Source organism: Coturnix japonica, chromosome 10, assembly GCF_054131305.1.
Source record: "Coturnix japonica strain WE chromosome 10, WE-NBRP24, whole genome shotgun sequence".
NCBI lineage: Eukaryota > Metazoa > Chordata > Aves > Galliformes > Phasianidae > Coturnix > Coturnix japonica.
The window spans coordinates 14,364,824-14,508,669 of NC_140672.1; the positions used below are offsets into that span (position 1 = coordinate 14,364,824).

General features: G+C 45.8%; 3 protein-coding genes and 1 long non-coding RNA gene across 4 annotated transcripts; all 4 read left to right on the forward strand.

Moving 5' to 3' along the window:
* Positions 1 to 46,580: 46,580 nt before the first annotated feature.
* Positions 46,581 to 67,156, forward strand: LOC146759413 (obscurin-like). The gene is made up of 11 exons (XM_085510382.1): positions 46,581 to 46,673; positions 51,906 to 51,966; positions 52,315 to 52,436; positions 52,847 to 52,866; positions 53,923 to 54,026; positions 59,308 to 59,610; positions 60,010 to 60,266; positions 60,976 to 61,249; positions 62,883 to 63,155; positions 65,704 to 65,979; positions 67,125 to 67,156. The coding sequence occupies exons 1-11, from the start codon at positions 46,581 to 46,583 to the stop codon at positions 67,154 to 67,156; spliced, it is 1,815 nt and encodes a 604-aa protein (XP_085366508.1).
* Positions 67,157 to 76,368: 9,212 nt separating this feature from the next.
* LOC146759414 (obscurin-like) lies at positions 76,369 to 80,625 on the forward strand. The gene is made up of 6 exons (XM_085510383.1): positions 76,369 to 76,476; positions 77,461 to 77,727; positions 78,373 to 78,642; positions 79,280 to 79,546; positions 80,174 to 80,440; positions 80,579 to 80,625. Exons 2-6 carry the CDS (start codon positions 77,478 to 77,480, stop codon positions 80,623 to 80,625), a joined length of 1,101 nt encoding a protein of 366 aa, XP_085366509.1. The 5' UTR covers positions 76,369 to 76,476; positions 77,461 to 77,477.
* Positions 80,626 to 82,211: 1,586 nt separating this feature from the next.
* On the forward strand, positions 82,212 to 90,889 carry LOC146759415 (kinesin-like protein KIF20B). Its single transcript, XM_085510660.1, has 8 exons — positions 82,212 to 82,446; positions 82,942 to 83,003; positions 83,207 to 83,326; positions 84,545 to 84,740; positions 87,192 to 88,395; positions 88,836 to 88,974; positions 89,704 to 89,826; positions 90,222 to 90,889. Exons 1-8 carry the CDS (start codon positions 82,254 to 82,256, stop codon positions 90,411 to 90,413), a joined length of 2,229 nt encoding a protein of 742 aa, XP_085366786.1. The 5' UTR covers positions 82,212 to 82,253; the 3' UTR covers positions 90,414 to 90,889.
* A 5,041-nt stretch (positions 90,890 to 95,930) lies between these two features.
* Positions 95,931 to 97,291, forward strand: LOC146759416 (uncharacterized). Its single transcript, XR_014932296.1, has 2 exons — positions 95,931 to 96,018; positions 97,032 to 97,291. It is a non-coding gene; the product is annotated as an uncharacterized LOC146759416 (long non-coding RNA).
* Positions 97,292 to 143,846: the final 46,555 nt, after the last annotated feature.

A 143,846-nucleotide genomic window follows, 5' to 3' on the forward strand; every position in this document is an offset into this window, starting at 1 on the left:
CCGTGCTTAGGGCACCCATTGTGTCTTTTGCACCTGACTCCATGGAGTACGTAGTGATATTCAGCTTATCAAAAGGATGAGCTCAGAACAGAAGAGGCAGATTTTCCTCTCTGCTCCATCTGTGGCATAGTCTGGATTTCAAGGCATTGCAAAGCTATGGCACATCTACGTTCTTGCACTGATGACACTTTAGCATGCTCTGGGCTCGCATTTCAATGGCATCTAATAAATCTAAGGTCATACCTGTTGACAGGAAGCTGGCAAATGTTGTCTCATTGTAAGGAAGAGCAAGAAAGATGACAGGGGCAATTATGGACCTGTCAGTCTCACTCCAGCACCTGGTAAAATTATGGAGAATGTGATGGTGGGAGTTATGGAAAAACAGCTGAAGGACAATTCTGTCATTGGTCACAGACAACACAAGATCCTGAGAGGAAGGTCCTATTTAATTTCAGGTCTTTTTATGATACCTTTATCCATTGAGCTGAACAAGGGAAGGCAGTTGATGCAATCCTTGAGGATTTCAGTAGAGCTTTTGATACTATTTCTCCAGCACCCTTCTGGACAGAAATTCCTGCATACAGCTAGACAGAAAGAGAACATGGTGTTTTGTAATACAAGAAGAATTTTACAGAGCAGCAGCCATGGATTGAGATAAGGAGTTCACAGAGCAGCAGCTATGGAGCAGGATAAACAGCATGAGAAAAAAGGAAATCTCTAGGAAAAGAATGAATGGCTCGTGGCTTTGAAGGGGGGTTATATGGTTGTTATTGCAGTAGCTTTCCTCCAATTAGCGTCTGTGATTTTTGGACACCCTTGTCTGTCTCCTTTAAAATCATGGCTTTTCGGGCAATAAATTGACGCAGCTATATGTAACTATATTGGTGTTTGTCTGTTTGTCCAAGCACGCTGACATTTTGCCTTTCAGGTTCACCAGCAGTGGTGGGTGAGCAGTTGGCCAGTAGTTCTGTCCCAAAGGATTATAATCAGTGGGTTCCATCGGGCTGGTAGATGGTCACTTCCAGAGTTCCCCTGGGTTCCATTTTAGGGCCACTTTCCTTTCATGTTTATGCAGATGACTTCAATGCAGGACTAGAAGATGTTCTGAGCAAGTTTGCTGATGAGACCAGATGAGGAGGTGCTGTTGCCTCCACTGAGAGTGGAGAGGACTTGCAGAGAGATGTGGACAAGTCAGAGAAGTGGGTACCAGTTGGTACTAAGCACCAAGTGCATAACGCATAACAAGAACAAGTGCCTGATTGTGCACCTGGGTATGGGCAACCCTGGACATAAACACTGTCTGTATATTGGACACATGAGAGACGTCTGACTGAAAAGGATTGGGGGTCCTGCTCAACATAAAATTTTAAGTGAGTCAGCAGTGTGCCCAGCCAGCCAAGAAGGCCAACAGTCCCCTAAAGTGCATCAAGCAACTTATTGCCAGCTGGGTGGGAGAAAGGTTTGTCCCTCTCTGCTCTGCATTGCTACTGCCTCACCTGGAGCACTGGGTGCACTTCTGGGCAATGCAGAACATAAAGAACATCAAACTATGGGAGAGTGTGCACAGGAGGGCACTGGAACTGAGAGATCTGAAGTTCAGAGTTTCACTGGGATTGACTGCTTGTTCAGACGGGGCCCTTCTCACACCCCACATCCTGTGATGAGACACAGAGCACATGTGGGATATGAACTTTAACAGCATCCTTGCACCACATGCAAATGCTTTTCCCAGTGCTTCAGTGTTCCACCACCCATTGCTTTCAACATAGTTTTCAACACCCCAAACACCCCATTGTATCTTTTAATTTTACCAGAAGCTTGTGCATGGTAGGGGATATGATAAATCCACTCAATGCCATGAACTTTGGCCCAAGTATTTATTAAGGGAATTTTTGAAATGTGTCCCATTATGAGACTCAGTTCTTTCTGAGGTGTCATGTCTCTATAGGACTTGTTTCTAACAACCCAATATTGTGTTTCTGGCAGTAGCATGGGGTACTGTGTATGTTTCAAGCCACCCAGTGGTTGCTTCCACCATGGTAAGCACAAAACGCTTATCATTATGAGATCCTGGCAAGGTGACATCATTCACCTGTCACTCCTCCCCATATTTATACTTTTGCCTTGGCCTTCCCCCCAGAGAGGCTTCATATTCTTGGCTTGTTTAATTATGGCACATGATTCACAGTCATGAATAACCAGTGCAATAGCATCCATAGTTAAGTCCACCCCTCAGTCTCTAGCCCAATTATATGTTATGTCCATTCCTTGATGGCCTGAGGTCTCATGGAACCATCAAGCTTGAAATAATTCACTCTTGTTCTGCCAGTCCAAGTCTATTTGAGCCACCTCAATTCTGGCAGCTCGATCTACCTGATGGTTGTTTTGTTGCTCTGCAATAGCCCGACTCTTGGGCAAGTGTGCATCCACGTGACACACCTTTACAATCATATCTTTTTTTTGAGCAGTTATGTTTTTCTACAGTTCAGCAGCCCAAATAGGTTTACACCTCTGTTGCCAGTTATTTTGTTCCCACTGCTGTAACAACCCCCATAAGGCATTTGCCACCATCCATGAGTCAGTATAAAGATAAAGCATTGGCCACCTCTCCCGTTCAGCCACATCTAAGGTCAGCTGGACAGCTTTTACCTCTGCAAACTGACTTGATTCTCCTTTACCTTCAGTGGCCTCTGCGATCTGTCGTGTGGGGCTCCAAACAGCAGCTTTCCATCTCCGATGCTTCCCTACAATATGAAATAATCCATCAGTGAAAAGAGCATATTTCTTTTCATTTTCTGGTAGTTCGATGTATGGTGGGGCCGCTTTAGCACATGACACTTCTTCTCCTGGTGATGTTCCAAACTTTTTATCTTCAGGCCAGTTCATGATCACTTCTAAAATTCCTGGACGATTGAGGTTCCCCATCCGCGCTTGTTGTCTAATCAGTGCAATCCACTTGCTCCAGGTGGCATCGGTAGCATGATGGGTGGAGGGAACCTCCCCTTTCAACATCCGGTTCATCATTGACAGTCGAGGTGCCAGAAAGAGCTGCATTTCAGTACCAGCTACTTCGGAAGCAGCCCGAGCCCCCTTATACGTGGCTAAGATCTCCTTCTCAGTTGGAGTGTAGCACTCTTCAGACCCCTTGTACGCTCAGCTCCAAAATCCCAGGGGTCAGCCTTGGGTCCCTCCTGAGGCTCTTTGCCACAAACTCCAAGTGGGACCTTTCTCTCCAGCAGCAGTATAGAGGATGTTCTTTACATCCTGTCCAGTCCGTACTGGTCCCAGGTCCATGGCACAGGCTATCTCCTGTTTAATCTGTTCAAAAGCCTGCTGCTGCTCTGGGCCCTATGCAAAATCATTCTTCTTCTGCATCACCTGATAAAGGGGGCTTACAATGAGGCTGTAGTTTGGAATGTGCATCCTCCAAAAGCCCACTACACCCAGGAAAGATTGTGTCTCTTTCTTGCTAGTTGGTGGAGACATGGCAGTGATTTTGTCAATCACTGTTGGGATGTGATGACATCCATCCTGCCACTTTATACCTAAGAACTGAATTTCCTGGGCAGGCCCTTTTACTTTGCTTCACTTAATAGCAAAACTGGCTCATAGAAGAATTTGAATTATTTGCTCTCCAGCACAGCAGCACTCAGTGGGGGTGTGACCTCATTCAGGCCACGGTAGTCTACTGTCACCCTCCATTCTCCACTGGCTTTACGCACTGGCCATATGGGACTGTTAAAAAGTGAGTGAGTTTTACTGATCACTCCCTGATTCTCCAACTGGCGAATCAAATCATGAATGGGGAGCAAGGAATCCCTGTTGGTGCGATACTGCCGTCTGTGCACTGTCTTTGTAGCAATCGGTACCTGCTGCTCTTTTATTTTTACTCGTAGCAGCCTCACAACAGACGGGTCCTCTGACAGGCCAGGTAAAACTGACAGCTGCTTAATGTTGTCCATATCTACAGCAGCGATTCCAAAGGCCCAGTGATACCCCTTAGTATCCTTGAAATGCCCTCTTCTGAGGTAATCAATACCAAGTATGAACGGAAACCCTGGGCCACTCACATAGGATGTTTTTTCCAGTCTTTACCAGTGAGGCTTATTTCAGCCTCCAACACAGTCAATTCTTGAGAGATATCCAGAAATATGGATTGATTTTGTCCCTTCATGACTGGAGGGCATTAGGGTGCACTGTGCACCGGTATCCACCAGTGCCTTATATTTCTGTGGTTCTGATGTGCCAGGCCATCAAATCCACACAGTCCAATAAACTCTATTATCCCTTCCACTCCCTTGACTGAGGGCAGGGCCCCTCTATTGGTTACCTGTGATAACTGGAGCAGCCGTACTGGTGGTTGGACTGTTTTGTAGTTCTCTCACCCGTGCTCATAGTACAGGAGTAGGCTGGTCATGCCACTTCCTCATGTCTTCTCTGTGGTCACGTAGGTAACGCCACAAGGAAACACGCAGTGCAATTTACTGTTGTTCCTTGCTCGATCTGGAAAGCGCTTGTGTCTAATAGCTGAGATTTTTAATGATACACATGAAGGCTTTATGATCGTTAATTTCTTTACGATCTCTCGCCTTCAACTGAAGCAGCAGCTAGGCCAATTACCAAGTGACACCAAGGAGATGAAGTGGCAAAATGGCGATTTATTGAAACAGACACATTCTTATATAACCTACGCCTTTTTGTCTACACCCACTGTATTACACGTCACTAAGATTCTTCCAGAATATGGGGAAGGGCCTGTCACATCACAACAAGCTACCGTCCCAGCTGTCCCAACAGCGAAGCAACCAGGTAACAAGAGATTCATTCTGGTGCCGTGTGTACTCCTTTCTTATGCCTTGGATTTCAGTCACCTTCAGGGGTCGACAAACAGTAATAGAGATTTCCTCCTCATCACTCTCTTCTTCATGCCACTTTTCCTTTTGCCTTTCTCGATACTGATCCAGACCCGTCACCTGGATCTTCTGCTGCCTCCTCCTCCACTTCTTTATTCCGTTCTAGACGTGAGGACATCCATTTCCATTTCTTGCCTTCCACAGAGGCAACTGATATTGTTACTGGTGCCTCCTCTGACTGATCAAAATCGACTTGGGGATTTCCCTTTTTGGCTTGAACCTCAGCTCGGAAACTCTCTTTTCGGAACAGTGTTCTATAGAGCATGGTAAGCACAAGCCAAGCCCCAAATAAGTCGTACCCCCTTAGATCTATCTAGGCTGCACCATCCCTGACTCAAATACTGGCTTAGTTTCTCGGGATCCCACAGGTGTTCAAGAGTTAAATCCCATGACATTGCGGGCCCCCACGTCTTGGCGAACCTGAAGGCAAAAGGTCAGTGTTCTAGGACAAACAACCACACACCAATATAGTTAATTATAGCTGTGTCCATCTATTGCCTGAAAAGCCGTACTTTTATAGCAAACAAACAAGGGTGTTCAAAAATCACACGCACTAATTGGAAGAAAGCTTCTGCAATAAGAACCCTAAAACCCCGCTTCAAAGCCATGAGCCTTTCATTCTTTTCCTAAAGGTGTCCTTGGTTCTCATGCTGTTTATCCTGCTCTGCAGCTGCTGCTCTGTAAAGTGCTTATCTTGATCCATGGCTGCTGCTCTGTAAAATTCTTCTTGTATTACAACAGAATGGCAGTTCCCTGGGGTCTCCAGCACACCCCCAGCCAGCTGGCAAATGCCACTGAGGACTTTTAGGAAAGACATGCCCTGGGTAGTGACAATGTCCACTGGACAACTGTGAGCCCCACAATGGGTCTCGTACCTGTGTGCCATCTTCTGAACACCAGTAGCACGGTGTAGATGCAAGGCCCAGCCAGGCAAAATCAAAACATGCTTCTGGAAGGGGATGCATTCTGAAGAGTCGTTACACTAATGAGAGGACCACAAACATTCACTCAGCTAACTCCAAATCTCTGTGCCTTTGCAGGCCTAGGGTCTTGTTTGGTTCACAGAGACATGGTGGGTTGATTCTCAGCTCTGTACTGTAGCAAATGGGGTACAGATTCTGCATGACGGATGGGCAAGGAAGAAGAGGAAAGGCTGCTGCCATCCATGAGAGGGCACTGAGCTCTGCCTGGGGATGGCAGAGGAGCCAGCTGAGAACTGATGCGAAGGGCTCAGAGAGGAGAGCGGCAGATTCTGTTCCTTGCTTCCTGATCAGGAAGAACAAGAAGAGGGGACAGGCAGGAATCTGAGTTACAGCTGGGATGGAATTGTTTTCTTCAGACTGTCTGCTGTGGTGCAGTGTTTTGGTTCTAGGAGAAAACCATTGATAACACTCTGATGTTTACAGCTGCTGCTAAGCAGTGTTCTACAGAGCCAAGGCCATGGTCAGTGGAGGGCACATGGAGCTGGGAGGGAACAGAGTGAGGACAGCTGACTGATAGTGGCCAAAGGGACGTTCTCTATCAGCTGACAGCAAGCAGAAATTGTATTGAAATGGGTGGGAGTTCATCTCAGTCTCTTCACTGCCCAGGGCCCAGCTGAGCATCAGTCTGGTGGTGCTGAGCAAGTGCTTATGCATCAGTTGTTACATACGATTCCATATCAACGGATATATAGTGATAACTATTACTCCTCTTCTTTTATCTCTCTTAGTAAACTGCTTTGTTACAACCCAGAAGTTGTATTTTTTTTCCCAGTTCTCATCCCCATCCCACTGGGAATTGGGCATTGCACCAAGCACTGTGAGCTGCTGAGCCACATGTTGGGTTCAACAACCACTGTCATTTTGGTGCCTGATGTGAGACTCCAAGGGTTGAGATAACGGCACATCTGTCCTGAGCGAGATAACTCAGGGCTTTGTGGGAGCTGGAGAAGTGCAGGCCATGGTGCTGATATGTGTGGATGTGCTCCCTATGTGTGGAGCTTGTTGAGTCTTCTCATGAAGCTTCACTGCACAGCTCCTTACTTGGTGCTTGGATGCTGCATTAGGGTATTTATTTTGCTATGCTGTTTGACCTCAGTTTGTACCACGATAAAATTGGCAGCTGACAAAGTGAAGTTTTGTGCACATTCAGCTCTGCGGTCATCTTTGGGTTTTGGAAGTAATATTGTCCATATGATTAGGAATTACACAATTTACATTGTCGCCTCTGTGAGTCCGGGGGTGTACTGGATATTGTGTTGAGGGACATGGTTTAGTGGGAGCTATAGGTAATAGGTGAACGGTGTGAATGGATGATCTTTTAGGCCTTTTCCAACCTTGGTGATTCTATGAATCTATGATTGAGGTTAAACAATTATTCAGGAATATCACTGAGAGATCTACCCCAAGGTGAGAAGGCTCTGCATGACAGGGGGTGTGGGACAGTCTGGGCAGCTGCCTGGAGCGGTGGGCACCCCCAGGGCTTTGGAACTTCATCTCTGAGCAACTGCAGGATCCTGAGAAACTGGTAGAATATTGGGGGCAGGTCTGCTGTGGCTCTGGTAATCCTAAACAGGCACAAATGACTGCAGTGTGCCAGATCCAGAGAGCTGGATCTGCTGACAGTGCTGCAGCCTCTGCAACTCCTGGCACAGACCCTGCAGCAGCTCCAAGGTTTTGCTACATGTCCTGCAGTTGCTCCAAGCTCTGGGACAGATCCCACTGTCACTCCATCCCTCATAATGAGCTCTGCAGTTACTCGTGCTACGGGTCCTGTAGCTGTTCAAAGAATGGTAATAAGAAAATGGTACAAATTCCTCCCAAGGGAGGAAGTACAGCCCTGCGGTGGCTCCAACCCCTCCAATGAGCCCAGTGGCTGCTCCAACATAGTCACAGGTCCTGTGGTGGTTTCAGCTCTGGCAATGAACTCTGAGGTCACTTCAACTCCTGCAACAGCCCAACAGCCACTTCAGCTCCTACAGTGAACCCTGTGGCTGTTAAAACCCCTGCAACTAGTCCTGGACTTGCAAACAGATGCGCACAGGGATTAGTTCATATATGTTTGCAACTGCATATGTTGTATATGTGTGAAAATACACTAAATATATTATATATGTATAAATACATTTGTCATAATTATTATCCTTTTCTTTTTCTCTTTGTCTCAACCCATAAACCTTAAACCACAGCACTGCCCCGAGACGCTTACGGATCTCCTTGGGACTATTCAATCTGATCTGGTCACACACTGAAGAGCACCTGAAGATCTCAAGGTTTTCTCGGGGAGCAGCTCCTGAGGTATATTCCTTACACCAGCTTTGGAAGAGGCCTCCCTCCAGTTCTCTGGTCCTGCTCTGAAGCAGCCCTCTTGTTATGGCAGTGCCAGCAAGGAGACCAGCTCTGACAGACCTGTTCATATTGCTGGCTACTGACTGCAGCCCCAGAGTGCTGCTGTAGAGACAACAGGACGGTCATGAGACACACAAGACCTTCAGGACTGCACAAATGAGAGGAGTTGAGAGCACTGTGGTGGTGTAAAGAGATCAGAAATGAAAAGAGCACGTTGAGCTGCTGTCTGTTGCTGTATCTACCTAAATCCAGACAAAGTAGGAAAAAAGAAAATCTAAGTAAAAGTTTATTTTGAAACATTTTTAGGTATCTTTTAAAGTATTTGGGGAATCTGGATACATGTTTACATGAGCTATTGGAGTGAAAAAATGGAAATTAGTTTGGAAAGAGTTGTAATACAATTTTATTTTTAAGTTCAATAATATATATATAGTTTTTTTGCACGTTGCTATATCTCACATAATCAAACAATCAAAGATGCATAAAACATAAAGAACCATCATTGGGAATCCTATGATGAAGCTGTACATTTTATGGAAGCTGGAATAGTGCATATTGCAAGATCTTCCTGAGAGCGTGCTTGATCTCCCTGTTCCTCATGCTGTAGATAATAGGGTTCAGTGTTGGAGGAACCACTGTGTACAGAAGTGCCACTGTCAGATCCAGGAGTGGGGAGGAGATGGAGGGGGGCTTCAGGTTGGCAAAAATGCCAGTGCTGACAAATAGGGAGACCACGACCAGGTGAGGGAGGCACGTGGAGAAGGCTTTGTGCCGTCCCTGCTCAGTGGGCATCCTCAGAACAGCCACAAAGATCTGCACATAGGACACAACTATGAAAACAAAGCACCCAAAGCCTAAACTCACACCAAAAAAGATAAACACAACTTCCCTGAGGTAGGATGCTGAGCAGGAGAGCTTGAGGATCTGGGGGATTTCACAGAAAAACTGGTTGACAACATTGCCTTTGCAGAGAGGCAGTGAAAACGTACTGGCAGTGTGCAGCAGGGAATTGAGAACCCCAGCGCCACAGGCAGCTGCTGCCATGGTGGCACAAGCTCTGCTGTCCATCAAGGTCCCGTAGTGCAGGGGCTTGCAGATGGCAACGTAGCGGTCATAGGACATGATGGTGAGAAGGGAATACTCTGCTGAGATGGAGAAGACAAAGAAAAAGAGCTGTGCAGCACATCCTGTGTAGGAGATGGCCCTGGTGTCCCAGAGGGCGTTGGCCATGGCTTTGGGGAGAGTGGTGGAGATGCAGCCCAGGTCGAGAAGGGCCAGGTTGAGGAGGAAGAAGTACATGGGGGTGTGCAGGTGGCGGTCGCAGGCTACGGCTGTGCTGATGAGGCTGTTGCCCAGGAGGGCAGCCAGGTAGATGCCCAGGAAGAGCCAGAAGTGCAGGAGCTGCAGCTGCCGCGTGTCTGCCAACGGCAGCAGGAGGAACTCGCTGATGGAGCTGCTGTTGGGCATTTGCTGATCCTGGGCTTGGAGTCCTGTTCAGAGTGCAGAAGATAATGACAAGTCCAGACCATTCTCAGACACACTCCTCCTGCTATACTATGAAATTTTTTTATTCTCTTACAACAGTGTACATTTAGCACCATTACTTGCATTCAATTTCATGTATTTCAGCATTCCTTAAGCAGAAGCAGCGTATGGTGCTCTGACCTCCCTCTTATTTTCTTATCCCTTCTCCATGGATATTTTCATCTGTTTCAAGTCTCATATCTTTACCCCAAGTGCTCTTAGAGCCCCCTACCCGAGCTTCTGTGGCATTCAGTTTCAGTTAGAAAATGCTGCCTCTTTGTAGGATAAGTGAATTATTCATGCCTACAGAAAATGAAGATAATTCCGTCCTTTGAGAAAGGGGAGACTGAAAGCACATCATGTGTGACTGTTCACAAAACAAGCAATTGGTTGACGAAAAATTCTCAGAACTCTTATTGTCCCTTTTAGATTTCTAACTCCAATTCTCTTTGCCTCAGAACAGGAAATGGAAATCCCCTGCCTTGGCTCTCCTCTTGCGAAGTGCCCTCACAAACAATCCGTTGTGCAGTGGAGCTGTGATCCCCTGCCCCAGGCACCAGCTGTGGCAGCACAAGCCCTGCTGGGGGGCTCCTTCCCCCCACACGTCTCCCCGCAGCGCCCTGGGCAGCTCCCCGGGCAGGCTGAGTGCTGAGCCTGGCAGGCGGCAGAGTCCCATACCCGGCACACAGCCCCTGGGGCACAGCAGGGACCCTGCTCTGCAGGACAGCCCTGGGCACACACCTGCAGCCCCGGCTGCACAGCCTGCAGCCATGCTGGGACATGCAGCCCTCAGGGCTGTGCTCAGACGCTGCAGCACAGAATCCCTCAGCTGGAGCAGAAGGCTTTTAACACAGTAAAGAAACATGCAGTGCCTGCAGCCAGATCTGCTACGGGATGTCCCCGATTTGATGATCCCTCCAGGAAAATCAGCTGCATTGCCTACTGCAAGGCACTTACCATTCTGTTGAATGTTATCAGTGCTCCTGCAGTCCGTTCACAGCTGGTTCACACTGCACAAACACTGTAAGCTCTCTCTCCCTTTCTTCTATCCTCATGTGAATTGCTGCTCAAGCCCCAGCCCTGCTGTGCTGTGCACAAGAGATGCTCCTGGGCACAGCATTCTCTCTACAACACTTCCCACTTTTATGAGCTCCCTGTGTCCCAGAAGCCCAGCCCAGATCAGTAACAGATGATGTCATTTTTTATCCTTCCCACTCATCTCCCCTGAGGTGTCCCGGGGTCCTCACGGCCAACAGCACCTGAAAGACAACAGCATCATCACAGTACATTAAAATCTGTTGAATTAAACACCAGATTTCAAGTGGTCAGTAACTAATTCCAGACATGTTCTGAGTCATCCCAGAGAGTGTTTGCTCAAAGAGGGCACTCATACAAGGACGGGATATCATAGAATAATAGAATCACCGAAGTTAGAAAAGACCTAAATGATCATCCAGTATGGCTGGTCACCTATCAGCCCCCACTAAACCATGTCCCTCAACACAATATCCAATCATTCCTTGAACGCCTCCATGGTCACTGAATCCACCACCCCCCTGGGCAGTCCATTCCAGGTCCCAAATTTCAGGACGTGGCATTTGGTCTTGGTGAACCTCATCCCATTGGCTTCAGCCCAGCTCTCCAGCCTGTCCAGATCCCTCAGTAGGGCCTTGCTAACTTCAGGCACATCCACACTCCCAGCCAATTTGGTGTAGTTTGCAAACCTACATAGGATGCACTCAATGCCCTTATGCAGGTCAACAGTAAAGATACTGAAGAGGACAGGCCCCAGCACAGACCCCTTGGGAACACCAGGTAGACACACAGGTGGGCGTCCAGGCAGGTCTTGAATATCTCCAGAGAAGGAGACTCCCCAACCCCTTGGGCAGCCTATTCCAGGGCTCTGTCACCCTCACTCTAAAGATGTTCTTGCACACATTTGTGCAGAACTTCCTATGCTCCAGTTTCTGTTCCATTTCCCCTTGTCTTGTCTCCACACACTGCTGAAAAAAGCCTGGTCTCTCCACTTTGAACCCACACCTCACATATGAGCACTGACATGAGAGCAACCCCCTGCACCTTTCCCCTGCAAGCAGAGCACAGCAGAGCAGACACACAGTCCCCATGTATCACGCAGTGTTACTCTGCTTACCAACAGAAGAGGCCAGTCTTTCTCTATGCTCCATCTGTGGCATACTCCAGAGTTCAAGGCACTGCAAAGATATGTCACATATACGTTCTTGCAATGATGACACCTTAGTATGCTCTGGGCTCTCATTTCAATTGCATCTAAATAAGTCCAGGGTCTTACAAGTTGACGGGAAGCTGGCAAATGTTGTCTCACTGTAAGGAAGAGCAAGAAAAATGACACGGGAAATTATGGACCTGTGAGTCTCACTCCAGTGCCTGGTAAAAATATGGAGAAAATGAAGGTGGGAGTTATGGACAAACAGCTGAAGGACGATTCTGTCATTGGTAGCAGTCAACACAAGTTCCCGAGAGGAAGGTCATGTTTAACTTCAGGTCCTTTTATGACATGGTTATCCATTTAGATGACCAAGGGAAGTTGTTATCCTATTTCTCACAGCACCCTTCTGGACAGAATGTCCTGCATATGGCTAGACAGGAACACAAAATGGTGGGTGAGCAGTTGGCCAATAGGTCAAGCCCATTGTCATTGGGCTCCATCAGGCTGGTAGATGGTCACTATCAGGGGTCCCCAGGGCTCCAATTTAGGGCCGCTTCTCTTTCATGTTTTTGTGGATGACTTGCATGCAGGATGAGAAGATGTTCTAAGCAAGTCTGCTGATAAGACCAGATGAGGAGGTGCTGTTGCCTCCACTTAGGGTATCTTGCAGAGGCATCTTGCAGAGAGATGTGGACAAGTCAGAGAACTGGGCACCAAGTAGTACTAAGCACCACATACATAAAGTATAACATGAACAAGCGCCTGATTGTGCACCTGGGTAGGGGCAACCCTGGGCATAAACACTGACTGGATATGGGACAATGGAGAGAAATCTGACTGAAAAGGATTGGGGGTCCTGGTCAGCATCAAATTGAATGTGAGTCAGCAGTGTGCCCAGACAGGCAGGAAAGCCAGCTGTCCCCTGGAGCACATCAGGCAATTTATTGACATCTGGGTGAGGGAAAGGATTGTCCCTGTCTGCTCTGTGCTGCTGCAGCCTCACTTGGAGCACTGGGTGCACTTCTGGGTACCACAGAGCAGAAAGGACATCAAACTATTGGAGGGCGTGCAAAGGAGGGCACTGGAACTGAGAGATCTGAAGTTCAGAGTTTCATTGGGATTGACTGCTTGTTCAGACTGGCCCTTCTCACATCCCACATCATGAGATGAGACAATAGGCATACGTGGGATATGAACTTCACAGCATCCTTGCACCCCATGCAGAGCCTGGGATCTTCTGTCCCCGTGTCTTTCATTTAACATTATACACACTTCCAACTCACTGCCCCAGGAAGGGTCATGAGCCAACATGAGGAACAGGATCTCCCTGCCAAGGTTCTAGGGGTCAGGAATCGTAAGGCAAAGGAAGGTTTTCTTAGCATCAGAGCCACCATGCCAGTGCCTTGAGTGCCTGTAGTCATGGCTTCCAAATATCTGCTCTAACAAGTCCCTTGGAAGCTTGCTTGTTAATGGCCCTCAGTGGGCCCATTCATACTCCAAGAAACTTCACTGTTACTTCTGACTATGTCTTGCTGAGTACTCTGTGCAAACTTCTCTCTACACTGGAGGTTGACAGGCTCAGCAGCGAATGTGCCCTGGGGCCCATTATAACCTAAAGAGCCTCCTGTGCCTTCTGCCTTCCTGTTCTCTTCTTCAGGTTTTCAGAACTTGTTCAGCAAAATGGAGAGATATCTAGAGAGAGCTTAAAGAGGAAGAATCTAGCAGACATTTATTTTCTATTTATTTATAGTTGGGTTAAAACAAGACATTAAAACAGCACTGTGCAACTGATCGTGATCCAGGATGTCCCAATGACTTCTATTCTGTTACTTTGTTGACAAAACTCCTCAGCATCCCCACCCCATTTCTACTCACATTGGACCTATGGGACTTGCATCACTTTTTCTCACATCACTCTTCTCCTCTGCCGTCACCTTCTCAGCGTTAATCCTCCTTTGCACCAGCTCCCAGTGGCTTTCCTCAGAGAACCAGCTGCACATGGAAAAGGAAAAATTCCCCCCCCCCCTTTTTTTTTGACCAGCAAGCTGAAGGAAAGGTGATGCAATTTAATGAACAGTAAAACTCAGTGATCAACTGCATGGCATGTCCAAGCTGTGTCTATTGAGTTTTATATTTTACAGGGAATATTTGTTAAAGAAAATATTTAGACGCAGATAGGATTGGATAGATAGAATCACAGTGAAGGATTTGACAACAGAGTCCATCAGCATTTTGAGGAATGGAGCAAATTCCAATAATGTCCCTGTAAGTAAGAAATCAGACAGATAATTGGGAGGTATCTGACTGAACAAAGAGCAGTAGATGGGGAAATCTGGAGGGCATTGGCAGGAGCGTGTGTCCAAATGAACTGTTGAAAACATGCCCTTAACTAAGGCCATTTATTTAGGAGAGCTGAAGACACCTGGAAAGTGAGGGACATCAACAAGGCAGCAGGGAAGAGCAGCGGCGGACGCCAGGCTTTAGTCACAGGGCAATGGCACCGCTGTCTGTGTCTCTGTACCTGAAGGCATCTGAATTATAGGGAAAAAAAAAAAAAAAAAAAGACACAAAATCCCTACAAATTCTCATATTTACAACTAAAAATAGAACAAGATTCATGACGATTTCTCATGTTGAGAAGGGTTAACACATTTTCACTGATTTCTATCTTTGTCTTCCATTCTTTGTTTCAGTTTTATTGACATCTATGATCATCTTTTAAACTTACAGCCTCAAAATAAATAAATAAATAAACAAATGAATAACAAGAGATCCATTTGTCTTTTGCACGTGGTCTGATGCCACTTTGACCTTCATAATTCCCACCAGACCTTCCATGCTGGAGAGTATGAGATCCAGCAGAGCACCTCTACTCCTTGGTTCCCCCATAGCTTGGTCAAGAAGCTGCCATCTGTGCTCTCCACGGATCTGCTGGATGGCACATGCCCTGCTGTGCTGTCCCTGCAGCAGATACTGGAGTGAAAAAGGCCCCCAAAGGGAAAAAGGGCCTGACAACATGAGACTCCCATCTGTCTGCAGAGGGCACCTTCCACTTGCTCTCCCTGATCAGGAAGACAGGAACAGGCACTGTTGGTCTCCTCCATTGGCCATTTCCATTAGCTCTGGCCTGGCTGCTCAGCCACCCCCAGGCAGAGCTCAGTGCACTCTCTTTTCCTTGTCTCCTCACCAATCCATCATTAAGAATGTATACCCCAGTGCTACCCCTGTATGCCCCTTGTGCTACAGTGCAGTTGTAGAAGCCATTCAACTGTACCACTGTGGTCCAAACAAGAGCTCAGGCATGTAACTCTACAAAGATTTCTAGCTCCTCAAGTTTTGTTGTTCTCATTAGTGCAATAATACAGAAGTAAACATACTCATTGGAAAGCATCACTGGACAGAGCCTGACTGGATAGCTCATCTATGGTATTACTGTGAAGAAGGTGGCACACAGACATTAGATCCATTGTGGGTCTTGGAGTTGACACAGCAGCACAGATACACCATGGGCATGGCTTTCCTGAAGGCCCTGTGCTGCATTTACAGCTGCATGTGAGTGTGTGGGAGAGCCCAGAGACACTAGGCTGCTTCTGAAGCCATTCACTTGAGAGCCCACCGAAAACTGAGGTTATGTCTGTTGAAGAATAAAGACGTATGTTATCTTTGTGTTGCCTTGAGCTCCAGAATATGCCGCAGATGGAGAACAGAGAAAGATCTGGTTCTTCTTTTGTGAGCTCATCCATTTAGTCAGCTGTGTAACTGCATTCTCAGTGGAGTTGGAGACAAAGGCACCATGAAGTGCTATAAACACTGGGGTCTGTTGTCATTTAGGATGGTCGATAATACCTCTGTTCCCTCTCTGCCCCGCAGCTGATGTTCAGGAAAGAGGTATCTGTCCCAGGATTTTCCCACACAGTTTATAAGCACTGGAACACATCCAGGAGCAGCCCAGGCACCTTGGGCATCACCCAGTGTCTGTGTGTGAGCAACTGCCTCCCTGCTGAAGGACCAAGGACTCAGAGCAGGAGCTCACATGCAGGCAACTCCTTGTGCACTTCTGAACTGAACCAGAGGAATCCCAGCTCCTGTGGGTGTGTAGGGAGCTGAATCCCATTTCAGCCCCAGGGTTTCCCATTAGGGATGAGACTCCTGCACTGCCTCAGTTAAATCACTGCCCTGCACAGGGGAAGTCCACCTCTCTCTGTCCTTGCCTGTATGCCCATTTTGTTTCATCCCAGGATCTCAGGTATCAGGTCCGGAATCAGTCACTGACCACTGTACATTTGGTGTTTAATTCATCAGATTTCAATGTACAATCATGATGCTTGTTACCAGTGGTCCCTTTCACGCCAGGATTCAAGGGTTAAGCCTCCGCGAATCCGGCCTCCTCCAGCCGGGGCCCATTTAACTACACGTTCACACCAATATGGTGAATAGCTAAATGGCGTTTTATTGTGTGTGTTAGCGGTTTAAATAAGCCGCTATCTACTTCGTCTACACCCCTTCTACATATGCATAAATCCTTCTACATATGCATAACCGAGCAGGGGAGGGCCTATCGCGTTACATCCCGAGTGTTCGTGCACGCCTAATGCAACATCTCCCCCCCTCCATGCTTAACAAAACCATACCCCGTTACAACGCAAGCCCCGATCCTAATCCTAATATATGAAAGTGTTAGTCCTTATACAATTTAAACTTTGTTACATATTAACTATAAAGTGAGGTATACAAGTTACAAAACATGCAGAGATAAGTGGTGCAATGTCTAACAATGTTAGTGGTGTTCTAAACAGTATGTCCAAGGCATCTTTGGTTATATTATACAGTTCATCCTTCTGGGCAAAGCTTCTTGTATATCCGCTGGAACTCCATTCTCTCATTAAGCACTCTTTCCATCGTAAGTTGTAAGCAACCCTTCAAAGTCCTTGCACTTGTGCCCTTGAGTCAGCAGCAGGAGATCTATTGCAGCTCTATTCTGTAAAACAGTATGCCTGAAAAAAAGTTCTCAGCTTTCGATTAGTTTTCCGTTTCTCCCAGACCGCCCTTTTGGGTGATGACTGCATCAGGTTTTATTCTTCTTGACAGGACCCATAAAAGTTTTCCTGATTCTCTATCCTTTACTGTGGCATAACCTCTTCGTTCAAAATGATTGACTGCATAATGTGCTATGCCTGCTGGGCTACCGAGATCCTACCTCTGTGATCTTCCCCCTCCCCAAGGACACCTGTCTTGTCCTTCAGGAGATGGTTGGCCCTTTCCACAATTGCTTGCCCCTGGGAATTCCCAGGGATTCCTGTCGAGTGAGATATTCCCCAATGCTCAAGCCATTCTTGAGTAGATTGCGAGATGAAGTACAAGCCATTGTCTGTCTTGATGTCGCGGCACACCAAGGACCACGATGGCAGTGACCCAGTGTTGCTGAGCTGCATGGGACTTAAATGTTAACATAATCATCACTCAATCAAAACCTTGACTGACAATGCACTAAACATAAGGTTACATGTAAGGTCATAATTTTTTGAGTTGACATATACACACTGATTCCAGCATTCATTTTAGACAATTCTATAAATGGAAATTTCTAAGCTAATGTATTATTACTTATCGACAACTATGAGGTGCTAAACCACCAAAAGGAGAGAGAAGGAACACAATAGTGGTGAATGTGATAGGCAGTGCCTGCAGGGCATCCCCTGCTTCAAAGTGCACTTTGCCTTTCTCACCCATCTCAGATTCTCTCCTGTTTTAATTCTTGCTAACAAACCACTATATTAGATCTCTCTACAATACAGACTACTCAGAAAAAGTTATTTACAGCTATAGTCACTTATTTCTATTGTTACTTGTTTTACCCTTAACTTTCTTCTTTTTGTTTTATTTAATTGGTAAGCTTTTCTTGTTGACCTTCTCCTACTATAGTTACAAAAATCATCTATGGGTAGTAATTCTTGATGCAGTATAGAGTGAGATGCACCTGTATCTGCCAGAAAACAAATATCTTCGCACTGCTGTGTGCACACTGCATTCAGCCCACTGGGGGCAAAACTCATCCTAGGATCTTCAGGACCTGCTCTAGTAAAGCTGCTACCGTTCCTCCCAACTCCACCACCACAATTCCCCCTCCATTCAATTTCCAAGCTCCATCAACAAATTTGTCCAAGTCCTCTACCCTAGTTCCCTAAACGAGTATATTATTGGGAGAAAGTGAAGACATTCTTGCTTGGACTAGCAAGAGACCTTCAGAGGTGCAAACAGTTCTGCAGACAAAGAGGGAGAAAACCGAAAGATTGTAACAATTTCTGCCAGACAGACCATCCTGGCATGATCACGGGACGTCTAGCTTGTGCACCTGGCATGGGTGTGAGCAGATACTATAAAGACCATTGGCAAGACCCACCAAAACTGAGGCGGTTTGGAGTGAGTGGCAAGAGACCATGGGTTCACTTATGACCAAAGCTCAATCAGCTGAGCTGTCTGTGTTACTCGGAATGCAATTGGTGCTGCATTCTTATCCGTACCTCGGGTCTCTACTATCCACACCAAATTATCGCTTACTTTGTAATTCAGGTCCCAGCAGGGGTAGTGATTAACACTAAACTAGGGGCACGTGCACTCCCAATGTTTTGCTTTTGTCCCCATTCGGAAGTAACGATTTGTTTACTTTCACAAGCGGCGGAGGGTGGGGGGGGTAGGCAGTGACGAGGGGCAGCGCGGGGCTTTGCGTTCTCTTACTGGCACTTAAACTTTTCTGGCTAGAGCAGATCACTTTCAATATTTTAACTCACTGTTCTTCTGTAACCTTTTTCCTGTTTTTTGTTTTTCACAAGTAATATAGTTTTCACTGATACCACTGGGCTGGTGCTGACACTGGAAAACATCAGTGCAAAGGTCTTTATGATAGATTTCTTTTGTAACCACAACTAACAGATATTAGATAGGTCCCTTGGCTCATTTCATTTGGAAACACTATGGAGGAGTTACATGTGAATCATAATCAGTTTGACAAAAAGATGAAAGAAAGGAATGATTATCACTGTGAAAGAAGTACCAGAAATCCAGGATGACCTGAAAAAAGGTCTGCAAACATTTCTAGGTTTTTCAAAAGCAATAAACTTCTTGGAGAAGCACAAACGTCAAAAATTACTTTCTCACTTCCCCAAGAGGTGCACACACAAAACTTTCCAAATTCCAAGATTCGTTACAAGTTACTTAAACCACCAATCTTCAAGCCATAACCAAATTATGTAGTTTTAACACATCCAAGGACTGATATCAATCACAATCCACAACCACAACAAACAAAAGCATAGATGAAAAAAGACTTCTCAAAGTTGTTAACAGCAGTTTAACCGACTCCGACTGCCGTGGCTCTCTCATCAGCTGGTCTTGTTTCAGCTTCAGAGACTCCACTCGAGCCCAGGGCCCCCTGACCGGACCCCCAATTAACGACAAGAAGGAATGCCTCCCTTATCTTTGACCAATCCGTGACCAGGTCGCTCTTCTTCTCCCTTGCCCCTCCTCCCAGGTAGAGGCGGACAAGCAGCCCACCCTCTTGGGGAAGGGTTATGATGACTAGGAACGCCTCCGCCTCCGCCCCCGCTGATGTGGATTGGCTTCTATCTTGGTTACGCCTATCCACCCAGCCCCCCGGGGCGGAGCCACACCCACAACCCATCCCATCTCGAGGAAGGGACCCATCCTCTCGCCCCTGCTCACTCCCCTTCCCCACCCCCAAGGATGGGCGAAGGAACGCAGGTTGCTTTGGATACCGTGATGGGGCCTCCGAGGAAGGCTTCTGCGGGTCAAGAGATAAGGATGTGGAATGTGTGGAATGCTGCTGGACAGGGCCATCTGGTTGTTGTTCAGCCGGAGTGATGGCTGTGGTCGGGATGGCGCGCTCCACATTGTCTTTGTCTTTCAAATCCTCACATCTGCAAGAGAAAAGGCCTCCCGACCCAATTCCCAAAGCAGCCCCGAGCTGAGCATCAGTCTTCCCTTCTTTCCAAGCCGTTTTCAGCGCCCCAAGCACCAACCCCCACGTTTTGAGCTCAGCATCTTTCTGCTCATTGATTGTGCATTCACAGAGCAAAAAAGTTAAAGAGTCCCACTTATTGTGGTCCAAAATCTCCCGAGGAGAGGAAAGCTCTCTCTCCTTTTCTAGGCAACTAATGACGGCCGCGATGTCCTTCTTAGAAGGAACACGATTGCCACCATGGTCTTTACAAAATTGAAGCAATACCTTTACGACTTGCTCCATAGTCGATCCGAGACGAAGAAGTTCGCTCGGCCCCGAAACCACGGTCCTACCGCCGGTAGCCTGCCGCCGACCTCACAGACTCTCTTTATCCGACGGGCATGCAGAGGATGTCCAACGCCTTGAATCCTAACGTCCTCACACGGGGCACCACTTGTTACCAGTGGTCCCTTTCACGCCAGGATTCAAGGGTTAAGCCTCCGCGAATCCGGCCTCCTCCAGCCGGGGCCCATTTAACTACACGTTCACACCAATATGGTGAATAGCTAAATGGCGTTTTATTGTGTGTGTTAGCGGTTTAAATAAGCCGCTATCTACTTCGTCTACACCCCTTCTACATATGCATAAATCCTTCTACATATGCATAACCGAGCAGGGGAGGGCCTATCGCGTTACATCCCGAGTGTTCGTGCACGCCTAATGCAACAGATGCTGTTGTTTTCCAGGATCTGATGGCAAAGAGGACACAGGGACATCTCAGGAGAGACGAGTGGGAAGGATAAAACATGACATCCTCTGATGCTGAGCTGGGCCGGGCTCCTGGGACACATGGAGCTCATACAAGTGGGCAGTGCAGCAGAGAGACAGCTGTGCCCAGGAGCAGCTCTGGTGCACAGCACAGCCTGCAGCTGACAGAAGGAAAGGAGAGAAAGGGGAGAGAGCTTACAGGATGTGTACGGTGTGAGCAGGCTGTGGGCACACAGCAGGAACATTGCTCACAGACCATGAAAAGGTAAGTCTCACTGCTGACCATGCAGCTGCTTTTCATAGAGGGTTAACCAAACCAGGGACATCCCATAGAAGATCTGGCTGCAGGCACTTTCTTTACTGTGGAAAAAGCCTTCTGTTCCACCCGAGGGCTTCCATGCTGCAGTGTCAGAGCACAGCCCTGAGTGTCTGCACTCAGCCTGCCCAGGGAACTGCCCAGGGCGCTGCAGGGAGATGTGTGGGGGGAAGGAGCCCCCCGGTAGGACTTGTGCTGCCACAGCTGCTGCCTGGGGCAGGGGGATCACAGCTCCACTGCACAACTGAATGTTTGTGAAGGCCCTTTGCAAGAGGAGAGCCAGGGAAGGGATTTTCCATATCTTGATCTGAGCTAAGGCAGAAAGGACTGGAGGTGGAAATCTAATAGAGGCTGTAAAATTTAAAACACAGCTATGTTACTCCCAAATATTTCTTTAATCAATTGCTTGTTTTTCTGTGAAATCCCCCAGATCCTCAAGCTCTCCTGCTCAGCATCCTACCTCAGGGAAGTTGTGTTTCTCTTTTTTGGTGCCAGTTTAGTCTTTGTCTGCTTTGTTTTCATATTTGTGTCCTATGTGCAAATCTTCATGGCCGTGCTGCGGATGCCCTCTGAGCAGGGAAGGCACAAAGCCTTCTCCACGTGCCTCCCTCACCTGGCTGTGGTCGCCCTACTTACCATTACTGGGTTTTATGCCTACCTGAAGCCACCCTCTGTCTCCTCTCCATCCGTGGACCTGATGGTGGCAGTTCTGTACTCAGCTGTGCCACCAGCAGTAAACCCCCTCATCTACAGCATGAGGAACAGGGAGGTCAAGGATGCAGTGAGGAAAGTGATTACCAGATGTTTTTCAAATGCAGTGAATTGCCTGTCTTTTGGAATTTATGACTTGTAATGCAGCTTTTTACAGAATCACTCTCTCTCTCATTGTTTGTTTGTTTCATGCTACTTAGTATGTGTAATTTATTCTGCTTATTATGATGTTTTTAAATACTGTAATGTTTTTCACTAAAACTTCATTATTAAAACCAATTCTTATTCAGCGTTTACCTTTGTATTGTAGCCCAGATACACTGTGCATAATGAACCAGGCTCTCTGTGAACCTTAAAAGAATAAAGGACGTGCAGTTACTCTGTCTGTCCTCCTTCTTGTGAGACATTTCTGGAGCTGTTGGGGTCGGATGTTCTCAGAAACCCACAATCCAGCAGGAAGCACACAGCTGTTCATCAAATTGTGTGGTGACTTCAGCCTGCAACAGTTTCCAGCTGGTCCCTTGCCCAGTGTTCCCCATAACGCTGACAATGGAGTTTCAAAATATTCTTTTCTTATCTGATCTGACATCCTGCTTACCCAAGCCCCTCTGCAATAGTTAAGCCTTAGATTGTCCCCTTGTTCAAACTCTATCCTCCTTTTCTTAGACTTTGCAAATACTTTTGCTAGATTGCTACATTCTGGGAAAGGGAAGATTTCAAATAACTTCCGCTCTCCACTTTCTGTCTTAGCTTGTGCTTTTTCTATTCTTCACAGCTATTCCCACTGGTTTTACACTGCCGTAATGCACACCTCATTTCAACGTACATTAAAACAAGCAAGATGACTGCAGTAATACAAAGCAACAAAGAGCTCCTTCAGCCATGCAAACTGTGGTAGCCAAGCAGTAAGTTTTTCACACAGTTTGGTAAATCCAAATAAAGTATCATCTATCGATACATGATGAAGTAGTTTAGTATGTTCCCATATTGCCTGTAGACCAGATTCTCTCTTTTGTTGTTTTAAGAGATGTAGTTAATCCAGTCCACATTGTTGTTAATTGTCACCCACCAGAACAGTGATTCAAACCCTGCAGCAATTGGATTTCTTGCCTTAAATTTATCACAGAAACCTCTGAGCAAACCTCTGAGCATTCCCATCAAATCTATATCTATATACAGTATTATCAAATGAGAACCCTAAGCTCCTTTTGTTCCTTCTGGGGGTGTGTGACATCCCCTTCGTGAATGCCAGGGTGAATGGTAGAGCTCGTTGAGCAAGCACACAGGTACCTCCCCAGTAAGATGGGAGAGTGGACTGTAAGATCTTCCCACAGGCCGCAACAGCAGCAGAGATCTGCTCTACAGATTCCCAATCTCAAATAGTTTCCTGCTGAATCTTCCATGACATTCAAGGTCTCACTGCATAGGGAGAAATTCCCTGTATGCCTGGTAGCTCTTACACCCTGTCTTGAGAGGCAGACTGTATGGTTACCCGTGGCCATGGGGAATGCAGGAGGGGTTTTGGCATCCACCTCAGGCATTGGAGAGAGCAGTAAAGATAGCGATTTACAGGCTCTGTTTCCCTAAGTGGCTTTCTCCTGATACAGGAGACAAATGGTGGCAGATGAGCAGAAGGTGGATTGCCAAATGGTTTAAGACCCCATCACTTGTGCACGGAACCCACTCTATATTGTACTGGTCAGGACAACAGGGGGAGATGTCTGGGGGAGATGAGCTGTGCAAAAGGAGGTGAGCTTGAACATAGAGCTGCATCTCCCATGGGAATGGTTCCATGGCAGGCTGGGAGCAGGGTGCAGTGGGCGGCACATTGCTGAGTGGCTGCTGACAGAGTACTGCACTGAGATGGGGGCACCTGATGTCTCCTTTCTTGTCAGGAAGAACTAAAAACTCATTGGGGAATGCATTCTGTCCATCTGGCGTAATAGGAAAGTGCAGCATTGTCACATCCACAGGCAGCAGGACACCAGCATCCACAGTTTCTTTCTGACTGACAGCTGAGAATTTGACAGCCTCTACGACCTCATCACCCACCACCGGGAGACGCTGCTGTCATACAACAAACTTGAGATGAGGCTGACAGAGCTGGTGCCTCAGTCCAACCCTTGCAGAAACACAGTCTGGGTGCCATGGGATGGTACAAGAGGGACCATGCCAATTCCCCTGATGATTTTGTAAGCGGTGTATAGGGATATGCTACCAATGGATATAAATCCTCCACAATTCTGTTGATAACCCTTGAATCTTGTAGTATCTGGTAGTTCCTGTACATTTTTCTAATCATGAGGATGGGTGAGTTGTATTTTTGACTCACTCCACCAACATCCAGAGTTTCTGAAAATGATCAATTATTGGCTGGATTTCTTTCCTGTCTTTGAATATGAGGAAGAACTATTTAATCCAAACTGGCTGAGCTCCCTGCTTTATTCTGAATGCCATTGGTGCTGCAGCCTTAGCCCTTCCTTGAGTTTGCACAACAAACACCCCAGGGTGAACATGATCACTTACTTCATCTGAACTCCCAGTCCCTGCAGGGGTAGTGATCAGTGCAAAACTAAGCAGTTCTATTAACTGTTCTTCTTTTACTTCAGACTCCAGTTTTCCTTTAGACTTTATTTCAACTTCCATTTTTTCTAGTAATTCTTGCCCTAGCAAAGGCTTTGGTGAATGTGGCATCTACAAACCTTTGTGTATTCCTACCTGTTTACCTAGAATAAATTGTAAAGTCTTAAGAAAGCAAGACTTTTCACTTTGGGGCAATAGTTTCTGCTGCTGTTAAAAAGCCATTTATGCATAGTAAGAAGCACCCATATCCACCAGGAAATAAACCACCTTATCCTGCTTCCCTAGCTACAATTTCACCAGTGGATCTGCTAGGGGAAACTCTGAAATCAGAGAAGGTTCCCTCTCACTTAGCTTGGTAGGATTTCTCCACCAGTGTCCCACTGCAGTTTGCACACTGCTTTCGTTCCAGTTGGGCAGAGAAATCTTGGGGTGAGCTGAAAGTGTTCCCCCTCTCAGCTGGTCCAGCAGCCGAACAGAGCAGGTCCCATCTGGGTCACCAAACTGACTTGTGGAATCAAACTCTGAAACCCAGAGTTAGGTTATAAAGCAGGGATGTGTTTATTCAGAGCAGGGTACAAAGGGGAATCACTCCTCCTGTCTTGCACACAAGCATGCAGAATCATTACATATTTCAAAACCAAGCTCATACATATTCAACAAATCTACAGGAACTCATCTACATATTCATAGGCAGTAGATGCATGTTTTTGCTACATGTTCTGCAGTTGCTCCATGCTCTGGACAGCTCCCGCTGTCACTCCACCCCTCATAATGAGCTCTGCAGTCACTCCTGCTACAGGTCCTGTAGCTGTTCCAGGTATTGTGATAAGGAAATGAAACAAATTCCTCCAAAGGGAGGTGAACTGTGCCAGGAGGTTCAGCCCTGTGGTCACTCCAACCCCTCCAAAGAGCCCAATGGCTGCTCCAATTCAGTCACAGGTCCTGTGGTGATTGCAGCTTTGGCAATGAGCTCTGCACTTGTTCCAGTTCCTGCAATACCCCGACAGCCGCTTCAGCTCCTACAGTGAACCCTGTGGCTGTTAAAACCCCTGCAACAAGTCCTGGACTTGCAAACAGCTTTGCATACGTATTATTATCTGTGCATATATGTTTGCTAATTCATATGTTGTATATATGAGAAAATATTCTAAATATATTATGTATATATAAATACATTTGTCATAATTATTATCATTTTCTTTTTCTCTTTATCTCAACCCATAAACTTTAAACCACAGCACTGCCCTGAGTCCCTTACAGATCTCCTTGGGACTCTTCAATCTGACCTAGTCACGCAGTAAAGAGCACCAAAACATCTCAAAGCATTCTCAGGGAGCAGCTCCTGAAATATATTCCTTACACCAGCACTGGAAGAGGCCTCCAGTTCTCTGGTCCTTCTCTGAAGGGGCCCTGTTGTTATGGCAGTACCAGGAAAGAGACCAGCTCTGACACAGCCATTCGTATTGCTGGCTACTGACTGCTGTGCCAGAGTGCTGCTGTAGAGACAACTGGACTGTTTTGAGATACATAGGACCTTCAGGCCTGCACAAATGAGAGGACTTCAGAGCATTGTGGTAGTGTAAATAGAGCAGGATTTAAAAGAGCACTATGTTCTGCTGTCTGCGGCTGTACCTCCCTAAGACCCAAACAAGGTAGCAAGAGAGAAGGGCTAAGGAATAGTCAATTTTGAAAGCTTTTTAGGTATCTTTTAACCTATTCAGGAGATCTGTTTATATGAGCTCTTGGAGTGAGAAAAAAGAAAGTGGGTAGGAAAGAAGTGAAATAATTTGCAAATTTTTTTTCCTACAGATTGCTGTACCATTCACAATCAAACAATGATGTATCAATAAAACATAAAGAACCATCACTGGGAACTATGTGAGGAAGATGTGCACATTATTGAAGCTGGAATAGTGCTTATTGCAACACCTTCCAGAGAGCCTGCTTGATCTCTCTGTTCCTCATGCTGTAGATAATAGGGTTCAGTGTTGAAGGCACTACTGAGTACAAAAGTGCCACCACCAGGTCCATGGATGGGGAGGAGATGGAGGGGGGCTTCAGGTAGGAAAAAATGCCAGTGCTGACAAATAAGGAGACCACAGCCAGGTGAGGGAGGCATGTGGAGAACGCTTTGTGCCGTCCCTGCTCAGAGGGCATCCTCAGCACAGCCAGGAAGATCTGCACATAGGACACCACTATGAAAACAAAGCACCCAAAGGCTAAACTGGCACTAAAAAAGAGAAACACAACTTCCCTGAGACTTGATTCTAAGCAGGAGAGCTTGAGGATCTGGGGGATTTCACAGAAAAACTGGTTGACAACATTGCCTTGGCAGAGAGGCAGTGAAAACGTACTGGCAGTGTGCAGCAGGGAATTGAGAACCCCAGCGCCCCAGGCAGCTGCTGCCATGGTGGCACAAGCTCTGCTGTCCATCAAGGTCCCGTAGTGCAGGGGCTTGCAGATGGCAACGTAGCGGTAATAGGACATGATGGTGAGAAGGGAACACTCTGCTGAGGCAAAGAAGAGAAAGAAAAAGAGCTGTGCAGCACATCCTGCATAGGAGATGGTCTTGGTGTCCCAGAGGGTGTTGGCCATAGCTTTGGGGAGAGTGGTGGAGATGCTGCCCAGGTCGAGGAGGGCCAGGTTGAGGAGGAAGAAGTACATGGGGGTGTGCAGGCGGCGGTCGCAGGCTACGGCTGTGCTGATGAGGCCGTTGCCCAGGAGGGCAGCCAGGTAGATGCCCAGGAAGAGCCAGAAGTGCAGGAGCTGCAGCTGCCGCGTGTCTGCCAACGGCAGCAGGAGGAACTCGCTGTTGGAGCTGCTGTTGGACATCTGCTGTTCCTGAGCTTGGAGTCCTGCTCAGAGTACAGAAGATAATGGCAAGTCCAGACCATTCTCAGAGACATCTTACTGGTATAATATGAAATATTTTCATTCTCCAACAACCGTGTACATTTAGCACCATTACTTGCATTTAATTTCATGTATTTCAGCATTCCTAAAGCAGAAGCAGCATATGGAGCTCTGACCTTCCTCTTTTTTTCTTATCCCTCCTCCCTGGATATTTTCATCTCATTAATGTCTCATATCTTTACCCCAGATGCTCTAAGACCCCGAACCCCAGCCACTGGGCTATTCAGTTTCAGTTAGAAAATGCTGCCTGTTTGCAGGATAAGTGAATTATTCATGTCTACAAAAAATAATGAAAATTACAATTGGTTCCAACTTTTGAGAAATAGGAGACTGAAAGCACATCACGTGTGACTGTTCAGAAAACAAGCAATTGATTGACGAAAAATTCTCAAATTTCTGTTAGCTCCGTTTATATTTCTGTTTCAAATCCTATTTGCATCAGAACAGGAAGCGGAAACCTTCTGCCTTGGCTCTCCTCTTGCAAAGGACCTTCACAAACATTCAGTTTTGCAGTGGAGCTGTGATCCCCCCGCCCCAGGCAGCAGCTGTGGCAGCACAAGCCCTGCCGGGGGCTCCTTCCCCCCACACATCTCCCCGCAGCGCCCTGGGCAGCTCCCCGGGCAGGCTGAGTGCTGAGCCTGGCAGGCCGCAGAGTCCCATACCCAGCACACAGCCCCTGGGGCACAGCAGGGACCCTGCTCTGCAGGACAGCCCTGGGCACCCGCCTGCAGCCCCGGCTGCACAGCCTGCAGCCGTGCTGGGACACGCAGCCCTCAGGGCTGTGCTCTGACACTGCAGCACGGAATCCCTCATCTGGAGCAGAAGGCTTTTTCCACAGTAAATGAATATGGAGTGACTGCAGTCAATTCTGCTATTGGATGTCCCACATTCTGTTAACCCTGTATGAAAAGTAGCTGCATGGTCTGCAGTGAAACTTACCTTGTCATGGTCTGTAAGCAATGCTCCTGCAGTGAGCTCACAGCCTGCTCACACAGTGCACATCCTATAAGCTCTCTCCAATTTCTCTCTTCTTTTTCTGTCACCTGTAGACTGTGCTGTGCACAAGAGCTGCTCCTGGGCACAGCTGTCTCTCTACATCTCTGCCCACGTTTATGAGCTCCCTGTGTCCCTGGAGCCTGGCCCAGCTCAGCAGCAGAGAATGTCAGTTTTATCCTTCCCACTCATCTCCCCTGTGGTGTCCCTGGGTCCTCATGGCCATCAGCTCCTTAAAGACAACAGTATCATAACTGTTCTTTGAAATCTGCTGAGTTATCCACCAGTCATTTCCTGACATCTGCTGAGTCCTACTTGAGAGTGTTTGATAAAACAAAAAGGGCAACCAGACAAGGACAAGGAGGGTTGAGACAACTTCCCTGTGCAGGGCTGTGATCCAGAGGAGGCAGTGCAGGTGCCTCATCCCCAGATGGAAGCCCTGGAGCTGAAATGGGATTCAGCTCCCCACAGACCCACAGGTGCTGGGATTCCTCTGGTTCAGCTCAGATGTGCACAAGGAGTAGTACAGTGATCCTTTAATACCTTCTTTAAACCCAACTATAAATAAACAGATAATAAATGTCTGCTGGATTCTTCCTCCTTATGCTCTCTCCAAATACCTCTCCATTTTGCTGAACAAGTTCTGAAAACCTGAAGAATATCACAGGAAGGCATAAGGCACAAGAGGCTTTTAAGTTTATAATGGGCCCCAGGGCGCATTTGATGCTGAGTCCATCAATCTCCAGTGCAGAGAGAAGTTTGCACAAAGTGCTCAGCAAGACAAAGTCAGAAGTAACAGTGAAGTTTCTTGGAGTATTAATGGGCCCACTGAGGGCTATTACCAAGCAAGCTTCCCAAGTGACTTGTTAGAGCAGATAATTGGAAGCCATGGCTACAGGCAGTGAAAGGCACTGGCATGGTGGCTCTGATGCTAAGAAACCCCTCCTTTGCCTTATGAAGCAGACAGGCCAGCATGATTCCCAGACCCTTGGCATGGAGATCCTGTCACTCATGTTGGCTCAGGACCCTTCCTGGGGATGTGGGATGGAGATCTGTATGATGTTAAATGAAAGACATGAGGACAGTGGATTCCAGGCTCAGCATCTATGTCTGCAAGGATGCTGTCAAGTTCATGTCCCATGTGTGCCCTGTGTCTCATAGCAGGATGTGGGATGTAAGAAAGGCCCAGTCTGTACAAGCAATCAATCCCACTGAAACTCTGAACTTCAGATCTCTCAGTTCCAGTGCCCTCCTTTGCACACTCTCCCATAGTTTGATGTACTTTAGGTTCCCAGAAGTGCACCCAGTGCTCCAGGTGAGGCTGTAGCAATGCAGAGCAGACAGTGACAATCCTTTCCCTCACCCAGCTGGCAATAAATTGCTTGATGCACTCCAGGGGACCGTTGGCCTTCCTGGCTGCCTGGGCACACTGCTGACTCACTTTCAATTTGATGCTGACCAGGACCCCCAGTCCTTTTCAGTCAGATTTCTCTCCAGTGTCCCATATCCAGTCAGTGTTTATGTCCAGGGTTGCCCCTACCCAGGTGCACAATCAGGCACTTGTTATACTTAATGCACTCGGTGCTTAGTACCAACTGATACCCACTTCTCTGACTTGTTCACATCCCTCTGCAAGTCCTCTCCACCCTCAGTGGAGGCAACAGCACCTCCTCATCTGGTATCATCAGCAAACTTGCTCAGAACATCTTCTAGTTCTGCATGCAAGTCATCCACAAAAACATGAGAGAAGTGGCCCGAAAATGGAGCCATGGGGGACCCTGATAGTGACCATCTACCAGGATGATGGAACCCATTGACAATAATCCCTTTGGCCTGACCTATTGGCCAACTACTCCCCCACCATGTTCTGTTTCTGTCTGGCCGTATGCAGGACATTTTGTCCAGAAGGGTGCTGTGAGAAACAGTATCAAAAGCTCTACTGAAATCCTCAAGGATTACAACTAGCTTCCCTTGGTCAGCTAAATGGATAACCGTGTCATAAAAGGATCTGAAATGAAATAAGACCTTCCCCTCAGTATCTTGCATTGGCTGCAACCAATGACAGGATTGTCCTTCAGCTGTTTTTCCATAACTCCCACCATCATTTTCTCCACAATTTTAACAGGCACTGGAGTGATACTGGCTGGTCCATAATTGCTCATTTCATCTTTCTTTCTATTCCTTACAATGAGACAACATTTGCCAGCTTCCCGTTAACTGGTATGACCCTGGATTTTTTTAGATGCCATGGAAAAGAGAGCCCAGAGCATACTAAGGTGTCATCAGTGCAAGAACGTAGACGTGCCATAGCTTTGCAACTCCTTGAACTCCGCAGTATGCCGCAGATGGAGCAGAGAGGAAGATCTGCCTCTTCTGTTCTGATCTTATCCATTTGGTAAGCAGAATATCACTACACGCTCCACGGGGACAGGTGCAAAAGACACACTGGGTGCCCTAAGCACGAGGCTGTTGTGGTATTTAGGATGGCCAAGAATACCTCCCTTCTGGCCCTCAGCTAATGCTCCAGAAGGAGCTGTCTATCTCATAGATTTTCCAGCACAGTTTACAAGCACTAGCACAAAACTAGGATCACCCAAGGCACCTTGGGCATCACTGAGAGTCTGTGTATGAGCAGTGCAGTCACTGTGGAATAAAAACCAAGGATTCAGATGAGGGACTCACACACAGACACCTCACTGTGCACATCTGAACTCAGCTAGGTGAACTTGCAGCCCCCGTGGTTCTTTGAAAAGCTGATCCCAATTCAGCCCCAGGGTTTCCATCTGAGGATGAGATGCCTAACGCTAGAATAAGGATGGGATGGTCTGATGATAACAGGACAAATGGAAATGGATTTAAATTAAAAAGGGGAGACATAGGTTAGATGTGAGGAACCTATTTTTTTACACAGCAACACTGGAAAAAGTTGCCCTTAGAGGCTGTGCATGCCTGATGGATGGGATCCTGGGTTTACTCTGGGTTTACCCTCATGTCAATCCAGGTTTCTACTCATACTTTTCACTAGGTGAACTCTCACTTTACTCAAGGTTTTACTCACAGTTTACCATCAGGGAGTGTGATCGGGAGATGGGCTGGTGGAGTGACTTGCTGGCATCCCCGAGGGAAGGCTGCCAGGCAGATACCCCCAGAAAAGTGGTTGACTCCCTGCCCTGTCACAGTCGGACAGACATGACTGATGAGGAGGGTTGGAAGAGAGTCCCAACTCAACATCACAGGAGCCCCCCCATGCCTGCCTAGCCCTCAACCCCTGCTCCCTCTAAGCAACAGGTTTGACACTCTGAAATCTGAAGGAGATAAGAATGGGGAGGCAATGGAGGATCTGCCTAGGAGAGAGCCTAATGCAAGGCAGTCACTACCAAGCCTTGTGACTTCCTCTGCCATGAAAGAAAGAAGGGTGGCCGTGGTGGGTGACTCCCTTCTCAGAGGAATAGAGGGCCCCATTTGCAGACTGGACCCGAGTTGTCAGTAAGTCTGCTGCCTTCTTGGCTGCAGGTCAGGGACATAATGAGGAAACTCCCAATGCTGGTTAGGTCCACTGATTATTTTCCACTACTCATAGTTTAGGTGGGCAGTGATGAAATTTCTTAGATAAGACTACAAACTATAAAAAGAGATTTCAGGTATTTAGGCCATTTAGTTCACAGAGTGTGAGATCAAGTGATTTTTTGTTCTATACCTTCAGGGGCAGTGAGGGACACAGAGCAGGCTTGGAAAGCAAAGCAATGAACAATTGTCTCAGAGGTTGGTACTGAGCCAGAAACTTTGGGTTCTTTGATCACAGGGCAGTTTACTTGGCCCATGGTCTGTTATCCATGAATGGAACCCAACTTTCTCAAAGGGGGAAACAAATCCTAGCACAGAATGTAGTGGGGCTTATCGAAAGAGCTTTAAACTAGCTACGATGGGGGAGGGGACAAAACAGAGCTCACCAGAGATGAGCCTAGGGGAATGCTGCTTGAGCTGGGAGAGAGGCAGATGCCTCAGCTGAAGTGTGTCTACACCAACGCACGCAGCTTGGTCAACAAGCAGGAGGAGCTGGAAGCAACTGTGCATCTGGCAAACCATGACCTAGTTGCTATTACCGACCCATGGTGGGACCACTGCCATGACTGGAGTGCTGTGATGGATGGTAACAAGCTCTTCAGAAGGGATAGAGGAGGAAGGAAGGGTGGTGGTGTGGCCCTTTATATTAAAGAGAGTTTCGATGTTGAAGAGCTTGGGCTTCAGAACCATCAAGATGCGTGCATGTTTGTAAGGATCAGGGGAAAGACCTGTAGGTGTGACATCTTGCTAAAAGTCTCTTATAGACTGCCTAATCAAGGTGAATTGATGGGTGAGGCATTCTATGAGCAGCTTACTGAAGTCGCACGATCGCCAGCACGCATTCTCTTGGGAGACTTCAACTTCTCTGATATATGCTGGGAATATAATAAAGAGCAGAGGAATCAGTCCAAGAGGTTTCTAGATTGTATAGAAGACAGCTTCCTTACTCAGTTGGTATGAAGGCCAACCAGATGTGGTTCCTTGCTAGACCTGCTCTTCACTTACAGTGAAGGACTGGTAGGAGTTGAGAAGGTTGGGGACTGTCTTGGGCAGAGTGGCCATGAAATGGTAGAATTCTCTATTCTTGGAGATGTCAGAAGGGTGACTAGCAAAACTACTATCCTGAACTTCTAGAGGGCGGACTTTGACCTGTTCAGGACACTTGTAGCACAGGTCCCTTGGGAGTCGCTCCTTATGGGTAAAGGGGTCCAGGAAGCCTGGACACTCCTCAAGATGGAAATCTTAAAGGCACAAGATCAGGCTGTCCCTGAATGCCATAAGGTGAGCCATAGGGGAAGAAGACCAGTGCAGATGAACTGGGAAAAACTATTGAGACTAAGGAAGAAAAGGAGAATCTACGCCCTCTGGAAGAAGGGGCTGGGTACTTGGGGAGATTACAAGGAAGTTGCTATGGTATGAAGGGAGGAAGTTAGGAAGGCACATTACTTCCCTGTTCCTTAATCCATGCCCAGAGCTTCTCAGCCATGTCACTGCCAACTGTAAGCTCCATGCAGAGTTCAAGTGGGACACAGAGGGCACAGCCTTCTGCTGGGTGGATGCAAGTGTTGGTGGAACCGATGGGACAAAGCCCTCCCACCATGCCCTCCTGGGAAAATGGCCACCCCAAGAATGGCAGTCTGCCTCCTCCATGACCCCATCTGAAATGCTCCTGCACTGATTGATTAAAGGGCTTTAAACCAGGTCCAAAGGGGGAAGGGTGGGGAATTGGATGTAACAGAGAAGGGCTGAGGGATGTTGTTGCTGTTGGAGATTGAATGGAAAGCCTCTGTGTTGTTCTATAGGATTGTGTGAGGATTCCTCAGAGAAGGTCTTGTTGCAAATGCCCCATCCTAAATCTTATTGTGAACCCTCTGGGGGTAACACCAACCTGCTGCTGCCCTAAAGTGCCTGCAGACCAGTGCAGGTAGCAAGAGAAATAAATGGGACAAATCAAGAGAAAACCACAGAGCTTTTCCTTTCATGAAGGCTGCTGCTTCTGAGCAAGGCCCTGAACATCAGTACCACAGTGTAGATGCAAGGCCCAGACAGGCTAAATCAAAACATGCTTCTGGAAGGGGATGCTTTCTGAAGAATCCTTACACTAATGAGAGGACCACAAACATTCACTCAGCGAACTCCAAATCTCTGTGCCTTTGCAGGCCTAGGGACTTGTTTGTCTCACAGAGACATGGTGGGATGGTTCCCACCTCTGAACTGTAGCAAAGTAGGTACAGACTCTTCATTACGATTAGGCAATGAAGATAAAGAAAGGCTGCTGCCATCTGTGAGAGTGCACTGAGCTCTGCCTGGGGATGGCAGAGGAGCCACCTGAATACTGATGGAAAGGTTTCAAAAAGTAGAGCAGCAGATTCTGTTCCTTGCTTCCCGATCAGGAAGAACAAGATGAGGGGGACAGGCAGGAATCTGAGTTACAGCTCAGATGAATTTTTTTTCTTCAGACTGCCTGCTATGGTGCAGTGTTTTGGTTCTAGGAGAAAACCATTGATAACACTCTGATGTTTACAGCTGCTGCTAAGCAGTGTTGTACGGAGCCAAGGCCATGGTCAGTAAAGGGCACATGGAGCTGGGAGGGAACAGTGTGAGGACAGCTGACTGAAAGTGGCCAAAGGGACGTTCTCTATCAGCTGACAGCAAGCAGAAATTGTATTGAAAGGGGTGGGAGTTCATCTCAGTCTCTTCACTGCCCAGGGTCCAGCTGAGCATCAGTCTGGTGGTGCTGAGCAAGTGCTTGTGCATCAGTTGTTACATACGATTCCATATCAACGGATATATTGTGATAACTATTACTCCTCTCCTTTTATCTCTCTTAGTAAACTGTTTTGTTACAACCCAGAAGCTGTACTTTTTTTCCCAGTTCTCATCCCCATCCCACTGGGAATTGGGCAGTGCACAAAGCACTGTGAGCTGCTGAGCCACATGTTGGGTTCAACAACCACAGTCATTTTGGTGCCTGATGTGAGGCTCCAAGGGTTGTGGTAACAGCACATCTGTCCAGAGCGGACAGGGCTTTGTGGGAGCTGGAGAAGTGCAGGCCATGGTGCTGATAGTTTCCCTATTTGTGAAGCTTGCTGAGTCTTCTCATGAAGCTGCATTGCACAGCTCCTTGCTTGCTGCTTGTTTTCCCTGCTGCATTATTTGTCAACTCTGGATGCTGGATTAGGGTATTTATTTTGCTATGCTGTTTGACCTTGGTTTGTACCACGATAAAATTGGCAAAGTGAAGTTTTGTGCACATTCAGCTCTTTGGACATCTTTGGGTTTTGGAAGTAATATTGTTGGTATGATTAGGAATTACACAATTTACACTGTCGTCTCTGGGAGCCCAGGGGTATTCAAGGAGAGACTGGATAATGTGTTGAGGGACATGGCTAAGTGGGAGCTATTGGTAATAGGTGAACGGTTGGATTGGATGATCTTTCAGGCCTTTTCCAGCCTTGGTGATTCTATGATTCTAGGATTGAGATTAAACAATTATCTAGAGCTGTGTACAAAGTTGACAGCCCCTTTTAGATTTCTGCCTCCAATCCTTTTTGCCTTCCCTCAGAACAGGAAATGGAAAATCCCTGCCTTGGCTCTGCTCTTGCAAAACATACTGTTGTGCAGTGGAGCTGTGATCCCCCTGCCCCTGGCTGCAGCTGTGGCAGCAGAAGCCCTGACGGGGAACTCTTTCCCCCCACCCGTCTCCCCGCAGCGCCCTGGGCAGTTCCCCTGGCAGGCTGAGTGCTGAGCCTGGCAGGTGGCAGCGTCTCTGCCTCAGCACACAGCCGCTGGGGCACAGCAGGGACCCTGCTCTGCAGGATAGCCCTGAGCACCCCCCTGCAGAGCCCTGGCTGCACAGCCTGCAGCCATCTTGGTCCACGCAGCCCTCAGGGCTGTGCTTTCATACTGCAGCATGGAAGCCTACTGTCAAAGCAGAAGTCTTTTTCCAAAGAAAAGTAACATGCAGTGCCTGCAACCAGATCTGCTATGGGATGTCTCAGTTTTAGTTAACACTCTATGAATAGCAGCTGCATTGTCTTCAATGAGACTTACCGTGTCATGGTCTGTGAGCAATGTTCCTGTTGCCAGCTCACAGCCTGCTCACACCTTACACATCCTGGAAACTCTCTCCCCTTTCTCTCCTCTCCTTCTGTCAGCTGCAGGCTGTGCTGTGCACAAGAGCTGCTCCTGGACACAGCTGTCTCTCTGCAGCACCATCCACTTGTATGAGCTCCCTGTGTCCCAGGAGCGTGGCACAGCTCAGCACACCAGAGGATTTGAATTTCTCTTCCTCACTGCTTCCCCTGGAGATTTCCCTGGGGCTCCAGGGCTGAAAGCTCCTGACAGACAGAAGGGTCATCTCTACACAGGCATATGGGTGTCAGATCAAGTATTCACCAGTGGACTAACTCATTCCAGAAGCATGGTTTTGAGTTGTGGAATCAAACTCTATAATCCAGAGTTAGATTATAAAGTAGGAATACGTTTATTAGGCACTGGGTGCAAAGGGGATCACTCCTATCTTGCACAGCAGCAAACAGAAGTGATACATATTTGAAAGCCAAGCTGATACATATCCAACAAATTTCCTGGAACTCATCTACATATTCATTGTTTCCAGTAACTCATTTACATTCTGCCCCTCCTGGGCAGATCCTGGGCTTGAAGTCCTGCTCAGAGTGCGGAAAGTAATGACAAGCCCAGACCATTCTCAGAGACACTCCTGCTATACTATAGATGTTCTCCTTTCTGCTTTCTACTGTATTGTAAAAGATTTTCTTTCCCTTTGCAAAATGTTCATTTAACTCCAGAATTTGAAGTTATTTTCATGAGCTACACCATCCCTTAAGGAGCAGAAGATGAGGAAGCTCTTACTTGCTTCTCATTTCCTAATCATATCAAAGCCTCCTGGATATTTTCCTGTTTAGCACAACTGCTTTTCAAGACTCCAGCCCCTATCTCTGTGCACTACAACTTCTCATAGAGAAATCAGCCTTTTTGCAATATAAGCGAACTATTAATGTCTGCAGAAAAACACAAGAACTGAAAGTGACTGTATCCTTTCGGAAAGAAAGGCTGAAAGCACAACTTGTGTGACTGTTCACAAAACAAGTGATGGATTGAAGAAATACCGGGGAGTCTCAGAACTGTGTTTTAAATTTTACAGTCCTTATTAGATTCCTGCCTCCAATCTTTTTTCCTTTCCTAGGAGCAGGGCATGGAAAATCTCTGCCTTGACTCTGCTCTTGCAGAGAACCCTCAGAAACATTCAGTTGTGCAGTGGAGCTGTGATCCCCCTGCCCCAGGCAGCAGCTGTGGCAGCACAAGCCCTGCCGGGGGGCTCCTTTCTCCCACCCGTCTCCCCGCAGCGCCCTGGGCAGCTCCCCGGGCAGGCTGAGTGCTGAGCCTGGCAGGCGGCAGAGTCCCATACCCGGCACACAGCCCCTGGGGCACAGCAGGGACCCTGCTCTGCAGGACAGCCCTGGGCACCCGCCTGCAGCCCCGGCTGCACAGCCTGCAGCTGTACTGGGACATGCAGCCCTCAGGGCTGTGCTCTGACACTGCAGTATGGAAGCCCTCAGCTGGAGCAGAAGGCTTTTTCCACAGTAAAGAAACATGCAGTGCCTGCATCCAGATCTGCTATGGGATATCCCAAATTAAGTTAACCCTCTATGAAAAGCTGCTCATGGTCTGCAGTGAGACTTACCTTGTCATGGTCTGTGAGCAATGCTCCTGCAGAGAGCTCACAGCCTGCTCACACCACACACATCCTGCAAGCTCTCTTCACTTTCTCTCTTCTTTTTCTGTCACCTGCAGGCTGTGCTGTGCACGAGAGCTTCTCCTGGGCACAGCTGTCTCTCTGCAGCTCTGCCCTCACACTTTTATGAGCTCCCTGTGTCCCAGGAGCCTGGCCCAGCTCAGCAACAGATGATGTCATTTTTATCCTTTCCACTCATTTCCCCTGACATGTCCCTGGGTCCTCATGGCCAACAGCTCCTGAAAGACAACAGCGTCATGACTGTGCTTTGAAATCTGCTCAATTAACCACCACATGTCCAGTGGTCAGTGACTGATTGGAGACATATAGCGAGTACTAATATAGTTTGTTTGATGAAACACAAAGGGCAACCAGACGAGGACAAGGAGGTTTGGACATTCCCTGTGCAGGGCAGTGATCCAGCTGAGGCAGTGCAGGAGTCTCATCCCTTGACAGAAATCCTGGAGCTGAAATGGGATTCAGCTCCCCACAGAACCACAGGAGCTGGGATTCCTCTGATTCCATTCAGAAGTGCACAAGGAGTTGCCTGCATGTGAGCTCCTGCTCTGAGTCCTCGGCCGTTCAGCAGGGACATAGCTGCTTACACACAGACACCGGGTGATGCCCACCATGCCTGGGCTGCTCCTGATGTGTGCCAGTGCTTGTAAACCGTGTGGTAAGTCCCTGAGACAGACACCTCCTTCCTGGGCATCAGCTGAGGGCCAGAGAGGGGATAGCACCGGCTGTCTGGTGAATTCACATGCAGCTGCAAGAGCAGCACAGGGCCTTCAGGAAAGCCATGCCTATGGTGTGTCCGTGCTGCTACGTCACCTCCAAGACCCACGATCGGTCTAATGTTTGTGTGCCACCTTCTGCACACTGATACCATAGATGAGCTATCCAGTCCGGCTATGTATAGAGATGCTTTTCAATTAGGATGTTTACTTCTGTGCTTTTGCACTAATGCAAACACCAACACACAAGAAGCTAGAAATCTTGGTAGAGCTGCTGGCCTGAGCTCCTGTTTGGACCATGGGGACACAGTTTAATGGCTTCCACAACTGCACTGTAGCACAAGGGGGATACCGAGTCTTTAGGATGGATGGGCAAGGAGATAAAGAAGGGTGAATGCCCTCTGTGAGAGTGCACTGAGCTCTGCCTGGGGATGGAAGAGCAGACAGGTCAGAACTAATGGAAATGGCCAACAGAGGAGACCATCAGTGTCTGTACCTGTCTTCCTGATCAGGGACAGTCAATGGAAGGTGCCCTCTGCAGACAGATGGGAATCTGATGTTGTCTGTCCCTTGTCCCATTTGGTGGCCTTTGTCACTCCATTATCTGCGGCAAGGACAGCACAGCAGGGCATGTGGCATACAGCAGATCCCTGGAGAGCACAGATGGCAGATTTTTGACCAAGCCATAGAGGAACCAAAGAGGAGAGGTGCTCTGCTGGATCTCATACTCTCCGGCATGGAAGGACTTGTGGGAACTGTGAAGGTCAAAGGGGCATCAGGCCATGTGCAAGATGCAAATGTATCTCTTTTTATTTATTTATTTATTTTGAGGCTGTAAGCTTAATAGTTGATCATAAATGTCAATAAAACTGAAACCAATAATTGAAGACAAAGATGGAAATCAATGAAAATGTGTTAACCCTTCTCAACATGAGAAATTCTCATGAGTCTTGTTCCATTTTAAGTTGTATATATGAATCTTTGAGGTGATTTGATGTCTTTTTTTTTTTCTTTCTTTCTTTTTTTTTTTCTTTTACTGAAACTACAATGTTTTCCAGAACTGTGTTCGCTGGACACAAATGCCTTCAGGTTCAGAGACACAGACAGCAGTGCCAGTGCCAATGCCCTGTGACTATAGCCCGGTGCCCAGCACTACTCTTCCCTGCTGCCTATTTGATGTGTCTCATCCTTCAGGTGTTTTCAGCTCTCCTAAATAAATGGCCATGGTTAAGGGCATGTTTTCAGCAGGCCATTTGGGCACACACTACTCCCACTGCCCTCCAGATTTCTCCATCCCTTGCTCTTTGTTCAGTCAGATACCTCCCAATTATCTGTCTGATTTCTGACTTTCAGGGGGATTACTGGAATTTGTTCCATCTCCCCAAAGTCTGATGGAATGTGTTGTCAACTCCTTCACTGTGATTTGATCTATCCCTTCCTATCTATTCTTTTTCTTCTTATACTTTTTCTTTTTCTCAATCACTGTCTCTTTTTTATTAAGGCACGAAGTCTGAAAGATGTTCATTAATGTCAGTAAAAGTGAAAAACAGAGTTGGAGACAAAGATAGAAATCAATGAGAATGTGTTAACCCATCTCAATGTGTGAAATACTCACAAGTCCTGATCAATTTTAAGTTGATACCTCTCAACTACCTGGCTGATCTATCCCAGGAAGATTACTGGAATTTGCTCCATCTCCCAGAGTCTGATGGCCTCTGTTGTCAACTACTTCACTGTGATTCAATCTATCCTATCCTACCTCAGTATAAATCATTTCTTTTAAAAGTATTCCATATGAAAGACAAACTTCAATAGGTGCAGCTTGAACATGGCATGCAGTTGATCACTGTGTTTTACTGTTCATTCAATTGCATCACCTTTCCTTCCATTTGCTGGCCAGATAAAAAAGAGAAATCTTTCCTTTTCCATGTGTAGCTGGTTCTCTGAGGAAAGCCAGTGGGAGTTGGTGCAAAGCAGTTTTAACACTGAGCGGATGAATGCAGAGGAGAAGAGAGATGTGAAGAAAAGTGATGCAAGTCCCATAGGTCCAATGTGAGCAGAAATTGGGTGGGGAGGTTGAGAAGGACCTTTGTCAACACAGTAACAGTACAGAACTCATTGGGACATCCTGGATTGGTATCAGTTGCACAGTGCTGCTTTAAACCCAGATATAAATAAAGAGAAAATAAATTTATAATGGATTCTTTAATCTCTCTCCAGATATCCCTCCTTTTTGCTGAACAAGTTCTGATAACCTGAAGAAGATAACAAGATGGCATAAGGCACAGGAGATTCTTTAGGTTATAATGGGCCCCAGGGTGCATTTGATGCTGAGTTCATCAGCCTCCAGTGCAGAGAGAAGTTTGCACAAAGTGCTCAACAAGACAAAGTCAGAAGTAACAGTGAAGTTTCTTGGAGTATTAATGGGCCCAGTGAGGGCCATTACCAAGTAGGCTTCCCAAGGGACTTGTTAGAGGAGATAACTGGAAGCCATGACTACAGGCAGGCAAAGGCACTGGCATGCTAAGAAACCTCTCCTTTGCCTTACGAAGCAGACAGGTCAAGCCCTGATTACAAGACCAGTGGTAGAGAGATCCTGTCTCTCTTGTTGGCTCCGGGCATTTCCTGGGACAATGGGTTGGAATTTTGTATGATGTTAAATGATAGACATGGGGACAGAAGATCCCAGGCTCTACATGTGGTGCAAGGACGCTGTGAGGTTCATGTCCCCTATGAGAACTATGTTTCATTGCAGGATGTGAGAAGGGATGTGAGAAGGGCCCAGTCTGAACAAGCAGTCAATCCCTGTGAAACTCTGAACTTCAGATCTCTCAGTTCCAGTGCCCTCCTTTGCACATTCTCCCAGAGTTTGAAGTCCTTTATGTTCTGCGGTGCCCAGAAGTGCACCTAGTGCTGCTAGTGAGGCAGCAGCAATGCAGAGCAGAGGGATGATCCTTTCCCTCACCCAGCTGGCAATAAGTTGCTTCATGCACTCCAGGGGACTGTTGGCTTTCCTGGCTGCCTTGGCACACTGCTGACTCACATTCAGTGTGATGCTGACCAGCACCCCAATCCTTTCCAGTCAGACTTCTATCCAGTGTCCCATATCCAGTCAGTGTGTATGTCCAGCATTGCCCCTACCCAGGTGCACAATCAGGCACTTGTTCTTGTTATACTTTATGCACTTGGTGCTTAGTACCAACTGGTACCCACTTCTCTGACTTGTCCACATCTCTCTGCAAGTCCTCTCCACCCTCAGTGGAGGCAACAGCACCTCCTCATCTGGTCTCATCAGCAAACTTGCTCAGAACGTCCTGCATTCAAGTCATCTGCATAAACATGAAAGGAAAGTAGCTCCAAAATGGAACCCTGGGGACCCCGACAGTGACCATCTACCAGCCTGATGGAACCCACTGACTATAATCCTTTGGGCCTGACCTACTGGCCAACTGCTCACCCACCACATTGTGTTTCTGTCTAGCCATATGCAGAAGATTCTGTCCAGAAGGTTGTTGTGAGAAACAGTATCAAAATCTCCACTGAAATCCTCAAGGATTACATCAAGTGGCTTCCCTTGGTCAACTAAACGGATAACTGTGTCACAAAATGAGCTTAAATTAAACAGGACCTTCGCTTCACAAACTTGTGTTGGCTGCGACCAATGACAGAATTGTCCTTCAGCTGTTTTTCCATAACTCCCACCATCATTTTCTCCATAATTTTACCAGGCTCTGGACTGACAGGTCCATAATTGCCCATGTCATCTTTCTTGCTCTTCCTTACAATGAGACAACATTTGCCAGCTTCCTGTCAGCTGGCATGACCCTAGACTTCTATAGATGCAATTGAAATGAGAGCCCAGAGCACACTAAGGTGTCATCATTGACAGAAAGTAGATGTGCCATAGCTTTGCAATGCCTTGAACTCCAGAGTATGCCACAGATGGAGCAGAGGGGAAGATTTGCCTCTTCTGTAGTGAACTCATTCATTTGGTAAGCAGAATAACACTACCTGATACACGGGGACTGTGTCTCTGCTCTGCTCTGCTCAGCTCACATGGCAGCAGTGCAGGGTGTTGCTCTCATGTCAGTGCAGGTAAACTTGCTTTAACCCTTTTTCCTCTGTAAATGCTTCCTCTATTTGTATGCTCAGATACACTTCCACATTCCCTCAAGTACACTTTCATATATCATTAACAATTACACTTTCTTATACCATCAAAACAGTTCGTCAAACAGTACGGTTCTTCAGTTCACATAAACTCCCTTAATACAGTCTGTATTCTTCAGTTATAAACACTGTGCCACAGAACCAGCACTGACTGAACCACCTCCCTGACACACTTCCTCACAAGCAGTACATAGTATTACATAAATGGGTTGACACTCATTGGTGGTGGAATGTACACCTCTCCTCAGGACCATCTTACTAATCTACAGAGTACAAACTCCTGTCTTCTTACATACAAGCAGAAAGTACTTATGAGTGGACAGACAACACAGTCTTTCACTTTGTCCGTGTCCGGCCATTTCCCTCACAGGAGGAAGGAAACACGGGTCGGGACTCAGCACTCACCCTGCAGCTGTTCTGTGTCCCACTCACACCACACTCACTCTGACATTGAGATCAAAAACCATGGTTTATTCATACTACACAATGCTGACAACGTTTTCTAGCTGGAATCTTAATAACACTCATACTGTGGTCGACCAGTTGCAAACGTTAATGTTTTTCCCAGAGTCGGCTTGACACACGGTACCAAACACTTAAAGCAGATGATAATATTGAACATACAACCTATAAGCCCCATGATTACACCTTGGAGAACCCAGGCTACCATTTGACAGGCTATCCACTATATCCCATACCCGTAGGAGAGACCAACCTAGGTCCCTCCTATTGCCAACCACCTGGGAGAGAGTATTTGTTCTTGTTTCCATTCATATGACATACAGTTCCCTTTCATAGGAACTCACCCAAGGAGTCTTCCTACCCCAGCTGGCAACCAAAGCCATGAGCTCACCTCCCTGGGAGCAGCACGTATGGCTGTAAACTGTGTAGGATGTCTCCTCAAGACATATGGGCTCCACTTACCATACACATACCTGGTCCACCTATGGGTGGTCCTTGTCTGTCCCTGCAGTGATCAGGTGAGGAAGGGAGTCCTTCAGAGAAATCTCAGGGTGCGCCAAAAGTGTCTCCCTCGCAGCTTGTCCTGCAGCGAACAGAGCTGGTCCCACCTGGGCCGCCACATTGACTACAGGAATTGAACTCTATAACCTCTATAACTGATACAGTCTCCCATGACATACTTATACCAAAGTTGAGGAAGTATGGGATAGGTGAGTGGACAGTGAAGTGGGTCGAGAATTGGCTGACTGGCAGAGTGCAGAGGGTTGTCGTTGGCGGTGCAGTGTCTGGCTGCAGGGCTGTAACTAGCGGCGTCCCCCAGGGGTCTGTGCTGGGTCCGGTCTTGTTCAACATCTTCATCAATGACCACCCTCAGCAAGTTTGCTGAAGACACGAAGTTGGGAGGATTGGCTGACACACCTGAAGGCTGTGATGCCATTCAGCGAGACCTGGACAGGCTGGAGAGCTGGGCAGTAAGAAACCGGATGAGGTTTAACAAAAGCAAGTGTAGAGTCTTGCACCTGGGTAGAAATAATTGCATGCACCGGTACAGGCTGGGGGAAGAGCTGCTGGAGAGGAGTTCTGCTGAGAGGGACCTGGGCATCCTGGTGGACGACAGATTGACCATGAGCCAGCAGTGTGCCCTTGTAGCCAAAAAGGCCAATGGCATACTGGGGTGTATTAAAAACAGCATGTCCAGCAGGTCGAGGGAGGTGATCCTCCCCCTCTACTCTGCCCTGGTGAGGCCTCATCTGGAATACTGTGTCCAGTTCTGGGCTCCCCAGTACAAAAAAGACAGGGATCTCTTGGAAAGAGTCCAGCAGAGGGCCACAAAGATGGTGAAGGGCCTGGAGCATCTCCCCTATGAGGAGAGACTAAGTGAACTGGGTCTGTTTAGCCTTGAAAATAGAAGGCTGAGAGGGACTTGATCCAGGTTTATAAGTACCTGAATTGTGGGAGCCATAGTGGTGAGTCTGGTCTCTTTTCAGTAGTGCGTGGGGTCAGGACTAGGAGTAACGGGCTGAAACTTCAGCATAGGAAGTTCCGCATTAATGTGTGCAAGAACTTCTTTACGGTGAGGGTGACGGAGCACTGGAACAGGCTGCCAGGGAGGTGGTGGAGTCTCCTTCTCTGGAGCTATTCAAGACCCGCCTGGATGCCGAGCTGTGCAACATGGTGTAGGGAGCCTGCTTTGGCAGGGGGGTTGGACTCGATGATCTCTAGAGGTCCCTTCCAACCCCTACAATTCTGTGATTCTGTGATGAAGCTGCAGGTCCAGTTCTCTTCCTTTCAAGTTCTTTCTCCCATTTTTGTCCAATTCTTTGTCCTTTTAAGTTTCTTATTCCAATTTTTTTGTCCAATTCTTTTCCTTTTTACTTTCTTAATACAATTCTTTTCTCTATTTTTTGTCTAATCCTTTGTCCGATTTGTGTACATTTTGTGTCCATTTTTTGTCTTTTTGTCCCTGCCCTACATAATTACCTCACCTGGTGCCTATGCCAATTTTACTGTGGTCAGAATGCCCTAGTCTCAAGTTTACTCTGTTCGGAAGCTTTCTTTGTGAAAGGCAACTTTTCCTATGCTACATACAGAAATACTGACAATTTATGCTGCAAAAACACAACCTACCTCTCACACCTGGAATCTATTACTCAGGGACGCTGTAGGGGACGCTGCACAGGTTGGCAGTATTGTGTGGAGCTTGGGGGCAGATGCTTTCTTCTGTTCTGAGCAGATACGAGGGCCCAGCCCCCTTCCTTTCGTGGGCTGTCTAGGTCTCTGACCTGCAGCTGAGCAGCTGGATTGGCTCCTCCCACTCGCGGGGACTTAGGATGAGGCTGTTTTTCTGCGGTGGAAGTAGGCTCACACCTCCCCCTACCTGTCTCCTTCACAGATTCCCAAAAGCTCCTCAGGCTGCTGATTTCTTGCAGCAGCCTGGCCATCTGCTCCAGCAGCTCCTTGAGCAGGGTACACCGGCAACCAGGTTCTTTTAACTTAACTAGCTCGTAGGTATGGTGAGATGTTTCCTTTATTGCCATCTAAATGGAAATCACAATGAGACGGGTGGCTTGCTGCTGTTCTTCTCCAGTGCCAGAGAAATCCACGTAGCCCAGCACTGTGGGAGGCGGTTCCTCCCAACACCGCTTCAATCCACTTTGCCCAGCCTCCATTTTGTGCTGGGGCCAGAAGGCCGCACTGCCCCACAGCGCAGAAGGCCACTGCCCCACCCTCCATGACGTGCAGGGGGCACAGGGTCTCACTGCCCCATAGCGTTCAAGGCCACTGGTGTTCCATTATGAGCTGGGCCAGAAGGCCCCACTGTCCAATAGCACTGAAGGTCACTGCCCCGCCCTCCATTATGAGCTGGGCCAGCACACAGCACAGAAGGTGCTGGCGCAGCACCCCCAAGGCATTCACTGTCTGCACACCCTTGCGACAGGGACGAGAGGCAGTGGGCGCTACGGGGTCAGGGGCATCTGTCCTTGCAGATCCCACGAGTGAGAGTGATTGTTGGTGGCCTTTGGCTACAGCTTTTGGAAGCCGAAGATCTATTCAGATTCCCATGGCTGTGCTGCGAGGCATTGCGGGACGGGGACAAGCCAAGTGCAGCCGGCCCTCTCCCCGCCGGGGCCTGTCACAGCCCCCAGCCTGCGCTGCGCAGCAGGAGGAGAACAGCTGGGAGCTGGAGATGCTGCAGGCCCAGCTGGAGGGCGAGCGGCTCCACTGCCAGGAGCTGCAGCGCCGCTGGGCTGCCGAGAGATGTGAACTGCAGAAGGTGGCAGAGCGGGAGCGGCAGCTGCTGACCGACCAACTGCGCTGTGCCTGGGAGAAGCAGCAGGCCCAGGAAGAGCAGCAGCTGAAGGAGTGGGTGCAGCGGCAGCGGGTGACGGGGACCCGGCAGCTGCTGCTCTGGAAGGAGGCCGAGCTGCGCGCGACAAAGGAGCAGCTGCAGCGTGATTGCGATGCAGCCCTGCGCCAGGCTCGGGAGCTGCAGCAGCAGCTGGCCAAGGTGCTGAGGAACCCCCCCAGCAGCGAGGCGGCCCATGCCCAGCTGCAGGACGTCCTCAGCAAGCTGCGCTGGGAGACGGATGGTGAGCAGCCCGCCTGCATCCGCCACCTCCAGCGTCAGCTGGAGCTGGAGAGGAGGCTCTTCACCTTTTACATCGTGGGGAGCTGGGCAGACGTGCTCCGTAACGCAATGTCCTGCTCCCAGGACAGAATGGGAGCTCTGCGCCGCCACCGTGCAGAGCAGGGCTCCAGACAACCGGCCATGAAGGACGCTCAGGTCCAGGTAAGATGACACACTGAGAGAGTGGGGATTGTTCAGCCTGGGGAGGGGGGGCTCTGGGGACACCACAGAGCGGCCATCCAGTGCCTGAAGGAGAACTGGGGAAAGCTGGAGATGTACTGGTTGTAAGGGAGGGTAGTGATACAAAAAAGGACAACACCCTGAAAGTAGAAGAGGGGAGATCTGGATGAAATATAAGAAGACGGGACACCATGAGGGGGCAGAGGCGCTGGCACAGGCTGCCCAGAGAGGCTGTGGTTGCCACACGCCTGGCAGTGCCCCAGGCCAGGCTGGACGCACCTTTGGGCAACCTGACCTAGTGGAAGTTGTCCCTGCCCTTGGCATGGGCTTGGAACGGGAGAGTCTTGAAGACCCCTTCCTACACAAACCATTCTGTTATTCTATGATTTTCTGGTTCTAGGTGCCAGAGACAGCCAAGGAAGACCTGGGGCTCCCGGGCAGCCGGCCCTCTCCCCGCTGGGGCCCGGCACAGCCCCCCACCTGCCCTGCACAGCGGGAGGAGAAGAGGCAGGAGCTGAAGGCACTGCAGGCCCAGCTGGAGGGCGAGCGGCTCCGCTCCCAGGAGCTGCAGCGCCGCTGTGCTGCTGAGAGACGTGAGCGGCAGGAGGCGGCAGAGCGGGAGCGGCAGCTGCTGGCCGACAAACTGCGCTCCAAGTGGGAGCGGGTGCGGGTGTCAAAGCTGCAGCGCCTGCGGGAGCAGAGCCTGAGGCAGTGGCAAGCAGAGATCTGCCAACTGCTGCAGGAGAAGGAGGCCCAGCTGCACCAGATGCAGGAGCTGCTGCAGAAGCAGCGCAATGACACCATCCGCCAGGCATGGCAACTGCAGCGGCAACTGGTGGAGGTGCTGCTGAGGTGCGACAGCAGCAGAGCGGACCGCAGAATGCAGCAGGAAGTCCAGCGGCAGCTCTGCTGGAAGTCCCGTGCAGAGCAGGCCGTGGAGAGCAAGCGCCTCCAGTGTGAGCTGCAGGAGCAGAGAAGACGCTTCCTGCAGTACATCCTGGAGCACGTGGAGGGGCAGCCACGCGTCTTCTTCAACAGGGCCAGGGCCTGCCATCGGGCTGTAGCAGAGGTGGGTGTTCAGGCTACAGAGCAACAAGAGGCCTGCCCACCTGAGCGCAGGGAGCAGCAGGAGCAGTACACCCATCTGCTGAGTAAGCTGAAGGAGCTGCAGAGACGGTGCAGCCTCCTTGAAGAGAAGAGCAGAAGCTCTCAGCAGATGTGGGAGGAGGTGGAGTGGCTCAAGGACAAGATGCGTACGCTCTGCCTCCGTACCCAGCAGCTGCTGGAAATAGTCTGGCAGCTCAAGGAGGCCTCTTGCGCATCCAAAGACACCACAGAGAAGGCAGAGGAGGTCAACCAGCTGCAGGGAAAGCATTTGGAAAAGGAGGCTGCAGAGCAACAAGAGGCCTGCCCACCTGAGCACAGAGAGCAGCAGGAGAAGAACACCCGTCTGCTGAGTAAGCTGAAGGAGCTGCATAGACAGTGCAGCCTCCTTGGAGAGAAGTGCTGCCTGCTGAGGAGCAGAAGCTCTCAGCAGATGTGGGAGGAGGTAGAGCGGCTCAAGGACAAGACGCGTACGCTCTGCCTCCGTACCCAGCAGCTGCTGGAAATAGTCCAGCAGCTCAAGGAGGCCTCTTCTGCATCCAAAGAGGCCACAGAGAAGGCAGAGAAGGTCAACCAGCTGAAGGGACTGCATCTGGAAAAGGAGAATGAGACGGCCAAGGAAGACCCAGGGTTCCCAGGCAGCACCAGCAGCAAGCTGCTGGAGCAGTGCAGCTACCTCCAACAAGCTCTGAGCAACCTGGAGAGTCACTGCCAGGCCCTGAAGGCCCAGAACCACATGCTGAGAGACCTCCAGCAGGCTGACATCAAGCTTGGAGCACTCAGCAAGCGTCTGGAGGAAAAATGCACACAGCTCCAGGAGATGGGGAAAAAGCTGAGGCCACACAGAAATCCCAAACAGGAATGCCCCGATCCCCAGGAAAAGCCGGGGGAGTCAAAAGTGTGGCCAGTGGCAGTCTGCATCTACATTTTCGCAGACCATCACCACCAAAACGAAGATTCTTAGATCGTCACAGCTACAAAATCCTTATGAGGGCCCTAATGAGGGCCCAGAAAACGAGCTTCCACTGACAGCTGGACAATACGTTTACATCTGTGGAGACATGGATGAGGATGGCTGGTTTCTGGGAGAGCTGACGGACGGCACAAGAGGACTGGTCCCTTCCAATCTGGTGGAAGAAGTTTCAGATGATGACCTGGATACCACCGTGCCTCCAGGGCTTCGTGATCTCCTGCTGGATACCGATGACGAAGAGAGACCAGGCAGCAGGAGCAGGGGCAGAAAGTGATGGTCACCATCCAGAAATCTGTGTCCGTGTGTTGGCTCAGCCTGGGGGACGCCGAGATTCCTCTCCATAAGACAGCAACATCCCATCAAGATTCCACCTTTCTGGATGAAGGCTACCTCATGCTCCACTTGACGTTCAAGTGGAGTGTGGTCCATCAGCAGGAAGGCCTTAAAAATTCATCCCTTGTAAGACTGAGAATTTATTACACTGGACTGGACTAAAACAACAAAAAACAACAAAAACCACCAAAAACACCAAAACAACTTAAAAAAAAATTTATATTATATATTATTTATATATTATATATATTATAATATATGATTACATAATATATATTATAATATACATAATATACATTAAATACATAAGATATATAATATAATAAATACAATAATAGTATTATATTATATTATATATATTATAATATTTAAAAAATACTAAAAAAAATAACCAAACCCAAAAAGTGTGTCCAGTCTTGTTTTTAGACAGTCTGCTTTTGTAAAGGTACAAGGAAAGGTAGAGGCTGAGGAAAACCTCCAAAGTCTTTCTCAAGCAGTCTACCTACAAGTACTGGAATCAAGGGAGAAAGGAATCATCACTGCTTGCCTCGGTTCCTGAGCCCTATAGACAGTCTGTCCCAAAGCAGCTGTTTGATCATTTCCATTGGGTGACAATGCATAGTGCTTGCATCGTCTGCAGGCATGGACTCAGATGCAAATCCACATCCTTAACTGTAGGTCCGTACATCCTTTATATACATGCTCCAGCTCCCCCTTGAAATTTTCTGTCTGTCCCTACATATCAGCAGAGCACTTAGCAAGTCTCCTTCACGTCTAGACACCAACTGCCCATACAAGTGTGTGTGATAATGCACACGGCTGCGGCCAGCACTCTGTGTAAAGAGAAACTGTCAGAGAGCTGCACATCAGGGAGGGGTTCCTTGGTCTCAGCCTCTGCTTGCTTTTCTGGCTGGCTGTGAGGGACGCTCACGACCAGGTGAGATGGCACACATAGGGCGTGGATCTCTGGGAGATAGGAGAGTTACATTCCTTGGAGCCAGATGTGCGTTCTTCATTCTCGAGTGTTGAAATCTCTTCTGGTGACAAAGCTGGTGAGACTCAGACAGAGGGATGAGAAGGCCAAAAAGACAGCAAGAGCTGGAACAGTACCTGTGGGAGCTGCTGATGAGCATGGACTTGATCAACCTGGTTCTCCAGGGAAGGTTTTGGAGAAGGCAAGGGGCAAGAGATGGGAGCGCAGGGAGACAGCGAGATGCTCTCAGCCATCATTTGTGTGCCGGGGACAGAAAAGCCATTGGCACTGGAGTTTCTTGCTTGCTTGCAGGAGACTCGAGCTTTGTGGAGGTGGCCGTGTATTTCAGCAGGGAGGAGCAGGCGCAGTGAGTGCTCTGCCGAGATATGATGCTGTAGACATACGATTCCATGGCCCTGCTGGCAGAGGGCTTTGCTGCCTTTCCTCCTCATGAAGGCATCTTGGGCACTGCAGAGTGAGCCTGCACAAGCAGCAGAATAAGTGCAGTGCATTTCCTTCCTGATGAATGCAACAGCAACTACAAAAGAAACACGAATGAGTGTGAGTATCAGAAGAGATTAATGTGCTCTGGACTCTGAGGAAAGACCCACAGTCACCGCTGGCAAGCAGGTGTCAGTCAGCCTTTCAATGAGGTCAGGGAGGGATGAAACAAGGCTCCAAGTATTTGTTGCACAGTTGAGTTGCTTCCTGCTGTGCTTCACAGCACAACGTGTTTTTATAAAGATGAATGCCTGGGAAATGGAAAGACTACTTTCATACACCTTGTTTGTGTTAGTTGACTGCAGTTCCAACCAGCTGGACATACAGGGTCTGGCAAATGACACCTGGAAGGAGGTACAGGCAGGAGGCCCAGCACCCTGCAACCTCCAGGTGAGGGAGAGCAGGCAAGGATTCCTTTGGGACCTGCAGGTTCACTGTGTGCAGCATTACATGCAGGAGCATCTGAGTATAGAGATGATGGCAGAGGTACAGAGCTAAGCATCACAGAGAGGGAGAGTTGCTCATCTTGTCTCCCATGGTAAGACAGGAACTACGAGCCACGAGGAAAATGTGGCCGCATTCTGCTTTCCTCTTCTGTCCCACACCAGCCCGTCAGAAAGAAGGAACAGCCACGCTTCCACTGAGACGTTCCTCTTCATGCACAAATGAGCATGCACGGAGCTGTGGGCAGTGCTGGGGCTGCACACACGTGGGTGTGCACAGGTGTGTCCATGCACTGCAGAGATTTGTGCACGCATGTGGGAGGGTGTGCAAGGACGAGGTGGTACGCGCGTGTGTGTGTGTGTGTGTGTGTGTGTGTGTGCAGGGATTGGGTGGTACGTGTGTGTGTGTGTGTGTGTGTGTGCAGGCAGGGAGTGCAAGAATGGTGGTGCATGTATGCATGCAGCTGGGGAGTGCGAGGATGAGTTTTTGAGTTAGAATAGTTCTAACCTGGTCTGGGGCTGTGACTACCAATTGCCTTCCAAAGGTCAATTTTCTGCTCTCTTCTACCCAAAGGGCGGTTGCTGCTACGGCTTGGATGTACTCTGGCCACCCTCGTGATACTGGATCTATCAATTTAGATGCCACTGGTTGACGCTTATGTCCCCATTCCTGGGTTAGCACTCCCAGAGCTGCCCCTCGATCTACAGTAACAAAAAGCTGGAAGGGCTTCAAGGCAGGAAGAGCTAGGACTGGGGCTGTAATTTGTCCTTGTTTTAATTCTTTTCTTAGTTCCTTCTCTTCAGTAGTCCACTGAAGCATGTTGGGTTCTTCATCTAATAACTTAAGGTATCAGCCCTTGATATTCTGAGCGTATGCCTCTATCCAGAGTCTGCAATATCCTACTACCCCCAGGAATTTTCTCAGTTCCCTCTTTGTTCTGGGCATGGGTAGCTCGATAACTCCCTGAATCCTCCCTGGGGTTATTTTATACTTTCCCTCAGAGACCAGCTGTCCCAAAGACTTGACTTCTCTTTCCACGGACTGTGGCTTATTCTTTGACACTCTCAGTCCTTGTTTCCCCAGGAAGTTTAGCAGTTCATTTGTGGCTCTTTTTACTCCCACTTTCTCTGACCCTGACAACACGAGGTCACCTACATCTTGTAGGAGTTATGCTCCCTCTGGTGGCCGAAAATGTTCTAATATTTGTTCCAAGGTTTGCCCGAACCAATTGGGTGACTCTGTGAACCCCAGGGCTAGAACTGTCCACCAATACTGTTGTTTCCGCCCACGCTCAGGATCTTCCCACTCAAAGGCAAATATGTCTCTGCTTTCAGATCCAATGGACAAGACCAAAAGGGCATCCTTTCAATCTATAACACTGAACCGCCTGTTCCCATTTGGGATTTTGTTCATCAAGGTATATGGGTTTGGAGCCACTATATTTTGTACTATGTCATTAATTTTTCTCAAATCTTGCACTAATCAGTAGGAACCATCGGTTTTTTTTAACTAGCAAAATGGGGGTATTGAAAGGTGACAGACATGTTCCAGCAACCCATCCCTTAGTAATCACTGTATTACAGGTTTAAGGCCAATACGTCCCTCAAATGGATGTGGATATTGTCTCTGTCTTATGACTTCATATTTTTCTTGCATTTTTATTTTCAAAGGGGTTATTTTTAATCCCCCTCTATTTCTTTCTTTGACCCAAACCACAGGGTCTATCCCTCTCTCATCTGCCTCAGTTAATACATTTATTGATACAGTAATTCCATCTTGACACGTTGTTGTTTGTATTCCTGGTTTCATCATGAGATGTCTCCCCAGCAAGTTAGTCCCTGCATCAGGTACGTAGAATAATTGTCCTGTGATTGCTTTAAACCCCAGTTTCAACTCGATACTTTCATCCCAGTTCCCTCTACCCCATTTATCTTTAAGGTCTCATTTCTTAATTTGAGTCCTGACACCTTATGGGCCAGCGATGAACAAGCTGGCCCTGTAAAAACACAAATTCTTCCCCCTCAGGTTCCACTTTTATAATTACCAGGGGCTCCTAGTGGGACCACAGTTTTGAAAGCCCCGGACCCCCCTATTCTGAATTCAAAGCAGCTGGTAACTTTTCCTCTCTCTTCCGTTCTGGGCAGTTTTTCTTTATGTGTCCTGGCTGACCACACCAGAAGCATTTCCCTACACTTGGTTGCAACTGGGGCCTCACTGGATATCCTTGGGATCTTCCTTCTCCCTGCCTCCCTCCAGGGCACAACCTTCCTCCAATTTTCTTTTCCCTATTACCCATTCTTTGTTTCACCACCTGTTCTGCCATGGAAACCATTAACTTTGCCTTTTGTTTTTCCTTCTCATCTCCCCTTCTAACATACACGCTCTGAGCCTCTCGTAAGATCTCCTCCAGAGACCTCTTACTCCATCCTTCTGTCTTCTGAAGCCTCTTTTGCACATCTGGCTGCGCCTTGGTTACAGAGTTAACTTTTAGAAGCCCTTGGGCTATAGGATCCTCAGGATTCATTCCCGAGTATTTTCTCATTTTATCTCTAAGCCTTTCCAGAAAATCACTGGGGGGTTCTTCCCTATCCTGCTGAATCCCAAATGCCTAGGTAAGATTCGGGGACTTGGGTACTGCCTCCCTAATCCCAGCCATTATTATGTCTCACCGATATTTTGCCAATGTTGTGCATTATTACTATCCCAGCTGGGGTCTGCCACTGGCTATTTTTGCACTCCAGGACGCCCAGGAGGGTTATTCTTTTCCCACTCTTGTGTAGCTGCTCGCCTAATCATGCCTCTTTCTTCTCCAGTAAACAACATATCCATAATAGACATCATTTCCATCCACGAGTACAAATTTGGCCCCAGAAATTGATCTAATTGTTCTGCTTCTCTTATAGGATCTTCAGTCGAGGATTTCAATTCCTTTATAAAACGTCTGACTTCTCCACTAGTGAGTGGGGAGTTTACACAGCCTATTTGTCCTTGTCCCAGTGGTACCTCGGTACACTGAGGTGCTGGTACGGCTGGTGTCTGGTGAAGGAAAACTTTCGATATCCCTTTTACATACAGGGTCTTGCAAATGACGCCAGGAAGGAAGTACAGGCAGGAGGCCCAGCACCCTGCAACCTCCATGTGGGGGAGAGCAGCCAAGGATTCCTTTGGGATCTGCAGGCTCATTGTGTGGAGCATTGCATCAAGAAACATCTGTGTATAGAGATGATGGCAGAGGTACAGAGCTGAGCATCATAGAGAGGCAGAGAGGCTCAGCTCGTTTCCCACCATAAGACAGGAACTAGGAGCCACAAAGAAAGTGTGGGCACATTCTGCTTTCCTCTTCTATCCCACACCATCTGCCCCGTCAGAGGGGAGGAACAGCCACGCTTCCACTGAGACGTTCCTCTCACAGCCAGGCACCCCTCAGGTTGGAGCATTGCCGGCTGCTGGATGGGAAAAGCAGCTGCAGAAGTGCGTGTACACAGGAGTGTGCGGAGAAGTGGGGTAGCAAAAGTGTGTGAGTGCAAGTGTGAGTGTGTGCAGGATGGGTGGGAAATGTGTGTGCATGCACGTGCATGGAGTGCAAGGATGGGGTTGTGCACATTGGTATGAGCAGAGGGGTGTGCAAAGGGGTGGGGTTGTACATGTGTGAAGACGCAAAAGTGTTCCTGGATGGTATTTGCATGTGGATGTGCAGAGTGTCTGCAAGCATGTGGATGCACGTGCCTAAGCAGTGTGTGAAGGGATGTTCTTTCACGTGTATGTGTGCAAGGATGGGGCTGAATGTCAGGGTGTGCGCTGCACATTCATGTGTGCAAAAAGGTGCTTGCAGGTGTGCTGTGTTTCTTGCACACTTGTGTGTATGCACATGGCTGTGACCAACGCTGTGCACGTCTTCATGCACAAATGAGCGTGCACGGAGCTGTGGACAGTGCTGGGGTTGCACACGTGGGTGTGCACGGGTGTGTCCATGCACTGCAGAGATTTGTGCACGCATGTGGGAGGGTGTGCAAGGACGAGGTGGTCTGTGTGTGTGTGTGTGTGTGTGTGTGTGTGTGTGTGTGTGCAGGGATGGGGTGGTACGTGTGTGTGTGTGTGTGTGTGTGCAGGGATGGGGTGGTATGTGTGTGTGTGTGTGTGTGTGTGTGCAGGGATGGGGTGGTACATGTGTGTGTGTGTGTGTGTGTGTGTGTGTGCAGGGATGGGGTGGTACGTGTGTGTGTGTGTGTGTGTGTGCAGGGATGGGGTGGTGGCCATTTGCACGAGCACAGAGGTGTGCAAAGCGGTGGGCGATTGCTCCGTTGAAGCAAGAAGCAAGCGTGACAGTGCTCCAGTTGTAAGGAAGTGCATTGCTGGAACAGGGCAGAGCTGAGCCTGCAACTGCAGCCTCCTTTGCACAGCCCAGCTCTCAGAGGGTGAGACAGTTGTGCTTCCTGAGCAGCTCAGGGACGTTGTGGACAGAAGCAGCCGAGTCCAAAGTTCCTGGTGTGAAGTGCTCCGTACATCGGGCTCTCTGGGCGAGCTCCCGGCTGACAGCACTGCTCCCCTCTGCCCTCGCCCGGGCCTGCTGGGAGCTGCAGGGCCTGCTGGGAGCTGCAGGCCCCGCAGGAACTACCACTCCCAGGATGCTGTGCGGCAGCACCGGGCGCCGCCATGACAGTGCTGTGTGCAGTGCTGTGCAGGGCTGGGCCTGTGGGCTCAGGGCACCGGGTGCTCCTTCCCTGAGCCTGCCAGGAGGTAAGGCACCGTGAGGGTGGTTTGGGGGAGACCAAAAGACGTAGAGAGGACGTAGGTGGGACATGGAGGTGAGATAGATGGGGCATGAACTGGATCTAGAGAGAGGGGTGAGAAGGCAAGGTGGATATCCGACAGGTGGGGACAGGGGCCTGTACAGGTCAAGGGCCAAGTCCAGCTCTGCAAGCACAGCAACATGTTGGGGACGCCGGGCTGCGGCTGGGGATGGAGCAGAGCAAGATGGAGAAAGGGGGGAACATTCAGGGAGCGAAGAAATCTCCAAGTGGGGCTTTCTCCATAGCTCAGCCTGCAGCGCAGCCACACGACCTAGGCAGGCCTCAGACTGGGATCCTGCTGCTGGGTGCTGCAGGGTGCAGCCTGGCTCAGTCCTGTCTGCACCTGGGGACTGATGGCTGTGTCTGGGATGGCAGTGAGCCTCCTCCACTCCAGGCTGAGCCACTCAGCTCTCCCAGAATTCCCGTCCATCCCCCTTTCTCATCCCTCCATTCCCACGCAGAACTGACTGAGGAGGGGAGGGATGGGTCCAATGGTGGTGGCAGATCTGGGACACTGCCCTTTCTGCTGCCCAGATTGGGGAGGTGGGCTTTGTAACTGAACAAACAACCACAGGCAGAGGTGTAGCAAAGTGAATGCAAGGCATTTAATAATTGAACATACCAAACTGTCAAGAAATGACAGTATTCCCAACCATTTCCCACCCTAACAATCCTTTCTGATCCCACCCCCTCAAACTCCCACCCCCAATCAACTTCTCGCCCCCCCGCTCCCTCCCACCAATAGTTCCCTCCCTGTGCAAAAAAACCTCCCAGCCCCCTGTTGTAATCCAAGAAGAAAGGCAGCAGCCATGGATCAAGAGAAGGACTTGACAGAGCAGCAGCTGTGGAGCAGGATAAAGAGCAAACAGTGTTGGTGGTGGATGCGACAGGCAGTGCCAACAGGGCGTCCCCTGCTTCAAAGTGCACCTTTCCTCTCTCACCCACCACACATTCTCTCCTGCATGCAGGGTCTGAGGGATTTCTTCCAGTTGTACTCCATATCCGCATGGCCAGTGCGTGATACAGAACCCAAGTGGAACGCCTGCTTGGAAAATGAAATCAACTCTCCCATTCAGTTCTATGAGCGTGCACCTTCCTCTCAAGTGATGCGTGGTCATATTTGAAAAATCCAAATTAGTTGGATATAAGAGAGGTAATAGCATCATAACCGAGCATTACTAATACATTCAATGATTATTGCCGCAGATTCCAGCACCATTGGTAACATCAGACCCCATTGGATTCACATCCAATCTATTAACATAGTAGAAGCACAAGATAACCTGGATAATGCCTAATAACTCTGGTTCCTGAGACAGTAGTTGGCGAACCTGAAGGCAGAAGGTCAGCGCGCTAGGACAAACAGCCAGACAGCAGTATGGTTAAATATGGCTGCGTCCATCGACTGCCCGAAAAACCATGCTTTTATAGCAGACAGACGAGGGCATTTAAAAACCACAGACACCAATTGGAGGAAAGCTACTGCAATAACAACCCCTGGTCAAAGACCCCCCTTGATAGCCGCGTGCTACTCATTCTTTTCCTAGAGGTGTCCTTGGTTCTCATGCTGTTTCTCCCTCCACAGCTGCTGCTCTGTGAAGCCCTTCTCTTGATGCATGGCTGCTGCTCTGTAAAATACTTCTGGTATTACAACGGCCCCCCAGATTCCCACCCCAATAATTCCTTCCTCCAAATTGCAACACAGAATTTCAGAGTGTAACATTATCAGAGTAAAATTTCTCCCCCAGAATTGCCACCCCACCAAGTTCCCTCCTCATCTCCCTTTCTGCTCTTCTCGTCTGCGCGTCTTCCTTACTTTCACCCTGTCATTTTTCTTCTGGTGATGGATATCTTCAGGCTGGAGGAGCTCTTGTCTTGCTGCAGCCACCCCAGCATCCACTTGCCAGCTGTGCTGTGCCCGAACTCATCCTCGCTGATCCATGCCAGCCGATCATCGATGTCTGCCATGTCCTGCGGGCTGCCTGCGCTTGTTGTCACTGCTGGAACAGCAGTCTGGAAAAGGCAATCTGGAAAAGTAAGTTCTTTGTACTTGATAACTTCTCAGTTCCTTCTGATCTCGATATACAAAGTAGTTCCAAGTCCCTGTAGCTTTTGTGTTTTCTTTTGCAGAAGGATTCTGTGATTCTGTGTGATTCTGTGATCTTTGAGATCCTTTTCAACCCAGGCCATTCTTTGACTGTACAGTTCCATACTGGAACAAATATAAAATGCTAACTATGTAAAACATGGAGTCAAACCTGTGTGATTTGTCCACACCAGGAGGTGATTAGAAAACAATTTGTAAGCTACAAAGCTGCTTGCTGGAAAGGAAAAGAAAATAAAACTACAAGAATAAGGGAAAACATTTCTTCCTGAAAATAGGAAGAATAATGGACCTGCCATGAAATTTGGGTGAAGCTGCCTGATTTTATGAAGCTATTCACATGATTTTCTTGGTGCTGTGTTTCCCAAATGAGTGGTTTCTGGCTGTGCTGCAGCAGTCTGCATGTGAACATCAACTCTATTCACCGTCTGGGAAGATTAGGACTTCTCCCACCAGCACCACTGAATTACAGTTACTCAGTGGTTAAACAAAGGAATCCTTAAAGAACGGTTTACAGCTGTCGTGTTATCTGAAGTGCTTGGGACATTCTGATGCTATTAAGCTCTATGTATTAACAAGTTCAGAAAGAAAAGGTAGGCATCTGATTGTTGTGCCAGTTTCTAAGTTATTTGGAAAGCTGTACCACCCAACCACTCCTTCTATTTGATGGAGGTGACAAAGCTCAGTTTAATTTCTGACTGCTGTTTAAATTCTGAAGCTCGAGCTGGTTCCTGGAGCAGAAAAAGCTCGGAAGCTGTCCCTCCTACAAGCAGGCACCTCCGAGCAAAATATGACATCTCAATTTCTGATGGTAAGGTCAGGAGATCTGATTCCAGCGTCTAGCTTTCGGCTTCATGCTATGTTAGTGGGACCTTTGGCATTTAGCACTTAATGATCTTGAAGGTTTCTTCCAACCCAAGCCCTCCCGTGATCCTATGATTCTGTGATTTCATTCAGGTTTATTAAGATGAGATGAGTTCTTCTAAATGTGCTGTTCTCTATGTGCTTATAATTGGAGTCTAGATGGGTGACTTAAACCAGCCACCAAACTTTCTGATGGCCAAAATTAAATGAACTCAATCCTTTACTGTGTCAGTAGTCTGTAACTAGAGCCCATCAGGTAATTCCCAGCCTCCTGCCTGTATCAGTGGCTGCACACAGTGAAAAAGTCTGATGGGATTTTAACCTGTAAAATGTTCCAAAGCAACCAGAGGGTGAATATATTCACTATGCAAATACCTGCAGGAATAAGCTTGTCATGTATGTCCTCAGGTACCACAGTAGTTAATGGTGGGACTCAGTAGGTCATGCTGAAAGTTGAGTCTGCTGATCTCGAAGGTCTTTTCCAGCCTAAATGAGCTTATGCTAATATTTCTGTATTTATTTCTGCTCAGCTCCCAGAAAACCTCCCACCCAGCCCCCAGTTGACCCCGTGGTGAAAAATAAAACAGAAAGCTCAGTGACGCTGGCATGGTCCCCTCCGAAGATGCACCTCCCCATTCCAATCCATGGCTACATTGTGGAAGGCAATAAACCAACTGGCTTCACCTGGGTGAGGTGCCACGAGTCTCATGTCCCCGTCCCAGAGTTCACGGTGAGCAATCTGTCTGAAGAGGCTGATGATCAGTTCCGAGTGTCTGCAGTCAATGCGCATGGACAGAGCCCGTCTCTGGAATTCCCAGGGAGCGTGCACCTTGGTAAGCACAAAAACCCCAATGGAAATGGGTCAGTGTGTGCTGAGCAGCTGTGTTGGTTCCCTTAAGATGTTTCCTTTGACTGTAAAGATAGTAGTGCATTAACACACCAAAGGCTTTCCTTTATTCCTAGTTCTCCTATCTCCTATCAACATCCAGCTACCACTAAAGTGATACAAGATATATTTCTGTGACAGAGACATGAATATCCTTATCTTTTGATATCTCACATGTGCAAGAGGCAGAACTTTCTGTAACAGATCTTAAGCACAGAAGTGCTTCTTCCAGCACTCATGCAAAGGGAGAAGTAGAAATGTACCTATGATTTAATCTTCCATCTCTAAATGAGATACCAGACTTGCATCTAAAGAGCATTAAGACATCCATGTTGTTCTTCCTCAGACCCAGTCCTGGCTGTGAAATCCCCCCTAACAACTGGTGAAGCTGTACCTGGAGGGGATGCCATGTTTACTATTGACCTTACAACAACGTGTTGTGGCACTTGGTACCTCAATGGTAAAGTCTTACAGGAAAGCGAGACCTGCATCATCAAGAGAACCCAAACTACTCACAGCCTAATCATGAAGAACGTCCCCAAGAACGATGATGGAGCAGAAGTGAAATTTGTTGCCAAAAATGTTGATGTCAGCAGCAAGATGAGAGTGAGAGGTATTTGCTTTGATCCTTCTCCTTCCCTCTTACAGTCAAGGCATAGTTGCTGTGATCTGATGATTAGAACTGGGGCTGCAGGCATTCACTGACTGTACCAAATACCTGAAATTGCATCCCATGGACTGACGTGAGTCCTGGTAATGACCTAAACATGATAGCACTGAGTGTAGGGTAAGCCAGTCTATCCAGCTGCTTGGTATCTGAACCAGATTGCTTCATGCCAGCTGATGAATGTCTGCAGTTCAGAGCTATTGGCCAGTGCATTCAGTCACCATGTTTACCACTGCATCACCATAGAGCAGTACTTTCAGCTCCAGGTTCAGACAGCCTTTCTGATTGCGCTGGAATAGTTTAGAAGTAGGGGAGCAATCATTCCAATAATATCTCTATCAATCAGCTTAGCATGACAAAGTAGAACAAATAAACATTCATTATGGGAGGACCTGTTTGTCATTGGGTGGAAACCTCTGCAGAAGCATGTTTAGAGCATTATTAATCAGTAGAATGAGATGTTTGGTTGATTTTTACTTAGTAAATCCGACAAGAAGAGCAAATGAAATATCTTGAATTGCTCAGCAGTGACACAATGATGAGTGCAGGAACAGAAGGTGATACTTTTTCAGAGATCTTGCAGCAAACATTGACCACGTTAGCCTGATATCAATTGAAATAACGAGGCCTTTGCTCCTGACAGGTGCTGCAGTGAGATTTACCAATAAGAGCAAAGATGTAGAAAAGATCTCCGCTTGGCTGCGTGAGGAAGCCAAACTGCAGGCTGAGCTTTCAGACACAGGTGCTACTGTGGAGTGGATGAAGGATGGGAAGGAGCTCAAGGCCAGTGGAAAATATGAACTGCACATTGTGGGGAAGAGACACACCCTGAAAATTCACAGCGTCTCAATGGATGCTGCTGGAAGTTGTCAGTGCATCTGTGAGGGGGATAAAATGCTCTATCAGCTTTCAGTGAAAGGTATGTGACAGTCTGGGCTGTCCTCTTCCTGCCCAGGGCCAGCAGACTGCATTCACCTGACTCCCCAACAGTCCAGCTGTTGTCAGACAGCATCTGGGGTGTTTTCAGTGGCTGTTTTGACTTGAACTGGCCAATCTGCTTTGTAGAGCCATTTGATTTCTGTGTTCTGTCCTGTGATTCGTCCCTAAGATATAGAGGAAATGAAGGGAAAGATAGGAAAAAGAGCATCCCAGCCTTCCTGCTCTTCTCTCAGGGTGGCCACGAGAGATGATGTAAACAGCTCTTTTTGTAGCAGTGATCCCAAATGTAGAAGAGACCTGTGAAGTGTCACAGGGAGTAAATTGATGGAGAGCAGAACTTCCTGCCAAGGCTTGTCAGCTAGTCTTAATTTTGCTTTTCTTCTCTCTCTTTGTCATGTTAGCATAATATTTCATTCTGGCTGGTCTGCCCACAGAATTAACTGGCACAGGCTGCCCAGGGAGGTGGTGGGATCCCTGGAGGTGTTCAGAACTGTGGAGATGTGGCCCTGATGGATGTTATCAGGGGACATGGTGGGGTGGGGTGGGGTTGGAATCAAAGGAGGACCCCCATGTATTTCATCGGGAAGCACTACTGGTAATAAGACCTTTGGAGCAAATCCTGGTAGGGCCACGCTCAGCTGGTCCAGTCTGGAGGCTGTTCCTCCTTACTGCAGTATCTGCAGTGAAAACCAGCACCTGCTTTTGTGTGGCTGGGCTCACATCCAGCAGTGGTGACGGGACTACAATGATAAGAGACAGTTCCTGAAAAAATGAATGAAATTTGACAGTATGATAGGATGTATTGACAGGATCTCAGTCATCCCAGTGTCCATCAGCTGGCTCTCGAGCTCCTAAATACAGGCGTTCTGTAGAGCGTTGTTGAATTTGTATTATACATGTGTGTTCTTGGAACTGCAGAACAAATGCATGCATAATCCAGACTTTGATTTTAGCAGCTCTGACTGCGCTGTTTCAACAGACCCAACTCAGTTGTGTGCACTGTTTTGAAATGATATGTTAACAAGAAGTTGGAAAACAAGCTCAGTTACCCTCAGTAAAATAGGACCGTGGACTTAGGCTTAAACTTTTGGCTAAGACAGTGGTGAGATTTTGAATCTTTGAAGTCAATTATTCCACTGTGTGTTAATAGGGGCCAGTTTTATCATCTAACTTTTGCGCTCCAATTAATTTCCATAAAGGAATTCTGTTTTTCTTTTCAGTCCTAAGTGATATCTCTATCTTTTAGGCTCGATTTGTTTGCCAGGGGGTTACAGTGCAGTAATAGATACCCCCTCCATTGATTTCCTTCTAGTTTGCTTGTTCCAATTCTTTCCTCAGTTTTCCTATTTTAGACATTTTCTTGAAGCCTTGGGCTTCTTCCTTTGGCTCTGTCCCCTGTACAGTGTATGTCCTTCAACTTGTGGAGATAAGGTAATCTGGCACGTGGTTTATAAAAGCTGCCAATTTGCCAGCATCTGAATTAGAATCCAGCAATTAGAACTAGGACTAAACGTGCACGTTTGATCTTATGATAAATGAATGCCTCATGGTCACCAATGTCCCTGCAGTTCTTTACCATCATACATATTTTGTGTGTCCATATTTTGTTTCAGCACTGGCAAACTTTGTAATCAAAGAGACAACTGGAGGAGTTATCAGGGCCATTGCTGGAAAACAAGCTGAATTTGTTTCTGAGACCTCTGAAGCCAATGTCATGGTGAAGTGGTACAAAAATGGCAAAGAAATAACGACCAGTAAGAAATTCACAATGGAAGATAAAGGGAAACTGCATAAGCTTGTGGCTTCAGCTGTAACGAAAGAAGACGAGGGAACATACATCTGCAAAATTGGAGATGACACTCTGATTTTTGATTGGAAAGTCTCAGGTAAGTTTGTGAGGCAAACATGGGATCACAATCCATATAAAGCACTTCAGACTTAATTCATTTTATTTGTCCAACGCTGTGGGTTTCCAGTATTTAGGACAAAGATTGCATATCTCTATTGAAGTAATTCTGACCTTACTGTTGTCCTTGTGCAAATCCACAGTATGAGCAAATAATGTAACTGTGTTGTGATGAATTCAGGACAGCCTTAGCTCCAGCTGGGGCTGGAGTCACGACTTGAGCCCTGACATCTGGGCTTCATTCTTCTAGTTCATGAATTGCCTCAGCACTTACATCATCTTTAAACCTATGACTGAAATGGTCCTAAGTTCTTAGCATGGGAATCCTGTCTCCTCTTTTGACAAATTAAACTCCACATTTGGAGAGTTGAGTGTCTCCTGCTGTACCCGAAGGACGTTGTGATCTCTGAGGTGTCTCCCTGAGGTGCTGTAAGCACAGCCATTAGCTCATAGTACAAGTAAAGCACTGTCAGGTCAAGGCTGGAGGAGTAATGCTTGTCACTGACATGTTCCTGTTCAGGGTGGAGCTGGAAGGTAAAATAACACAAGAAATTGTCATTGAAATTCAATATCTGTGAAATTCAGCTGGCTGCATTCACAGAACCTGGTGTTAAGATTTGTTTTTTGGTGTATATCTTGAGCCTATTTTCCATAACCCAGTTTTCATTTATGAACTGAAGCTCTACTGAAAGCCTTTCGCTGTAATCTATCTATGTGATATTGATTGATGCTATTAGTTCTTAACAGCTTGACTCTAGAGGGACTGTTCTTCTTTGGTCACCTAGTTTTAAAAGAATAGATGGCTCCTGTCTATTACAATTTTTAACGCATTATTTGTTCACTGATGCCATAAATGTGCCTGGCATAGCAATTGGCCTTGGTATATTCAGTGACTGAAAGCAACAGTTGTTGCTCTAAGAAATGCAATACTAAGTTAGGTCTGCCTGTAGCTGACAGCCATCAGCTTGCTCCTCAGGCAGGTTCTGTCTGGATGGAATGAAGGGCATGAAATACTGATGTGCTCATCAAACGCTGCTTGTTAGCTTAGAGACAAGCTGTTGAATTGGTTTGTTCATGTATTGCAAACACGTTACTTAGCTGCCTTCGTTTTAGCTTCAGAAGAACATGTGCAGAATACAGAATTGATTAAAAGAAATAAGAACTGTCTGCATAGAACTTACTCTTTCCTTACACAGGAGAATCAAGCAGATGTTTGTATGTGAGTACCTCCAGAGGTGAAACTCGATCACCCAAATGTAATGAGCAGAGACATTACAATCAGTTCTAACTGTATCTTCATGCTGCGCTGAATAAGCCTGAGTCAGGATGTAAACCACTTTCTCTTTTTTTCTTCAGATGAAGCCATTAATTCTGTCAACAAGCCCAAAACGACTCCAGAAATATCAGTCAGTCCTTCTGAAGACCTGGAGCTGGTGTGTGAGGTGTCAGCTGCAAGCGGAGCTGTCGCATGGAAGAAAGATCAAACAGAGGTGAAGCAGGACCAGAGGACAACCATCATCTCCCAGGGGACGCACCACAAGCTCATGGTCAAAAATGTGACCCTGAAAGACCAAGGGAGCTACAGCTGTGAAAAAAGGATGACAAAGCAACATTCCAAGTTAAAGTCAGAGGTGAGAAAATGCTTGGAATCCCAGAGATAAAGGAACGCTTCATTTGGTGTGTCTTGCATTTGGAGGATCAACTTACAGCCTCTCTGGTGCAAAACATTTTGGCTATAGGACTTTCTTTGTCATCTAGTGTCATAGCAACACTTTTCTACATGTGCTTTTCCATCCAGGAATGAATTACTGCAACAAACCATAGGCAAGGAGGGTAACTTGTGCACCTCCTGTAGTCAGCTGGTGTCTGCAGGGTTACAGTGCAAGAGCACACCAGGCATGCAAGGAGTGAGAAAAGGGGAGGTGTTTGAAGAGATCTGGTTACAAAATTTGAGTGACACAATGAGGTGGAAAATGCCAATAATCAGACTCATAAATGGCCTGGGTTGCAAAGGCCCACAGTGCTCATCCAGTTCCAAACCCCTCCTATGTGCAGGGTTGCCAAGCAGCAGCCCAGGCTGCCCAGAACCACATCCAGCCTGGCCTTGAATGCCTGCAGGGATGGAGCATCCATAGTCTCCTTGGGCAGCCTGTTCTAGAGGGCCATTCCCTTCTGATTTACTGGAAATGTAGAGAGACATCAGAAGAAAAAAAGATAAGGGAGGAGGTTCAGCAGTGCATGCAGGTGTTCTAAATCTCATGTCCAAATCTGCTATCAGACTGCGAAATATTTAGCTTTCTGATATGATATGATATGATGTGATATGATATGATATGATGTGATATGATATGATATGAAGTGATATGCCTATCATTTCCCAAAGCAAAATAGAGGGGAAAGTATTTTCCTGTCTTAATGAGGCATCACGATGCTCCCTGTGAAGGGCAAGTATAGTGAAAACGGGGATCTGGAGTAAGCTCTGCAGCAGACTACAGCAAAACGGTGTGACTGTTGTGATGTCCCTGCAGAGAAAGAAGATGTGTTTACAAACAAGGACAAGGTACAAAAGGAGGTGAAGGCTGTACTGACTCAAAATGCCACGCTGAGCTGCGAGGTGGCCCAGGAGAAGACGGAGGTGAAGTGGTACAAGGAGGGGAAACTGATCACCTCAAGCAAGAAGTTCAGGGTGGAGTCAGAGGGCAAACAGCGTCAGCTGGTGGTGAGCCAGGTGGAGAAGAAAGATGCAGGGGAGTACAGCTGCGAGGCTGCTGGCCAGAAACTCACCTTCAAGATTCATGTAACTGGTAGGAAACACATCTTGGTTGATATTCTTTGATTATTCCATAGTCTGGCTGTGGAAATGTCTGTGTGAACGTGTCCTCTTTATTCTGACATGAAACTGTTTTGGGGAGGATGAAAAGAAATGCTTACAAACGTGCAGCTAAAATGATTATTTGTTTTTAACAATGTTTCATCCAGCTCTTCCCCTACGACTACTTTTATAATGAGCTGTCCATGGATGTCCAACTGTGATTTGTACAATGTGCAACACTGCTCTGCCAGTTGATATTTCAACAGTAGTATTTACAGATCTCTACTGTGGCTGCACTAGAAGGTTTGGTTGTTGGTGTCCTAAGAACTTTTAGTCAGAGGCATTGCACTTGCCTTTGGCTTGTTGAATCCCACGTTGACGACCATTCATTCCATGTTCTGTAAATGTAATGACCAACCATGAATCCATTTATACCTTTCTAATTGTACGTTTCTCATTAGTCTGAAAGTTTAGCACGGAGGCAGATCTCTCACTCCAGCTGCAGTAGAGATTGCTCTGGTGTCAGTATATTCTGCACAAGATCTGGTAAATTTTAATTAAAACTCCAGATAGCCATGGGCACATCAGCTGCATTCTGAGTGACCATTAGTGAGCTGGCTGATGACAAGGGTTTGTCTTCTGTTTTATTTGTAGCTGCACTCTGCTGGTTTTTGCTCGTAAATCAACTTGTTCTCTGTTAACTTTACAGTTCTCATCTTGTATTCTGAGCTGATCAGGACAGGGAATCTGTTTTCTCCTCTTCTTTCTTATGGCAGTAAACACTTAAACTGGAGCTTAATCCTGGTCAAGGTTTGGCATTTGATCAGCTGTGTGGAGGAGCAACTGTACTGGGAGTCTACTGCCTTTCTGCTCACACAGACCTGGTGTCCTTGCAGGGCATAGCTTGCGTTCTGTTCCCTTGTAAAGGTTGCAGTCTTTGCTCTCTCCATCTTGGGGCATTCTGCTCCTTCAGTCCCTGGTGTGCAATATATCTCTGCTCCTGTAGTAGACAGTTGTGCTGCTGCCTGTGGTGTAGACTCTAAACTATCAGCTCTTACTGTTCCCACACCACGTGGATGTGATTCTGGGGCCTTTGGATCTGTTCCGTGAGTTGTGTAGCTCATGCTTTTGGCTCAGGAAATAGGCAGTTTCAGCAAAGAATGGATTAAAGACAGGGTAGATTTGGGAGGTATCTGTCAGAGAAAATGAAATATGAATGATGACAGAAAGACTATGGCAACAGCTGGAATCAACCAAGTTAATCCTCAGCAGCCAAAGCCAGCCCACGTCTTATTGCAGAGGTGTAGGGAGAAAACCCAGAAATGTAGTGCTTTTCCACTTGAATTTTGCTAGCTGAGGGCTATTATTAGCTGTTTGCCTCAGAAACCAAAGGTTTTCTGTTCTCTTTCAGACCTCTGGCTGCACAGGGTAATGTAACACCTCCTCCTCTGCCATACGTGGAGAATGCTTGCGTAGCTACCGTTGCTGTATTTCTCATGTATTTCTCACTGTAGCATGACGTGCAAGTCCAGCCCTCACTGCAAAATGATGTGGTGTGAAAGTCAGGAGGGATTATGAGTACTCTTGGAGTGGTTGGCTCTTTCACTACAGAAATACTCCTCTTACTAGCTTCTCCCAAAGTGCAATGGCTTTCTGAGTCTTGATTGATCCTCTTACCATTGCACTCAGAAAGCTTTTCTTCACTTCATAATTGAGCTGTATTTGGCTGATCTCCAGTGTAGAGTGGAGCAATATCAAAAAGACACACAGATGAAGATCTGTCATTGTCTTCATTCGAAGAAATCTGAAAATTAGGAGTTCCAGCTGATAGTAAAGACTACCCAGAGGGATGGGATGACCATATGGACTATGCTGAGGATGCATTATAATGTGTGATAAACACTGTGAAGCAGTGTTGCTCTGGGAAATGGCCCAATACAACATAAAGCAACTTTTAATGTCTTCCAGTCACAAGCTGTTCATAACTAATGTATATTTTAATCAGTGTTTTCCAGTTCCAGAAGCAGAAGATGCCTTTATCAACAAGGAGAAGGGCAGAAGGAGGTGAAGGCTGCACCAACAGAAAATGCCACGCTGAGCTGCGAGGTGGCCCAGGAGAAGACAGAGGTGAAGTGGTACAAGGAGGGGAAACTGATCACCTCGAGCAAGAAGTTCAAGGTGGAGTAAGAGGGCAAATAGCATTGGCTGGTGGTGAGCCAGGTGGAGAAGAAAGATGCAGGGGAGTACAGCTGCGAGGCTGCTGGCCAGAAACTCACCTTCAAGATTCATGTCACAGGTGAGAGAGATGTTTCTCATCACAGAATGGCCCATGAGTCCCACTTGGTTTCCAGTTATACCTGAAGTTCTCTGCAGATCCCTGCTGGCGTCCAGCTGCTGTGTTAGAAAGGGAAGTCTCTCTTGAGAGTGCCGTATAGATTTCCCAGCCTCATGAAGACATCTTGGATGCACAGAGCATGTGGAATTGCCCAAGATGCCTGACTGTGGGCAACTGGATTATGGTCAGTTGTAGTCAGTATAGTCTGAGGAGTGAGCTGCCACCATCTGCTGTAGGGTGTGGTGAGTCACCCACTGCCTTCCACTGAAGGTCATCACTCAGTACAGCACAGCTTCAAATCCCTCAGTCTCATTGGGAAACTGAAGCTTGAATGTTTCCCTATGGGAACCAAGATCAACCCTAACTCTCAGGTGGCTGAAGTTAATTACGGTTAACCTGTTTCATGATGTCGTATTCTTTACGACTGGGAATTAGCTGTGGCCTCTGAGTTTCAGTATCTAAAGCTTATTTACAATATTGAGGATTTGGTAAAGAAGAGAGATTGGTTTGTAGGTATTCATTGAAAGAAGTACTCCTGTTGACAAGGGCAGAAATGAACACCTAATCAGGAGTCATATCAGTACTGCATGAGTACATTGTTCTGAGTAAATGGCATTTCATTTTTGAATAAGAAATATGTAAATCAGCACTGCTTTTCTAGAGTGTAATTCCTGACACCTGTATATCACTGAGCACGACATGCTCATATTTGGTGTTTGCTTTGGCTTCCAATTTTTGATGAATGAAATCATATTGACCCCTCTAAAAATAGTTTTTTAGGGACAATTTAAGCAAAGCTCCAGGAACTGCAGAGAAATTAAGTTAAAATTGATCTCAAGAGATGCATGTAATGCATCCTTCTCTGCTGCATTAGTAGATTCCAATCTACTTATGGGGGGAGATTGCAAGGAGCTGTTTTAGAAACAGCTATGGGTTTAAATAAGGAAAATATTTGCTAAGAAACATTAATTTTTTTCAAACTATTGAACGTGTGAAGAATATTTAATGATTGGAATGTGAAGGATATTTAAAGATATGAAGAATATATATAGCATAGTAATGGACGATGAAGTGTTGGGTCATTGGTAATTAATAGGCAGAACGTATTTAATCTGGATCAAGTTTGGTATGAATGAGACCATTCCAAAATTACAAACATACATGAAGTTGTTACAAGCAGCATTTTGCATTTGGTTTTGAACACACAGGACAGTGTGAATGTAGCTGTGCATCCTAAATGCTCTCCCAATCTGCAGAAGCAGAAGATGCTTTCATCAACAAGGAGAAGGTGCAGAAGGAGGTGAAGGCTGCACCAATAGAAAATGCCACGCTGAGCTGCGAGGTGGCCCAGGAGAAGACAGAGGTGAAGTGGTACGAGGGGAAACTGATCACCTCGAGCAAGAAGTTCAAGGTAGAGTCAGAGGGCAAACAGCGTCGGCTGGTGGTGAGCCAGGTGGAGAAGAAAGATGCAGGGGAGTACAGCTGCGAGGCTGCTGGCCAGAAACTCACCTTCAAGATTCATGTCACAGGTAAGACAGGTGTTGTCTGAAATACAGCAGAGAACAGTAAAGTAAAATCTAGTTTCCATTATACAGTGATCCAGGTGCAGTAGTCTGTGCTGAGGTTTTTTCCCTATACTTGATTGCCTGGGTTTGTAGCAAGTATGTGGTTTTAGTATGGCACGAAGACCTGTTTCAGTCTGTCTGTAGAATAATAATTACTGATATATGTACAATGGAAGCAATATTCAAGATATTATTCAAATCTCTCCTGTGCCTGAGATCCCAAACTGTAATTCTTGTTCACCGAAACATGTGACTGAGGTAAGTATGTGCAGTGAGGCTGGAGTGCATGTTCTACGTGCAGCCTTTCATGGCAGGAGAAGCAGGAACTTCTCCTAGTAGTACACTGCCTTTTTACTATGCCTTTATGTTGGAGGCTGCATCTGGATAGGTGAGTCTGCTACTCACAGTAAGAGACCTGGTAGAGCTGACTATTCCCAGAGCTCAAAGTAAGATAGATATCTGCAAATCACACACAAAGAACAAAGGACTGCGTTGGTGAGCATATTTCCTTTGTGCCTTTGACAGTCACAGTTGTGGCAATGGTAGAGGCCATGAGGAGTCTGTTCAGGAAGCCAGGAGTACTGTTCTGGGTCATGAAAAGGCAGCCAGTGGTTTGACTATCACATGTTTATGTGTTTTGATGTTTCACAGTGGGTCTTAAGCAAAAGGAACTCAGGTTTTGGTTGCCTGCAGGTCAGATGTTCTTTTGGGTTCAATATGTCTGCATAGTGACTTGCAACCATGGGACTGGTGTTCAAGGACCCTCTTGGTTCCTTCAGTTCCTAGGTTCTTTCTTGCCTAGATTTGACACTTTGTTTCAACAGAAGAGCTCATACTCTCTAGTGAAGGCTATTAGTTTGGGCACAAGTGGTAACCTAAACCTGTTCCAACCTGTACATACAAACCTGCAAGATGGTCTCATTTCAGTCCTTCTGTTTTTCTTTTTTTCCCTCAGAGCCAAAACCTGTGTTTATAAACCAGGAGCAGGTGCAGAAAGAGGTGAGTGCTGCCCTGGCAGCAAGTGCCTCCCTGAGCTGTGAAATAGCACAGGATACAACCGAAGTAAAATGGTTCAAGGATGGAAGACTGCTTGCCTCCTCCAGAAGGTTCCAAATGGAATGTGTGGGCAAAACACGGCGTCTGGTTGTGGAGCAGCTGGAGAAGAAAGATGCTGGAGAATACATCTGCGAGGCTGCTGGCCAGAAGATGACCTTCGAGCTGGAAACAACTGGTGAGCATTCAGAAATTCTCAGCCAGGATTTTGTAGCCTTGTTGTGAACTGGGTTTTAGGGTGAAATCTGAGTTTTCTTTGCACCTGACAGTGTGAGAATTTGCTCTGGCCCTTTGTGTACCTCCCCGGTGCTCAGCTGTTCCTTCCCTTTCTTGGGGATAACGTCATTTATTCAAGGTGATGTCCAAACGGGCTTGTTAACAGTCCTCTGCAGTGCTTTAAGCTGTCATATGTCAGCCAGAATTTATGCATGTTCTATAGCCATTCCTACATGTTGAAAACACTGCACTGTGCTTAAGCTTCAGCATATGTTCCAGTAAGTACAGTTCCATTAATTCTAGGGAATTGGGTGAATTAAGCATAGATCTGAAGGCTGCCTTTGCCCAGTGCAGAGATGGAAGGACTAATGTAGATTTGACTTGATATTTTCCCTTCTAGGATGGGAAGGAGCTCCGTCAAAGTAAAAAAGTGGGCATTACTTCCCAGGGAAATAAGAGAAGTCTCATTATTCACAGGTGGTGAACTCTCATTTTCTCTCTCAGTCTGCAACCAGGTTGGGTTGCTGTTTCAGTACAGGCTGTTTTATGCAGGAACTCTGCTCCTGAGGTTAATCCAAGTTGTATCCAGGCCCTTCAGAAGGAAAGGGAAATAGCAGCACAGAAATATGGTCTGATTCTGACATAAAGAAGTGCAGACCTGGACAGTTAAAAGGGATTGTGTGATGTTCAAGGGATTTTGAAGCAAAGATGTCCCCTAGGTAAGATTTGTGGCTGACATTCCCCATACATTGTGGGCACACAAGCTAAGGAGAGACTAGTGATGAGCATGCAGAGAAGCCAATGATTCAGACAGGTTTGTAGTGACACGACATTGTAGAGTTCTGTCTAGTTCTCCTTGGCATAGTTTGGAAAATAAAGATGAGGTGATGGTGGTAACCAATATGGCTTCATCAAGGTCAAGCCATGCCTGACAAACTTGGTGGCCTTTCATGATGGAGTAACAGCATCAGTGGATAATGGGAGAGCAACTGACATCATCTACATGGACCTGTGCAGAGCATTTGATCCCATCCTGCATGACATCCTGGTCTCCAAACTGGAGAATAATGGTTTTGATGGATGGACCAGTTGCAGGATAGGGAACTGTCTGGATGGTCACACTCAGAGAGCTGCAGTCAATAGCTCAGTGTCCAGGTGGAGGGTGGTGTTGGGACCAGTGTTATTTAACATTTTTGTAGGCAACATGGACAGTGGAATCAAATGCAGCCTCAGCAAGTCTACAGATGACACCAAGCTGAGCGGTGCTGTTGATGTGCTAGAGGGAAGGGATGCTACCCAGAGGGACCTGGACAGGCTGGAGAGGTGGGCCCTTGGCAGCCTCATGAACTTGAGTGTGGCCAAGTACAAGGCCCTGCACCTGGGTCAGGGCAATCCCAAGCACAGGCACAGGCTTAGAGGAGAATGATTTGAGAGAAGCCTTGACCCTGAGGAGAAGAGTTGGTCTGGAGGAGGGTGTCCCTGCCTATAGCAGGGGGACTGGAACTAAATGACCTTAAAGATTCATTCCATTCTATTCTTTTTCTACCCTTAATTTTACTTAAAATGTTTCAGAATAAATGAGATTCTGGTTTCCATGAAAACTGTTTGCAGGGAGCTCCATTGTAGCTAGTAAGTCTATCTTTTAGTTCAAGGGCAATAATGCATTGACTGTGTTGAAGAGAGAAATGACTCAGGAATGGATGATGGTTTAGAATAAAACATAATCCTACTTATTTTCTATGCAAATATGTGTAAGGAAAAGATGCTGCACTCAGTTCTGGAAATACCCTGACAAATATATCTCTACTGTTTCACAGCTGGAGATATCAAGATTGTTAAACCACTGGAAGATGTGGAAGTGAATGAATATGGGAGTGCATCTTTTGTCTGAGATTTCACACGATGAGGTTCAGAGCCAGTGGTACAAAGATGACAACAAGCTGAAGGCTGATGACAACATCAGAATGCGGCAAGATGGTAGGGTGTAAGAGGGGGATCTTTCTCCTGAGTGGGGGGTGGGTTGGAGATCAAGCATATAAGACATCTGAAATGAAGTGAAGAGGGTTCAGAAGGGAGTTCCCCTTTTGTTTTGGGACTGAGGTTAGGGTGGAACAAGTGACATGGTGGGATGCTTAGTGTGGGAAGTGTGATGCTATCCCACCATCCCACACTGCCAGGAGCAGGTAGGAAATGAGTGCAGTTATTTCCAAAGTGGGGGTGAACAGGGCAGTCAGTTCACCTCTCCAAAGAGGTTTTGTCTGACAGTGAGTGTGATCCTTCTGTATCAGGTACTTTGAAGGTGACAGTGGCCACATATGGTCAGTCCTTGTAGAAGCCATGTTTAGATTCCGCTTTGGTGGGGATGTGGACGTGGGGGAATGGGTGGTTTCATAGACATGAGAGAACAGGCAGTGATGCTGTGAAACCAGATGGGTGATGCTCAGCCTGGCCATGTGCCTCAGAGCTCTTTGCTCAAGGAAGCCAAGTGTAGTTGTGGGTTTGCTCTCAAGAGCACAGTTTGGTAGGGATGAGTTGGTGGCTGGACTAGATGACCTTAGTGGTCTTTTCCAGCCTTAGTGACTCTGTGGTTCTCTGCTTCAGGAAAGACCTACTCGCTGACTTACACACGTGTCCAAGTCAAGGATGCAGCAGAAATAAAATCGGTAGCAGAAAAGGCAGAATCTCGTGCCCATCTTACAGTTAAAGGTAATTATGCTTCTGATGACGATTTTGATTAAATTATCTTATGTTATAAACCAGCTAACATCCTTTGCTTTAATGTCAGAGAAGTTAAACATCACCAGGAACTTTCACAGAAATAAAAACTCCTACCTACCTACCTTTCTGCCCACAAAATATCCAGCTTCTCTTTTGGAATTTACTTTTGCTAAGTAAGACAGATTATTTTCTTAGGAGGTTGATTTTCTACGTTTAGACTTCAGATTTGTGTTTGAACGTTGAGGGATAAAAAACATAGCTTGACTTTTTCTTCATTTTCTCTTGCTGTTTGAAAAGAACACAGGGTTTTTTTTGTTTTTTTTTTTTAATATATACAATGTTAGGGTATATATATGATGTTAAGTGTGATAAAGAAAAGGGAGACATTTGAGTTAGCACACTACTCAAGAGTTCAGTCCCCAGCTTTGCCACTGTTACCATTATAAGGGCAAGAACTTCCTGGAAAATGAATTTCTCCTAAGTAGAGTCATTACATTTGAGCTACAGAGACCTTTACTAGGTGAAAACTTGTTGTTCAGAGCTAAGTTGCTGTATTTAACCAAAGTAATTATCAATGTCCGTGTTTCATTGAACCTCTGTTCCATTTCGTAATGCGAGGAGTTTGATATTGGGATGGGAAGGTCATGGTTTGATTTAGATGTTGGACTGGGAATCAGAAGATGTGGGCTCTCTTCAGATTGTCAATCTTATTGTCTGACTTCTTAACAACATTCCTTTCTTTATATTATTTTTTAATGATGTTTTAAGGCATTTTGAGCTGATAGGTGCAGTGTTCATGTGCAGTAATGCTGACGTGATTAAGTGGGGTGATAATGTAAGGGTTTTTTACATTCCTTCTACATCTCTGCTTTCTCTTGTTCCATCCTTCTTAAAGAGCAATCCATTAATCTAGTAAAGGAGCTGTGTGATGAGGATGTGATTGAGCCTGAAGAAGCCAAATTTGAATGCGAGATATCCATTCCTTCTGTGAAACCTCCCAAGTGGTATCTACGTGGGGAAGTCTTACAGGCTGGCAGAAACTTGATTATGCAGCAAGAAGGCACCATCCACCGGCTGACCATACCGAAAACCACCACTGATATGACAGGCACCATTCAGTTCTCAATTGGCAAATCAAAATCCACAGCCAATCTGCTTGTCAGAGGTAACATATCCTGGCTTGGTTTACATCATGAAGATGAAGAATTAATTAACGTACAGTCTTCCTTCACTGGGGTCTTTGAAATATTGTATGCGTGTCTGGAGGGTCTGCTCCATTTCCAGTTCAAAGTCGTTGGACACTAAATGAGACAGCTGCATCTCAGTAAAAGATCTGTTTGAATAGCTGTGATGTGCTTACTATTCAGATCTACAGAGCTGAGGTTTTGTCCTTGGCTATACCAAAGAAGTCAAATCAGGTGAAATTAATTGTATTTCTGAACTAGACAAGGTTAAGTTTGGTAGCACCTAAATTTGATGCAGTTTGTCATTGATTTCATCTGAAAGAAACTTGCAGGCTTTTTATCTGCTGTTGTCCCCAGCATAAGAGTCTCCATTCACACCCTAAAGTACTTGTTATATTTTCAACTCACTCTTATTTGAATAAAAGCCTCAACAATTGGGAGCAATTTAATAAGCACAGAACAAGAGCTGGACCTTGCATTTGGTAGATAATATACAGTATTACTTTATAGAAATGTAGTCAATGGCATTCCCTATAGACAATCGTTTGTTTTATCTTTAGAGTCGTTCAAAGAACCATTGTGAACTTGACATTAATTGGAATGGAATACACGCAAGAGACTTTCCTCTTCTGCCACTTGTCCTCATCCTTTCTTCTCTTCCACCCCTGCTTTGCAGATTACCATATACAAATCACCAGGAAGTTGGAGGACAAGACAGCTTTGGAACGTCATTCTGTCATCCTGTCCTGTGACTTCAGGCCTTCTCCAAAAATTGTGAAATGGTTCAAGGGCCACACACTCATCAAGCCCTCTGAGAAGTACAAGATCAAGAGGGATAAGCATTCAGCAGAGCTCAAGATTCTGAAGCTGAAGCCCGATGATGCTGGTGTGTACAAGTGCAAGGCAGGAATTGCAGAGACTGAGGCCACGCTGACAGCTGAAGGTATGAGCAGGGAGGGTGACCTCTTCCATGTCCTATTTCACCTCAGATTTCTCTTCTTGGGGTTGATTTCTGCCGTTCTCTCCTGCTAAATTTATAAACGTATAATGTTCACTGAGAAGATTACACAAAGATCATCTAGTCCTACCATTCTACCACATCCCAGTATGCTTTATAGTAACAGTGGTAACAGTTCACCTTGTTTCCCCACAGCCTGCAATGTAGAAGTAACGAAGCACCTGCAGGATGTGGAAATTGAAGAAGAGAGCTCTGCTGTCTTCTCCTGCGAGCTGTCCCATGATGACGAGGACGTGGAATGGTTCCTGAATGGCAACCTCCTTTACACCAACAATTACAATGACATCAAGAACGTTGGCAATTGCTGCACACTGACAATGAAGCAGGTTAAGCCTGAGGATGCTGGCACAGTGACAGTGAAGTCAGACAAGGTGTCAGAAAGCGCGCCTGAAGGTGATAGGTGGGTCTGATCACACCCCTCCTGGATGTAAGAGATGCTAAGGAGCTCCAGTTCATTCTATTGTGCAGCAGTCCTGCTTCTAAAGCTGACCTCTCTGGGGTGACAAGTCATCAGAGGCTTTCTTCCAGTGGAAGGTTCCATTGCAGCAGATATCAAGGAAGGAGGATGGTTTTGGTGTCCTGCCAAAGCATTCCATTGCTTTTTATCATCATTTTATTTAGCACAAGGAGAGTTACAAGAGCAGTTTCTTTTACTGCTTCAGTAACATGCAGTGTCAATGCTGTTGTCTCCAAGGATTTATGACTGAAGGAGAGATCATTCAATGTGTGTTTTGCCTCTGGGATGACTAATGACCAGGCTGTGAGCAACCTGATCTAGCTGTGAATGTCCCTTTTTATTGCAGGGGATCTGGGCTAGATGGCCTTTAAGGGTCTCCTCCAATTCTAAGGGTACTGTGATTCTAATCTGCTCTCCCCAGCAATTAAGCTCTTTTACTCTATGCGCTCAGAGTTTGAAGGATTTCCTCTTTCTCCTTTCTTTTGCATTTGGTGGAAGTTTTTTCCCCAGTATAAACATCTGATGTGTGAAATAGAAGATAGATAAAAGGAGTCAATAAAACAGGAAAATCAGAATTGTTCGGCAGCTAATCCTCTTAATCCTGTGGCCTGCTGTATGAGCTCTGCTCCATGTGAGGGCAATGCCAGCTCTCCAGCTTTAGAAGAGCTGCATCCCAATTACTTCATATGATATCAGTCCCACCCACCGGCAATGCAGGCTGTCCCTCCTGTTCCCTGTATTCTCCTACTGATTAGTTCAGAATTCCATAAAGTGCATTCAGTCAACAGACATGAAACCACTTTAGGTTCTATATTGATGTCATCAGTACTGGTAAAGATTTATTTATCCCTCTTTAAAAATCTGAAAGCAACTGGAAATGTCTCAACTTCTGTATCACATTGTTCTGTTTTGCCTTTTTAATTGCAGAGAACCCTGCTGTCTTCATGAAGTCCTTGGATGATGTTTTTGGTGAGGAGCGGGGTGTGATTAAATTGGAATGCAAAGTCTCTAAAGAGAAGGTCAAACCAGTGTGGAAGAAGGACGGTGTTGTGCTCCCTTCTGGCAACAAGTATGAGCTGGTACAGTCTGGGAAGACCCTATGTCCCCTTATCCATGACCTTGAGAAGTCAGATGCAGGTTTCTATACCTGTGATATTGGCAGTGATGTTGCCAAATCAAAGGTCGGCATTCAGGGTAAGTACTGTGGAAAGTAAAGGAGTGCTAAAAGCACATTCAGTATGGTCACTATGTCTTACACCTATTCCCCCACGAGCCTTACTAGTTTCTACAATAGAAGTGTATTACTGCAATTTAGCACAGTGATGTCTGGAAAATTCCCATTGCTTTTGATGTAAATGTATCTCATTTTGCCATGAAAATCACCAAACATGTCAAGAATGTCCTGGAAATATTTCCTTTCTAAACATCCCTAAAATGGAGAAATCGTTTGAACACCAGTAGGGGTAGGATGGTAACAAATTAGCTAATAGAAACAGTTAATTTCTTGTCATAGGCAAAACCCTTTTTCTCACGCAGCATCCTAGAGTTGTCCTCTCTGTTAGGTTGTTCCCTCTGTAGCTCATTGAATCTTCATTCTGCTCCATGGACTGAGCTGCTCTAATTGTAGTTCTTCCAGAGCAAAGACAAGAGATTTACGTCTCTTTTTTTTTTATAGCTTTCTGGTAATTCTGAGTGGAGAATGTCTTAGAGAATACATCAGTAAGGAACACAGCCATGTTCTGCAAATCCTGAGTTAAAACACCAGTACTGCTACTCATGTCAGTCACAAATGCCTTTTCTCCATATAAACCTCATACTAACCTATCTCTTACCTTCCAGAGCTGAATAGTGGCATTACCAAATGGCTGAAAAACACTGAAATCCAGGAGGGAGAAGATTGTACTTTTGAATGCATTCTGTCCCATGAAAGCATTGATGAGTTCAACTGGACACTGACTGGAAGCAGAGTGGAAAGTGGTGGGCGATTTAAAGCTTCTAACGTGAGTCGGAAATATACTCTCATTATCAAAAGTGTGACTCCTACGGACACTGAGGAAGTCGTTTTTACTGCCCGTGGTCTAACCTCCAAAGCCTCTCTGTCTGTGAAAGGTAATGAGATGGGAGAGATTCTGGGGCCTGATTCCTTCAACTGTCTTCTGATAAGATTGTCGTGAGAGCTAACTCATAATATGGTTAAAGTGAATAGCAACCTTCTACTTGAACCTCAAAGCACTGAGAATTCCTCTTAAAAATAAGTAAAAGGAGGAAACATTTTACACAAATGTGAGAACTACCCAAAGCACTGGGGTAGTGTTGGAAATGGGCATCTCACTACAGCTTGTTCCATTAACAGTAAATCAGGAATGATCTGTTGAGGGAACTGTGGGAGCAAATATCCTCTAAGTATAAGCTGAAGGGATGGCCTTCACATCATCTAGCTGTACAACAAATTCCTATCTAGAGCATGTGCATCTGAGAGCATCATCCGAGGCTCCCAGTGTGATGAGTGGAGAGAAGAAAGAGGCAGTTTTCAGACATGGTTCATCATCCTCAATTGGGTAGATTTAAGAGAAAATAAATGCTGCCTGGAATTCTATTGTCTGTACTTTGCAGATTACTGCTGGCTGTAGGATGGCGTCTGTTGCAAGTGCCTCTCTAACTTATCTCCAGCATGTAGATGCATGTATTTTGAGAGAGGCATCCTACCCTAAGTGTATGTTACTCAAAAAGCAATGTTTTCTTCCAGGAAAACCTACTGAGGTTTCAAAACAGCTGGAGGATAAGACAGCAGCAGCAGGGCAGGACATCAGCCTGAGCTGTGAGCTGTCAAAACCGGATTTGAACATCAGGTGGTACAAGGATGGCAAAGCAATCAGAAAAAGCCAGAAGTACGACTTGCAGCAGGAGGGAAGTGGGGCCATTCTGATCATCCATGACTCTACTGCCAAGGACAGTGGGGAGTACCCCTGTGAGACAGAGGACTCCATAACAAAAGCCAGGGTCACTGTGCAAGGTGAGTTGAAAAGCACATGGGGATGGCATGTAGAGAAGTCGAGGTAAATATCTGCAGCCTGTGGGTGATGTTTTTCTCTTCTGTTTCCATGAGCAGGATCAATTCTTAGTTTTCAGAAAATATGATGGATTAAAATCTTTTCCTTAAAATAATCTGGAAACTGAATGATTCTCCAGTGTGATGTGGATCTGGGCAGCCTGGTCTGGTGGTTGGTGACCCCTTGGAGGGGGTTTGAAACTAGATGATCTTTGAGGTCCTTTTCTACTCAGGCCACTCTATGATTCTGTGATCATTCTATGATTCTATGATCTTGGGTGTTAGTGAGCCAAGAAAAGATGGCAATCTGAATTAGTCTCTATTGAATATGTGTAATCAAAACTATATGCAGTTGATCAGATGAGATCCTACCAGCGCATGTATAATGGTATTGAACTTTCCAGATATCTACTGGAATTATCAAACCTATGTAAATGGGTGGACTCTGTGGTCTTCTTAGACTCTTTGCATCTCTATGTGATATTCTGAAATGAGGGCAAAGGAGATTCAGGACACCTCTGTATGCTTGGGACTTGTTGGGGTAACAAATCCCTTTGTCCTACACCCTCATCCTTTTTTTTTTCCTTCCAGAAAAACCTAATTACTTTATCAAGGAACTTTCAGATGTGAAAACTGAAGAAAGTGGAAGTGCACTTTTTACATGTCAGAGCGAGAAAGCCGCATCCTTCGTCATATGGAGGAAAGGCATTGCTGAGCTCAGGCCTGGCAGGAAATACGAGATGGCACAGAAAGGACGAGACCTGCAGCTGTGCATAAAAAATCTGGAGAAAAGTGACAGTGACGTGTACACCTGTGACATTGGTGATGCCCAGTCCAGAGCCAAGCTGGTTGTACAAGGTATGTGTGAGAGCCATATGACTGCGCATCCTGTTTCTCCACTACCAAGACATTATCCTGGTAGAATTTGTACATTTATGGCAGGTCTTTGGGGCTGCAGCTGTCTGGCCTGAATAGCGGTTCACAAGCCATGCACAGAGCAAGCTGCACAGAAAGGCAGCTACCGACCAGAGCAGTGCCATTGAGAACTTTATGCATCATTTAAAAACCAAAAATGCTGATGTACGGTGAGGCTGGTGACCCAGAAATCAGTGTGAACTTTCTATCTCTGACCTTTCTGAGTTAAAAATAGTCCTCCAGAGTTCTAGGCAAAAATTCCCTTATGCTGCATTCTGGGTAGTTGTCACGGTTTAAACAAAAATCTACCTGTGTCCGTGACAGGGGTGCCACAGGCAAGCGAGGTGCTAGAAGGAGCTGAACCTCTGTCCCAACTACTTCAGAAGCAGCCCAAACCCCCTCGTACACGGCTAAGATCTCCTTCTCAGTTGGAGTGTAGCACTCCTCAGACCCTTTATATGCTCGACTCCAAAGTCCCGGGGGTTGGCCTTGGGTTTCTCCTAAAGCTCTTTGCCACAAACTCCAAGTGGGACCTTTCTCTCCAGCAGCAGTGTAGAGGATGTTCTTTACATCCTGTCCCGTCCGTACTGGCCCCAAGGCCACGGCACGGGCTATCTCTTGTTTTCTTTGCTCAAAAGCCTGCTGCTGCTCAGGACCCCATGAGAAATTATTCTTCTTCCGTGTTACCTGATAGAGGGGGCTCACTATGTGGCTGTAGTTTGGGACATGCATTCTCCAGAAGCCCACTACTCCCAGAAAAGATTGGGTCTCTGTCTTGTTGGTGGGCGGAGACATAGCAGTGATTTTGTCAATCACATCTGCTGGGATGTGTCGATGCCCATCTTGCCATTTTACACCTAAGAACTGGATTTCCTGGGCAGACCCCTTCACCTTGCTGCGCTTAATGGCAAAACCAGCTTGCAAAAGAATTAGGATTATCTGTTTTCTTTTCTTGAAAATCTCTGCTGCTGTATGGCCCCACACGACAATATCATCAATATACTGCAAGTGTTCGGGAGCAGTAAAATTATTCATGCTTTATATGATGTTATGATGTGGAATACTGATAGCAAAATTACAAAATTATTAAACCATGACACCCTGGTATTTTTCTTTTTTTTTTTCTTAAATATTTTCCTTTTTACTATTTAAATGTTATGGGCACATCTTATAGAAACACAAGGCTGTTTACAAAGAAGTGCATGCTGTGTTGCTGTATGATGAGCAAGATACATCTATTCTTCATCTAGCAGGAATAGTTGCTGAGCCTTAAGAACAGTTTCAGAAAGCTTTGGGAATTTGGGCGTTTTCCTTGTTTCTGCAACACAAAATGAAAATTTACGCTGTATACAAAGAAAAGGGGAGTCCGAACTTGTACGTTAAATTTGAAGGAGAACAATCTGGGGTAATATTTAAAAAAAAAAAAAAAAAAAAAAAAAAAAGGGAGCATGGTCATCAAATACTATAAAATATATTAGCTGTTACTAGAATGCCACTTATCTTCCCCCCATACGAATCACTGTCATGTTGTATGTGAATTTGTGAGGTGGGTTTTGAAGCTGAAATTAAAAACTTCTTGTATGGCTGTCTTCATAGTGGCTATCCAGACTATCTGTAGAAATAACAGCTATTATGTAGTCAGCTATTCACCAGTTTTAACTGATTATAAATTACGTTTCAGGGTGGAGAACATAGCATAGTGCCTGACACCTGTGTTGATCCTGAGGGCATTCTTGATTCTGTGCATTATGATGTCATGGATATTAAAGAGCAAGCTGAGGCAGCACATAGTTCCATTGTATCCCTGGGGGACCCGAAGGAAGATACTGGCTGGTTTGAAAAGCAGCTGGAGAAAACTAACTTTGAACTGATGGAGACCAAAGAAGAGCTAACAGAGAAAAACACCAAACTACTTAAAACTGAAGAAGAGCTAATGCAGAAGAACAAAGGTGAGTTATGCGATGTGAAAGGTAGAAGACAGAAATAGTTCATTAATCTAAAAGAGAAATAACCAGTTTGAGTAGGAATTAGAGGAGATGTTCTACCTTTGGAACCATAGCCTGTAGATAAGTGATAGTTTGTTCCTTGTGTATATTCAGGTTCAGCAATTCCACGGTTTTTGGTTATTTCTTTTCTTTTTTCCTCCCTCTCCTTTAAACTGCAACTAGCAGCTTTACGCTTTCGTAAGTATGGGGTTAAATGTCTATATCTTGATTTTTACTTTTATATTGCAATCTCTACTCTTCTTTATGTCTTGTTGATGCAATGTTTTCGTTCCAAGAAATATAGAAAACTTTTGAATCACTCCCAATAAGTGAAGACCACATGCAAATTAATTAATCTGTTCAAAAGCTACCTAAACATTAGAATATCTGGAAAAATTGATTACTTAATAAACTATCTATTGGCTACTTATGTAATACAACCTTTTCTGTGTGTTACAGACTTTGAAATGCAGATGATTAAATTGGATGAGTCTGTTGAGCAACTTAAAGAAGCAACTGAGGTAACTTTATCAAGAAGATGTTGTGTAAAATTGTTTTAATACCAACTTGTGGTAGCTTAAAATGCTATTCCAGTAGGCTCCATTAATAGATTTCTTACCGAGCTTAGCTTAACTGAATTTGCCTTTAATGCATTGTGTAATTCAGCTACTTAACACTCCATTAGAATCTGATGACTGAATTTTTTTTATTTTTTATTTCTAAGAAAATGAATGCACAAAATGAAAGGGTTCGAGAGCTAATGGACATCGTGGTGCAGAAAGATGACATTATTACAGAGCTACAAGACTTAAAATCTCATTTAGAGGAAAAAGTAAAAGATTATGTGAGTTTTACACATCTCCATATCCTTATACAAAAAAAGAAAAACACTAATTCTATGCTTGTAATCAACACATTTTTGGAAAACTGATTTTCTGTATGTAGCTGGTACTCGCTTGAAATTGTAAACAATTCAAATTTATCTGAAGGTAGTTGTTGTTAACACAAACAACAAAAATATCAGCGTGTTCCACTAACTCCTGCCTCACACTCCTACATCAGAGGAAGAGCAACAGTAAAAGTATGTTGAGTAGAGTTGGAAGTACAAGTATGAATGGTCAGGATATCTCCACGTTCTATGCAGTCCATAAAACTTTATCCTGACTAATGTACTGCGAGCTACTGAATATGTGAAGACTAGCTTGATTAAGTATGTGTGCATACCACTTCTGGTGGTTTTGTTCATTTTTTGATGTTTGGTAGCCTGAAGTAGCTCTGAAAACATTTATAGTTAATTCTGTCACTCAGATCTCTAACCTTGTAAGCTTAGCAACTTGACCCTTCTTAGTCTTTGACTGTCTGCATCACTGCAACTTAGTATTTCCATGGTATTAAAGCTGACTGTGATGAGTAGTCATGTCCTCACCTATTACTTCTTCCAAGAACAAGGCTCCAACTCTATCTGTGAGATTGTGTGGCCTGAACACTTCTGAGGCTTTTCTTTTCATAAGTTACTAAAGATGAATAATCAGTCCTTGGCAGTGCCAGCATGGCTTAACAATCGTCATCTTGTAAGTAAGGAAGCTTCACTTGTGGTCAAGGACACAATCTAAAATATGCGTGACAGAGCTGACTAAGCTTTAAGGTTGGATTATATCTGTCACGATGAAAGTGATTTTAGCAGCTTAGCAGAAGTGTGATGTGATGAACTTGTATGAGAGCTGACCATTTGCTCTTTGACCATGTTTGTAATTTTGTTGACTTCTTGGAAACAGGAAATTCTTTGATAAACTGGTAAACTCTTGATTGTGTGCAAGTCTTTTACTTTGTAACCTGCTAGGCTCTTGCTTTCCCTTGTATACTCTACCGAGTATTGCACTTGTCATTATCTGAAGGTGTACTTGTTCTGTCTGCTATTGAGATTTGTAACTGATGTCTATAGAGTCACCGGGTAAATATTTTAGCTGTATGGTTTTGTGTAAATATTTGCCTACAGAAGATTACTGAGACTTAAGTGCTCCTTTTGTTAAGCTTCAATGTAACTGATCTTATATCAATACAGGAAAAGACTACCTACCATTTAACTACCATTAAAGCAGAACCGGCAGAAGAGAACACTAATAAAGGAACTGAAAGCAGCCAATTTTCAGTGCTTTCAGTTAAAGCACTGAAACAAGATAAAACTGAGTTGGAAGTGGGAAGAAAGCGCAGTACTGATGAAGATAAGCCTACTGTGGAAGAGCCACCTCCAAAGAAAGGTACAGTTTCTTCCATCGTTGAACAGGGTGTCTTCCAAAACAATAAATTGCTTCCTATTCCGGATAGGAAGCAAAAGGCTGTGAAGCACGTTACCTTATGGTATAAGGAGAAAAGCCACTGTGTTAAACTGTAAATAGAAGTAACTGTTATGTAAATATCCCTTTTTCAGAAGGTCCTATGCTGTTCATTTTTGAATGCTTAAGAATAAAAGTTTTTGCACTATTTTTTTCCTTTTTGCTGCTTTTTCCTCATCTGTTGATGCACTTGCAGATTTGGTAATAGTTTTAAAGCAGTTTCTTTAGGATTGTTTCAACTGCTGTTGCTGATCTTCTGAGTAGCATCAGCTGCTCAAGTGCTTTTTTTTGTTTGTTTGTTTTGTTTTTCCTGAAGCAACTATCAAAATTGTTGACGACCTGCTAATTGCTCGCTCATGGGCAATATTTGAGCAAAATGGTTTGGATAAGCTCTGATGCATTTAACTTCACTTCTGGGCACAGCTGAGCATCAGTGTTCCTAGAATTACGGAAGGCATATACAGTGTAGAAGGGAAAATCTAAAACTTAGCTGTAGTCCCTTCCTTTCTTGTATTCCTCTTGCAAAATATGTGCAAGGGAGAAAGTCAAGGCCTTCTTTGGATGAGATGCTGTTCTTGGATGATTTGTCCCTGCTGCCTTTATTTGGCATAAATATTGAATCCTAATGTGACCACTGAATGGCATCACATATAAGCATCTTACCAGAGACTGAGGGAGGGATGTGGACTCCTCCATACTCCAAATAGTAGTGGGTTTGTTCTAATCATATGACCAAAGCTCTCATTTAAAAATTAATGACAGCAATGCTCCACATAGGAATTAAAATGGGTAGCTGATAGTCACAATGTCAGCATGAAGTTTTCGGTTAAGAAGTACTGAGTATTCAATCATTTTAAAATTTTCTTCTATTTGTGAGTATTAATAGCGTCCAATTTCAAAAAACTCTTAATATATATTCTTTAGCTATGTTAAATATACACAGTAGAACAATGAGTACAGGTATGTTGTGCTGGTTCTTTTGTAGAATTAGTTATATAAGTAGCACGAGCAAAAGTGTTTTAGGAGATGCTAGGTTATCTCAGCTTAAAGTTCAGGGTATTTACACCATTCTCTGAGCTTTTAGGTCTTGTTTCCTATGCTCTGTAATAATGCTTTTTCCCTACTTCCTGTGTAAGGAGCTTCTAGACTGAACATTACACATCTTCTCCCTAGTCTTATTTATCTTGCTTTAGTGCTTGCTTGTTGTTTTCAGCATAAAGTGTTTAGATTACTTATAAATCATATTCCCCTCACTAGTGTTGCTGGGAGCAGCAGTCAAAACCCAAAACCTGGTTTGGGGTGGAATATGCCACTGCTGTTTCTTCAGTATGACTTTTAAATCAGTTGAGGGCTGTATATAAAACTCCTTAGATGAGTTAAGAGGCTGTTTCCATGCAGTACATGTGAATCTGTATGTAATGCAGGCTGCACGTGGGCGCTATAAAATTCTGCATTTCTGTAGTTGTAGTAATAAAAGGACTGTACAAGAATCACCATTGAATATATTGTTGTGGTGACCCAATCCCTAGTAAGTCTTGACTTATATTTATTTTTTTTAATACTTAAAGTATGCATATTATGGAATGGACATAACTGGATTGTAAAGCAATGATGAAATACAGCAGAAGTCGCTTTTGATAGAAAGAAAATGCATGTGATTTTAGCTAATTGCTCACCAGTTAAAGAAAAAAACAGCCCCAAGCTAATGGAATATTTATGGAAACTTGAATCTGCAAATTTGTACAACTTTATGAGTGAACTTTATATGCAAAAGAGTAAGTGTGGACAGAAGTAGGAATCCTCATATTTTGTTTAGAGATGAACTGAATAAGAGAGACAGATATCAACACTTAAGTGATCAACTTGTCCAGGGTTTTATCTTTCTTTTGAAAGTAAGAGGACTGTGAGTTGGAATGAAATTTCTTAGAGAACTGTTTATCTACCATTTAGATGTAGATGGAGTGATTCCTGGCTGCCTTATAGGGATTGCTGAAGCACGGAAGATAGAAAGAATATAGCTGTGAATTATCTATCTCGTTCCCATGTTTCTTAAATCTAATTAGATTTTCTACTGGTGTGGAGTTGAAGGTTTGAGTAGTGCCATGGTAAACGTGTTCTTCCAGCCTGAAACCTTTTGCTGTTAATTCTGTATAGAAATCTGAGGCACCTGATTACGTGTTCAGAGGACTTTAATTCCTTCACTAGTATCAAATACTATGTGATGTGAGGGTATGGCTTGCATATTACGACAGTGTTTCACTTAGAAGTTGCTACTTGGTGTTGTGAACTGCTATGTAATAATTATTTTAATCAATCTGAGCTACATTCCTTTTCCCCTTTTTTTTTGGTTTGTTTGTTTGTTTGTTTGTTTTACAGTAGTTGTAAATGAGAGAAAGAAAAAGAACACTGTAGAGCAAAGGACAATTGAACACATGAAACAAAAGTGCTCCGCGTACCGAAAGGAAGTACTAGCACTGAGGGAAAGAACTGAAATCTTGGAACATCATTTAACTGTGCTTGAAGAACAATGCAGAAGAGAAAAAAATAAAAAAGAAGATTTCAGTAAGCAGGTAACAAGCCTGCGTATTCAGCTTTCTTTTTCTGAAGAAACAGCTGATGTCCTCCGTGAACAAATTCTGCAGGGTCAAGCTGACTATCGGGAAATTGCTTCTGAACTGGATGAACAGAAATCTATAAATATGACACTTGAAAACAAAAATGCCCAACTAACTAACAACATAGAAGTTGCCAAAGAATATATAATTGATAAAGTGTCACAAGTAAAAGAAATGCGGACCAAATTAGATGAATTATACAAATGTCACTTAGAGTTTCACGCCATCGGTACTGACTTTGTCAGTGTAAAGGATTCCTCAGACTCAGAAAAAGATGAGCCAGGGACATCTCAAATTAGTTCTGCATGCATTCAGTCACAGACTTCTTCCATCTCAGATCTTGTGCAGGACCTCTCCTTTAACTATAGTCTTGAAAGGATTTGGGAAGTATGCAGAAGTATTGTTGATGTTTCCTCACAAAAATGTCAGCACATCAAAGCACTGCTTCAAGACAATGAAAACCTAAAGGCGGGACTGAATAATGCTGAAAATCATAATCGTCAACTTGTAATGAAGCTATGTGAGATTACAACTCACACTAGTCAGGAAGATGATCTTGTGAATCAGTTACATGAGCAAATAGAAAAGAAAACTCTGGAGTTTGAAGAAAAGACTGCAGAAGATCAGAGAGTGATTGCACAATTTCAGGAGGAAGTTGCCAACTGTGAGGTAAAAATAAGAGAGCTTGAATATCTCCTGGAGGCTTCCAAGACAATGGAAGACAATGTGTCAAAACTCAATGAATTACTTAAAGAAAAAGAATCTATTATTGTTAATCTGGAGACAGTTACAGCAACTCTGCAGGAGAAGTCTGCAAATGCAGACAAAAAGTTTGAAGAGTTAAGTAGCAAAAAAGCAAATCTGATTCAAGAAGTTATGCAGCTGAAAAACAGCTTGGAGCAGATGAAACATTCTCTTCGGGAAAAGGAAAAGAGTGAAATGGAGAAAGTGCAACGTATAGAATCGTAAGTAACCACTGAGTTAACTTAGAGCCCTTTGAGAATGAACTAGAGTTAAAAATAGTTAATGGGAACATCCCTTCGACTTAATGCATTTGCATGCTTATCAATGGCCAAACTACTACTTTAGGATGCTTTGGTATGCTACTTGAGTTCCAAGGGAAAACAGGAGTGTGCAAGGAAATAAAGAATAATATGGGGATTTCTGGTGGTTTTGTTGTCCATCCCTCAGAATAGCATCTGAATAATTTATTGCTTCAGAATCTGATTATGAGAAGCAAGCTGAAATTCAAAAGTAATTGTTTAAATCTTGTCACTGGTCTAGATAGATTTAAGAGTCTATTTACAAATAGAAACCAACAGGCAGGGCATGGATTAAGCTGTAATTGCTGTTTCCATGAGATGTGTAACAGTAATGTTCTTTGTCTCTTTATTTTTAACATAAGGCTAGAAAATATTCTTTCTGAGAGTTCTGCCCTTGTACTGAATTTGAAAAAAGATTTGCAGAGGAAAGAAGAAGAGTATGCAGATCTAAAAGGCAAACATTCTGATGCCGAGAAACAAATTCAGCAAGTACAAAGCGAGGTTTGTAGTCAACTGAGCTATTTTTTTCTGTAAGATTATGCTTGGCTTTCTGCTGTTAAAACTTCTCAAACTTTAACTATGAAGCTGGAAATTTCACAGTAGTGTGGCTAGCAGCAAATCTTAGGTAAAGTTGCCATTGAAGCTCTAGAGGGGACCAGAAGTTAAAACATGGTTTCGCATAGATAATGAACAGAGGAAAGTAAAGTTGGTTAGTAGTCTGGAATAAGGTTTGTGAAGAGAATAGCTAATCTGCCTCTGGAGGGGACTTGTTATTATCTCTAAGTTACTGGTGACTTGCCATTGGTATCCGTGGTAACTCCAAAGCCTAAAACCTAAGTCTTGTGAAAAAACGCTGATAACTGGGAAGAAGAATGCTATTTACTTGAAGAGAAATAGACTAATTTCCAGAGGCTCTTTAATATAAGCATGTATATTTTTTTTCTTCAATTTCAGCTTCAGTGATGTTAATAGTTAAAATTTAATTATTAAACAAGTAGATATTTTAAAACCCATTTTGCAGGATCTTAGTCTGAAAGTTTATTGGGTGTGCTTGGGGTGGAAAATTGAAGCTTAAAAATGAATTCATGTCTTCCTTGGTAACCTTGCACTTGCTGTCGTTTTCCTACTCAGCACTTGTTTGTGAATTCCTCTTTATTTAACAAAGAAGTATTTGGCCAGGTTGGATTACAGAAGTCTTTTAATGAACCGTGAGCTGTGCTTACATTACAGGTGTCCACGATGCGTTCTGTGGAGGAATCCCTCAGGAACAAGATGGAAGAACTTGAAAGGATTAATAACCAGTTTAAGGATGAGCTGGATTATAAAGACTATACTATCCAACAACTTAAACAGGTATTTTTCTTGCATCATTCATTTAATAAAAATTAAGAGCACCTTTTCCAAGCAACAGGAAAAAGGTCAAAAAAAAAAAAATTGGAGCAAAATGAAAGTGGCCAACTGAAATTAGCGGTAGACCATGAAAGATATTCAAATAATTAGTCACTACAGAGCACTGGCAGATTGCTTTAAATACAATAATCTGCATAGTAAATACATATGTAATACATGCATATAACCTGATCTTGTTGAGTGACATCACGATATGTTAATTGAAATGTCTTACCATAAACTCTTTTTATCAGCTTGAGTCCTTATTTATGCTTTATGAAAAACTTATTAATTCTAGGCTGTCTTAAAGATTCTGCTTGTTTCTACTGTGTATGCTTTTCTTTCAACATGAAATATAGGAGCTGGAGGAAAAGGACCATAATCTTCAAAAGAGGCGTGAGGAGAGAGATCAGTTAGTAGAAGATTTGGAAGAACAGCTCAAAACTTTGGCTTCTAATGTCATACAAAAAGAGACAGAAATAGCAGAACTGAGACAATCTGCCTTAAAGGATTCAAGCAAGGTCAGCTCTCCTTTCCTCCTACCTGATTAGCTACCCATAAATTCTGTAAGACTCCTGTACCTGCTCTTTGTATTCTGGGTGTGCTTCTGTTCTTGAGCACTGTCGTATTGACATCATGTGCAACTAACCAAAAAAAGCACCAGCTTTTATTTTTGTTCTTCAGAAACAGAATTTCTGTTAATTACTAAAATTTCAATTTTTTCAGTAGTTCAGATAAGCAGATGTCAGTTTGATGCTTATGATCCTACAATCATACTGGACATCTGTAGCTTTTTCTGATAATTCACAGCATTTCCGGATCCCAAGCTAGGCTCAATACTCAGACAGTAGTTCTGTCTCAGGTTTCTTACTTTCTTTGCTTTCTCTGAGGTAGTATCTACAATGGCATGAAAAGACAGAAGGGGATGTGGAGAGAGATTAAGGGAAGCATCAAAAAGCAGAGGGGGGATGATCTCTGGAAGTTGCATTTCTTATTTCAACATCCAGCTTTTAATCAGGATAGCCAATCTAAGCCGTAGCATAGAATTTCAGAAGCTAAACAGAAGACTAAATGAGTTGTGCTCTTTTGAGAATGTTTGGATTCACTTTCTCTGAGAAGAAAGATGTTCTCATAGCAAAACTTCCCCTACAACTGCCGACTTTCTCACAGTACCGAGGATTTGGGAACAAATAAAAGCTCGGGTTATTATATCTTAAGAGAGATGAAGGCTGAAGCACATAAGTAAAATAGAAGAATCAAAATATATTGTATTACAACTTCCCAGGCAATTCTGTGACTACTGCACTTGTAACAGTGACCGTACAAATCCGTGAAATGTTACTGTTCTTGAATAGTTAAGTGTTCTAGCCTGCAATTCTAAAACTGATGCTACTAAGTAATTGCAATACTGCTTGTGTGTGTTAATTCCTTTTGCCAATCCCACAACTCAGCAGTTTTTACTGTTTATTAGGATAATGCAACTGTGATAGAAGAGTTAAGAAAAGAACTGGCTGACAAAGATGACTTTATAAAGGAATTAAAACAACGCATTAACCACAGTAGCCCTCAGTGTTTGCCAGAAATACCTTTACTTGAAGAAAGACAAAGTAGAAGGAATGACTCTGTAAATGAAAAAGTATGATTATATTTAGAGAAAGTAAGTACTTAACATCTTGTTAACCCCTTTTTGTTCTTCTGTTTTCCTAGGAGATACTGGAGCTGGAATCATTTTTCTTAGCATATAGTCCTTTAACTACATATTCAGTGATGAGTACTTGTTGGTTCTTTTTGTCTTCCACTCAAACATGAGCTCTCATCTTCTCAAAAATATTTTATTTACAAGAACACCATCTCTCTGTGTACATTATGGAACTTTTCCATGCAGTTTTCCATGTATTCGTATGTGGATGCTGAAGATTAGGCAGAGGTTTAGCCTTTGGTGTTCTAACATAGCAGCTGTGAGCGTGCAGAGTATGGGGGGAATGGATGACAAAACGACCAGCGTTACAGATTTTGTCCCTAAATAATGTCTCGCTTTCTCTCTTTTGGAGGCAGAATACTGCCTGAGACTGTTAGTGAGACCCAGTAGGGTGTATCTGAAGATCACACAATGAATAGATGTTACTACCTTCCCACACTTGTGCTGTGTTTCAGCTTACGTGTTCATGTGGCGTCTGAGCTTGAGGTTTTACACTGTAACTTCAGAAAACTCGAGATATTTTGGAGGTCTAATGCATAGCCTAATCTTTACTCCTTTTAAATATTTACAGCCTAGGAAACAACAAAGCAAAACTAAAACTGGAGAAAGTATTCCATTAAGATGCAAAGCTGAAGACAATTATTTGTCACGTCGATGTACTAGGAGCCTCACTTCATTAAATGAATCTGAGGTTAGTATGAAACTTCAGATCTGAAAATGTTGTGATTGTATTGCTTTTGATAAGGAATGAGTAGGAAAAGATCTCATGTTCTCTAAACAATTCCCAAGTTTTAATTTATTTATCCCTTTCAAGGTGATCAGATCACCTGTTTTTATAGCCTTTGATAGGAATAAAAGCTGTTGAAACAATTGTGTGATGAATTTTTGTCACGTGCTGTTGAAAACTCTCCTCATGTTAATGCTTATGAAGTGGCTCATGATTAGATAAGTTACTTGGAAAAAATTCATGGAGCCACTGAAACGGGCACAGCAAATTGAACTTATTTTCTTCCTCTGCAGGATTTCTGGATATTGTTTTGTTAGCAGATGATGTTAATCATTCCTATATAAGTTTTTAATTGCTAACTTTCATAAAATAGCAGTTACATATATTTTAAAAACAAAGTATTTATTAACCAACTTAATTCTTGGAAATACACTGGGTGGTGATACTCCATTCAGATTCTTAGCAGAGCCTGATAAAGTGGCTCTGACTACTTTTTGTCTTTCTACAATCTTTGGTAACTTTTTGAGAGGAAGAAGACTCCCCTCAGGGGGTCGGAACAGTGTAAGTAGTAAAAGCTGCTAGTCTGTGTTTGGGACACTGGAGTTTGCTAGTTACTAGCAGCAGTAGAAGCAGCCATCTACCATTTTCTGATGTCCCCAGCAGCCTGTCTTCCATGTGTTCAACCAGCATCTGAACTCATTTTTGATATGCTAGCTGAATTCCTGCCATAGAGAAGGAGGAGTCCAGGTGATCTCAGTTCTGACTTTGTTGTTCCTGTTGAAAAAAACAGGATTGGGTGGATTGTGGACAGTAAGTGCTGCTGGGGAAATGCATACTGACATTTCCCTGTCACTTAGCTGTGCATTTGCTGCCATTTGACCATGAGCAGGTACATGATAGCCTTCAGCTTAAGTACGGTGTCATTGCTTGAATGTCTGTATTCTCTCCAGGGAAAAGATAGCAATGGAGTTCTTTAATGACTTGTACTGGGCTTGCACCTTGCCAGCTGGACCTTACTTATGTAAATAACATCTCTAGTGTAGAAGAGGAAGGGCAAATTCCCTAAGATTAAGCTGGAAGTTAATTGAACACTTGAATCAAATGCTCCTGTTCCTGCCCAGTTCTGACACAGCAGAGTTGAGATGAAGAAAATCGTGTCAGTTCTACCACCATTCTCTATTAAAAAAAAGTGTAGTTGTCTGTGCCCTTGAGAAAAAATGACTTGTAAAGTATCAGGCTCAGTTTAACATGGAGAACTTTTTTTGTGATCATAGATTGGAAATAATTTTAAATGTAACAAGTTCTAGGAAAGAGGGGTAAAACTCTGCTGTAACTGAAATAGACTCCTTCTGTTACAGGTGTTCTTACAGCAGGAAAATTGAATGCTTACATATCCTTTTCCAGATGCTTTATAGCTTTTTAATCTCATGGCTACCTTAACACTTGCACTTAAAATTCTTCTGTGCTATCAGGAGCATTTGGAAACTGTCCTCGACTCTTCTGGAGTGTCCGCAGAAAATGGCAAAACTAGTCGGTTCCCAAAACCGGAGCTGGAAATCCCACTGACACCTCTGCAACCTGATAAGACGGAGATAAAGCAGCACGGCAGCATGATACCTTTAGGAGTGAAAATGCCTAAGGCAAAAAAGAAAAGAAGTGATGACATGGATGAGGTATGACCTAGACCCAACAGAAAACAAAATATCTGATGCCTTTTTACCATTCTCATTTAAGCATTAAAAAAATGCTATTTCTACCTCAGTAAAGTAGTTGAAGAATTTAATCAATGAACTGCTTTAATGAACAAAACTAATAGCCAAGCTCAGTGATAATGGTTTAAGAGAAGGGAATTTCTCTTAACTCCATTGTGTATTTTCTTTGAAACCTGTAGACATAAATCAGCTTTTTAGACATCATGAGATGTCTAATACTGATATCTTAATGTCCTGTTTTTATAATTGAATGCTTATTTATTATTTGATTTACAGTGGAATAGTTACCACTAGCAGATACTTCCCTACTATTAGCAAAAGTGTTTAAAGTGTTCACTTTTGTGACATCAATTGTTCTTTCCAAAAGAATCATGGCTGAAACGTGTCTTATTTTCCCAGGATTTTGTGAAAAGTGAGAACACGAAAAATACAAAATCTGTCATGGCTTTTAATTCACCCTCTGCAAGTGACGAGAAAATGGTTGGTTTTTGTTCTAGTTTTGAAGCTAGCTTGGGACTTCCTGTAATTGTGTGGTCACACGAAAGAAGCAGTGTCTTATCCTTATGTGTATACCTGAATGGGAATCTTACATGCTTATGAGCTCTTCCTATTAAATTCCATAAGCTAACCAAAGGGCAAGTCAGTCTGTCCCCAGAGCGTGTAATGGCTGTACTGTGTAATGATTTGGAGGGAAGGATATTGCACACTGAATAGTTGGGAAGAGAAGCTTTAGTGTATTATCGTGTGCTTTTGTAAGTGAAGCCCTTGTATTAAACTAAGGTTCATATCATTAATATGCATGGCAGTTATTAAAAACAGATGTTCACATGTGATAGCAGTATCCTTGGCATGGTCAGAGTATGAGTAGTAGATTTTTCCCATCTGTTGTCTTCTGTTTTGTATGTTTGTTTATTTTATGTAATTAGAACAGCTTATGTAAGAAACAACTCCACAGCTTGGGAGCTACTTTTAAAGAAACTACTGCCTTATTAAGAAACTGTAAGAAACGTATGCCTTGAAATAGCTGAGATTTTGACAACTCCCTAAAGGGTATAAAATTGTCTACATTACTTGCCGTTGTGGTATCATCAGCAGAATGAACAGAGGTGTCAGTAGTAAAGCTCAAAATGTCAACTTAAAATAACGTTGAACTAAAATGAAGTTTAAACAATGCTCTTGTTTCACATGTTCACATCTCTGTTGAACAGAAATCCGGAAAAGACTACTTCCTGAGAAAGCGAGTACATGCTTCAAGACTGACTAAAAAGAAGGATGAAACACTGCAAAAAGTTGGAGATTTTATTCAAAGCTCTCCTTCTATTATACACTCTAAAGGTTGGTGTAGAATAAGTTTTATTCCATGTTTTCTAGACATTGTAGAATGGCTTGTTTCTGCTGTAGGCTATTAATGTATGTATTCTTAGAGAACTTGTCTGCCATGTTAAGTTGTCCTTTGATTTATGAAGTAAATGCATTCATTCGTCTCTTCAGAGATTCATTATTACATTTGTGAAAACCTACAAGTATACAGAGAAAGTTGGTTCTGTCTTGTGCTTCTGTCTGCACGAAAGTTAGGCCTGTTGTTTAACTCCTGCTGAAGTTTCTGACTTCCAGTGACTTCTGAGCCATGATTGTCTTTCATACTCCATTTTAATGCGTGCTTTAAGCTGCCGTACCTGAAGCTATAAACTGTTTCAGCTATAGAAGCAATAAAGAACCTCGATGAACAAATACAATTTCTGAGTATTTTCACTTAAATTTTACGTGTCATTTATAAACCAAGTTTGTTACGAAGCTTTTTTTGCATTCAGTGATTTAAAGACTCACAAATCCAGTAAGTTGATTGGTTTATGTATCAAAACAAATTTCTTCTAGCCAAGAAGCTGATGTCAGCAGTAAGTTCTCCTAAATCAAACGAACCTGAAAGTCTCGAAGAAGGAGAGACCAAGCCAAAACGATCCAAAAGGAAGCTGTATTCCACTGTCGTTTCTGGCCCTCTAGAAATACCTGCTTCTTCGGTAAGCGATTATACTGTAGTCTTGGCTTAAAATAAACTACTAAGGAGTCCAAACAGACTGGAGGTTTCATCTATTTGCAGGAGGAGGTTGAAAGTACTGAGGTATTTCTTTATTCTACCAAGTCATTCTTGTTGGTCTTCCTGCTGTTCTGTTTTATTTTGTCCTCAAAGATCTCTGTGTTTGGCTGGCTTACAGTTTACTAAGTAGGTGATGTAGCAATCACGGAGATGTCTTCTAATTTGGAATCATAGATAATTTCAGTGTGTCGGAGTGGGATTATTCTACTACACGCTTTTCTAGAGCACAACTTAGACAGCTTTTTAGGTATGCTTAAACTATGATCTCCTGTCTAAGCCAACTTGCAAAGGATCTGATGTGCCAGTTTCATGACTCTGTCGGCAGCTATTGTGCTAAGAACATTCTTGCTCTGTTGGAACTGCATCTTTTAATTATATTAGAGTCCTTTTTCTGTTCAGCATAGTGATCATTTGCCCATACTGTAATATCCCTCTGAATTTTTTGATGATTTGACGAATGATAGGGGCAGAAACCAAAATGTTATATTTTTTTTGTTAGAGGATGAAGAAGATGAGACAATTTCTTTTCTCACTGTAGTTCTGAGAACATGGAACTGAACCGAGAACTGAAATTCTGGGCAAGTCATAGCTACAGGGATTGAGGCTAAAAATGTTTTCTGAACGCTTCATGTTTCACAAAACAAGTATTATAATACTCTTTTGAAAACAAGTATTTCAAAATGAAAGCTGCCTTCAGGCTTTCCTAAGATGTGTGTGATTTTTAAGATAAACAGGATTTTGTACATTCTCCATATTTGTTCCTTGTGATTAAGCTGCATTAAAATGATCTCGGTATCCCATAGTTTTCTGAATAAAATATAATAAGCAAATGCCATTCTGAAATCCATTTAGGGGAAGAAATATGTTTGCGTGGGTCAAGAAGAGCTTGTCAGTCTTGTGTGAAAAGATGAGTAACTTTTGAAATGTTTTCTTCAGGAATCTGAGGAACAAAAGAAGGAAAGTGATCATCTGATCATCAAGCGACGGCTGAGATCCAGAACAGCTAAAAAACCTTGAAGAAGCGTGTTTGTTCCCCTTTCTCAGGACATACTTTTATCGTATTATTAAAACTGGTTGTTAATAAACAGTAACAGTTACTCCGTTGTGTTCTTAAATTTGTATATAGGTGTACAGTGTCTCTCTGACAGTTTCAAACTGACTCCATTGAGGCTGAAATAAATACAAGCTTTCTTAAACTGGGTTTGGATTTTATTGTGGTTAAGGGTTTATTTATTTTTGTCTTGCCTCCCCTGTATAGGAACAGTATCTCTAGGACTGATTGCTATTTACCCATTGTGCAGTAATAACTGTACTTGTTCAGAATGGCCTGGCTTGCTTTTTTCACGTGACTGGTGTACTTAGCAGAACTCTGGCAGAGAGAAGAGCATGAATACACATTAATATTTATGTATACTTAATTTTTGGGCCTTTTTAAAGAATTTTCTTTGGAGAGAAGATGGTGCCAATTCCTCAGTGTGGAAGAAAGGTGCTTTCGCTCACTTGTGCAAATTCAGCTTTAAATTAATAAACTTAGAAAAATAAACCCAATACATTTGGGGGGAATTCTAATATCCCAAATACTGTTCTCCCCCTCAGTGAGCTTCGAACCTTTAGATGCTGTTGGATGAATTAGCTGAAAGGTTCTCAGCTGGCAGTATGTCCTTGTGTTGTCTCCAAGTCCAATAGTTCCTATAGATTCAATTGCTCAGGAGGTAAAAACATGGATGAAAGCCGACTTGGGTGAATATTTGAGAGTTTGATGGGAGTGAATTGCCTTAAAAGCAGCTGGTGATAGAACAATATACTGATTGTATTTAAAAAAACCCACAATCGTACTATTTGTTGCTGTGCCGATAAGCTTTCTCCTTGCTTGTAGGCTTGTGAGATCCAGGTTTGCAGAAAACAATCTGTGAAAAATCATGGGAATCATGTGGTTTTATGCTCAGCAATCTCATTAAAAACTTGAACTGACTTTTAGAAGCTTTTCTCCATGGTGTTAGCTGGACAAATCTGCATGTGGATGTCAACATGGAGGCTTTTATTGACCTGGAGTAGAAAACAGCATTCATACCTACCAGGTGAGATGGGCAGCTACTGCACAGGTACACAGAAGAAACTGATGGAAGCATAAGTACTTGAAATCACCCTCCCTCCTATTTATTGACCTATGTATGTGAATGCCGTGCATGAATGCCTCATAGCCAGATGTCAAAATGGAACAATGCTGCCTGAAGTGGTTGGTGACAATATGGAAGACGGTTCTGATTAGCTGCAGTTTGCAAATTACTTGCAAATATTTCATATCCAGAAGACTGCAATTTATCAGCCATGCGATATTGGAGGCAAAGTCATTGCAGGGGATGGGAGTGATCTACTTGTTCCAGAAGCTGTTAACAGAGCTCTCGTTGCTACTGGGTACATCATGATATACACTTAATTACACTACTTTTCAAATGGTATTTTTATTATGAGAACAGCCTCATTGCTGCCTGCTGCTGCATGGGAAAAGTAGTTGCACACTTGGTATAATTATATGTGGTTCTCTGCTGCAAAACTGACCTTTTACAAAATGTCACATGTGGTGTTTGGTGAGTCTCAGGCTTGCCTAATTCCTGTGCATTTTCGTAAGGCACAGCAAGTGCAGAAAACAGGTTGCTTTGTTTAGGGAAAAGAAAAACCAACCACAAATGTTTAGCTGACTTGCGGAATCAAACTCTATAATCCAGAGATGGGTTGTAAAGCAGGTATGTTTATTCCAGCGTTGCGCAGCGCCGGGTGCAAGGGGGAGAGCTCCTCCAAACCTGCACACCAACTTGTAAAGCCGTGATACAGAAAGCAGGCAGAAGAAACATCCTTCAAATCCAGAAGGTAAACTCCACCTATTCATTCCTTAACTGGGTTAATAAAGTGCATGGATTTGCCACCACTGAGTGTATGCATTCAACAATTCTATTACTTGCCTTCAAGTGTTGTACCAAACTACAGCACTTGCTATCAAAAATTTTTGCAAAATTGGAGTCCAAACTCCAGAAAGTCTTCTATCCTTCTACAGTTATGTATCCTTATAGGGTACCACTTTACCCTGGCTGGGCAATCTCTTGCTTTTAACTTCTATTCAGGGCTTCATGTTTGGCCCTGATGCCCACACCCCTAAGTGCATCATGTTTGATATTGCTGTGACTCCTGGGGTACAACATTGTTTTTCCCCATTTGTGCTAATGTCAGACTTACAGTTTTTAAACAGTCAATATTGTTGGACCCTTAGCTCCAGTTTTATTAAATTTCTTGCCAGAGCAACCTGGCAGGTACAAGAATTTCTGTATTCCTACTTAGTTTATATTTAATTAATCCAAAAAAAAAAACCATAAACCTTTTCTTGTTGGGCAGTAGCTTCTATTACTGTTACAAAACCATCTATGAGTAGTAAGAAGCACCCATATCCACCAGAAAATAAATCTCTTTATCCTGCTTCCCTAGATGCAATTTCCCGTTGCAGTTTGCACACTGCTTTCCTTTCAGTGGGGCGGAGCCCTCCCTGGGCACTTCAAGCCCCCACTCCCCCCACCTCTCCCTGAGGGGATCTCTGGGTCCTACGGCCCTATTCTGGCACCACAACAGTAACAGCTGTTATTATCACCAATTCCCTTACTATCTGTTTGTCAATCAGTTTTGTTTTGTTTTCATATCGTTCACCTCTTTTCAGTCCTGACATCCCTGTTATACCTTGCCAGTCCTTACTCCTCCAGCCTGTGTCTGTCCCAAACTTTCTCACTTTCCAAACTCTCATCATTACAAAAACTACTAACATCCTATTTCAGTTTCACCTCCTTCTCTCCAGGTGTCCAGTGCTAACACTGGGATTTCAGGTTTCCTACATCTCTGCACATGAAGGCTATTCTCACTTCCATTGCCCCCTCCTCCCCACCTCCCCCCTTTGCTGCTTACAGCAACAGTCTCCGTACCCGGCTCTCTCTCACTCCAAGAGTTCTTGCAAGGGGGGGGAAACAATACAGGGGGTTGCTCTCATACCAGCACACATAAACTCACTTTATCAACTCTTTTTCCTTTGTACACGATTTCACTATTTGTACCTTCAGTTACACTTTGACACACCCTCAATTATACTTTCTGTATACCAATAGCAATTACACTTTCTTATACCATCAAAGCAGTTTGTCCCATTCCCTTCAAAACCCACAGATCAAACAGTACAATTTTTCAGTTTCCACAAACACCCTTAATACCATATAACTTTCCCTTAGCAATCCATATCATTCAGTTCCTTGGGCTGTTCCACCCTTATCTTTATGGCCTTATTTCATGTTTTTCTTGATTCCCAATTTCATCTTTATCCCCTAGTTTTAATACAGTATTCTCAAAAAGTGGTACTGTCATCCCGGTTCTCTCTACCCCTGTTATCTTTAAGGCCTCATTTGTTAATTTGAGTCCTGACACCTTACGGGCCAGTGATGAACGAGCTGTCCCAGTATCAACTAAAACCACAACTTCTTCCCCCTCAGGTCCCACTTTTATATTTACCAGGGGGTCCTGATGGGACCAAAGTTTTGAAAGCCCCAGAAATTGATCTAATTGTTCTGCTACTCTTATAGAATCTTCAATTAAAGATTTCATTTCCTTCTTAAAATTTCTAATTTCTCCACTAGTGAGTGGGGAGTTTACATAGCATATTTGTCCTTGTCCCAATGGGACCTCCCATAAGGGGTATACTGAGGTGCTGGTACAGCTAGTGTCTGGGAAAGGAGAAATTTTTATGTCCCTTTTACATTGTTTTAATTCTCTCCTGAGCCCAGCATGCCCCTCTGTCATGGTTTAATAATTTTGTAATTTTTGCTATCAGTATTCCACATCATAACATCATATTAAGCATGAATAATTTTACTGAATCTGCAACTTACAGAAGAAGACTACATCTCCCAGGGAACAACACGATAGGTCACGGGACCTGGACTCTATATTAACTCTGTCGCAGAACAGACTGACGTCTTTCGAGTTCTGGCGTTCAGGGGAGTGTGTGGGAGCCTTCAGCCGTTCGCCTAGATTTACAGTAGGCCTCTCGGTTACGGGACTCATTCTCTCTCCTATTTTGCTTGATTCGTTAGCTCAATTTTCAATTATATTGTATTATATTGTGTTATCCTGTATTTCGATATAGTATTTAGTAAATAAGTGTGCCTCCTTAGATCGTTGCCGCTGTTTTCTTTTCCTAATTAATTTTTTTTCCTTTCGGCCTAGGGCCCCTCCGGGGCCCACAGCCCCTGTCACGGGCGCAGGTGGATTTTTAGTTCAAACCGTGACAGATTTTGGTGGAGAATGCGGGCAAATTGAGTTGCTGTTTTTCTGTGTTTTCTTCTGTTGCTCTTTTAGCTTTTAACAGAGCTACGAGTTTTTTTCCCTGTTAAGGAGCTATCTCGTGTTTGCGGTTCTGCACCTGCGAACTTGACCTTGAAAGTCCAGGCGGACTGCCAATACTCCGGTATATTTTATAAACACTGCTGAGCTTTGTTTTCTTTTACTTTTTTCTCTCTATTGGAGGAAAAAAAAAATGTTTTCTCTACTAAATTTGTTTTACCAGGGACTGTGTGCCATTGGTTCCTTTTTTGAGACGCTCCGAACATATTGGGTCATGTTTAAGCTGGCCACTTTTTCTTATGGAGCTATACAATTGTATAATGGATTGAAAGCATGGTTAGCAATGCTCACTTCGTATCTGTATACAGCTCCAGAGGGAGCAACTAATGCAACTAATTATACAGAAATGGTGATTTTTAAGCGTGCTCCTCTTTCTTTCTATGAATCCTTTATGCAGTTTTTGAATGATCAGTGGGCCACACTCTTAATCTCCCTGATCTTACTGTTGATTATTGTAATAATCTCACTCAGTATCTGGATTTATAACATCCGGAGGAAGTCTTCCCTAGAACCAGAGAATACTGAGTGGCAGGGAATTGAAGAGATTCTCAAAGGACAGACATCTTCAGTGTTATGGAGCTTCACTCCTGAACACTTGAAGAATCCTGAGAGTTTGATTGCATATTTGAGGCAGGAATGTTGTGGCTCAGGCAGATCTCAGGAGGCACAAATGATTTTGGGCCTAGCTAATGCTTATCGGGCCTTAGTCAATACCATTCCTGAGAGGGAAGTTTTTGAAGCTGAGAGAGAGAGTCTCAGGGCCGAGAAGGAGAGTCTTAGAGCTGAGGCAGAAAAACTTTGGACTGAGAAGGTAGAGAGAGAAAAAGCTTTTGAAGCTGAGAGAAAAGATCTCCTGTACCAACGAGACTCAATCTGGTACGAGAAAGAGAGTCTTAGAGCTGACGCAGAAAAACTTTGGGATGAGAAGGTAGAGAGAGAAAAAGTTTTTGAAGCTGAAAGAAAAGATCTCCTGTACCAACGAGACTCAATCTGGTACGAGAAAGAGAATCTTAGAGCTGACGCAGAAAAACTTTGGGATGAGAAAAGCTCCCTGCAATCCCAACTCAACACTCTCCAGTCCGAGCACAGCGCCCTCCGGTCCGAGCACGACACTCTCCAGTCCGAGCACGGCGCCCTCCGGTCCGAGCACGACACTCTCCAGTCCGAGCACAGCGCCCTCCGGTCCGAGCACGACACTCTCCAGTCCGAGCACAGCGCCCTCCGGTCCGAGTACAACACTCTCCAGACTGAGCGCGATGCCCTCCGGACCGAGCACAATGCCCTCCAGACCGAGCACAGCACTCTCCAGTCCAAGTATGACGCCGTCCAGTCTGAGTGCGGCACCCTCCAGGCCAAGCATGATGCCTTCCAATCCAACTGCGACACCCTCCAGTCCGAGCACAACACTCTTCAGTCTGTGCATAATGCCCTCCGGTCCGAGCATAACGCTCTTCAGACTGAGCACAATACCCTTCGGACCGAGCACAACACTCTTCAGTCCGAGCATAATGCCCTCCAGTCCGAGCATAACGCTCTTCAGACCGAGCACAATGCCCTCCAGACCAAGCTCAACACTCTCCAGACTGAGCACACTGCCCTCCAGGCCGAGCATAACGTCCTCCGGTTCGGGTACAACACTATCCAGTCCAACTACAACAGCCTCCAGACTGAGCTTGGTGCTGTCCAGTTTGAGCGGAACGCTCTCCGAGACCAGCTATGTGCCCTCCAGGGTGAGTTGAATGTATTTAACCAACTACCAGGGGCACATGTAGTCCAATCTGACCAGCCACCAGGGGCACAGGTAGTCCAATTGGACCAACCATCTGGGACACCAGATACAATGTTGGTTGCCCCTGTAAGAGGGCGAAAGACAAAACAAGTTTCAACTCAGAGAAAATGCAGAAGGAGTTAGAAGAGCGGAGGGAGTTAGGAGAGCAGGACTCAGGAGACTCAGGGGAGCAGGGGGAGTCAGAAGACCAGAAGAAGTTGGAGGAGCAGAGGATGTTAGAGGGGTATAAGAAGATGATAGAGGAGCAGAAGATGATAGAGGAGCAGAAGATGATAGAGGAGCAGAAGAAGTTAGAGGAGCAGAGAAAGTTAGGAGAGAGGAAAAAGAAGGAGAGTTACCTGGAGGAAATAACACAAGCATCAGGGTCAGGGTCAGAGTCAGAAGAGGAGCCAAAAGCTACTTTTTCTTTACGAGAATTTCTCAAGTCCAAACTTGTAGATGGGGCAGCCTCATCAACACAGTTGCCACCATCAACACCTGGGACTCTTGATAGAGCAAAAGGTGAGCAAAGTATTACGACCATTATTGATCGATCTTTTAAACTGAGTGAAATTCGAGATCTAAGAAAGGATTACACACGTCAGCCAAAAGAAAATATGGTCACTTGGTTACTTCGCTGCTGGGACAATGGTGCCAACAGTGCATGGCTCGATGGCAGTGAAGCTCGCCAACTGGGTAGCATTTCCAGGGACCCACGTGTGGACAGAGGTATTGGCACATGCCAAAATCGGTCCTACACCCTCTGGAAGCGGATGTTGATAGCGGTAAGAGATAGATTCCCCTTTAAAAGGGACTTGGAGCCTGAGAGAAAGAAATGGACTGATATTGAGAAAGGTATCCAATTTTTGAGAGAAAATGCTCTGGTGGAAATGCTATACAGCCGCGAGTTCAATCGTAACGATCCAGACCAATTACATGATCCTGAAGCAGTCCGCGTTCCACGACAAATGTGGCGTGACTTTACAAAAGCAGCTCCAGAAAAGCATGCCAGTGCACTTGCATTAGTATATGGCAAAGGGGACAGGAAACCCTTTGTGAATGAACTAATTGGCAGACTTCAGGAACTTGAATTATTTATAAGCGCCACAGAAGTTAATCTGTATACTTCAGCCATTGTCAAAATTGTGGAAAGGTTAAACGAAGTGGAGGGAACACAAAATGATATTATTGACAAATTGGCTAATGTGCCTGATGTAGATGAATCCACGGTGGTACAAGATGATGGAAACCAGGATTTCCACAATCGCCTATTGAGGAAGCTAAACAACATGAGTTCCTCTCGACTTGTATCATCGAAAATCTCAACCATTAAAAAGAGACGTCGTATTCAAGCAAATGACGATGATAAGTCACCTCGAATCAACAATGAGACTACACGTCTTGCCTTGTTGCTTTTCCTCTGTAGTCATGGGGAGGACATGAAGAAGTGGTGTAATTCATCCACTTCTGCACTTCAGGCACGAGTGAAAGAATTACAAGGTGAAACAACTACCAAGGTGAACTCTTCCAAGAAGGGGAGAGTTCCAGTTGCTGCAAGTCAACGAGGTAAACAATAGAGGGGCCCTGCCCCCAGCCAGGGGGGGGAAAGGGACAACAGAGTATACTGGACTGTGTGGATTAAGTGGCCTGGCACATCTCAACCACAGAAATATAAAGCCTTGGTGGACACCGGTGCACAATGCACCCTAATGCCCTCAAGTCACCAAGGGACACAACCAATATATATCCATGGAGTGACTGGGGGTTCCCAAGAATTGACTATGTTGGAGGCCGAAATAAGCCTCACTGGTAAAAACTGGCGAAGGCACCCTATTGTGACTGGTCCAGAGGCTCCATGTATACTGGGAATCGATTACCTTAGGATGGGATATTTCAAGGATCCCAAGGGGTATCGATGGGCCTTTGGGATAGCTGCTGTAAACACAAATGGTGTTAAGCAGCTGTCGACTTTACCTGGTCTGTCAGATGATCCTTCTGCTGTGGGGTTGCTCCAGGTAAAAGACCAAGAGGTACCAATTGCCACCAAAGTGGTTCACAGACGGCAGTACCGCACCAATAGGGACTCATTGCTCCCCATTCAAAAGCTAATTCGCCAATTAGAAAATCAGGGAGTGATTAGCAAAACTCACTCGCCTTTTAACAGCCCCATATGGCCAGTGCGTAAAACCAGTGGGGAATGGAGGCTGACGGTAGATTACCGTGGCCTGAATGAAGTCACACCTCCATTAAGTGCTGCTGTACCAGACATGCTAGAACTCCAGTATGAATTGGAGTCAAAAGAAGCTAGGTGGTATGCCACCATTGATATTGCTAATGCCTTCTTTTCCATCCCATTGGCTGCAAAATGTAGGCCACAGTTTGCTTTTACCTGGAGAGGTATTCAGTATACCTGGAACCGTTTACCCCAGGGGTGGAAGCACAGCCCAACCATTTGCCATGGATTAATCCAAGCTGTTTTGGAACAGGGTAATGCTCCTGAACACTTGCAGTATATTGATGACATTGTGGTGTGGGGCCATACAGCAGCAGAGGTTTCCAAGAAAGGGAAACAGATAATCCAAATTCTTTTGAAAGCTGGTTTTGCCATTAAGCGCAGCAAGGTGAAGGGGCCTGCCCAGGAAATCCAGTTCTTAGGCATAAAATGGCAAGATGGACGTCGTCACATCCCAGCAGATGTGATTGACAAAATCACTGCTATGTCTCCGCCCACAAATAAAACAGAGACCCAATCTTTTCTGGGAGTAGTGGGCTTTTGGAGAATGCATGTCCCAAACTACAGCCACATAGTGAGCCCTCTCTATCAGGTAACACGGAAGAAGAATAATTTCTCATGGGGTCCTGAGCAGCAGCAGGCTTTTGAGCAGATAAAACAAGAAATAGCCCGTGCCGTGGCCTTGGGGCCAGTACGGACGGGACAGGATGTGAAGAACATCCTCTACACTGCTGCTGGAGAGAAAGGTCCCACCTGGAGTTTGTGGCAAAGAGCCTCAGGAGAGACCCGAGGCCGACCCCTAGGATTTTGGAGTCGAGCATATAAAGGGTCTGAGGAGCGCTACACTCCGACTGAGAAGGAGATCTTAGCCGTGTATGAGGGGGTTCGGGCTGCTTCTGAAGTAGTTGGGACAGAGGTTCAGCTTCTTCTAGCACCTCGCTTGCCAGTAATAAACTGGATGTTTAAAGGACAGGTTCCCTCCACCCATCATGCTACTGATGCCACTTGGAGTAAGTGGATTTCATTAATTACTCAACGAGCTCGAATGGGAAAACTCAGCCGTCCTGGAATTCTAGAAGTGATCATGGACTGGCCTGAGAGTAAAAAAATTGAAACACCACCTACAGAAGAGGTATCACGTGCTAAAGAGGCACCACCATACAATGAGCTACCAGAAAACGAAAAGAAATTTGCCCTATTCACAGACGGATCATGTCGTATTGTAGGGAAGCATCGCAGATGGAAAGCTGCTGTATGGAGCCCCACACGACAAGTTGCAGAGGCCACTGAAGGTAAAGGAGAATCAAGTCAATTTGCAGAGGTAAAGGCTGTTCAGCTGGCTTTAGATGTGGCTGAACGGGAGAGGTTCTTCATCTTTATACTGATTCATGGATGGTGGCAAATGCCTTATGGGGGTGGTTGCAACAGTGGGAAAATGATAATTGGCAACGAAAGGGTAAACCTGTTTGGGCTGCTGAACTGTGGAAAGACATTGCTGCCCGAATAAGGAACATTGTTGTAAAGGTGCGCCATGTAGATGCTCATGTGCCTAAAAGTAAGGCTACTGAAGAACATAAAAATAACCATCAGGTTGATCGAGCTGCCAAAATTGAGGTGGCTCAAATAGACTTGGACTGGCAGAACAAGGGTGAATTATTCCTAGCTCGGTGGGCCCATGAGACTTCAGGTCATCAAGGAAGGGATGCAACATATAAGTGGGCCAGAGACCGAGGGGTGGACTTAACTATGGACGCTATTGCTCAGGTTATTCATGATTGTGAAACATGCGCCATAATTAAACAAGCCAAGAGGATGAAACCTCTTTGGGGGGAAGGGCGATGGCAAAAGTATAAATATGGAGAGGCATGGCAGGTTGATTATATCACCTTGCCACGATCTCGCAATGGTAAGCGTTATGTACTCACCATGGTGGAGGCAACCACTGGGTGGCTCGAAACATACGCAGTACCCCATGCTACCGCCCGAAACACCATATTAGGGTTGGAAAAGCAAATCTTGTGGCGGCATGGCACTCCAGAAAGAATTGAATCAGATAATGGGACCCATTTTAAAAATTCCCTTGTAACCACTTGGGCCAAAAATCATGGCATTGAGTGGATTTACCATATTCCCTATCATGCACCAGCTTCTGGTAAGATTGAACGATTCAATGGGTTGTTGAAAACTATGTTGAAAGCAATGGGTGGCGGAACGTATAAAAATTGGGAGAACCATTTAGCAGAAGCCACCTGGTTGGTCAACACTCGAGGATCTAGTAATCGCAATGGTCCTAACCAATCCAGCTCCCTACGTACCGTGGAGGGAGATAAGGTTCCTGTAGTACACATAAAGAGCGTGTTGGGAAAGACGGTTTGGGTCCTTCCAGCGTCTGGAAAGGGCAAACCTCTCCAGGGTACTGTTTTTGCCCAGGGACCTGGGTGCACATGGTGGGTGATGGACAAAAATGGGAATGTTCAATGTGTACCACAAGGGAATTTGATGTTGGGGGAGTGCAGCCAATGATTTTCCTGTAAATATATAGGTAGAGTCTCAGAAAATATTTCCATTAGATACAGAATAGTTCAATTAGGTATAGGACTTAAGATAGAGTGGATTAATATTAAGGAAACACTTTTTCTCTATATACCTTAATTAGGCATTCTGTAAGCAAGTTTTCCATCTGGACTCTATATCCTGCACTGGCCATGCATGTGTAGAGCACACATGGAAAGAAGTATAAGTCAAAAGGAAATCTGCCGTGGTGGCTGGGAAAGGATGAGTGCACCTTGATGTGGGGGACGCCCTACTAGCGCTGCCTTTCCCCTCTACCGCTGACATGTTTTCCTTTTTCTGGCAGTTTTGCCATTTTCTCAAAATTAATAAATAGTAGATTAGGTTATAGAGTTTTGTTCTCAACTTAGGGATTTGTATGGAATAAATATAAATTGTTGAGAAAAAATAAGGTTGCTGATTATTCACAATTATACATATGAGTGTGTATGTATGTATAAACATAATGTAATGATGTAGAATAAGGGGTGGAATGTCATGGTTTAATAATTTTGTAATTTTTGCTATCAGTATTCCACATCATAACATCATATTAAGCATGAATAATTTTACTGAATCTGCAACTTACAGAAGAAGACTACATCTCCCAGGGAACAACACGATAGGTCACGGGACCTGGACTCTATATTAACTCTGTCGCAGAACAGACTGACGTCTTTCGAGTTCTGGCGTTCAGGGGAGTGTGTGGGAGCCTTCAGCCGTTCGCCTAGATTTACAGTAGGCCTCTCGGTTACGGGACTCATTCTCTCTCCTATTTTGCTTGATTCGTTAGCTCAATTTTCAATTATATTGTATTATATTGTGTTATCCTGTATTTCGATATAGTATTTAGTAAATAAGTGTGCCTCCTTAGATCGTTGCCGCTGTTTTCTTTTCCTAATTAATTTTTTTTCCTTTCGGCCTAGGGCCCCTCCGGGGCCCACAGCCCCTGTCACGGGCGCAGGTGGATTTTTAGTTCAAACCGTGACACCCTCTTTTCTGTGAAATGTCCCTGTGTGCTTTACCATTTCCTCTTACTGGGGCAGTGCCTGTCTCCCTTTGTGCTACATTGGGGTTATATGGGGGGGAGATTCTCAGGAGGGTCCCATTGATTAGTTCCTTTTTCTAATTCCTCTCCTTCCTGGTCCGGGCCTTTTTCTTTTTACTAATAACAGGCTGATTTCTTGTATCCAACAGGCAGCATATTCTGATTCCTCCTTTGAAAAGGGGTTTTGTTCTTTACATATAAATTCGAGATCTGAGAAACCCAACCTTCATCAGATCCATATTTTGGCCAAATATTGATTTTCCCTGTAGTGGATCTCTAGGCCATATCTAACACAATATTTAAACATCTTTTCCCTATCCTTTTTCCTGGTTTTGGGATCATTTTAACCCGTCCTCCAACTTATATACTAACCACCAATGATTACATTATTTGATGAGGGTGTTCTTGCTTAGAGTCCCTCCCGGTTCCCCAGCAATATCCCTCTGATATGCCAATATACATACTAAGAGATTTTCTTAGGTATCTCTTTCCCTTATGTTCCTACACACACGAGGAGGGGGAGCAATGGTTCAAAAACAAATTTTGTAAAGTTAACATGTTAAAGCGGAGGTAACACAACCCTATTGTTTCTCTAATCTGGATCATTATCACATTTAAACCGCTGTATTTTCTACAACAAAAGCAACAGGGTCTCGATACTAATTGTGGTTTGCCTTTTGTGGGCTTTTACCCCGCAGGATCATCTGCTTCTGTCTTTAGTGAAAGGACTCTCCCTCAGCAATCCCAGACCCTGGAGGTTGATGAGAGAGTCCGGGGAATGGGAGATTTCCCTTTAGTCGGGGAAGAGGTGGTCTGTGAGTGCCTAGGAAACATTAAGGTCCATAAATCCATGGGACCTGATGGGGTGCATCCGCGGGTGCTGAGAGAGCTGGCGGAGGTCGTTGCTGAGCCGCTCTCTGTAATCTATCAGAGGTCTTGGAGAACTGGGGAGGTGCCTGAAGACTGGAGGACGGCCAGTGTCAGTCCAGTCTTCAAAAAGGGCAAGAAGGAAGACCCGGGTAATTACAGGCTGGTCAGCCTCACCTCTGTCCCAGGGAAGGTGATTGAACAGCTTGTTCTGGATGCCATCTCCAGACAACTGGGTGATAAGGAGGTTATCAGCAGTCCTCAGCATGGGTTCACCAAGGGGAGGTCATGCTCGACCAACCTGGTGGCCTTTTATGAAGATGTCACTAGCTGGGTGGACAGGGGGAGAGCGGTAGATGTAGTCTACCTTGATTTCAGTAAGGCTTTTGATACTGTCCCCCATGACATCCGTATAACAAAGCTGAGGAAGTATGGGATAGATGAGCGGACAGTGAAGTGGGTTGAGAATTGGCTGACTGGCAGAGTGCAGAGGGTTGTCGTTGGCGGTGCGGTGTCTGACTTGAGGCCTGTAACTAGCGGCATCCCCCAGGGGTCTGTGCTGGGTCCGGTCTTGTTCAACATCTTCATCAACGACCTTGATGAGGGGATAGTGACCACCCTCAGCAAGTTTGCTGATGACACGAAGTTGGGAGGATTGGCTGGCGCGCCTGAAGGCTGTGCTGCCATTCAGCGGGACCTGGACAGGCTGGAGAGCTGGGCAGTAAGAAACCGGATGAGGTTTAACAAAAGCAAGTGTAGAGTCTTGCACCTGGGTAGAAATAACTGCATGCACCAGTACAGGCTGGGGGAAGAGCTGCTGGAGAGGAGCTCTGCAGAGAGGGACCTGGGCGTCCTGGTGGATGATAGATTGACCATGAGCCAGCAGTGTGCCCTTGTAGCCAAAAAAGCCAATGGCATCCTGGGGTGCATTAAAAAGAGCGTGTCCAGCAGGTCAAAGGTGGTGATCCTCCCCCTCTACTCTGCCCTGGTGAGGCCTCATCTGGAATATTGTGTCCAGTTCTGGGCTCCCCAGTACAAAAAAGACAGGGATCTCTTGGAAAGAGTCCAGCGGAGGGCCACTAAGATGGTGAAGGGCCTGGAGCATCTCCCCTATGAGGAGAGACTTAGGGAACTGGGTCTGTTTAGCCTTGAAAAAAGAAGGCTGAGAGGGGACTTGATCCAGGTCTATAAATATTGGAGTTGTGGGAGCCATAGTGGTGAGGCTGGTCTCTTTTCAGTAGTGCGTGGGGATAGGACTAGGGGTAATGGGATGAAAGTACAGCATAGGAAGTTCCACACGAGTGTGTACAAGAACTTCTTTACAGTGAGGGTGACAGAGCACTGGAACAGGCTGCCCAGGGAGGTGGTGGAGTCTCCTTCTCTGGAGATATTTAAGACCCGCCTGGACGCCGAGCTGTGCAACATGGTGTAGGGAGCCTGCTTTGGCAGGGGAGTTGGACTCGATGATCTCTAGAGGTCCCTTCCAACCCCTACAATTCTGTGATTCTGTGATTCTGTGATTCTGTGAAGTCACCTCACCACCCAGGCAGGACCGCTGAAATCAGTGGGGTGCACCTCTCCTGTCCAGGAACCCGAAAGAGGTGATAATAATCCCAGGCCAGCAATTGTAGTATTGATATGATGATTTTATTCAAAGTCTTTGTTAAACAAAGAGGGAAGGAAGGGAGGGGTGCGCTGGGGGGGGGTAATGGGAGGGGTGGAGGAGGGTTGATGTCAGACTGTGAAATCAATTTTTTTTTAATCTTAATTCTGCTTCAGAAACAACATCTGATTCCCACGCTCTCTGCTTGGTATTTTGTCTTTTGATGCAAACACATAAGCCCCATTGGTGCCTGGTTCAGCAGTTCAGCTTCCTTTGTGCCCTTTGCCTGGTTGTAGGGAAGGTGGCAGGCTCTGATTCAATGAGGGTGTTGTATGGACACAGTATTTATCGCCATGTATCCGAAGGTGCAACAGTTTCTGGAAACCCAGGTTGGATCCTATAGGTGATGGTTCTCTCGCCACCAAGCATCCAGTTGCCAGCAGTGGGTGAGTTCACTGGGACTTTGGGGATGGGAGGTGCCAACTAGCAAGCCTTCAATATCTGCTACTAAAATCAGGCTTGGAAGCACGTTACACGTGGGAAATACACTTGGTGCAGGAAAGGGGATTTCCTTAGCCATCAAAAAAAGATGAAACTGCAGATCTATCAACAAAAATGTAAGCACGTGACACTTGACTTGGCGGGTCTGTGGGAAGGTCAGCTTCTCCGTGTTTGTATTTCAGCCATCATCCTCCACACTGGAGAGGATGTATCCACTTGGCTTGCTTAATTGCAGCACATTTCACACGCGTGGATAACCTGTGCATATTGCGTCACTACCTCTGTGGCCTGAGGTGGTGCACCAGGCTGGAAATAATGCCTTCTTGGGGTTGTTGAAGCTCTGCAAAAGTTTGCCAAGCAAAGTTGTGGATGCTCCATCCCTGGAGGTGTTCAAGGCCAGGCTGGATGGAGCTCTGGGCAGCAAGACTCTGTGGGTGGCATCTCTGCCCGAGGCAGTGGGGCTGGGGTTCTGAGTTCTTCACTGTCCCTTGCAAGCCAAGCCATTCTATGATTCTGCATTTCTATGATGTAAGCACCAGCCCCACACAGCCCTGGTGCAGTGCATCACAAGAGCAGCAGCCTGCGGGGAGCCACCACCCGGAATCACAGAGATGTGAGGTCACAATGCCCCATCCTATGACTGTGCTGAGCTGCGTCATGAGCTCACAAGACCTTGCTGCAGGCTTGGCTCAGTGCGACACTCACTGTGGCTGCAGCAGTGGTGTTGGAAGCGTGGTGCAAGTGTGGGGGCGGCCATGGACCCTGCCCGCCTTGTCCTCTTCCTCCTATTGGTGGCCATGAGTTTTCAGGAGAGCTGTGCTGCTCCGTGGCGAGCACGGGGAGCAGGTGAGTGGGTAGAGATGGGACCCAAACTGAGCAGCGCTGGGAACAAGAAGTCAGGCTGTGTCCCCACGGCCCTGTAGTACACTTGCCTGGGGCCTGCCTTCCATGGGGGTGTTGCTGGGTAGAGGGTGATGGGCAGCACTGCAGGAGACGGGCAAGAGCCCGTGGCTGCGCTGCTCCCCAGGGCTGGCTCCAGCCATGCCAGGCTGTAGCTCTGCTAATTGCTGGCTGCAGCACAGCCTTCGTCCTGGGAGATGCCCGGGGAGAGTTCAGAAGAGGCATGCTGGGCGTGCATGAGCATTTCTGCTTCAGGCTCATGGCACTCCCCAGTTTCCAAGCCAGAGCCCCAGTCCACAGCCCAGGGGAAGAGACAGGTGTGCTTTCCTCCAGTGCCTCAGTGTGACCTTGCTGTCCATCAGAGGCCTCCCAGTAAGAAAGCCCTGGGGGGCTGCATCTTCTTCCACGTAATCTGTGAGAGATGTGGCACGTGGCCCGGAGAGAGCACTGCATACGCTGCCAGGTGCCAGCCTACGGGTCATCCCGTCCACCCTGCAACTTTGGAAATCATGACCTGAGTTATTCTCCACATCCAGTTACTGAGGGAGAAGGAGATCACACCATATAGTGCATATAGTGGGAACTTCTCTCATCTGTTCTTGATTCTAGATGATGAGCTTCGTGCTCCCTTTCCGGATGCTCCTTTGGATCCGGACTTCATGCCTGTGCCTGGGGGACGACCCAGGGGTAAGTTGTGAGTGTCTGTTTCCTTGGAGGCTGAAACGTTCATGCTCTCATGGTTTACCTGGGTGCAATTTTACTGGAGATTCTCTCCAGGTCTTCCAAGCCTGTTTGTGCCCAGAAGGGTTTGCACAGATGAGCCATGAGTATTTTTTCTCTCAGAGAGCTGCCATGTTTCAGTGGGAAGGTTACCGCTGCCCCTCTGCAGCTGAGGGAGCCCAGACCTTTGTATTCGGGCTGTGGCATTCCCCAACCACCGCCAGACCCTACAGGTCACTCAGGGAAAAGGAGGCCCCCACATGTGCCGGAAGCTCTCCTCACCTGTGTCTGATCACACTTGTGTCTGCAGGCCCTGTCCCCTGTATGCTCTGCTACTCAGTTGATGCTGTAGTGTGTGACTAAAACTTTTCATGGGTCTTTGGTTGCAGAAGTGCCCCCAGTGTGGGCCTTGCCCGGTCATCGGTTTCCTCCTGTGCTGGAGCCCAGCTGGAATCCCAGCAGTGAGTACTCTGTCTTCACTGACTTGGCTGACTCGCCGCTGATCTTCAGATCTTCATGCACATGATATTTAACTTCATACATTCTGTTAAGGTCCGGAAAGAGAAGAGGATGAATCCACACGAGGAAAATACTCTCAGGGCTCATCCCGTCTCCTGAAGCAACTGCTGAAGGAAATGGAGAAGGCAGAGCGTGGTGGGTATACTTCAGTCTGTTCACTGTGGGACCTGGGAAGCTGAGGTGTGATATACAGGTGTGGGCAGGCTGTAGCCTGCACAGCAGGAAGGGATGGGTCAGAGCCGTGCTGCAGCCGTGTTCCATGTATCACCTTGCAGGTGCTGTCAAGCACCAGAGCTGGTCTGCTGCCAGATGGTCTGCATCCAGCCAAGACCCAGAGGCAGCTGCTCCCCCAGCACAACCATTACTTGTCAGAGCTGCTTTGTGCAGTCGTTGGCACCCAGATGGCAGCAAGTGGCAAAGTGGCAAGCGCTGTGCTTCTGTTCATCCAAAGCCCTCCGTGCAGCTGAGCAAGTTCAAGGCAGGAGGAGCATCCCGAGCAGGGTTGGCTGCCTTTGCTAATGCTGGAAATGAGGTGGAGATGCTAATTCTGAAGGCTTGGACTGTGTGTTAGATCTTGGATTTCAGCCTGCAGCTACCTGGCTGTGACGGGCTGGTGACAGCACAGTATGTGAGGGCCTTGCACAGGAGCTGATTTCTCAAGAGGTGTGAGGGAGTCAGCATTGTCCAATAGCTGGGAGGGCCCGAATGCCCTTGGGTAACAGAGGGGCTCACAGTGTACTTGGGGGGGGGCCTGGACTTTACCTGAGTTCGGGATTGGAGAAGCTCAGTTTTTGATGAGGGCACGTGACATCCCAATCCTACTGCCCTGCTTTCTTTCTAAAGGAACAGACCAACAAAGTGAGCCGGATTCACTCCAGGAAGGTGGATATCCCACACTGCCAGTCCCGGATGCGCTGCAGGAAGGCGGATATCCCACACTGCCGGTCCCGGACAGAGGAATGCAGGCAGCACCAACCAGCATGCCAGGTAATTTCTGTCCCATGATCATACGGTGTCACGAACCAGAGTCACTGCGTGCCTGCAGGCTCTTGCTGCCAGCTCTTGCACACCAGGTCAGCAGCCAGACCTGAGCGTGTGAGCATAGAGCACATGTAAAAGAAGCAGGAGTGTTTCTCCCCTGGGCTGGCTCTGGCTGTGCCCTGTGCTGGCTGAAGCCTGACCTTCAGCCTGGGGGGCGTCCCACAGGGGGAGCTCAGGACACGCATGCCGGGAAAAGCGTGAGGGATTCTGCTCTGTAGCTCTCCCCACGGACCAAGCCCAGACCCCAGAGTACAGCCCCAGCTCTCGGCCCAGAGGAGGACACGGGTAGTGCCTGTGCAGCCTCTCCATACCCAACGAGAGGTGGAAGCAATCCTTCTTGTCCTCCGGTGCTTCGGCACCAGAGACGGAGGCACCCACTGACAAAATGACCTCTTGGGTCCATGAAGCACACTGAGAGATTATCTGTAGCGCAGCTGAAGGTAACGTGGGACATTGTCTCATTTCTTCCAGGGATGAACACAGGCAAAAGCACAGAGGCTGCTGCTCACACATCTGTGCGGAAGCGCCGCATTCCGGTGACGGTCTCAGCGATGCTGCTGCCTGCGCTGGTGCTGGCCGTTGGTTTTGGGATATGGGTGCTCAAAGACTACCTGTGAGTTGGCCTTTCCCCAGAACACCTTATTGCTGCATTTGGCAATGAAGCATTTGTGGTGCCAGGATCCTGGACGGCCAAATCAGCCGCTGGCAGTACACTGCCAGGACTTAGGTTGCAAAGTCTTTCAAGTTTCCCCTTATTTCCTGTCACTGAGTAGTGCTTTCTGAAACTCATTCTCACAGAGCGCGCAAGAGGGAAAAGAGAGCAGCAGAAGCAGCAGATGGAGCTGGGGAAGGCAACGAGACAGATTCTGACCCAGTCAAACAAGAATCTCCGTAATAGCTCCAGTCCATTCCATTCTGCCATTGAAGAGGCCCGAAGTCTTCAAGGTCATCTGGAAGACCAGGAGCTTGAACTGAAAGCCATGAAAGAGATCCTTGGGAACAGTCCTGAGTGCTGCCTTCTGTCAGAGGATGGCCCTGAATGTGAGAGCAGAGCTTTTGTCCTTCATCCTGCGTTCTCCAGGACAGGTATCACCAGCAGTTTGAAGATTCTTAGCTCGACACAGCTACATTCCTGTTGAGAGTCCTAATGAGGACCCAGAAAACAAGCTTCCTCTGACTGCCGGACAAAACGTAATGTCTTTGGAGATGTGGGTGAGAATGGCTGGTTTCAGGGAGAGCTGACAGATGGCACAAGAGGACTGGTCCCTTCCAATTTGGTTGTGGAGCTTTCAGTTGATGAACTGGATACACCTGGAGATCCTGTCAGAATTCCTGCACTGCTCCATCTGCAAGACTACCATTGCTCCACTCAATGGAACAACTCGATGTTGAGCAGAATGTGGTTGAGCTCCTTCGGGAACTCTCTGAGGCGACTGACAGCGGAACTGCATAGCTTTATTGTATATTAAAAATAACCAAACAACTGTCCCCTCCCTCTCCCTTCCCCTTGCACCCCTCCACCCCTCCGCCCCCCCCCCCCCCCAAAAAAAAAAAAAAAGACAAAAAAAACAAAAATAAACCCTAAAAAACCAACAAAAAACAACCCACCCCCAATAAAACAAAAAAACAAAACCAATTAAAATCTCAACGCTGTTCTTTTTCTGGGATACACTGAGGTGACGCTTCTTCTAGCTTAGACTTTGCAATGAGTTTGTGTCACGGAGTTCTCTCTAGAGCTCACTCGATGACAGTGGGAACAAACCCAGGGAGAAAAGGAACAAAGAACCTCCCCTCTCTAACAGCGCGGTGCGGCGCGGCCGAAAGGGGAAGGGAAGTAAGATTGCGAGTGGGTCTAGGAGGGAAAAAATGAAAAAAAACCAACGATCTGAGAATGAACAGCAGTTTAACGAACCCAGTGACACTAAACAACAACGATGTTGCAGAACGGCGGGAGAAAAGCAGACGACCACACCTGTCATTGACATGATCAGCTAATCTCATTTATTCCTTGGCTGCGTGTACCTTTATAATACGGATAATTAGCTCATACATATTGCAAAAGTGGAGCTCATCATTGGTTCCCAATTACATACTATCCCCGAGTATCTTAACAGCTTGTTGTTATCATCCTGAAAGCTACTCCCTTGCTGAGTTCCCAGAACCATGGCTAGTTTCTAACCATCACAGGGCATCCTGATGTTCTCCCTGTCCTTGCAGGTGTTATGGCTGCTTGATTAACCGCACCGTGTTTACGACCCTTCTCAGCTAACTAGCTGTAAAAAACACTCTCTACAGGACCCCACAGATTACCTTCAGAATTCAACAGTTAGTTCTGTTTCCTTTCTGAGTGCATAACAACCTGAGCAAATGAATTGAATGACGTGGTTTGTTAGTCTGGTAAAATCTCTGCTGTACACTGGAACTTGGTCCATTTGTAAGCAGGACTTCGTCCATCTCTGCAGGACAGCAGAAAACCCTTTGTGCTAATCATGATGCCAAGAAGCAGAATGCGGCAAATGGCAGATGATCCAACTGCTTCAGGTGTTCATTTCCTTAAAACTGCGAATAATTTTGGACTGAGAGTTTGTAAGCAGAATGGAGCTCTTAAAGCTGTCAGAGATTATTTCTGCACTGTTCAATTCTATCTGCCTAACATACATAGGATCTCAGAACTGCATTGCTTGAACTGGTGGAACTTGTTGAAGTGAACTGGGATGAGCAAGTTTTAGAACTTAGTCAGAGTGCTGTAAAAAATGGATAATCTCATGAGTATTAAGGTACAGGATTGCTATTTCTGCACTGAATTTGTTTTTATTTTACATGGCTGTGATCTGAAAGTTGCTTGAAACGCAGGCACCCAGGCACTGTTGTGTAACTGAATTTCACACATGATAGGTCCTGAAATATCCTGGAATCTAAAACTCTGACTTGTTTTAAGTCTGCTGCTTGAGTATAATCGGGGTCATAGTGTCTGTGTGCAGTGTTTCTTTCCCTGTAATGCTCCACATCATTTCATTTTGGGAATATTGAAGGAAATGGACTATGTGCCATAACTGTTGTTAGAACAAAGTATGTCTGGTGTGATCTTATGCATAGGTTCTGTAACTGCTCTTCACAGCTCAGGTGTTTGACCTTCCTTTTGGTGAAGTGATGAAATACTGCTGGTTTCTATTTGTGCTTCTAGGCACCTTGAAGCTCTTAGGAATAGAACAATTGTCTCCAGTTCTTTTCAATGATATCAGTAACAACTCGAGTGTTGCTGCCCACTAGGTAGACCCAAAGAAGCAGATTACAGTGAAACAACACACGAGCTGGACCTGCACGAGGATCACTTTCAAGACAGTGGCTCTGTTGCTTGAAGCCTATTTGCTTCTTCCTGCCGCCACTCTATTACCAAATATCAACAACCTTTCATGATTCAACTTGCAAACGTTTGACACTAACCCTTGTGTTTCTATGCCTTCCTAGGTGATTCGAGCCCTTGTCAACCCCAAAGATCCAAACCAAGTAGTGATGTGCAGTGTGTTTCCATCAATGGAGAGTTCTTATTAAGCACGAATCGCTGCAATTCGGATGACAGCCTTCCACATGGTAACAGTGATGGACACAAGGGGCTCATCCACGTTCATGCTCTCATATCTCCTGGCTCTGCTGAAGATGCTGACCTGAGCCTGCCAGACACAGCAGTCACCTGCCTGGATTGTGACCCAGTGCCTTTGCAGTGCTGCCCATCCCAAGCACAGCCCGAGTGCCCCAGCAGCTGCACCACCATGCAGGAGCAGGTCAGCATCAGTGAGGTGAAGCTGAGCATCTTAGATGGGGACTTAGAGTCAGGCTGCCAGTCCCAGGCACCAGGCAGCAGCACCAGCTCTGAGCCACTCTCATCTTGACAAGAGGGGTCCCATCTTCACCCCTGACCTCTCAAGCCCTCCTGTCTTTTATTGAATAAAGTCACTCATGCTCAATTATCGCCTTGACTGCATTCTGAGTATTCATTCACAGTGATTGCGATGAATGCAACAAACAGCAAGGCAGCTCAGCTTGCAACACTCTGGCTGTGGGGTTCATGCAGGCAGAGCTCTGGGTTCCCATTTTGCCTGGCTTTGGGATGTCTGCAGCAAGATCTCTACCATTTTGTATGGGAGCAAATAATCTCTAGCATCCAGGTTGCTGCTCATGATAATCCCAGTCTTCCTGGCTGTTGCTTTGTGATACTTTTCAAAGCCTTCTGATACTCTTTGATGCCTTGGCTGCTCCCTAACACCTCTGTCCTCCTGCCATGTTGACTCATGTCTCCCACTTTTAAGCTGGCTTTGCAGATCATCTCCAGCCCTGTCATCATCACGCTGCAGCAGGAGGTGCCCACCTGGCCCAGTGTCTGGCAGTGCTGCTTGTTCTGCAGATGAGCAGCTGCCTCCTCATCTCTTCAGCTACAGTAGTTTTTCTCAGGGCAGTTAGATGCAGTCATGCTCCTCTGGATTTGGTGTGTTAAATCCATGCTGCATGGCAGCAGTCAGTGCAATACAAAGGTGTTCTGTGTGCCACAGCATTTCTCCAGGGGCTGCCAAAGGTAGAAGCACAACACAGCACCATCCTTCTGACAGTAATGTCTGTGAGTGTTAGACATGTGAGCACTGCATCATGCCCAGCGTGTCAGTGCTTTTCCACACCAACCTGACTCTCACACTCTGCACTGAATGTAACTCTGCTCTTGTGGAGACAAATGCTTTCTGTCACATCCTCCATCCCTGCAACCATTTGCCGGTAGGCAGCTCTTGCAGAAGAATCAAGCAGCAGAACCTTGTGCTCACCCTACAGCATGCAAATGCTATGAAAGCAGAAATAACCTGGCATGCTCTGGGTCTGCAAGGCTGCACAGATGGGAGAGGTAGATTGTGTTTTTGCAGTGGAAGTTTCCAGTATTTTCAGTACATAGTGTAGGCCCTAACTGAATGTATAACCCTCTTGTAAAACAGCTGTATAAGTAGTTTTTCCACCAAGAAAGTTGCTGAACAGAGTTAAGTTCAGACTGGGGGCATTCTGACATGGGTAGAATTGAGACAAGCACAAGATAAATACACAGGGTGGGTAGAGCCCAGCACAGGACAGAATGAATGTACTGACTTTTGGAAACATTGCCCTTCTCTCTCTGCAGAAAAGTACAAGGCAGACCTTAAAACAAGAGGTTGGTAATTGACCTTATATGGAAATGAAACCTAGCAACAGTCTGGAGGAGTCTGTGAGCCTGAGATGCTCAACCAATGAGAGCCATGAGAGCATCACCTGCATTGGGTTTAGGGCATAGAACAGAATTGATTTCACTGACTGGTGTGCAATTTCTCCCTTGCCAACAGGGGATGTGCGCGCAGTATTGCAATAATGAATAAGCACTGCTGCTATCGCTGCCATCTTTGCCTAACTAGAAATCTTTGACTTTGAGAGTTTCTCACACAAGGGGAGAGGGTAAGAAAGTAAAGAGGCACAGAAAACTAAGGGAAACAGCTCTTCTGTATCTTATCTATAAAAATTGATACGATGCTGTCGTGCATTTTTTAATTTATTTTTAATTTTTTGCCAATGTCAGTTAGATTGTTTTAAAATATCCACACACCAAAATCTGACTACCAAGCAAATGTAATGAAAATGAAATGAAGGTGAGTTAGCGGAAAGCACAAGGCCATATTATATTAGGCTCTAGCAAATTTACAGGCACTCACTGCACAAAGAGGTAGATCTGAGTTGCACATTATATGATTCCCACAAAGATTAATGAAATCTGAAGCTTTCAATATATTTTTTTTATTCTTTTCTCATTTCATTTTTTAAACACCTGACCCAGACCCCAACCCTCACAGGAGCTGTAAAGATAACAGCATTAACCAGCAATGTAACTCTAATCCTAACCCTTACCCTGATTCTAAAATCGTCCCTAACTCCAAATGTAACAACAAAAATGATGCTAGAAGTTTGTAGCAAAAGGAACCTTTAACCTGATCATAATCCAAAAAACAATCATTAAGGTAACAATAATCTTTACCTTAAAAGTAATATTAATCAGAGCCCAGATGATGCCTGCATCCAATCAGAAGCATGCTTTGTATTATTTAAGAGTTGTATTTTTTCCAATGAACTCTCTCTATTATCACTTTTATAAAGTAACAGAGTCTGTTCTTTTTCTCCTGACACTATGCCTTACTCCTGACATCCCCTGGAAATGACCCAGATAGGGCACCATCAAAGTAATGCTAATAGTAATGTCAATCCTAAGGGTATCTCTAGCCTCAGTGTTAATGGGACGCTAACAACAATCCCAACAGCCTTAAACATTCTGGTGGTGTGACAGAGGTGCTGCCTTGCACATGCTGGGCAGTCCCATTGCCTGTTAAATGCAGGCGGCAGCGTAGAAACATGATGCCCGTGGTCAGAATGCCCTGTGGCAGATCCTGGCACCGGAGAACTGACCGGAGAACCATGAGAGAACTGGCAACAAATCACTCGACATCAGAACCGACCCAGTGGTTATTTACAAGCCTTGGGTGACCCAGACAGGATCTCAGAGTGGTGAATGTAGGTACAGAAGTTGTTACTACTCTGTTTTCTTCTAAAAGCTGCTCAGCTGCTTTGCGTTTCAGACCATCCCTGGCTTCACCGTGTGCATGTGTCCAATTGATACCAGGTGTTTTTTCATCTCGGAAGTTGGCGGGGGGAGGGCGGGGGTTGGGTGGGAAAGGGACATCAATTCAATTACTCATTTATTTATTGACAGACATTCACGTTTGCTACGTTTGGAGAAGTTTTTATTTGTTTGCTGTGGTTTGGTTTTTTTCTTTTTTTCTTTTTTTTTTTTCCCCCTTCCCTCCTCTTCCATCTTTGTGTTCTTCCCCTATAATCAAAAGAGAACAGATCCCCAGGGTCTGTCCCGCAGACGTTCTTTCCGTGGTCTCTGCTGCCACCTGCTGGCCAATACACGGAACTGCCACTGTTGAGCGTTTGGTGCCGCAGGAAGCACAACGCAGATCTGAGTTCTGACCGGTCTACGCAGCAAATCCGCCAATCTTTATTGTGATAAGCCCTCCACATGGCATTGCGCATGCACTCGAACACGCAGCAGGCATAGATTTCTCCTAACTCCTTGAGGAGCAGGCAAGCAGAACAACTGAGCGCACCACTGCTTGTGATTGGGCCACCCCCATCATAGAGATGTGTGTTAGATCTTTTACCCACCCCTGCACTGGCCTTGTTGTTTTAACAATAACCTCTGAAATCTGAGTTACTGGTTCTACCACCTGTAGTGTAGAATAGGTAGCCAATAAATGCTTTTCAACTGTGATGTATCTTTATTCTGCTCCATGCCAAACCTGTGACCAAAACCTCATAGGGGTTCACAAAGAACTCTGGCTCTGCCAGAGCCCCCATCCAGACCCTTCTTGAGTTACATTCACATCTAGTTTGGCTGAAAAGGTTGGACTATAAATACTCAGTGCTTGGGCCTGTTTAACAGATATTTTTTCCTGATTATGCTGTCCATTGATCTTTTTAAACTGAACTCCTGCTCTAATCTGGTCTTTAAACATTTGTTGTCTCAAGACCCTAATGGGTCCAGACTGGATTACCTTAGGGGCTGGACGCCTAAGTCATGGCAGCAGATGGTTCTCTGACCTTTCCACCACCATTCAGAGCCTGCATCTGTCCATAGGCACTCTTGTCTCCCCATCTGTTGGGCAGCCTGTTGTATTACAGCACCTGAGGGCCACTGGGGGGTTCAGTATGGATAACATAGACCCATCCAGATGGAAAGGTGATGGCTGTAGGATGAGATCCCTCGTTCCTGATGAAAAATTTATTGACTGGGCTCTCAAAATCATCTTCATAGATTCCCTCTTTCATGCCTAATTCTCTAATATAATTTTGTTAGTCCTCCATAGAGTACCATAGGCTGATATTTAATGGTATGTCATTCTTATTTGGCCATGTTATATGACACACAGCCATAAATCATTCACTGATCAAATGGCTATCCTCATTATGTTGGACAGAGCATACAGTCTTTGCCTGAGGGCAGGGTGAGTAGTAATGGATGTCAGTTTTGAAATTTCCAGTCCATTCACCACAGCGCTTTCTGCCTCCATGTCCCATAACCAGAGCAGCTATGCTGGCATGCTCTCTTGGTTTCTGTCTAAACCACTGTACTATATCCATCAGTTCAGCTGCTGTATTATGGGCAGCAGGGTTTGGGGGGTTGGACACTGGTCAGGGCACTCCCACCAGCCTATCCGGCTTTTTTTTTTTTCATTTTTGGGTTACAATCAGTCAGATCTCAAATAGATCTAGTCCAAATGGAACCTCAAAATCTGACCTTTTAGTGCCTTCATTTACAGAGTCCATTTTATACAGATTCACTTGTACAGGGTCCCCATGGTCCTCCAGAGAGTTGTTACTGATCTTCCATAGGAGAATGATTGAATTAGGTTTTTTTCCCATCAAAACTGCCACCTGTCTTTCCAGTTTTTCAACACTGTCATTCAATAGCTGATTTGCATCAGCCTGAGCCTCTTCAGTTATGTTCAGACAGTTCAAGGCCATCAGCAGTGGCCATGCCACCATGAACGCAGCTAACTGTCATTCTCAAGTTGTACGTATGTCTTTGCTAAGACCATGGAAATACTCAGTCAGGTGGGCCAGGGACTCAAGGACCCTCCCTCCGTCCCACACAGGGCCCCATTTTTCAGTGACAGAAGCAATGCTGCATTTTGAGGATCCTAGGAATCCCAGGACATGCCCTGACAAAAGGTCATTCAAAGGGGTAGTCTTTCCCCATCCAAACCACCCCATGATATTCACAGAATCACAGAATTGTAGGGGTTGGAAGGGACGTCCAGAGACCATTGAGTCCAACCCCCCTGCCAAAGCAGGTTCCCTACACCAGGTCGCACAGCTCGGCATCCAGGCGGGTCTTGAATATCTCCAGAGAAGGAGATTCCACAACCACCCTGGGCAGCCTGTTCCAGTGCTCCGTCACCCTCACCGTAAAGAAGTTATTGCACACATTAGTGCAGAACTTCCTATGGTCCAGTTTCTGTCTGTTTCCCCTTGTCCCATCTCCACACACTTCTGAAAAGAATCTCGCCTCACCTCTTTGCCCCCCACACCTCAAATATTTATAGACCTGGATCAGGTCCCCTCTCAGCCTTCTTTTCTCAAGGCTAAACAGACCCAGTTCCCTAAGTCTCTCCTCATAGGGGAGATGCTCCAGGCCCTTCACCATCTTTGTGGCCCTCTGCTGGACTCTTTCTAAGAGATCCCTGTCTTTTTTGTACTGGGGAGCCCAGAACTGGACACAGTATTCCAGATGAGGCCTCACCAGGGCAGAGTAGAGGGGGAGGATCACCTCCTTCGACCTGCTGGACACGCTCTTTTTAATGCACCCCAGGATGCCATTGGCTTTTTTGGCTACAAGGGCACACTGTTGGCTCATGGCCAATGCGTCGTCCACCAGGACGCCCAGGTCCCTCTCAGCAGAGCTCCTCTCCAGCAGCTCTTCCCCCAGCCTGTACTGGTGCATGCAATTATTTCTACCCAGGTGCAAGACTCTACACTTGCTTTTGTTAAACCTCATCCGGTTTCTTACTGCCCAGCTCTCCAGCCTGTCCAGGTCTCGCTGAATGGCAGCACAGCCTTCAGGTGTGTCAGCCAATCCTCCCAACTTCGTGTCATCAGCAAACTTGCTGAGGGTGGTCATTGATGAAGATGTTGAACAAGACCGGACCCAGCACAGACCCCTGGGGGACGCCGCTAGTTACAGCCCTGCAGCCAGACACTGCACCGCCAACGACAACCCTCTGCACTCTGCCAGTCAGCCAATTCTCGACCCACTTCACTGTCCACTCACCTATCCCATACTTCCTCAACTTTGGTATGTCATGGGAGACTGTATCAGTTATAGAGGTTATAGAGTTCAATTCCTGCAGTCAATTTGGCGGCCCAGGTGGGACCAGCTCTGTTCGCTGCAGGACCAGCTGAGAGGGAGACACTTTTGGCGCACCCTGAGATTTCTCTGAAGGACTCCCTTCCTCACCTGATCACTGCAGGGACAGACAAGGACCACCCGTAGGTGGACCAGGTATGTGTATGGTAAGTGGAGCCCATATGTCTTGAGGAGACATCCTACACAGTTTACAGCCATACGTGCTGCTCCCAGGGAGGTGAGCTCATGGCTTTGGTTGCCAGCTGGGGTAGGAAGACTCCTTGGGTGAGTTCCTATGAAAGGGAACTGTATGTCATATGAATGGAAACAAGAACAAATACTCTCTCCCAGGTGGTTGGCAATAGGAGGGACCTAGGTTGGTCTCACCTACGGGTATGGGATATAGTGGATAGCCTGTCAAATGGTAGCCTGGGTTCTCCAAGGTGTAATCATGGGGCTTATAGGTTGTATGTTCAATATTATCATCTGCTTTAAGTGTTTGGTACCGTGTGTCAAGCCGACTCTGGGAAAAACATTAACGTTTGCAACTGGTCAACCAGAGTATGAGTGTTATTAAGATTCCAGCTAGAAAACGTTGTCAGCATTGTGTAGTATGAATTAACCATGGTTTTTGATCTAAATGTCAGAGTGAGTGTGGTGTGAGTGAGACACAGAACAGCTGCAGGGTGAGTGCTGAGTCCCGATCCATGTTTCCTTCCTCCTGTGAGGGAAATGGCCAGACACGGACAAAGTGAAAGACTGTGTTGTCTGTCCACTCATATGTACTTTCTGCTTGTATGTAAGAAGATGGGAGTTTGTACTCTGTAGATTAGTAAGATTGTCCTGAGGAGAGGTGTACATTCCACCCGACCAATGAGTGTCAACCCATTTATGTAATACTATGTACTGCTTGCGAGGAAGTGTGTGAGGGAGGTGGTTCAATCAGTGCTGGTTCTGTGGCACAGTGTTTATAACTGAAGAATACAGACTGTGTTAAGGGAGTTTATGTGAACTGAAGAACTGTACTGTTTGAAAAACTGTTTTGATGGTATAAGAAATTGTAATTGTTAATGATATATGGAAGTGTACTTGTGGGAATGTGGAAGTGTATCTGAGCATACAAATAGAGGAAGCATTTACAGAGGAAAAAGGGTTAAAGTGAGTTTACCTGCACTGACATGAGAGCAACACCCTGCCAGACCGCTGCCCTGTGAGCTGAGCAGAGCAGAGCAGAGACACAGTCCCCGTGTATCAGGTAGTGTTATTCTGCTTACCAAATGAATGAGTTCACTACAGAAGAGGCAAATCTTCCCCTCTGCTCCATCTGTGGCATACTCTGGAGTTCAAGGCATTGCAAAGCTATGGCACATCTACTTTCTTACAATGATGACACCTTAGTGTGCTCTGGGCTCTCATTTCAATTGCATCTAAAGAAGTCTAGGGTCATGCCAGCTGACAGGAAGCTGGCAAATGTTGTCTCGTTGTAAGGAAGAGCAAGAAAGACGACATGGGCAATTATGGACCTGTCAGTCCAGAGCCTGGTAAAATTATGGAGAAAATGATGGTGGGAGTTATGGAAAAACAGCTGAAGGACAATTCTGTCATTGGTTGCAGCCAACACAAGTTTGTGAGGCGAAGGTCCTGTTTAATTTAAGCTCATTCTGTGACACAGTTGTCCGTTTAGTTGACCAAGGGAAGCCAGTTGATGTAATCCTTGAGGATTTCAGTGGAGATTTTGACACTGTTTCTCACAACCACCTTCTGGACAGAATGTTCTGCATATGGCTAGACAGAAACACAATGTGGTGGGTGAGCAGTTGGCCAGTAGGTCAGTCCCAATGGATTATAGTCAGTGGGTTCCATCAGGCTGGTAGATGGTCACTGTCGGGGTCCCCAGGGTTCCATTTTGGGGCCACTTTCCTTTCATGTTTATGCAGATGACTTGAATGCAGGACTAGAAGACGTTCTGAGCAAGTTTGCTGATAAGACCAGATGAGGAGGTGCTGTTGCCTCCACTGAGGGTGGAGAGGACTTGCAGAGAGATGTGGACAAGTCAGAGAAGTGGGTACCAGTTGGTACTAAGCACCAAGTGCATAAAGTATAACAAGAACAAGTGCCTGATTGTGCACCTGGGTAGGGGCAATGCTGGACATACACACTGACTGGATATGGGACCCTGGAGAGGAGTCTGACTGGAAAGGATTGGGGTGCTGGTCAGCATCACACTGAATGTGAGTCAGCAGTGTGCCAAGGCAGCCAGGAAAGCCAACGGTCCCCTGGAGTGCATGAAGCAACTTATTGCCAGCTGGGTGAGGGAAAGGATCATCCCTCTGCTCTGCATTGCTACTGCCTCACTAGCAGCACTAGGTGCACTTCTGGGCACCGCAGAACATAAAGGACATCAAACTCTGGGAGAATGTGCAAAGGAGGGCACTGGAACTGAGAGATCTGAAGTTCAGAGTTTCACAAGGATTGACTGCTTGTTCAGACTGGGCCCTTCTCACATCCCTTCTCACATCCTGCAATGAAATATAGGTCTCATATGGGACATGAACCTCACAGCGTCCTTGCACCACATGTAGAGCCTGGGATCTTCTGTCCCCATGTCTATCATTTAACATCATACAGACCTCCAACCCATTGCCCCAGGAAATGCCCTGAGCCAACATGAGATACAGGACCTCTCTACCACTGGTCTTGCAATCAGGGCTTGACCTGTCTGCTTCATAAGGCAAAGGAGAGGTTTCTTAGCATGCCAGTGCCTTTGCCTGCCTTTAGTCATGGATTCCAGTTATCTTCTCTAACAAGTCCCTTGGGAAGCTTGCTTGTTAATGTTCCTCACTGGGCCCATTAATACTCCAAGAAACTTCACTGTTACTTCTGACTTTGTCTTGTTGAGCACTTTGTGCAAACTTCTCTCTGCACTGGAGGCTGATGAACTCAGCATCAAATGCGCCCTGGGACAATTATAACCTAAAAAATCTCCTGTGCCTTATGCCATCTTGTTATCTTCTTCAGGTTATCAGAACTTGTTCAGCAAAAAGGAGGGATATCTGGAGAGAGCTTAAAGAGAAAGAATCCATTATAAATTTATTTTCTCTTTATTTATAGCTGGGTTTAAAGCAGCACTGTGCAACTGATACCAATCCAGGATGTCCCAATGAGTTCTGTACTGTTACTCTGTTGACAAAGGTCCTTCCCAACCTCCCCACCCAAATTCTGCTCACAATGGACCTATGGGACTTGCATCACTTTTCTTCACATCACTCTTCTCCTCTGCATTCATCCGCTCAGTATTAAAACTGCTTTGCACCAACTCCCACTGGCTTTCCTCAGAGAACCAGCTGCACATGGAAAAGGAAAGATTTCTCTTTTTTATCTGGCCAGCAAATGGAAGGAAAGGTGATGCAATTGAATGAACAGTAAAACACAGTGATCAACTGCATGCCATGTTCAAGCTGCATCTATTGAAGTTTGTCTTTCATATGGAATACTTTTAAAAGAAATGATTTATACTGAGGTAGCATAGGATAGATTGAATCACAGTGAAGTAGTTGACAACAGAGGCCATCAGACTCTGGGAGATGGAGCAAATTCCAGTAATCTCCCTGGGATAGATCAGCCAGGTAGTTGAGAGGTATCAACTTAAAACTGAACAGGACTTGTGAGTATTTCACACATTGAGACGGGTTAACACATTCTCACTGATTCTCAGAATTTTGGGAGATGGAACAAATTCCAGTAATCCCCCTAAATGTCAGAAATCAGACAGATAATTGGGAGGTATCTGACTGAACAAAGAGCAAGGGATGGAGAAATCTGGAGGGCAGTGGGAGTAGTGTGTGCCCAAATGGCCTGCTGAAAACATGCCCTTAACCATGGCAATTTATTTAGGAGAGTTGAAAGCACCTGGAGGATGAGACACATCAAATAGGCAGCAGGGAAGAGTAGTGCTGGGCACCGGGCTATAGTCACAGGGCATTGGCACTGGCACCGCTGTCTGTGTCTCTGAACCTGAAGGCATTTGTGTCCAGCGAACACAGTTCTGGAAAACATTGTAGTTTCAGAAAAAGAAAAAAAAAGACATCAAATCACCTCAAAGATTCATATTTACAACTTAAAATGGAACAAGACTCATGAGAATTTCTCATGTTGAGAAGGGTTAACACATTTTCATTGATTTCCATCTTTGTCTTCAATTATTTGTTTCAGTTTTATTGACATTTATGATCAACTATTAAGCTTACAGCCTCAAAATAAATAAATAAATAAAAAGAGATACATTTGCATCTTGCACATGGCCTGATGCCCCTTTGACCTTCACAGTTCCCACAAGTCCTTCCATGCCGGAGAGTATGAGATCCAGCAGAGCACCTCTCCTCTTTGGTTCCTCCACTGCTTGGTCAAGAAGCTGCCATCTGTGCTCTCCATGGATCTGCTGGATGGCACATGCCCTGCTGTGCTGTCCCTGCCGCAGATAATGGAGTGACAAAGGCCACCAAATGGGACAAGGGACAGACAACATCAGATTTCAATCTGTCTGCAGAGGGCACCTTCCATTGACTCTCCCTGATCAGGAAGACAGGTACAGACACTGATGGTCTCCTCTGTTTGCCATTTCCATTAGCTCTGACCTGTCTGCTCTTCCATCCCCAGGCAGAGCTCAGTGCACTCTCACAGAGGGCAGTCACCCTTCTTTATCTCCTCGCCCATCCATCCTAAAGACTCTGTATCCCCCTTATGCTACAGTGCAGTTGTGGAAGCCATTCAACTGTGTCCCTGTGGTCCAAACAGGAGCTCAGGCCAGCAGCTCTACCAAGATTTCTAGCTTCTTGTGTGTTGGTGTTTGCATTAGTGCAAAACCACAGAAGTAAACATCCTAATTGAAAAGCATCACTGGACATAGCCTGACTGGATAGCTCATCTATGGTATCAGTGTGCAGAAGGTGGCACACAAACATTAGACCGATCGTGGGTCTTGGAGGTGACGTAGCAGCACGGACACACCATGGGCATGGCTTTCCTGAAGGCCCTGTGCTGCACTTGCAGCTGCATGTGAATTCACCAGACAGCCGGTGCTATCCCCTCTCTGGCCCTCAGCTGATGCCCAGGAAGGAGCTGTCTATCTCAGGGATTTCCCACACGGTTTACAAGCACTGGCACACATCAGGAGCAGCCCAGTCACCTTGGGCATCACCCAGTGTCTGTGTGTGAGCAACTGCCTCCCTGCTGAAGGACCAAGGACTCAGAGCAGGAGCTCACATGCAGGCAACTCTTTGTGCATTTCTGAACTGAACCAGAGGAATCCCAGCTCCTGTGGGTGTGTAGGGAGCTGAATCCCATTTCAGCTCCAGGATTTCTGTCAACGGATGAGACTCCTGCACTGCCTCAGCTGGATCACTGTCCTGCACAGGGAAAGTCCAAACCTCGCCTTCCTTGTCTGGGTGCCCTTATTGTTTCATCAAACGAACTCTGGGAGCACTCCCCATATGTCTCCAATCAGTCACTGACCACTGGACATGTGGTGGATAATTGAGCGGATTTCAAAGCACAGTCATGATGCTGTTGTCTTTCAGGAGCTGTTGGCCATGAAGACCCAGGGATGTGTCAGGGGACACGAGTGGGAAGGATAAAAATGACATCATCTGCTGCTTGCTTGTCCAGGCTCCTGGGACACAGGGAGCTCATAAAAGTGTGCAGAGCTGCAGAGAGACAGCTGTGCCCAGGAGCAGCTCTTGTGCACAGCACAGCCTGCAGGTGACAGAAGGAGAGGAGAGAAATTGAAGAGAGCTTGCAGGATGTGTGTGGTGTGAGCAGGCTGTGAGCTCACTGCAGGAGCATTGCTCACAGACCATGACAAGGTAAGTCTCACAGCTGACCATGAGCTGCTTTTAATTAAGGGATAACTATAACTGGGACATCCCATAGGAGATCTGACTGCAGGCACTGCATGTTTCTTTACTGTGGAAAAAGCTTTCTGCTCCAGCTGAGATGGGTGCCCAGGGCTGTCCTGCAGAGCAGGGTCCCTGCTGTGCCCCAGGGGCTGTGTGCCGGGTATGGGACTCTGCCGCCTGCCAGGCTCAGCACTCAGCCTGCCAGGGGAGCTGCCCAGGGCGCTGCGGGGAGACGTGTGGGGGGAAGGAGCCCCCCGGCAGGGCTTGTGCTGCCACAGCTGCTGCCTGGGGCAGGGGATCACAGCTGCACTGCACAACAGTATGTTACCTAGGGTCCTTTGCAAAAGGAGAGCCAAGGCAGGGGGTTTCCATTTCCTGTTCTGAGGCAAAGAGGTTTGGAGTCAGAAATCTAAAAGGGGCAATAAGAGTTCTGAGAATTTTTCGTCAATAAATTGCTTGTTTTGTGAACAGTCATACATTATGTGCTTTCAGTCTCCCCTTTCTCAAAGGATGGAATTATCATCATTTTCTGTAGGCGTGAATAATTTACTTATCCTACAAACAGGCAGCATTTTCTAACTGAAACTGAATGCCACAGCAGCTGGGGTAGGGGGCTCTAAGAGCACTTGGGGTAAAGATATGAGACATGAAACAGATGAAAATATCCAGGGAGAAGGCGTAAGAAAATAAGAGGAAGGTTAGAGCTCCATATGCTGCTTCTGCTTAAGGAATGTTGAAATACATGAAATTAAATGCAAGTAATGGTGCTAAATGTACACTGTTGTAAGAGAATAAAAACATTTCATAGTATAGCAGGAGGAGTGTCTCTGAGAATGGTCTGGACTTGTCATTATCTTCTGCACTCTGAGCAGGACTCCAAGCCCAACAACAGCAGATGTCCAACAGCAGCTCCATCAGCGAGTTCCTCCTGCTGCCGTTGGCAGACACGCGGCAGCTGCAGCTCCTGCACTTCTGGCTCTTCCTGGGCATCTACCTGGCTGCCCTCCTGGGCAACGGCCTCATCAGCACAGCCGTAGCCTGCGACCGCCGCCTGCACACCCCCATGTACTTCTTCCTCCTCAACCTGGCCCTCCTCGACCTGGGCTGCATCTCCACCACTCTCCCCAAAGCTATGGCCAACGCCCTCTGGGACACCAGGGCCATCTCCTACACAGGATGTGCTGCACAGCTCTTTTTCTTTCTCTTCTTTGCCTCAGCAGAGTATTCCCTTCTCACCATCATGTCCTATGACCGCTACATTGCCATCTGCAAGCCCCTGCACTACGGGACCTTGATGGACAGCAGAGCTTGTGCCACCATGGCAGCAGCTGCCTGGGGCACTGGGGTTCTCTATTCCCTGCTGCACACTGTCAATACGTTTTCACTGCCTCTCTGCCAAGGCAATGTTGTCAACCAGTTTTTCTGTGAAATCCCCCAGATCCTCAAGCTCTCCTGCTCAGAATCAAATCTCAGGGAAGTTGTGTTTATCTTTTTTGGTGTGAGTTTAGGCTTTGGCTGCTTTGTTTTCATAGTTGTGTCCTATGTGCAGATCTTCCTGGCTGTGCTGAGGATGCCCTCTGAGCAGGGACGGCACAAAGCCTTCTCCACGTGCCTCCCTCACCTGGCCGTGGTCTCCCTGTTTCTCAGCACTGTCATTTTTGCCTTCCTGAAGCCCCCATCCATTTCCTCCCCACTCCTGGATCTGTCAATGGCACTTCTGTACTCAGTGGTTCCTCCAACACTGAACCCTATTATCTACAGCCTGAGGAACAGGGAGATCAAGCACGCTCTCAGGAAGGTGTTGCAATAAGCACTATTCCAGCTTCTATAAAATGCACAACTTCCTCATAGGATTCCCAGTGATGGTTCTTTATTTTTCATGCATCTTTGATAGTTTGATTATGTGAGATATAGCAACGTGCAAATATATATATATATTATTGAACTTATAAATAAAAATGTATTACACTTTTTTCCTACCTAATTTCAATTTTTTCACTCCAAGAGCTCATGTAAACATGTATCCAGATTCCCCAAATATGTTAAAAGATACCTAAAAAGGTTTCAGAATAGACATTTACTTAGCTTTTCTTTTTTCCTACTTTGTCTGGATTTGGGGAGGTACAGCCACAGACAGCAGCTCAACGTGCTCTTTTCATTTCTGATCTCTTTACACCACCACAGTGCTCTCAAGTCCTCTCATTTGTGCAGTCCTGAAGGTCTTGTGTGTCTCACAACAGTCCTGTTGCCTCTACAGCAGCACTCCAGGGCTGCAGTCAGTAGCCAGCAATATGAACAGGTCTGTCAGAGCTGGTCTCCTTGCTGGCACTGCCATAACAAGAGGGCTGCTTCAGAGCAGGACCAGAGAACTGGAGGGACGCCTCTTCCAAAGCTGGTGCAAGGAATATACCTCAGGAGCTGCTCCCTGAGAAAACCTCGAGATCTTCTGGTGCTCTTCAGTGTGAGACCGAATCAGATTGAATAGTCCCAAGGAGATCCGTAAGCATCTCGGGGCAGTGCTGTGGTTTAAGGTTTATGGGTTGAGACAAAGAGAAAAAGAAAATGATAATAATTATGACAAATGTATTTATACATATATAATATATTTAGTGTATTTTCACACATATACAACATATGCAATTGGAGAGGAAAAGGCCTAAAGGATCATCCAGTCCAACCGTTCACCTATTACCTATAGCTCCCACTAAACCATGTCCCTCAACACAATATCCAGTACACCCCCGGACTCACAGAGGCGACAATGTAAATTGTGTAATTCCTAATCATATGGACAATATTACTTCCAAAACCCAAAGATGACCACAGAGCTGAATGTGCACAAAACTTCACTTTGTCAGCTGCCAATTTTATTGTGGTACAAACTGAGGTCAAACAGCATAGCAAAATAAATACCCTAATCCAGCATCCAAGCACCAAGTAAGGAGCTGTGCAGTGAAGCTTCATGAGAAGACTCAACAAGCTCCACACATAGGGAGCACATCCACACATATCAGCACCATGGCCTGCACTTCTCCAGCTCCCACAAAGCCCTGAGTTATCTCGCTCAGGACAGATGTGCCGTTATCTCAACCCTTGGAGCCTCACATCAGGCACCAAAATGACAGTGGTTGTTGAACCCAACATGTGGCTCAGTAGCTCACAGTGCTTGGTGCACTGCCCAATTCCCAGTGGGATGGGGAAGAGAATTGGGAAAAAAAAGTACAGCTTGTGGGTTGTAACAAAGCAGTTTACTAAGAGAGATAAAAGGAGAGGAGTAATAGTTATCACTATATATCTGTTGATATAGAATCATATGTAACAACTGATGCACAAGCACTTGCTCAGCACCACCAGACTGATGCTCAGCTGGGCCCTGGGCAGTGAAGAGACTGAGATGAACTCCCACCCCTTTCAATACAATTTCTGCTTGCTGTCAGCTGATAGAGAACGTCCCTTTGGCCACTTTCAGTCAGCTGTCCTCACTCTGTTCCCTCCCAGATCCATGTGCCCACCACTGACCATGGCCTTGGCTCTGTACAACACTGCTTAGCAGCAGCTGTAAACATCAGAATGTTATCAATGGTTTTCTCCTAGAACCAAAACACTGCACCATAGCAGGCAGTCTGAAGAAAACAATTCCATCCCAGCTGTAACTCAGATTCCTGCCTGTCCCCTCTTCTTGTTCTTCCTGATCAGGAAGCAAACAGAATCTGCTGCTCTCCTCTCTGAGCCCTTTCCATCAGTTCTCAGCTGGCTCCTCTGCCATCCCCAGGCAGAGCTCAGTGCCCTCTCATGGATGGCAGCAGCCTTTTCTCTTCTTCCTTGCCCATCCGTCATGCAGAATCTGTACCCCATTTGCTACAGTACAGAGCTGAGAATCAACCCACCATGTCTCTGTGAACCAAACAAGACCCTAGGCCGGCAAAGGCACAGAGATTTGGAGTTAGCTGAGTGAATGTTTGTGGCCCTCTCATTAGTGTAACGACTCTTCAGAATGCATCCCCTTCCAGAAGCATGTTTTGATTTTGCCTGGCTGGGCCTTGCATCTACACCGTGCTACTGGTGTTCAGAAGATGGCACACAGGTACCAGACCCATTGTGGGGCTCACAGTTGTCCAGTGAACATTGTCACTACCCAGGGCATGTCTTTCCTGAAGGTCCTCAGCGGCATTTGCCAGCTGGCTGGGGGTGTGCTGGAGACCCCAGGGAACTGCCATTCTGTTGTAATACAAGAAGAATTTTACAGAGCAGCTGCCATGGATCAAGATAAGCACTTTACAGAGCAGCAGCTGCGGAGCAGGATAAACAGCATGAGAACCAAGGACACCTTTAGGAAAAGAATGAAAGGCTCGTGGATTTGAAGCGGGGTTTTAGGGTTCTTATTGCAGAAGCTTTCTTCCAATTAGTGCGTGTGATTTTTGAACACCCTTGTTTGTTTGCTATAAAAGTACGGCTTTTCAGGCAATAGATGGACACAGCTATAATTAACTATATTGGTGTGTGGTTGTTTGTCCTAGAACACTGACCTTTTGCCTTCAGGTTCGCCAACACGTGGGGGCCCGCAATGTCATGGGATTTAACTCTTGAACACCTGTGGGATCCCGAGAAACTAAGCCAGTATTTGAGTCAGGGATGGTGCAGCCTAGATAGATCTAAGGGGGTACGACTTATTTGGGGCTTGGCTTGTGCTTACCGTGCTCTATAGAACACTGTTCCGAAAAGAGAGAGTTTCCGAGCTGAGGTTCAAGCCAAAAAGGGAAATCCCCAAGTCAATTTTGATCGGTCACAGGAGGCACCAGTAACAATATCAGTTGCCTCTGTGGAAGGCAAGAAATGGAAATGGATGTCCTCACGTCTAGAACGGAAAAAAGAAGTGGAGGAGGAGGCAACAGAAGATCCAGGTGACAGGTCTGGATCAGTACCGAGAAAGGCAAAAGGAAAAGTGGCATGAAGAAGAGAGTGATGAGGAGGAAATCTCTATTACTGTTTGTCAACTCCTGAAGATGAATGAAATTGAAGGCATAAGAAATGAGTTCACACGGCACCAGAATGAATCTCTTGTTACCTGGTTGCTTCACTGTTGGGACAGCTGGGATGGTAGCTTGTTGTGATGTGACAGGCCCTTCCCCATATTCTGGAAGAATCTTAGTGTAATACAGTGGGTGTAGACAAAAAGGCGTAGGTTATATAAGGATGTGTCTGTTTCAATAAATTGCCATTTTGCCACTTCATCTCCTTGGTGTCACTTGGTAATTGGCCTAGCTGCTGCTTCAGTTGAAGGCGAGAGATCGTAAAGAAATTAACGACCATAAAGCCTTCATGTGTATCATTAAAAATCTCAGCTATTAGACACAAGCGCTTTCCAGATCGAGCAAGGAACAACAGTAAATTGCACTGCATGTTTCCTTGTGGCGTTGCCTATGTGACCGTGGAGAAGACATGAGGAAGTGGCATGACCAGCCTACTCCTGTACTATGAGCACGGGTGAGGGAACTAAAAAACAGTCCAACCACCAGTACGGCTGCTCCAGTTATCACAGGTAACCAATAGAGGGGCCCTGCCCTCAGTCAAGGGAGTGGAAGGGATAATAGAGTTTATTGGACTGTGTGGATTCGATGGCCTGGCACATCAGAACCACAGAAATATAAGGCACTGGTGGATACCGGTGCACAGTGCACCCTAATGCCCTCCAGTCATGAAGGGACAGAATCAATCCATATTTCTGGAGTGACTGGGGGCTCTCAAGAATTGACTGTGCTGGAGGCTGAAATAAGCCTCACTGGCAAAGACTGGCAAAAACATCCTATGTGACTGGCCCAGAGGCTCTATTCATACTTGGTATTGATTAGCTCAGAAAGGGGCATTTCAAGGATCCTAAGGGGTATCAATGGGCCTTTGGAATAGCTTCTGTAGATATGAACAACATTAAGCAGCTGTCTGTTTTGCCTGGCCTGTCAGAGGACCTGTGTGTTGTGGGGCTGCTACGAGTAAAAGAAAAGCAGGTACCGATTGCTACAAAGACAGTGCACAGACAGCAGTACTGCACCAACAGGATTCCTTGCTTCCCATTCATGACTTGATTCGCCAGCTGTAGAATCAGGAAGCAATCAGTAAAACTCACTCCCCTTTTAACAGCATCATATGGCCAGTGCATAAAGCCAGTGGGGAATGGAGGCTGACAGTAGACTACTGTGGCATGAAGGAGGTCACACCCCCATTGAGCGCTGCTGTGCCGGACATGTTGGAACTCCAGTACGAGCTGGAGTCAAAAGCAGCCAAATGGTATGCCACCATTGACATTGCCAATGCCTTCTTCTCTATTCCTTTGGCTGCAGAATGTAAGCCACAGTTTGCCTTCACCTGGAGGGGCATTCAGTATACTTGGAACCGTTTGCCCCAGGGGTGGAAACACAGCCCAACCATTTGCCATGGGTTGGTCCAAACTGTACTGGAACAGGGTGGTGCTCCTGAACACCTGCAGTACATTGATGACATTGTTGTGTGGGGCGATACAGCAGAAGAAGTTTTCACAAAAGGAGAGCAGATAATCCAGATTCTTCTACAAGCTGGCTTTGCTATTAAGCGAAGCAAAGTAAAAGGATTCGCCCAGGAAATTCAGTTCTTAGGTATAAAGTGGCAGGATGGACGTCGTCACATCCCAACAGATGTGATCGACAAAATCACTGCCATGTCTCCACCAACTAGCAAGAAAGAGACACAATCTTTCCTGGGTGCAGTGGGCTTTTGGAGGATGCACATTCCAAACTACAGCCTCATTGTAAGCCCCCTTTATCAGGTAACGCGGAAGAAGAATGATTTTGCATGGGGCCCAGAGCAGCAGCAGGCTTTTGAACAGATTAAACAAGAGATAGCCCGTGCTGTAGCCCTGGGGCCAGTACGGACTGGACAGGATGTAAAGAACATCCTCTATACTGCTGCTGGAGAGAAAGGCCCCACTTGGAGTTTGTGGCAAAGAGCCTCAGGAGAGACCTGAGGCCGACCCCTGGGATTCTGGAGTCGATCATATAAGGGGTCTGAAGAGTGCTACACTCCAACTGAGAAGGAGATCTTAGCCACGTATGAGGGGGTTCGGGCTGCTTCCGAAGTAGTTGGGACTGAAACACAGCTCCTTTTGGCACCTCGACTGCCAGTGCTGAACTGGATGTTCAAAGGACAGGTTCCCTCCACCCATCATGCTACCGATGTCACCTGGAGCAAGTGGATTACGCTGATTACACAGCGAGCGCAAATGGGAAACCTCAATCGTCCAGGAATCCTAGAGGTAATCATGGACTGGCCTGAAAATAAAAAGTTTGGAACATCACGAGCAGAAGAGGTGTCACGTGCTAAAGAGGCCCCACCATACAACGAATTACCAGAAAATGAAAAGAAATATGCCCTATTCACAGACGGATCATGTCGCATTGTAGGGAAGCATCGCAAATGGAAAGCTGCTGTGTGGAGCCCCACACAACAGGTTGCAGAGGCCACTGAAGGTAAGGGAGAATCAAGTCAGTTTGCAGAGGTAAAAGCTGTCCAGCTGGCCTTAGATGTTGCTGAACGGGAGAGGTGGCCAATGCTGTATCTTTATACTGACTCATGAATGGTGGCAAATGCCTTATGGGGGTGGTTACAGCGGTGGGAACCAAATAACTGGCAACGGAAGGGTAAATCTGTTTGGGCCGCTGAACTATGGAAGGGCATTGCTGCCCGAACAAAGAATATGGTTGTAAAGGTGCGTCATGTGGATGCACATGTGCCCAAAAGTCGGGCTACTGAAGAACAAAAAAACAACCATCAGGTAGATAAAGCTGCCAGAATTGAGGTGGCTCAAATCGATTTGGATTGGCAGAATAAGGGCAAATTATTTCTAGCTCGGTGGGCTCATGAGACCTCAGGCCATCAAGGAAGAGACACAACATATAAGTGGGCCAGAGACCGAGGGGTGGACTTAACCATGGACGCTATTGCACAGATTATTCATGATTGTGAAACATGTGCCATAATTAAACAAGCCAGAAGGATGAAACCTCTCTGGGAGGAAGGGCGATGGCAAAAGTATAAATATGGGGAGGCGTGGCAGGTTGATTATATCACCTTGCCACAATCTCGCAGTGGTAAGTGTTATGTACTCACTATGGTAGAGGCAACCACTGGGTGGCTTGAAACATACGCAGTACCCCATGCTACTGCTCGAAACACCATATTAGGTCTTGAGAAACAAGTCCTGTGGCGACATGGCACCCCAGAAAGAATTGAATCTGATAATGGGACACATTTCAAAAATTCCCTTATAAATACTTGGGCCAAAGATCATGGCATTGAGTGGATTTATCATATTCCCTACCATGCACCAGCTTCTGGTAAAATTGAACGATATAATGGGTTGTTGAAAACTATGTTGAAAGCAATGGGTGGTGGAACATTTAAGCACTGGGAGAAGAATCTGGCAGAAGCCACTTGGTTGGTCAATACTAGAGGATCTGTCAATCGTGATGGTCCTTGTCAATCTAGCCCCCTACACACTGTAGAAGGAGATAAGGTCCCTGTTGTACATATAAAGAACATGTTGGGAAAAGCTGTTTCGGTCCTTCCAGCTTCTGGAAAGGGCAAACCTATCCATGGAACTGTCTTTGCCCAGGGACCTGGGTGCACTATGTGGGTAATGCACAAGAATGGGGATGTTCAATGTGTGCCACAAGGGAATTTGATGCTGGGGGAGTGCAGTCAATAATTTTATGTATCTATATATATATATATATAGGTTTGCATGTGTAGTTTATTTTAGTTATTATAGTTGTACATTTAGTTATGTTACATGCAATTCTACTATTTAGCTATCACAATTTTACATACGTGTATATATATATGTATATATATTAACCATGATGTAATAATGTAGAATAAGTGGTGGAATGTCATGGTTTTGTAATTTCGTAATTTTGCTATCAGTATTCCACATCATAACATCATGTAAAGTATGGATACTTCTATTGAATGTGCAGTCCACAGAAGAAGACTACATATCCCAGAGAACAACAGGGGTAATAATAAGTCACGGGACCAGGACGCTATATAGTCTCGTTTCCAGGCTGGAGTGCCCTCCTTCTTCTCTCGAACTTCTCGGAGAGTGGGAAGCGTTCCAGCCGTGTCGCCTAAAGTTCACAGTAGGCCTCTCGGTTTTCGGAGACTCTCTCTCTCTCTGTTTCGTTCGATTTGTTAGCCTCAATTATATTATATTGTGTTATCTTGTATTTCGATATCATATTTAGTAAAATAAGTTTTTCCTCCTTAGATTGTCGCTGTTTTATCCCATTCCCCTTTTCCCCCTCCTTTTAGGGCCCCACGGGGGGGGGCCCACGGGGTGGCTTCCCCTGTCACAGGCATAGGTAAATCTAAGTAACCCGTGACAAGCTGCGATGGCTTAATTGCTCATACATGAGCCTTTACTATGCAATTTGGAAACTTTAGGCCGTGGGAACTTGCTTCTGTGTTCTTGAGCCCATGAACTGCCTTAGTCTGTGGGTCTAACAACAATCAGCTCATAAAATGCTGTGAGTGCAGATTTCAGAGGTCAGCCTGAGTCCGTACCCAATCCATGTGGCTCCTGTGCCCTGCATTCGGTGCTCCAACGAGGTCAGTGAGCTGTCGAGCACACAGTCAGTGCTCTTTAAGCTACTGTGAATCTACCCCTGCTTTCTCTTTTCCCTTTTCTCATTCTCTCCTTGCTCTCACACACCCCCAAATCACAAACCCTCACACCAATGCCAGAAGCCTCTGAGGCTGTTGTAAGCCTGCAGTTATCTGCATTAGGAACAAAGCTGCCATTTTTAAAGCTTTTATACTTTTTATTCTTAACTCCACAGGACCCAGGAATCTTTTCCTGAAGTTAATGTGAATTCAGGGGGTGCGTGTTTTAAGAACTGAGCTGGGTCCTGTAAAAGAGGTAAGAACCAGCAGTTGGCAATGCTAATTATTGCCCGGTGATTTGAGGGGACCTGCACAACGTGCTAACGTGCCTATGATGACACGCAGCATGATACATGGGGAAAGGTGAAGGCAAGGCTCGTATATCCCCATAACACTGAAGGCATATTTCCCTCTCTAATAACTTACAAACAGTCACCATTTGCTGTCTGCAAAATTAACCTCTCATCTCCTCCAGCCTGCTGATCTGGTGCATAGATATAGGATTTTAAGCTTCTCTATTGAAAAATGTCCCTGCAAAGCTGTCCATCAGAACTCCCGCTGCTTTCCAGAGAGTATTATTAATAAGTTCTTCCTATCAGAAATGGGACCCTTTTAGAGCTCAGATAAGGTTTTTTTCCCTGTTAACCAGCTGGGCTGCTTGGCTGTGGACAAATGCCATGATGAATGACGGGTCAAGGATGGAGCAGGCTGATTTCTCTCCGAGCCTGACCTTGTCTCTGGTGTGACATCTGAAATGACAGGTGCATTAAAAAGTTATTTATGTAGGGGAGCTGCGATGCATTGTACCCTTTGCAAGGTAGCACCCAGTTTTGCAAGAGTATTAGAATAAAGGCTGCCTCTGTGTCTGCTGCCTCTTGTACTGCTGGCTTTCTGTAAGCAGCTGCTGTGAAAGCAAGAGGAGAAGCACGGAGCGTTTTTTAGTGCACAGAGGATGCTCTGGAAACTGAAAGGCAAAAAAGGGAGCAGGGTCTGAGAGCAGCAGCAGCAGACAGCTTCCCAGCAAATCACCTGCGTGTCTGCAGATTACTTGCTTGGAACAGCAGTAATCAGCTCTGGAAATGCACCTGAAGGGTTCTGGGCTGTTGAAGGGCCAATGTTGTGGATAAAATGCAGCAATGAGGATTAAATGATTTCTACTGTTCAGCTCTTTATGGCCTCAGTGCACTTGTAAGACTTTCTCTGTTGAATCTCAGACTCTTTGTGAGTAGTTGTGCTGTGGCTCCCTTCTGTCTTTACTGTTGATGAAATTAAAGGGACACTTCTGGCTTTGTCCTTCTTCCTGTAGGACACATAAGTGGAACTGTAACCATCCTGTGAACAGTCACTTCATTCTGGGAGATGAATAGTTGCTGAATGGCAAGAGATCGCAGCCTAAATCTCCAGAGAAATGCATGCAAACCCTATCAGGTTTCTATTGTCATCTGCCTGACATTGTGCTCCAAGTAGGAAATAGGAAAGGCAATAGGAAAGCTGCCTGTGTTTTGAAATCCAGAACTTTCTCTGGACAAATAACACACTTGCTGTTGCATGGCCAAATGAGGACACAACATCCTATGGCACAGATTAAGTTGTAGAGCAGGGTTCATGGAAGAGCCCATGTGCAGTGATTTCTGCATCCTTCTGAGTGCTGATCAGATTAATGAGGACCACAGAAATATTGGAAAACTGTCGTAGTGACACATCAGTATCCTGTTAGCTTCAACAGAATTACAGCATTTGATATCAGCTCTTCCTTCCTTGCTGTTTCTCCACCCCTCCAAAACACCCCCTGAAACACTTGCAGGAGAAATTGTAAAACACATGTAACAGCTTATTTTGTAAGATGGGACTGTTAGAAGAGCTGCATGTTGGTGTGCGTCCAACTCACATTAACTTCAGTTTTGGGCTGCTGCCATACTCGAGTGACTTTGCAAGTCTTTCCTGACTGTCCAATTAAAGTTGGTGCGTGCAGTAAATCTGCAGTATCCAAACAGTATTTGATATCTCCATTTTGGATCAGTGGTTGGGTCTGGGAAGTGGATGAAGCTTGCCTGAAGGCAGCATCTGCAAGTTGTTTTTTTTTCATCAGAAAAATGAATGGTCTGGTATAATGAATGATTTTGTATAATATCAAAGAAAGAGAGTATCAGCTGTGCACTTCATACGCAGTATTGATTGCAAGTACGCTCATTAATTTGTGTGGTACAGGAAATTCCAGCCAAGGTTAGGAGAGCTTTGCTCTGTAGTGGAGCTGTGACTCCTATTGCCTACAAAGAGGTTTGAATCAGGTTGCAAACAACCAAAATTCATACTTCAGTTATTTCGCTATAGAAGTGTGTTGTCACAGACGACTTTGTAGACTTCTGGTAGAACAGCAAGGAAAAATGGAAATGTCCTGTCCCTGTTTGAGCCTGCTTAAGGGTTTGATCTGTACAGTTTGGGTGCTCTGGGCAAATGTAGGATGCACGGTGGAACTCTGTTCTCATTGTAGCACAACAAAAGAGAGGAGCTGGGGAGGGGAGGGAGAAGGTATGTTTTCCACCATGGCCTGTTTAAAACATTATGAGCTACCTTTCTTCCATCATGAGTTGTGGTTTAAAGCTACTGCCCAGGGGCATAAAAATCAACTCCTAACAACTTCCAGTGGGACCACTATTCCATCAGTGCTCCCATCAAATGTTGACTCCATGATTAATATTCACCCTCTTTCTTCGTTAATCATCAGTCTTCATTCATTTCTTTGTAACTTCCTGCTGACAGGGGCACTGTTCATACAGCAGCTGGTAGGGAAAACAGAACGAGCTGAACTGCTGCACGCAAGCTGTGAAGGGAAAAAGCCACAACAGTGCATTGTGTCAGCTCAAAATGATTCCTGCGGATGCAGCTTTTTCTTTTCTCCTTGCCCTATATGCTCAGTTTTCAATAGACGTTGTGAGGCAGGACCTTCAAACAATCCGTGGTTACTATCGCACTGCTTTACCTTGAGTGCCATTGGCACTTGGTAATTTAGAGCAGGAACTCTG

Excerpts from the sequence above, each read along its gene's own strand:
- LOC146759414 (XM_085510383.1), top strand. The coding sequence starts at position 77,478 with ATGAAGTCCTTGGATGATGTTTTTGGTGAGGAGCGGGGTGTGATTAAA. Across the intron at positions 78,643-79,279 it reads AGCCTCTCTGTCTGTGAAAG|GAAAACCTACTGAGGTTTCA; the intron begins GTAATGAGATGG and ends GTTTTCTTCCAG. Across the intron at positions 80,441-80,578 it reads AGCCAAGCTGGTTGTACAAG|AGCAAGCTGCACAGAAAGGC; the intron begins GTATGTGTGAGA and ends AGCCATGCACAG.
- LOC146759413 (XM_085510382.1), top strand. The coding sequence starts at position 46,581 with ATGTCCTGCTCCCAGGACAGAATGGGAGCTCTGCGCCGCCACCGTGCA. Across the intron at positions 51,967-52,314 it reads CCTCTTTGTTCTGGGCATGG|GATCTTCCCACTCAAAGGCA; the intron begins GTAGCTCGATAA and ends GCCCACGCTCAG. Across the intron at positions 63,156-65,703 it reads TTTTGATTGGAAAGTCTCAG|AGAAAGAAGATGTGTTTACA; the intron begins GTAAGTTTGTGA and ends ATGTCCCTGCAG.
- LOC146759415 (XM_085510660.1), top strand. The coding sequence starts at position 82,254 with ATGGATATTAAAGAGCAAGCTGAGGCAGCACATAGTTCCATTGTATCC. Across the intron at positions 82,447-82,941 it reads GCTAATGCAGAAGAACAAAG|ACTTTGAAATGCAGATGATT; the intron begins GTGAGTTATGCG and ends TGTGTGTTACAG. Across the intron at positions 84,741-87,191 it reads AGAGCCACCTCCAAAGAAAG|TAGTTGTAAATGAGAGAAAG; the intron begins GTACAGTTTCTT and ends TTTGTTTTACAG.